Source organism: Medicago sativa, chromosome 7 (assembly GCF_051527215.1).
Source record: "Medicago sativa cultivar Bolivia chromosome 7, Bolivia_mono, whole genome shotgun sequence".
In the NCBI taxonomy this organism is placed as follows: Eukaryota; Viridiplantae; Streptophyta; class Magnoliopsida; order Fabales; family Fabaceae; genus Medicago; species Medicago sativa.
In genome coordinates, this window is record NC_140755.1 from 83124424 (window position 1) to 83268133 (window position 143710).

At 33.0% G+C, this 143710-nt stretch overlaps 12 protein-coding genes, 2 long non-coding RNA genes and 2 pseudogenes across 21 annotated transcripts in view; 9 read left to right on the top strand and 7 right to left on the bottom strand.

Annotated features, from left to right (window-relative positions):
* The window catches only part of LOC146909324 (uncharacterized), a 99437-nt gene extending 90853 nt beyond the window's left edge, over positions 1-8584 (top strand). The window contains exons 2-4 of the long non-coding RNA XR_015019793.1: positions 6467-6636; positions 7511-7758; positions 8145-8584. This is a non-coding gene — a long non-coding RNA (uncharacterized LOC146909324). The remainder of the gene's footprint in view (positions 1-6466; positions 6637-7510; positions 7759-8144) is intronic.
* Positions 8585-22811: 14227 nt separating this feature from the next.
* Positions 22812-44374, top strand: ING2 (PHD finger protein-like protein). 2 transcript variants are annotated; one of them, XM_085723366.1, is made up of 7 exons: positions 22812-23020; positions 23115-23186; positions 23349-23569; positions 24126-24189; positions 24584-24828; positions 24945-24983; positions 44119-44374. In XM_085723366.1, exons 1-7 carry the CDS (start codon positions 22975-22977, stop codon positions 44227-44229), a joined length of 798 nt encoding a protein of 265 aa, XP_085579492.1. In that variant the 5' UTR covers positions 22812-22974; the 3' UTR covers positions 44230-44374. The 2 variants fall into 2 exon arrangements, with proteins under 2 accessions (XP_085579492.1, XP_085579491.1); XM_085723365.1 differs by lacking the exon at positions 44119-44374 and adding an exon at positions 25090-25406.
* Positions 39833-43300, top strand: LOC146909335 (uncharacterized). The gene is made up of 2 exons (XR_015017711.1): positions 39833-40035; positions 41081-43300. It is a non-coding gene; the product is annotated as an uncharacterized LOC146909335 (long non-coding RNA).
* On the bottom strand, positions 40266-40467 carry LOC146909336 (small nucleolar RNA U3; annotated as a pseudogene).
* Positions 44375-52898: 8524 nt separating the features above from the next.
* On the bottom strand, positions 52899-55474 carry LOC146909337 (signal recognition particle subunit SRP54 2-like). 2 transcript variants are annotated; one of them, XM_085723419.1, is made up of 5 exons: positions 55009-55474; positions 54757-54829; positions 54009-54159; positions 53753-53916; positions 52899-53583 (listed from the first exon to the last, which is right to left on the bottom strand). In XM_085723419.1, exons 1-5 carry the CDS (start codon positions 55337-55339, stop codon positions 53343-53345), a joined length of 960 nt encoding a protein of 319 aa, XP_085579545.1. In that variant the 5' UTR covers positions 55340-55474; the 3' UTR covers positions 52899-53342. The 2 variants fall into 2 exon arrangements, with proteins under 2 accessions (XP_085579545.1, XP_085579544.1); XM_085723418.1 differs by having other exon boundaries at positions 54757-54910.
* A 3902-nt stretch (positions 55475-59376) lies between these two features.
* Positions 59377-61875, bottom strand: LOC146909338 (photosynthetic NDH subunit of subcomplex B 2, chloroplastic pseudogene; annotated as a pseudogene).
* LOC146909339 (uncharacterized) lies at positions 61807-62998 on the top strand. Its single transcript, XM_085727676.1, has 3 exons — positions 61807-62209; positions 62277-62417; positions 62498-62998. The coding sequence occupies exons 1-3, from the start codon at positions 62169-62171 to the stop codon at positions 62664-62666; spliced, it is 351 nt and encodes a 116-aa protein (XP_085583802.1). The 5' UTR covers positions 61807-62168; the 3' UTR covers positions 62667-62998.
* Positions 62999-63965: 967 nt separating this feature from the next.
* Positions 63966-66114, bottom strand: PNSB2 (NDH-dependent cyclic electron flow 1). Its single transcript, XM_085727677.1, has 3 exons — positions 65514-66114; positions 64636-65076; positions 63966-64370 (listed from the first exon to the last, which is right to left on the bottom strand). Exons 1-3 carry the CDS (start codon positions 65940-65942, stop codon positions 64173-64175), a joined length of 1068 nt encoding a protein of 355 aa, XP_085583803.1. The 5' UTR covers positions 65943-66114; the 3' UTR covers positions 63966-64172.
* Positions 66115-67982: 1868 nt separating this feature from the next.
* LOC146909341 (uncharacterized) lies at positions 67983-68405 on the top strand. Its single transcript, XM_085729346.1, has one exon. The coding sequence runs from the start codon at positions 67983-67985 to the stop codon at positions 68403-68405; it is 423 nt and encodes a 140-aa protein (XP_085585472.1).
* Positions 68406-69820: 1415 nt separating this feature from the next.
* On the bottom strand, positions 69821-74785 carry LOC146909342 (YTH domain-containing protein ECT4-like). Of its 2 annotated transcripts, none has more exons than XM_085727441.1 (9): positions 74658-74785; positions 74101-74183; positions 73125-73230; positions 72897-72964; positions 71883-72479; positions 71200-71760; positions 70891-71103; positions 70659-70805; positions 69821-70240 (listed from the first exon to the last, which is right to left on the bottom strand). In XM_085727441.1, the coding sequence occupies exons 1-9, from the start codon at positions 74683-74685 to the stop codon at positions 70064-70066; spliced, it is 1980 nt and encodes a 659-aa protein (XP_085583567.1). In that variant the 5' UTR covers positions 74686-74785; the 3' UTR covers positions 69821-70063. The 2 variants fall into 2 exon arrangements, with proteins under 2 accessions (XP_085583567.1, XP_085583566.1); XM_085727440.1 differs by having other exon boundaries at positions 74101-74192.
* Positions 74786-77950: 3165 nt separating this feature from the next.
* Positions 77951-79688, bottom strand: LOC146909343 (uncharacterized). The gene is made up of 3 exons (XM_085727443.1): positions 79540-79688; positions 78449-79209; positions 77951-78265 (listed from the first exon to the last, which is right to left on the bottom strand). The coding sequence occupies exons 1-3, from the start codon at positions 79601-79603 to the stop codon at positions 78044-78046; spliced, it is 1047 nt and encodes a 348-aa protein (XP_085583569.1). The 5' UTR covers positions 79604-79688; the 3' UTR covers positions 77951-78043.
* Positions 79689-93593: 13905 nt separating this feature from the next.
* Positions 93594-100024, top strand: LOC146909344 (Protein kinase family protein). Its single transcript, XM_085727444.1, has 17 exons — positions 93594-93979; positions 94655-95127; positions 95457-95582; positions 95710-95783; positions 95905-95974; positions 96053-96108; positions 96216-96287; positions 96395-96489; positions 96632-96698; positions 96780-96909; positions 97007-97225; positions 97325-97455; positions 97775-97949; positions 98051-98141; positions 98938-99095; positions 99196-99384; positions 99810-100024. Exons 2-17 carry the CDS (start codon positions 94714-94716, stop codon positions 99867-99869), a joined length of 2127 nt encoding a protein of 708 aa, XP_085583570.1. The 5' UTR covers positions 93594-93979; positions 94655-94713; the 3' UTR covers positions 99870-100024.
* A 7159-nt stretch (positions 100025-107183) lies between these two features.
* LOC146909345 (inosine-5'-monophosphate dehydrogenase-like) lies at positions 107184-111228 on the top strand. The gene is made up of 4 exons (XM_085727445.1): positions 107184-108252; positions 108939-109118; positions 109513-109770; positions 110931-111228. Exons 1-4 carry the CDS (start codon positions 107254-107256, stop codon positions 111000-111002), a joined length of 1509 nt encoding a protein of 502 aa, XP_085583571.1. The 5' UTR covers positions 107184-107253; the 3' UTR covers positions 111003-111228.
* A 13685-nt stretch (positions 111229-124913) lies between these two features.
* Positions 124914-129491, top strand: LOC146909346 (Chaperone DnaJ-domain superfamily protein). The gene is made up of 3 exons (XM_085727446.1): positions 124914-125282; positions 128257-128325; positions 128748-129491. Exons 1-3 carry the CDS (start codon positions 125040-125042, stop codon positions 129348-129350), a joined length of 915 nt encoding a protein of 304 aa, XP_085583572.1. The 5' UTR covers positions 124914-125039; the 3' UTR covers positions 129351-129491.
* A 4491-nt stretch (positions 129492-133982) lies between these two features.
* LOC146909347 (uncharacterized) lies at positions 133983-134543 on the bottom strand. Its single transcript, XM_085724640.1, has 2 exons — positions 134286-134543; positions 133983-134182 (listed from the first exon to the last, which is right to left on the bottom strand). The coding sequence occupies exons 1-2, from the start codon at positions 134445-134447 to the stop codon at positions 134078-134080; spliced, it is 267 nt and encodes an 88-aa protein (XP_085580766.1). The 5' UTR covers positions 134448-134543; the 3' UTR covers positions 133983-134077.
* A 4464-nt stretch (positions 134544-139007) lies between these two features.
* Positions 139008-143710, top strand: part of GDH1 (glutamate dehydrogenase 1) — a 6009-nt gene continuing 1306 nt past the window's right edge. Inside the window, exons 1-8 of one of the 5 annotated variants that reach the window (XM_085727450.1) lie at positions 139008-139208; positions 139358-139424; positions 142283-142414; positions 142530-142643; positions 142920-143141; positions 143320-143394; positions 143495-143611; positions 143697-143710. The exon at positions 143697-143710 is cut by the window's right edge and continues 237 nt beyond it. In XM_085727450.1, coding sequence (XP_085583576.1) covers positions 142307-142414; positions 142530-142643; positions 142920-143141; positions 143320-143394; positions 143495-143611; positions 143697-143710 — 650 coding nt within the window. In that variant the 5' untranslated portion in view covers positions 139008-139208; positions 139358-139424; positions 142283-142306. Of the gene's footprint in view, positions 139209-139357; positions 139425-141335; positions 141900-142180; positions 142415-142529; positions 142644-142919; positions 143142-143319; positions 143395-143494; positions 143612-143696 lie in introns of those variants that run through there. The other 4 variants (XM_085727448.1, XM_085727449.1, XM_085727451.1 and 1 more) reach the window with 4 other exon arrangements.

The following is a 143710-nucleotide window of genomic DNA, read 5'->3' on the forward strand; positions in this document are numbered from 1 at the left end:
ATTTTTCTTTCCACTTTCAATGCTATATACAAAACATTTTCCTTCTATTTGATAATGACAATGTCTGAAGCAAACATCTTTGAAAATTGAAAAATCTTTTCCTGTCTATTTTGAAAGCAAACCTGAGCAATAGGGTACATTTCAATGAAACATGCATGAATGAGTGAATATCAATGTCTATTTCAATACTTGTTACAAGCAGGTTACTCCCCAAGATGATCTATGGTCAATGGCAAGAATGAAAAAACAGAATGAAAATGAAAAAAATTGAAAGAAAAGCTCGCTAAGTTGAAAACCCGAAAGGGCGGCTTAGGCAAAAATGAGCACCCCGCTGATTGACAACCTATGAAGGCAATTCAGGCAAAAATGGGGCAATGAAAAGGATCTATTCCCCGGTGAATCGAAAACCCGAAAGGGCGGTTCAGGCAAGAGTGGGGTTTGAAAGAATGAAAATTGAAAAGCATTGACCACAGATGCGAACATCCAATGTTTACCCAGCACTGACACGCCTAGCAACGGCGACCTGTATCCAAGAACCTTCCAAGGGTCCCTCCTCTACAAGTTTATTGCCCTCAGCCATGGATTCAATACGTCTCTCAACGACGGTCTCTCCAAAGAGGTTTTCCCCTGTGAATATGTCGCAGCACGAGCCACTACGTGCCCAATCTTCCGATGTTTCGTCTGCCTTTGTGAAACTTCTCTGTCAAGTTGCAAATCAATCATGCATTCCAAGCATTCATACATGCATAATCATGCATTTTATGTGCTCATACATCCAATAATCTTGCTATACCATACATACATGTTGCATATCCAACTGTCAATCCCCAAATTCAAACCAATTTCAATTCCAAATTCCAATGACAACTTCAATTCCAAATCATGTCAACTGTCAAATTCGAAGCAATTTCCAATCTCAATTTCAACTTCAAATGTCAAATTCGAAGCAATTTCCAATCTCCAATGTCAATTCCAATCTCAATTTCAATGTCAAACTATCAGATTCAACTCAATGTCAATTGTCAAATTCGATGCAATCTCAACCTTCCAATCTCAATTCCAAACCATGTCAAATGTCGAATTCGAAGCAATCTCAACTCCAATAACAAGTTCAATGTTGACATCCAATGACAATGTCAATGTCAATCTCCAATTCCAATGTTGACATCCAATGGCAATGTCAATGTCAATCTCCAATTCCAATGTTGACATCCAGTGACAGTGTCAATGTCAATCTCCAATTCCAATTCCAATGCTAATCTCTAATTCCAATTCCAATGCCAATCTCCAATTCCAATGTCAATTTCAATGTCAAATTCCAATTTCAATCCAATTTCAATGTCAAATTCCAATTTCAATCCAATTTCAATGTCAAATTCCAATTTCAATCCAATTTCAATGTCAATGTCAAATGGCAATTTCAATGTCAATGTCAATATCCAATGTCAATGTCAATTTTCAATCCAATTTCAATCCAATTTCAATGACAATTGCAATTCTCCAATCCAATGTCAATGTCTATGTCTCAATCCAATTCCAATTTCCAATCTCAACTTTCAATCTCAACTTTCAATGTCAATTTCAACTTTCAATTCAATCCAAATCAATGTCAATTTACTCTTGGGCCAACAAAAATGGTCATGTCTATTTCCAAATCAAGTCAATAACAATTTACCCTCAATTGGTATCTTGTTAAGCTAGACTCTCAATTTGTATCTTGTTACTGGTCAAGTGCCAGGTTCAATCCAAAAAAGAACCACTTGTACCTGCTTGTATACCTATGCTTCCGGACAAACGGCAAGTTCGATTTGCAGAACAGTTTGTACCCAGCTTATACTCTGTTATCGGTCAAACGGCAAGTTCGATAGAACAGTTTGTACCCAGATCATGCTTCGTTATCAGTCAGACGGCAAGTTCAATCTGAAGAACAGTTGGTACCTAGCTTACGCTTTGTTATCAGTCAAACGACAAGTTCGATCTAAGAGAACAGTCTGCACTTTCCCACATGATGTGGTGATAATCCAACAAGCAAGTTCGATCCAAAGAAACAGCTTGTATCAACCCTTTTGTCTATGTCTCCAGCCAAACAGCCAGTTCAATCCAAAAGAACAGTTTGTGTCTGCCTATCTGTTTGTATCTTCAACCAAGTGTCAGGTTCGATCCAAAGAACAGCTCGTATCTGTCTATATGGCTATGTTTCCGGTCAAGTGCCAAGTTCAATTCCACGAACAGCTTGCACCTATCTTTTGTTTTGTATTCCTTGGTCAAGTGACTAGTTCGACCCAAAGAACAGCTTGTACCTTATTTTCTATCCCTGGTTTGTCTACCCTGTCAATGTCCACCTGAATCCTCAGTGACATCACAGGTTCCATAGACCCCAGTTGTTTGTCTTGCATTCATAACTAAAGTACTGCATGACATTCATAATTTTGAAACTCTGAAAACGTATTTTTATGTCCAAAAACAGTGCAAATGTCAATATTTAAGTATCTTCGTCCCGTCAACTCTAAGACTTCGTCTCTTGACTCTCCGGACAAAGAAACTTAAATAGGGGCAGCTGTTATACCCTAATTTTGGACCTAAAAATACTAGTCAATTTTTCTTTTCTTGCATTATAAGTCATTTGATATGTCTCTGATCAATTGCATCTTTCTCTGCATTTTATTTCAATATTATTTGCAAAATTTATGTAAAAGGGTATTTTAGTCATTTCCTGCATTTAACTCATTTTGATCTTTGAAAATTGTTTAAGTCTTTTAATTTGGTTTGTATAGGTCCTTGTTTCAATTTCGTGGCAAAATTCATTTCAAAAAATATCAGTTGGATCATTTTTTAGTCAATTTAGCCCCTAGGGGCATTTTAGTCATTTCCTATGTCAAGATTTCTTTCAGTCTCCTAAGATTTGTTTAAGTCCTTTCAAATAGGTTGAATAAGTCTTTGTTTCATTCTATGTCAAAATCCATTCCAAAATTTGCATTTAAAGTCATTTTTTTAGTCAGTTTTGCCCCTAGGGCCATTTTGGTCATTTCAAGTGTCAAGTCACTGTTTAAACCCTTAAAATTGTCTCTGAGTCTTTTAATTTTACTTGTATGAGTCTTTGATTCAGTTCCTTGTTAAAAATCCATTTTAATTTGCATCTGAGTCATTTTTAGTCGTTTTTAGCCCTAGGGGCATTTTGGTCATTTCACACAAAATTTCGGCAGAGAGGTACTTTAAAGTACCTCATGTAGGCCATTGGTTCGTTTTAGTCCGTTTTGTCAAATTTTAGACGTTCCACTTTACGTTATTTTCCAATTACCAATTTTAATTCAATTTTATTTTAATTTTAGTCCTAATTTTCTAATATTTGCGTTATAGTCCTTTTTTGTCCTTTTTTAAGTATTTTTGCAGATTGGTCCTTTGTTTGTCATATTTTGCAGAAAAATCCCAAAGTCAAAGCAGTTACAAGGCAGTCAAAGTTTGTTACAAGCTATGCCACGTGGCAGTCAGCCATTGGTCCAGAAGCTACACTTGGCAGCCTATAAAAGGCTCCAATCATTGCAGTGCCATTCAGAAGCTAACAACTCAGCAAAAAATCAGAAACAGAATCTGCATTCTCTCTCCACCACCAACACAGATCAAACGCAAGAAAAACTCAGAAAGCCTCAAGAACAAGGTTGAAGATTCATCTTCAACCTTCAAACCCTAACTGTTCCAACACATCAAATTGCATCGATCCAACGCCAATTCATCATCAAATTGTTACGTTCACATCATAAACAAATACATTCAGTCACGGAGATTGCGAAAAGTCTGCGAAAATCCTCAGAATTCAATTGAATTTTCATCATCGGATTGTAGCTCTCTGCAATTCCAGCACAGGATCCCTGTACGATCACAGAAAGAGAACGCAGAGAGGAGAAGAAGAGGTGTCGAAGAAAGATTGATCAGAGAATACGAAGAAGGAGAAGTTCGAGTACAACGAGAACCAGATTCAACAAAACCGAGTCAGTTATACCACAAACTGCTCCAAGATCAAAGCATCAGCACAGGTAACCTGCTTCTCTCTCTTTGTTTTCATCCTCTCTTTCAAAACTTCCGAGAATAAATCCATAGATCTAGGGTTATACATAAGGTTTCTGGAGAAATCATTTACGAAATAAGAACGAGAAGAAGATTTCGAGCCTTCTGATGTAAAAAGATTTTGAAAAACATGTTGTTGAAAGTTCCGACGCGGTGGCTCCGTCGCCGGAAGCCGTAACCGTCGTCGGAAACTTCAACAGTCCGCCGGAATCTTCATCATGTTCATATCATCCCAGAAAACTGATGTGCAGAGTGTCTAGAGAGAGAAGGAGAGGGAATTCGGCTTAGAGAGAGAAAGGTGAGAGAAGAATGAGGATTTGTGAAGAGTTTTGGCTTATATACCATGTCGTTAATCCTACGTGCGCGCGTGCATCCCCATACTGTGTTCCCCTGCGTGCTGTGACGTTAGATCTAGGGTTTTGGCTCCCTGGATCAATCCAACGCACCTGATGCATTTGGATGATCCAGGATCCATTTCCCTTGGGCCTGGACATCTTTTCTTCACAGATTCTTCGTTTTTGCCTATTTCTTGCTATGTGCACCACTGAATCTTGCTGTTTACACCACTGCCTTGCCTAAAATCCTTTAAAAAATTCCTAAACCATTTTTCATGTGTTCTTGATATTTTCTTTAACATTTTTGTGGTATTTTTTTGTGCTAAAGCCTGTGGAAAATATTTGAAGCATTTTTTCTTTTATTTTTGTTAGAATTAATAATTTTCTTGCACATTTTAGTCCAAAAAACCTTTGAAAAAATTCCTAAAAAATTCATGTAGATTTCTTGATATTTTTGTAGTATTTTGTGATAATTTTCACATGATAAAATTGGTAAAAAAATTAGGTGTCAATTTTCTTGCTATTTTTGTCATATTTTGTGCTAAAAATAAGTGGATCTTTGCTTGATTTTAATCCAAATGGCTTAATGAATGTTGGTGACCTATACTACTTGACTTCATAGGGTTGTAGCTACTGTTTGTGTTTAATTTTGTTGCATAATTGTGAGTTTTGGTAGGTTACTTAGCTTACAAGTCATTAAGTAGTTAAATAATGTAAATATGCTCCAAATTTGTGTTAAAATGTCAAGTAAATCATGTAGCCTCTATTCCCATCCCAATACTTGTTTCTAAACCTTTAAAATGTAATTGGAATGTGAGAATTATAGGCCACTTGGTTCTTGCATTCTATGAACAAATTTTAGCCATGTTTGCACTTATTTTCTACCTTTTACATTCTAATATTTCTCTTACTTCACTTCTTTGATATTTGCCTTATGCTACTAACCATTTTCCTTTCATATTTCACATTCACCATAAGCATCATCATTGCATCCCATTTTCATCTCTATTTTCTTTCTTGCAACTTAATTTGTACCAAAAGTTAGAATGTAAACACCTAGGAAATTTTGTAATATTCTTTCATGCTTTTAATTTCTTGGCAAAGAGGCCATAGAATGTATCTAGGGTATGATGTAAAGGACAATGGACTCTAATGATGTACACCGACACAAGCACCGACACATGCACACACACCACTAAGTAGCTAGAATATGCATGTTTAGATGTATGTTTAGGATTGTATGTTTAGATGAATGCCTAGGATTCATACTTAGAAAAAACCAATTTTCCAAACAAATGTGAACAACTTCACTCAAACCTTTTCCAAATAAACCTTGGGATCCAATATCCCATTGTACTTTCTTTTCCATTTTCTTAATCAAATTTCAATGAAAATAATCAAACTTTGACTTCTTTTGCAATTCACTAATCCAACCTCACTATTTCCTAATCTCATGCCCTTGAGGCCTCTTTCTATTCTTCCAAAATCCATTTTCAAACTTAAAATCAACCAACAAAAACAAAAACATTTTTGAGAGAGAACTACGGTGGATTTGATCCCTTAATCGGGTACGTAGGCAAGGAATAAAATTCCTTCAATTCAACTAAAATAAAAATTCAAACACATTCTTCTCCCTCCAATTCTTCACTTAGAACATCCTTAGGTTTAATAAGCATTTCAAAATAGCATTTAAAAATAAAGCGCGCGCGTAGAAATTAAAGACGGTTCCTATAGGTTACTATAGTCGTTATGGGTGCCTAACACCTTCCCATAGCGAAAACAACTCCCGGACCTCGATTCTCAAGGGTTTTGCTTACTTTTTCCCTTCCCAAGAAAAAATAAGATATCACCGGTTTAAAAGGTTCAAACGTAATCAATGTTTGACACCCAAAAACCAAGATAAAACAAAGAGAATTTGTGATTTGTCCACTATATCGATCTTTTAAAAGAAAAAAGTTTACTGAGATAATTGAAACATCTAAGCAGTTTAGGTTATTCATTTTATGATCAATTTCCATTAAAAGTTGAAGCTGATAGAGTGTTTTGATTTTATATGTTCAATTCTGCAGAACTGGTGTGTAAATATAGTAGAACATCTATTCCATGATCATATTGGTGAAGAGGAAACTGCAGTAGGTGTGGGAATTGAAGTAGGTGTGGGAACTGTAGGATCATCAGAGGCAATCATGTTAGCTGGTCTAGCTTTTAAAAGGAAATGGAAGACTTAGAAAAGCAGAAGGTAAACCTTATGATAAACCCAACATAGTCACTGAAGCTAATGTGCAGGTTGATCTTTAATTATGTTAATAATGCTATAAAGTTTGAAATAACTTCTAATATGTGTTAACTTCATGCTCACATCATAATAAATAGGTTTATGTAGTTATATTCTGTATTTTGTTACACATGAACTTTTTCCACTCCAAACATGACTTTAGATAAACATATTCAGAAAAAAATGCAGATTTTGTACATTTCGGCAGTACATTTCTGTACAAAATATGTCCATTAGAAGTAGACTTTGGTTTATTAGAAATGTTGTGGTAGAGAAAGTTCCTTCCTATTGTTGTTGTTATGAAATACAGTTGCAGGCCCAACCTAAATAAAAGGTCAGGCAAGCCCTTGCTTTAGGCATCAAGACCAGCCCACTCATCCACTACATACAGGACTCGATAATTTTATTCCCTTGTCTTTATTTTGATATTTAACTATTATTGCACATATGAAGCCATGACTCAATAATCTTTATTTTGTCACAACTCACCGTAGTCCCTTAATGTATTACAATTACAAAAACATATATAAATGTGTCTTTTGCTTGCCAGTTTTGGTCATCACATTTGTATTTCTGTTTGTCAATTTGAACCATGATAGTTCCTGAATGTTTCTTTCGTTAATCAATTTAACCCACAATAAAGTTATTAACAAAAGACACACTTCGGATGTTTTTGAAATATCGATACATTCATGAACTACAGCGACGCGGCCACATACATTTAGGGAACAAAGTGATTGTTTACTTTGTGTGTCTCACATTGCTGCCATATGGTAGAATAAAAATTCAAAATGATTTAAGTGATTGATGTGTCATATGTTACCTAAAAATTTGCCAGGTACTTTAAGGTCGAGCTAAAAAAGGAAACTCACAGGATTACTATATGATGGATCCACTGCAAGCTGTCGAAATGGTAGATGAGAACATCATTTGTGTTGCAGCAACCATTTAGGATTCAAGGCTGACCGGAGAGTTTGAGGATGTTAAGCTTCCCAACAAACTTCTTACGAATAAGGAGATAGAATGGGATACGCCGATTCATGTAGATGCTGCAAGTGGCAGGTCCGTTGCTACGTTTCTCCAAAGGTAATAATTTATATAAATTGATTGATTCCTTTGACCTTTATGCATTCAATCAATATCTTTGTTTAAGAATTTGAGCTCACTATCAAAGTATTAAGCCCATAATGTAATTATATGGTTTTGAATCCAAAAATTTGTTTTTAAGAAGCAACAACTCTTTTATGTGAGCTTAGAGTGTCATATATGTCTACTCTCATTGAATAATTCTCTCCTGCCAATTGTCATTCTGAGAATTTTATTATAAGTTTGCATAATATAATTTTGAATCTACTCAAATGTTGCTTGAAATTTTGGTGCAAAAATGAAAAGGATGATTGAAATTTAATAATGAATACCATGTTTCTCTTTTGTAATTAGCTTTTTTATTATTTCCCTTTGATATTTTGCAGAGAAAGGGAAAAAGAAAACATATGTGGAGTGGAAGGAAATAGGAAAAAGGATGAATCATATGTGAGCAGGACCGGTATCTACAAATGAAGTGGAAGGAAATGCGAAAAGGGATGGAATTCACCGAAGAGAACCAATATATATATTATGAAACCAAATAAGACAAAAGTCTTGCAAGTTGTTTGTCTATGTTTTTAGGTTTTACTGTGTATATATTTTTTTTGGTTTTACAGAGTGGCAGAATCCGGATTTTTAGGCTTGAGTAGAAAAATCTTCTTATTTTTACTTTTTTAGGCTAAAAATATATATATTTAATGACATGAACAGTGTAATAAATAGTTTTTTTTAGTGTGTCTATAGGTCCTCTCATAGGTTTTATTGTGGGACACCCCCTATAAAAAACTTTGAGTTGAATTTTATACTCAACTTTAATTCTTGGCCATTCCTTTGTATAATTTAATATTGCCTTTTAATTCTTGTCCATATAAATGCAATTGTTAAGATAAAAAATTTAATAATCAATGACGCGGAATTTTCCTATAAGCTTATTCTTTACTGGTATATAAGGGTTTTTGATATGCCTTTAAATTTTTGTAAAAAAATGCCATTTAATTACTTATGAATAGATAATTAAATTCTCTAAAATAAGTTACTATTATCTTATGGGGGTTGAGATCCTCTCCATTTCATATCTATCTCTTTGTTACTACCTCCGTTCCTTTTTAATTGTCACTTTTTACACAAACCAAGACAATCAATAAAAGTTACTACTTTTGATACAATTGTTTTTACTTTTACTATAATGACCTTATTAATTTAATATTTCATTGCATGTGTTTCTCTCTCCGCAATAAATATCTAAGGGTAATATTGGTAAAACAACATTTAATGTTGTATTGAACTTTAAAAGTGACAGTTAAATAGGAACAAAATTTTTCTCTAAAAGTGACAATTAAAAAGGAACGGAGGGAGTATAATCGAACGAATCATTGTATGAGGTTCAATTACTACTTTAGATTGATCATTTGATTATAATAATAATAGATTTTGAATTCAAATTATCTATTTTTTTGGAACAAGTATAAAGTGAATAGTAATAACTTCTAATACATAAACAATTTTTTTTTGACAAAGACTAATAAATAAACTACTGGTTAATAGTTAATACTTCATACATGTGAATAACAAATTATGAATCCATTTTTTATTGAATACAATTTCATAGATCAAAATGACCCTTCAAAGTTTAAAACACGAAACCAATATGATGTTGGGAATTGGGATAGTTAGTATATGACTCTACGTTTAGGTAAAAACTTCTATTTGATCTATGAAAGCAACGAGCAACCGGTAAAAACTTGAAAATAAATAAACACAAGCAAACGTGTTTTAAACTAACTATCTCATTCTAATGTTTGTTGCAAGTCTTTACCACAAAATCAGAACTACAAACACAAGCAAACATGTTTTAAACTAACTATCTCATTCTAACAAGTAAAAACTATGCTCGTTGCAAATTTTTACATGTTGCTCGTTGCTTTAATAGTTACCTATTTGCAGGTTTTTACCATTCTAATGTCCTCCACCTACTTCTACGTTAGGCCATCAAGGGACTTGAGGCTGAGTCTGTATTCCATAATGGTATTCCAAGGCAGCGAAGGAAGTCTAGAACCATCTGACAACTTCCTATAATCGGGACAAGAATTATTTTTCTTCCACTCAACTCTCAATATGGAGTCAACTTTTTTCTACTGTTATCCCTTGAGAATTTATATGAAGACTTGTGTCTGGAATATAATGACACAAGGTAACAACAACACGACACTTTCAACAGTTGTCTTCGGGGCTGATGAGGTTGTTGTGCAAGTTATGCATTTGAAATCGGGATTTGTCAATGACAATCAATTCATGATAAGAGTTACCACTAAAGATGAAATCTTTAAACTCTTTAACTATGATCTTTTGAAGGCTAGCGTGGGAGAGTGACTTAGGTCACTCATGGTGAGTGAGTGATCTGGTCCGTTAGATTATAATAGACCATCATGGACATTCTACATTGTATATTTTAATTATTTTATCATTTCCTATTTTCTTTTGATTCTGTCTCATCCTTCTGAGTTCTAACTCTCTCTCTACCGCTGGGACCCACACCACTTTTTTTTTTTCAACAAAACACCACTTGTTACATTCTCTTTCCATATTTTTTTTGAGTAAATAGTCAATTACCTCTGAAAATGTAAGTTTCGTCAATTATCCCTTGAAATTAACAAAATTTCAATTACCCCTCTGAAATTGTATAATGTTAATCAATTTATCGCCTCCGTCAAATTTTTCTGTTAGTCAACATGACGTTTTGCAAATATCCCCCTAAAGTTTTGCACTTATGTGCTAAATGCCCCTTAAACTTGAAAATTTATATATTTTTTTCTTATCCTTAAAAGTGACTGTATTATCACTGAATTGTGGAACATATTAGCTAAGTTTTGACGGTATACAAACATATATGTTCCTTTAAACGATCAAACATTAACCATGTATTAGAGTCTAACGATATGAAAGTCAGCATAGTAAAGTACAATCACACTTGTCACATGGAAAACTAATATATGTCATACATAATGAAGCACATAAATAATATAGGGTTAATTAAGTAAATGAGCCCTATAAATATTCAGAATTTTGTTTTTAATCCCTACAAAATAAAATCACACTTTTTAGTCCTATAAAAATTTTCACCAGCATTTTTAGTCCCTATAAAATTTTCCTCCAGCATTTTTAGTCCCTATAAAATTTTTCCATCAGCATTTTTAATTCTTAAAATGCTTAAGAAAAATGTCACAGGGACTAAAAAGTGTGATTTTATTTTGTAGGGACTAAAAAAACTGTGAATATTTATAGGAACTAAAAACTTAATTAACCCAATAATATATGATTGACATAACCAAGAATTACCAAGATGTCAAAATATATGACTTTGCTATTGCTAATTTTAACCACACCAAAAATTTACACTTCTTTATATTGTGAGCGGTGCACATCACCAACACACTTCTCTCACTTTCAAGAAAAAATACATAAACTTGTTACTTCTCTCACTTTATAAAGGATCTTGAAGGAATCATGGTCTTGACAAGATAGCCACCATCCTTTTGATCTCTAATGGGGTGAAGGACAACTTGAAAAAGAAAAACAAATGATGTTGGAACAAAGAAATACTTTTATGTTTGTTTTGTAAATATTCTTGAGTTTTGAACATTATTGTATGGTTTACCAAATACTACCAATTTGTTCTACCATACTGCCAATATATGGTTGTATATCGTCAAAACATAGCTAATATACTCCACAATTCAGTGATAATGCAATCACTTTTAAGGATAAAAAAATAAATATAAATTTTCAAGTTTAGGGGGCATTTTGCACATAAGTGCAAAACTTCAGGGTGGTATTTGCAAAACGTCATGTTGACTAACAGAAAAATTTGATGGAGGGGTAAATTGATTAACGTGGTGCAATTTCAAGGAGATAATTGAAGTTTTGTTAATTTCGGGAGTTTAATTGACGAAACTTACAATTTCGGAGGGTAATTGATTATTTACTCATCATTTTTTTTGTGTTAGTTCGGAATTTCATCCGCACCCAGAACTTTTCTTTTTGTGTCCCCTTTTTTTGGATGGATTGTGAACCTTACCATTCTGTTTGATTCTTCTTTCTGGGTTCATGTTTACATTTTATTTTTATATTTTTGAAATGAATGGGAACTACATTTTATGCTTCCTGGTTTTGTTGGATTCTTCATGTTCATGTTTTTTTTTATTTTTTTGACAAGTCTTCATGTTCCATCAAGACAAAAAATATTGAGAAAGAAGAAGAAGAGGGGGAATTACAACCTGAGTGTCTTTTATTTTTTGAAAGGACAGCCTGAGTGTCTTAAAAGATGAAATATTTACAAATCTTGAGAAACAGGAAAAAATTCAACTATTTTATTCCTGTAACACCACTCTTTTGAACAAAATTATGAAATAGTAATTAAAAATCAAACAAGACAACACTAAAATTATTCAAAAAAAACTCATATAGAAAAAAATTAAAAGAGCGTAAACGTGAAAATTGGAATTTTATGGAAATAGAAAGAGGAAAAGGAGGGGGCATAGTGAGAAAAGGGAAGAGATACCCATTTTAATATTTGTTAATGGAATCGATGGATTCTAAGGGAATGGTTGAAACAAAATTCAGCCTGGTGTCAAAGATGAATCCAATATTTTCTTTCTTTTGTTACAAAAAGAAAAGAAAAAAAAAAAGATGGTTCCAGTGGTGATTTGTTTGGTTTAACACAGTCTCAATAGAAACGATAAACAGCTCCGGCATGGAGAGAGGAGAAATGAACAGGGCACTGATGTAGGCGTAGAGAGAGAAGGAAATCCAGAATAGGATGTAGCATTCAGGTGTGTGTAGTGCATCATAATATCCGTGGACGGTCATAATCCAACTGTTAAACACACTCATGCACCATGCGCGACCTAATCTGCTCTCTCACGCTAGCCGGTGCCTTCATCTTGAGGTAAAACACAATTTATATACTTTTGTTTCCACATGTATGAATTTATTTTACTTATGCATTCCATGATGTATTGAGGAGGGGGCTAGCTAATGATATTTTTCTGACATTCATCTTTAACTTCATTTTATGAACGATAAAATAAGTGTTAAAATAATATGATAACAAATAACCAATAAAATGTAAAGTCGGAAAACATTATGAATCAATTTATTGATAGTTTTGTTCCTATGAGTATAGGAAAGTTTATATTAATATCCCTTGAAATATCTTGAAATCACACCTACATTCTATTTTAATTTAAAAAATAATAATCACATGCATCGTATTGATTGTGTTTGTCAATGTTGCAACACTTAAACTTTACCATCATGAAAAACGAGAAATTCCATACCAAATATTATTCATCTCATATTATATTAATTCAATAACACAAATATTACATAAGAATGACACTAAACGAGACCAGTATGATGCTTATAAAAAAAGGAATAGTATTGCTTAGTAAAATTCATATACTAATTTCGATCTTGGTTTTGAAAAATAAGATATAGTTTTAAAGGAACATTTGCACACTCAATTCACTACATTTAACAAAATGAAATTGTCAATTTTTCTTGAAGCAGGTTGCTCCCAACTAATTTAAATTCATGTAGAAATATTAGGTAATTCAAACACACGTAAAAATGGAAAATTAAAAATTGAAAAGGGAAATTAGAGCAAAGTGGAAGAGAAAAGGGGGAACCAATGTATACAGATTAAATTAATCTCTTAATTGTTTAGGCAAAATCTCTAATTAATTTTAAAGACAACAAACATCGATGATTAAGGAATTAATGGAATTTAATTAATTTATTGGTATTTAATTTGTGTTATTGAGTGTTTAACTAAGATAGGAACAAAGTTTAATCATACCAAGATACATGAAATCAAAGGATATAAAGACTTATAAACCCAGTCAGAGTTCATAAAGTTAAACTAAATTCAAAGGTTGGACAGAGTTCGGAAGGTTGTTCTTATGGCTATCAAGAACAAGCTTAGAAATTCATGAACATTGTCTAAAATATTCAAGGCTCACGTGACATAAATAAAAGCCCATAAATGTACATTTGACTTGGATCAATCAAGCAATAAAGACATTTAATTCGATTTATTTCAAAAGGCATCTTCATTGTTCATTTAAGACTAATGAACATTTGAAGTACAAAACATTAGAAATATTCCATCAAGAATATCATCCTAGATGTTACATATACTGCACTTCATCAATGTTTCACTATTAGGATTTGATTACATCAAATGGGAGTCTTACAAATCATCCTAAGTGAAACAATAGAACATTCTGAGTTCAGAAAGTTCAATCCAGCAACGTGTTTTACCTGACATGAATAATACAGTTGGTGAAAAGTAAAAAAGCAAAGCAAAAAGCAAGATCAAGTATGATTCAATAAGGACTCGACACATAAGGGAGCAGGTACGGTACAAAGCAAACCAAATCCCCTAAAACATGGGCTTGAAGGGACAGTTCCATTTTCTCTCTCTTGCACTAGTTCCAAAACAGATTTGAAAAGGATTTGATCCAGGAACATTCTGAAGTATGAACGAAGAACAAACTTCATGATACAACCTAGATATTCATCTGATATTCATAGGATGAAGCCAGAAACACACCTGACATTCATCCATATGAACTCGTGAACAATATCCTGATGAATACAACAACATTCTAGAGTATTTTGATGAACCCAAAAATATTATGAGTTCAAAATGTTGATCAAGACTTTCAAGTAAAAGTTGGTGGGTCCCAAGACACGTGCACAAGACCATTGGACACATCCCAATGGCTTTGACCTCTATAAAAGGGGATGAAGACTTACATTGAAGACACACAATTTACAAGCGAACCCTAATCTTTTAAAATGGTATTTGAACTTTTTTCCAATCTTTTGAAAAAAATAAAAGGTTCAATCGTGAAATAAAAAGTGAGTCAAAAGCTAATCAAGTAGCCTTGATCTCCGAAAAATGACGCGACGTTAGGTTTTGAGAGTTACTATTGTCTACCGCTACTACCACTTGTTTGAATCACACCTAAAATTTCATATCGATTATATCCGGATTTTGGTTTTCGGTAAGCACTAACAATCTGGTTCATAAAACAAAATCCGGACAATGGGTTTTTGGAATTTTTTCAAGGCAGTAAAAAATTGACAATTGACAGTCCAGCCCATTACTACCAGTCATGTCTCAATTCTTGCCTACAAAGTAAGTAAATAAGTAACCGTCTTACACTCACTTCACTTTTTCACCACTTGCAACTTGTCCCCCAAGCATCCCTCTTCATCTTCTCAAACACCTTCTCTTAATCTCTTGTCTCATTGCAAATCCTCAGGTAAGATATTTTGTTTCTATCCTTCTGTTTTTCTTCTCTTTCTTTGGTTTCATTTTTTAGTGTGATTGTGATTATTTTCTTGTTTCTTTCTTAGGTTTTGCATTTTTATGTTATTTTTTCTACTCCGATTTTTCTATCTTTATTTCTTCCCAAATTTTATATTTTTTTTTACTCACATTAGTTTGTTTTTTTTTGCATTTTTGTTTGTTTGTTGGTTACTACAATTATTACTATTATTATTAAACCTTATTATTACTATTATTATTTTTATTATTAATTATTGTATTTCCCTTTTTGTTTTACATCAACATGATATACTAATAAAAAATAATTGTTGAATGATTATCACTTCTCAAAACATAGGAGCCTCTAAACCACCATCATCAATAATAACTCAATTTACACGAATAAAACTAAAAGGGTGACTCTAATATGTAAAAACACTTTTTTTTTTTTGAAAGAAATGTAAAAACACTCCTAAAATAAAGAAATTTCAAATCAACAAATTATTGAAAACTTTATAAATGTTATTATAATTCTATTTATGTAGGTAAATTAAAATATTTAATGTTGGTATAGTGTTTAATGTTGGTATATCTTTAATGTTGGTGTATATTCTTTTGTTTTACATCAACATGATATACTGAATAAAGAATAATATTTGAATGATTATCACTTCTCAAAACATAGGAGCCTCTAAACCATCATCATCAATAACTCAATTTACATGAATAAAACTAAAAGGAGACTCTAATATGTAAAAACACTTCGTTTTTTTTTTTTTGAAAAACACTTCTAAAACAAAGAAATTTCAAATCAACAAATTATAAAGAATATCATGCTTGTTTTTGTTCTATTTCTACCTTGTCAGAATCTACAGATTCTATGAGAGTGAAGTCTTGATTGTATTGTTGATTAAATACTCTCATCTTAACAAGTTAGACACCGTCAGATGTCTCGCAAAAGCGACCTTGCTCAAACTCATCAGACATAAATCCTGAACAGACTCGCCATAAATTGGAGTCTGATTCAGCTCTACAATTATTGGTCTTTCAGGAGGTAATATAAAATCACTGGCCCCTTCAGCTCCCACCACACGAACACGGCCATTCCCAAAATTCTAATTAAACATGCAATTGAATGGCTTGTTATGAAACAATTATCACATTAGAGGACCAAAGAAAGATATCATACCACATTCAAGTTAGCCTCAATGAAGGTGGATGGTATCAAAGATGAACAACTTTCCATTCACTAGAAATTTGAAATTCTTTGGAGTTCAATTTTTTTTTTCCTCTTAGGGGGATGTATTGGATTGAGATTTTAAAAGACAATTTTGATAGAAAAAGTCTTTAAGATTTTAAATGACTTCGTATGATTGTATTGATTCTGTGAGATTTTAAAAGACTTTTTTTAAAAGACTTTTTACACTCAAGATTTTAATGGACTTATAACATAGATTTCAATGGATTTATAACAATGACTTTTACTCTAAAGATTTCTAAGATTTTTTTTTAAATTTGAATGAAGAAAAATAAAACCGATTCAAAATTATTTTACTAGCCAAGTGATTATGGCTTTTCCGTAAAAAAAAAACAAAGTTAGTATTGCGTAAAAATTGGCTCTACATTTTGTTTGATAAGCGACCCATTGACATCCACAAGGAAGTGTAACAACTCTGTAGTTTCATCCATGGTCCAAGCTACATAACTATATTTGTTTTTACCCTTTTCTCGGTTATTTTCTCTCGTTATGAATCCTTCATTTGATCACTAATATGTATAAGGAACAAACTAGTCATCTCACTAGAACAATTGTTGTTTCCTAATTGTCAAAAGTTTTGTGACTATATACCAAATAATATAATTCAATAAAAAAAGAAAAAAATACCTAATAATAAAAATAATACTCACTTATTATAAATAATGATAATAATAATAATAATAACAACAACAACAACAACAACAACAACCAAAATAACACCACAATATATATCAATGAAAAGAAAATAATTAATCAATATAAGCAAATAATATCAGTGAAACAATTGTCAAAAGAAAAAATAACAACAAATCATAAAATAAATTCTATCAAGAAGAAAATAAATCAAAAAATAAAATAAAAACATTGAATTGTTGTAATAATAAAACAAATCAAACAAAAGAAAAAGATGCTAAAAAAAAAAGAAATTGGAATGATAAAAACATGTTATAGAAAGAATCAGACAAAAAAAATAACAACAAAATCAAACAAAAAAACAACAAATCATAACAAAAATGGTAAAATAAACAAGAAATTGAAAAGAAAAAAACATGGCATACAAAATAAAAAGAAATAGTACCAAAAGAAAAAAAAAACAATCAGTTAAAAAAAACAAGAAATCATAACAAGTATATATAGATTTTTGAGGAATTTGACAGAGAAAATGAAGAAGAAAAAAAGTGAAAGAGGATGTCAACAGTGGTGAAGTGGGAGTAAAAAAAGACTCAAGAAATCTCACGTGTTTGTATGAGATTGTTAGTTTCAAAATTTTCAACTAAAAAGTCTCACAAAATCCATTATAGCAAGGAATCCATTGAAATCTATACATTCTTGATTGAATACCACCAGATTTTGTTGGACTCTTTAAAAAATCTTGAAAATCCTTATTGAATACCACCGGAATTATTTCTAATCTTTTAAAATCTTGATTGAATACCTTGAGATTTTTTTATAACGAAAAAGTCTTTTAAAATCCTTCAAAATCCCAATTGAATCCAGTTGATGAAAGTACTCCATGTCCTAAAAGGAAAATCGTTAAACATGTATATTGTGGTTGCAAATAGATAAAATTAGGTGAAATTAGAGATTAATGTCAGAAGATGTTTACATACGCTGTGCTGGACAATAGCACGTAAATCACTTGTTTGTCTTTGTTAATTAAATCGTTCGAAGAGTGAAGAACTTCAAAGAAAAGAAATAGTGGATGAACGTGTAAGTATAATTACTCATACCCAAGTCCTTCAACATATTTGATTTTAGCTCTTCAACAGGTCTATACAAAAAATAAGTAACGATTATGTTAGAAATCAATTTTCAAAAGCAGTAAAAAATATATTGAATAATGGACATTGTATTATTATTATTGAATGATCAATGGAAATGAAATGTTTATCGATTTGGGGAAATAGAACCTACACTATTTTGATGCGACGAATGAAGTAATTCCGGCTTGCAAATACTAATGCTACACTATCTACCTTCTACCATACTCCACACTATTAACATACATGTGCTTGCGCATGGGTACAGTAAATTTTTGACATTTGAAAACGGTATAAATATTATTATAATTCCATTTATATAGGTAAATTAAAAGATTCAATGTATATGTTTAATGTTGGTATAGAAATATTGTAATATAGTAGCATGATTTAGGAAATATTGTAATATAGTAGCATGATTTAGGTAACCATAAGCGTATTATTGAGATTGTGTTGTAATTGAAAGTTATTGTTTAGTTTGTTAACACTTGATGGTTGTTTTTAAAATTTGTCAGCTTAAAAGTTAAAAAAAACATTCACATGCATTGTATTGATTGTGTTTACCCATGTTGCAAAACTTAAACTTTACCATCATGAAAAACGAGAAATTCACACCAAATATTATTCATCTCATCATTAATATTTTCGTTACTAATAATAATAATAATAATAATAATAATAATAATAATAATAATTAATCCTCTAAGTTTTTGAAATTTATTTTACTTGCATTTCATTTGTTTCAAGTAACATATTTTTCATGAAATGAGATAAGACCGTGGTTATGAACTTTTTTGTTGATCTCGTAAACATTTTTACGATATCAAAACTAGGTTATGTTTTTCTTTATTGAAGTTGATAAATATTGACACGACATAGACACAAACTCGTCGACACCGATAAAAATTAGAAAATTGATATAATTAAGTATAATCACATGTGTCAGTGTCATCGAGAATATTCTAATTTAGGAGTATAATTTTTGTTTTTCTGTATAGGTATTCTATTGGTCTACTTAATTAAAATAAGACATAAATATATAGATTACAATAACAACATTCGTCTATTACTGTAACACTTTTTAAACTATGAATTCTCAGTCAATTTAAAAGGAATTTGTGTGCAATCTGAAAGAAATTAAGTCTAGTTTGCAACAAACCATAATCACTTAAAAATGATGTATAGGATAAAAGTTATAAGCGAAAATCTATATTTATATCTACATGAAATTGAAGGTGATAATAACATTTTTGGAGTTGAAAATGTGGATTGCAAACTCCAAAATCATAAGATTTATATATTGCATTGCATTGATATTAACATGTAACTATTGCACAATCAACACATTCAAGCATGTAAAATAACTACAAAATAAGCAATATTCAACTCAACCTCTAGAAAAAACTAAGTTCCCTTTTATTCCAACTTAAAACCCTAACTCTTAAATCATCCAATTCATACATTCAACATCATTGATTTCCTAAGTACCATACATGCATCATGATTCACCTCATATTTGTAATTAATCGTAAGTCTCATAACCTCGAATTAGCCAAACTTAATCAATGTATGAGGGAATAGAGAAGGGGAATCCATTTAATTGCTTAGACGATGATGATCTTTAAGCTTTTACTTTAACTCTTAGCCATTTTCCCTAAATTCTTCTACACTTAAAACCCTAGGTTATCATTGCATCTTATTCATAATTCTTCTTTCAAATTCTCACACTCTGTTTCTAGTTATGTTTCATATTGAAATTGGTAGAACGAGATTACGATTGAAATGCAATGTTTATGGTTGCATTTTAACTTGACCATGAAAGAGAGAAGAACAAGTTTAGTTGCTTTTTGTTGTTATCTCGTGACGGAGGATAGGGGAACAAGATAAAATTCTTATTTCCTTTTATGTCACATTCTTCCCATGAAACTCCAGATAAATTATTCTAAAAATCTAAATTATTCAATAGAGAAAAAGTTACACATGTCATTAGGTTCCAATTGAAATTATTAATGGATAGGAAATCGCATATCTAATTCAGTGTGGTTAAAAATATCTGATCTAATTTAATCTAATTAAATGTGGTTTGATTTGGATTTATTTTTTGATAGGTCAAAATGTAATTGTAAAAAATATGTTAAAATTAATATTACATATACACAATATAATAATAGGGTTGATGCAAAACATAACATAAAATATATTAAAACTAATATGACAGAATGAAAATTATTGATTATATATGAAACATATCAAGTCAATATATATATAGACTATATATTGCATCAATGTGTTGTTTCTTGGTTTTTATTTATTTATTTATTTAAAATATTATTTATTAGTTTATTCAATCTATATATTAATGCAATATATCATGCGAATAAAAAGTAAACAAGTATTAAAATTTATCGATGTGGTTCATTTTTAAAAAAGTGATATGAAATATGATCCGATCCAACAATCTTCATAAAACGAGATCCAAATGCATCCAATAATATTCAATTTTGCGAGGTTTTCATTTTTTTAATTGTTTTGCGGTTTTATTTTAGATTGGTTTGATTTTTAACACCCCTGCTATCTACCACCCTTACCACATAAAAGTGGATAATATTAAACTTCCAGTAAACAAAATATTAATTAATACTTCGCACATGTCTATGAAAAATCATTTTTTTAATAAATATAGTTTTTTGGATAAATTAATCCTTCAAAGTTCAAAGCAAGATATGAGCATGGTGTTGGAAGAGTTGGTAATATGATTCTCACTGAGAAAAATATTTGAGTTCCATTCTTGGAGTCATCCACTTGGAAGGGAAGTAAAAATCATATAAAACGAATAACAAATAGATATCCTCCTTCCGACTCAAGGATCACTCATAGAGCGAATTCAAATGTACTAAATTGTGAGGATACCTTTAACACATGTGAAGGGTCAAAGACCCTAATTACGGCGGATTAACAAAAATAAAACCAAAGTGTGTGTTAACTTTGTTCACACGACAATTCTCAAGAATATTCTTGATGAAGTTTTGCTGCTTCTTAGACTTTCAAATTGACAACTCTTGTTGCAACTTATCAATCATGATTCAAATAAGTGTGTGTTGATTTTATTGCTTCTTAGGACAAAAAGTCCATTTTACTTTATGTACTTTTGATCATGTTTGTCCTTTATTTTACTCTATATTTTATGTGGATTACAAATTTTATCATCTCTCATTTATTGTTGATCAAATTCCTTTTTCTAGCCATAATGTTAGTTATAGGCCTTGTATTAGAGGTTTCCCTCTAAAAAAAAGGACTTGTTGGGTTGGTTTGTCCATATCCTTGTCTTTTTAAAAAAAAAAAATTTTATACGTCAAAATATTGCTGTTAAAATTCTATCAGATGTAATTTATGCTTGTATTTTTTAAATGTGTGTTAGTGTAAAATATTACAAATATGACAAATTTTAGGTTAATAATTTTCTTTTTATTACGACTATAGAAAAAACAATATTTTTTTTTTTACAATATTTCATCTGTATTGTGAATTAGGGATGTCAATTTCATTTGTAATTGGAAATCCCTATGGGAAGGATTCTTTGACGAGAAATTTTTCTCCATGGGGTAGGGGATCATACCCCACATCCAATGAGGAATCGTCCGAGAGCAATTTACTATAGGGTTTAATTATGTTTCTGGTCCCTATAAAATAGCGACTTGTGAGTTTAGTCCTTACTTAATTTTAATAGCATTTTTAGTCCCTAATTTTGTTTTTCTGCACTGAGTATTAGTCCCTACTCAATTCAAATTTGTTTAATTTATGCTTAAACTCTTAGATTTTTGAACAATTTTTTGCAGATATGTTTAGAACATTACTAAAAGTTCATCCGCAAAAAATTATCGCAAAATTTGATTTCTACATCGAGATTTTATTACTTTTTATCTTTAATTTTTGTCGTTTTAAAAAATTCATATTTAATTCATTTCATGTCAGAAAATTCTAAATTTTAGTAAACGAATCTTTCATAGTGTTCTAATCTTGTCTTAAAAAAATCGTTCAAAAATTTAAGAGTTTAATGATAATTAATCAAACTTTGTTTTAGCAGGGACTAAAAATATAAGTAAATTTTTTTTTATAGGGACTAAAAATGTTATTAAAATTAAGTAAGGACTAAATTTACAAGGTCGCTATTTTATAGGGACTAGAAACATAATTAACCCTTTACTATATAGTGCATATTTAACTTTTTTACCAACCAACTGATTAAAAATAGTAGGATTTTTCTTAAAAAAAAAATAGTAGGATTTAATTAATTTTTTTCATGTTGATGGAGCTCCATTAAAATCTATGAATGCAAAGAATGCAAATGAAGAACCAGAAAATACAATTTGACCCCGTCCTACCCCATTGACATCTTGAGATCCACACGAACACAAAATCGAAAAGAGCAATGTTATTTGAACATCAATTTGATTGACAACCATATTTTTACAAAGAAAATTACGTATTGACACGAAAACCAAAGACCAAAGCAATAGAGAGAAAGTAAAAATATAATGTGAGTATGAGAGAGAAAGTTGTCACAAAAATTGTTAGAAAATAGTTGTACAAATATCATTTCTCAATCGAAAATCCCCTCTTTATTTAATCTTTATCATTAAAATTAAAAAAAATAAAATAAAAAGAGAACATAAATCCCCGCCATATCAACGGTAATTTTGTTTTCGTTAAAACAAAACAACGTAAATATTCCAGGCTCAAACGACAGCGTTTTGATCCACCTTAGCTTCCTCGTATCTGAACCAGCAAGAACACTTCCAGGGTTCGCAAATCCCAATCGCAAACCCTAATATTTCTTCTATTGCAATAATCATTCTATCAAAATGGCAATTGCACGCACTGGAGTCTACGTCGATGACTATTTGGAGTGTAAGCTCCTTTTATTTTCCATTCTCTACGTTTAACCCTAACCCTAATTTTTCCCCCAATTTTTCAATTTTATTCCAATTTTTCTATTCCATAGATGCCAATACATTGCCCGCTGAGCTTCAGAGACTTCTCAACACCGTTCGTGAACTCGATGAACGATCCCAATGTAAATTCCTACTCAAAAATTCCCTTTTTTTAACCCTAAAAAATTTACTTTTTTTTACCCCTTTGTTGATATGAAATTACTCATTTTTACACCATTGCATCTAAAAATAGATTTTTTTTAATCATCATTTTTTGTTGGTGTGGTTTTGTTATGTGATTGAAGCTATGATAAACCAGACAAGGCAGCAGACAAAGTACTGTATGGGGTTCTCATCTCACGGCTCTAAGAAGGGTAATCATAATTATAATAACAATTACAATTACATGAATGAGGATGATGATGCTTCCATTGAGAAAATGCGAAAAGAAATCGAGGCGAATCAGGATAGTGCATTGAGTTTATGCACTGAGAAGGTTTTGTTGGCACGACAAGCATATGAACTGGTTAGTTTTTGTTTTAGCTTTGATGGCTTGGACAAGAGGGTTTTATATATAGCATTTATAAGGCTCAAGGGCTTTACATTTCTGAACTTAATAATATCTATGCATGATATCCAAAGAGTAATGGATTGCCTTAATGGTAATGTGATTAAGTTGTCATTAAAATAAGCACTGAGCATATCATGTAGATTATAATACGTACTTCGAGATTGAGAAATTCTTTTATTTTAGATAAAGTGTTTTATATTTTGTTTTATTGAGATGCTATCGCATAAAATATCACTGTACAATTCATCTCGAGGAACACCATCATTCTTCTTGTTTAAGCTGTGTGTCAATTTACATTATATGACTGAAGACAGTTACATTATTTGTCTGATCATACACACATAACGTAGAAAAATCTGCTTTAAGTTGTTTGAGAGGTACACTTTACTAGATGATTGCAGATCCTATCTTGGGAGTCATGTGAATTTTTTCCATATTGCTTCTGGTTATGCATACAAGTAACGATGTACAGCTAAGTTTCAAGTTTTATTCTTGTATTTGCTTCATTCAGATAGACAGCCATGTAAAACGACTTGATGAGGATTTAACCTACTTCGCTGAAGATCTAAAGCAAGGTAAAATGACCATTTGATTTGCATTCTGATTTACTTTGTCATGTATGTACAAATTATATTTTCATGATCAACCTATACAATTAGTATGATCTGGCAATCTGCAATTCTTACTGCTTTATTCATTTTGTTCAAATATATAAAAGAGTATGTTCAATATTTTGGAAGTGCATAATTTGGTGTTTCTTGACCTGTCTAAAGAAACATGTAATGTAATAATGTATTAAAAAGAAACAGCAAAAGCAAACAGGATTGTTGTTTTGGAATTTAGGAGTATGTTTTTTTCGTACCCCTGAAATTCCCCTTTTCCTACTTTGTCAATGAAATTGTTTTTTTGGTACTTTATCAATTTATACCTTTCTTATTTTCTTTTTTGTTTCACATTTTATTTTATCAGAGGGGAAGATATCACAAGACGAGCCAGCAATTCTTCCCCCACTTCCTATTGTCCCTAAACCTGAAAAGCGCAGGCACGCATATGGTACACCTCAATCGAAGAGACTTGATTACAGGGAGAGAGACTGGGATAGAGACTTTGAGCTAATGCCTCCACCAGGAAGCCATAAGAAGGACTATATGATCCCTATGGATATTGATCAACCCATTGATCCAAATGAACCTACATACTGTGTTTGTCATCAGGTTATGATATACACATTGTTAATAATATGTCTTATAGTTTCAAGTCTCCTTGTGGACAATTGTGTCATATTATCTTTTGTTTTTGCTTAAACTGAGTCAGTTTACTGAAATTTCAGGTATCTTTTGGAGATATGATTGCTTGTGACAACGAAAATGTGAGTTCTCTGAACTTTGCTCTCTTGTGCTGGTTCTGTTTCATAACTTTTTTGTTCCCTCTCCTTTTGTTATTTTGACCGAGTTTTATTATGTTATTCTTGATAGTGCCGAGGAGGTGAATGGTTCCACTATTCATGTGTTGGTCTAACACAAGAGACAAGGTTCAAGGGAAAGTGGTATTGCCCAACTTGCAGATTACTACCACAATGTCAATGATAAATCTTTGCTCCAGTTGAACCAAGTTCATAAGTAGTCATTGTTGTTTGAATAGATTTTTCAATTTTTAGTGAATGCATAATTTTGGGGTTGGGTTATGATTAATTAATGGGGTAAACGTTTGATGCAAATCCTCTTATGTAACTCTTTCCCTTGACCAGAAAATACACGTGGGATTTGAATGATTTGTCTTCTATTTTGCTTGACTATTTGCGTGCCGATTCACACCATGCGGTGACAGTGATGACATCTAATTTTGTCACAAGCAATTTTCTGTATATGTTGATGTATATTTTTAAAGTAAAATATTAACAAAAAACACTGGGATTGGTCTGGTGTGAGGGATTTGAGTAGTATGCACGAGGTTTTATATTCAAAGCACATTGCCTCCATTGTACACAAACAAAAAAGAGTATAATAGTAACAAAAAATGATAATGTTTAGGCATGATGCTTTTGAATTTTATCTATAATTATTTTATTATTTATTATAAAAAAATGATAATAATGGCTTGTAATCCAAAAAATGATAATGATAATTAAAATGAAAATAAATAAATTCGATTTTGGACTAGTTAAGAATGATTTTTGACAAGACTTAAAAAAAAAAGAATGATTTTGGACAAGGTTTTTTTACAAATAAAAAAAAAAGGAATGAATCTGGACAAGGTTTTTTTAGAATTTTTTGGGTGCATTCTAGGGTGAGGGCTCAATTAAGCCCCTCACCGGTGAAGCACCAAAAAAACATCATTAGATTAAATCAATGGTCAAGATTATTTAAAAGTAAAATTGAGAACATCTATTCCTTTCCACACACAACCCTATCCTTATTTCTTTTCCATTTACATCTTTTTCAAGGTGGATTCTAGGGTGAGGGATCAATTAAGTCCCTCACCGGTGAAGCACCAAAATATCATCGTTAGATTGAATCAACGGTCAAGATTATTTGAAAGTAAAATTAAGAACATTCATTCCTTTCCACACAAAATTTTTACAATATCTCTATCCTCTCCAACTTTTTTTCCATCCATTCTCTGCAACTTGAGAAGATGCATCTAATGTGTTGCCCATTATTTTTCATCAAATCAATGAAATAGGTATACATTAAAAAACAATAACACACTATAATCGAATTGATGGTGGAACAAAATCAATCCAAGTAAAAATTCTCCAAATGTGTAATCGTCAACATTCATTCAATCAAATAAATTGCTTCTCTGGTCAGCGGTAATGGAAATGGGAATTTAATTCAAACGGTTGGTCAAATCTAAACCTTTATTCTACCTTTGTTATTAAACCCAATCCAAAAACAAAAACATCCATAATTTTCATTCAATTGCACCACCATGGTCTGTCCAATTTTCATCACCGGGTCCATTTTACTTTCAGCACCATCTTGTACATATTTGTGATGTATTGAAAAAGGGTGGATTCTAGGGTGAGGGTCCAATTAAGTCCCTCACCGATGGATCACGTAAAAATTACCGTTAGATTTAATCAATGGTTTAGATATGTTGAAAAACAAAGATGAGAACATCGATACATTTACACACTAATGTCTTCTCTTCCTCGTCATTTTTTTGTTTGAGTGTCCCAATTTTTTTTTTTTTTTAAGAAGTATATCTCTTCTCCCATCCCCTTCATCGTACTGAAATTTTGCAGAATGTACTTCTAGCAAATGAAAAACTTGTCACAAAATCAGGGTGAATATACTTCTAGGATATAACATCAATTAAGAGAACACCATCATACCGTTAGATTGTACCAAAATTTTGCAGAATATACCTCTCAATTGATGTTAATTAGGGTGAGTAATTAAATAATATTGACCAACCATGGTATTGTTAGATTGTTCTATTAATAATTAAATAATAATGAAGGAAATGGAACCCATCTTTGTTCTCTGCAATTGCTTTTTTGTTTTAGACCAGATGTTTAAATTGAATCAATTGCTTTCTATACCAGTCAAACACAAACAAAACCAAAAGGGCCAAATGAAATGGATTTCACGCCTCTTCTCAAATCAACTGTTTGCAAACATCTTCAGAAACATCTACATATTTTTGGTGGGGTGGAGATGATGGAAGAGATAGAGGTGGAATTGTGTGTGCAAATGTATTCATGTTCTCATTTTAATTATCAATAAATAAAAACCGTTGGTTAAATCCAATAGTAGTTTTTAGATGGTCCACCGGTGAGGGACTTAATTGAACCCTCATCCTAGAATTCACCTTTGTTGATTATTATATTATATTTTGTTTTATATGAATTAATCTTATCTTTCTTGTTTTTATGCTATGTTCTTGTGCAATTTTGTTTTCTTCGTATGAACAAATATACTCTTCGAACATCTGTTACTGTCAGAAAGGATTTTTTGTTTTTTAGTCCAAAAAATAAGAACAATAACAACAAATAGCAAAAGAGAAAAAACGTTTTATCACACCAGACCTATGCTCTGGCTTTAATGCGGCCAGGCTCCACAAGTCGACAATGGGATTGAACCCCTCAGATTAGGGGTATGTCCTTGGGCCAGATACCAAATTCGAAGTGATCTTTCTGATAATAATAATTTGATTTCGCATGTCACAAATCTCAGAGAAGTCTGATAGAAACTGATATCAAAAATCAAAATATAAATTAATGGCAATATTGCAACATTGGCAAGTCATTGGTAAGTCCATTTTATATCCCTTATCTTCTGTTATGTCCTATCACTTTTTGTCTTCTTCTCACAAACACTTCGTCTTTGCTATTTCACACTTTTCTGAACCTACCTCTTACACACAAGCTGCTAAATCCAAAAGTTGGATTACTGCTATGAACATTGAATTGAAGGCACTTGCAGAAAATGAAACTTGGATTTTAACTGATTTGCCTGCTGGTAAGGTACCTATTAGTTGCAGATGGGTTTACAAAATCAAATATCATGTTAATGGTTTAATAGAACAATACAAGGCTCAGTTGGTACAAAGGGTTACACTCAACAAGAAGGAGTGAATTATTTTGATACTTTAGTCCTGTTGCAAAACTCACTAATGTGCGTTTGTTACTTGCTTTAGCTACTACACAGAATTGGCATCTCCGACAATTGGATGTCAATGATGCTTTCCTTCATGGAGACCTTGATAAAGATGTGTACATGAAGCTTCATCCTGGCGTTCATTCTTCCAAACCAAATCAAGTCTGTAAACTACTTTAAATCTCTTTATGGTTTGATATAGGCAAGCTGTCAATGGTTCTCCAAATTATCCTCTTTTCTTCTATTGGATTCACTCAATCCCAATCTGATTATTCATTGTTCACTAAAAAACCTTTACTCTTTCACAACTCTATCGGTATATGTTGATGATATTATTCTCACATGAACATCCATTTCAGATATCCATTCTGTTAAACTTCTTCCTTACTTCTTCCGCTCTTCATCTCAAAGCCTTTAGTGACTCTTATTGGGCCACTTGTCCATCTTCCAGAAAGTGTGGTTCTGGCTTTTGCATTTTTTGGGGTGATTCACTCATTACTTGGCGTTCTAAGAAGCAGGCAGCTGTCTCTAAATCCTCCACAGAAACATAGTATCACGCGCTTGCTGTTAGTACTTGTGAAATTCAGTGGCTTACCTATCTGCTTAGAGATCTTCAAGTTTCATTTACTTCGCCAGCTTTACTCTATTGGGACAGTCAATCAGCAACACATATTGCATCTAATCCCACATTTCATGAATGCACCAAACACAGTGACATTGACTGTCATATCGTACATGAGAAATTGCAAGCACATCTCTTTCACCTTCTCCCCATCACTTTCATGAATCAACTAGCTGACTTCTTCACCAAGCAACTTGAATCAGCTCCATTTCAAAGGCTTCTTTCCAAACTTGGCATGCACAAAATTCATGCTCCAGTTTGCATGGAGTATTAGATACTTGTTCCGCAAGTTATCTCTGTTAGTGACTTATCCTTAGTTATAACTAATAACTAACCTTTAGTATAGTTAGTTAGTGTTGGCTTAGAGTAGCAATAGTTAGTTAGTTGGTTAGGTGATTTTCTCTCCATTTTTACTTCCTCACACAGTGTACCTATACATGTACCACACTCTTTGTAATCATTCAATTCAATGATGATACACAATTTTGTCAATATTATCAAGTTCTCTATAGATGCATCTAACTATTCTTTACATGTTTCTTACGTTGTGCATTGTTATTGTATTTTAGGGAATTATATTGTGTTTTTAATTTGAAGGGTCATTCTGATTCGTGGAAGATGGAAGGTAGTAAAGTGATGGAAGGAGAGTCAATGAAAGTATTCAGGGATGGGATTAATGTGGTTATCAACTTTTGGTGGGAGATTCGGAAATCAGCCAAACTTGATTCAAGGAGCCTTTGTGACAGCCTATTTTTGTGGTTCACTCAATCCAAAGGTCTAAAATCCGATAAATCACTTAATTCTATTTTCATTTTTTATTTTATTATAATTTTATTCATTGTTTCTAAAAATAGACATGCCTCCTCGTCCATCTGCAAAAATTGCAATCAAGCAACAAATTACTCATTTTATCGGGCAACTCAATTCTCTTGATAACAGCATTGAAGAGGTGTGCGTGTGTTTTATTTTTCCATAATTTATTTTTATCGCTTTTTATTCCTCAACTGCGCTAATATAATTCTTAAGTGTTTGCAATCTCCACTTGATAATGTAGGTTTGTGAACAACTATTGGTCATGTACGAAGAATGCTTACAAGGAGATTATAGCTCTGTCGAGGTAATGGGGGCAGCCAATATTAGCCATGTTCGCAATGCAATCAAGATGCAGGTGAATAAGTTTGAAAATGGAAACCTCTAACTATTTTAGAATGGAACTTATTTTTTTTGTGTTTTTTAATCTGAAGCCTCTTTCGTGTGAGATGGAAGGTCTTTCGATGTTTAGAGAAGGGGTTGGTTTGTTAATGGAGAGTTTGTGGGCGTTTCGTATCTTCAAAGATGAGTTATTTATCCCCGAATTAACGTGTCAACGAATTGCTGGTGACATCGTCTTTTGGTTCACTCAATCCATAAGTAAAAAATTTAAATAAACCCCTTATTTTATTTCCCTTATTTATTTATTTATTATGATTTTATTCTTTCCTTTTTGTTGAAAAAGAGCCAATTTCTTATGCCAACATAGAATGGATACTCAGGAACGAAATGTATTCTCTTCCTATAGATGTTGATGCTGCTACCAATGGCATCACTGAAGAGGTAAGCGTGATATTATTTTTTTTCTTTTGCAAATATCCATTTTTAATGATTTAGAATTGTTTCTTAGAAATCTACTGAGCCACTCAATTTTGAGAATCTTGCTAAATCATTTGACGACAAACGTGCTTATGTGATTGCAATGTTCACTTGTTCATGATTCCCAAGGTAGCTGAAAAACTCTTGGTCATTGCACCTGATTCAACATACACTGTTGTTCCCATTTCTCCCATCTATTGTCATTGCACCTGATTGGTCACTACCTTTTGAAATTATGTGTGATGCAAGTGACATAGCTGTTGGGGCAGTACTTGGTCAAAGAAAAGATAAGTTGTTGCATGTAATTTATTATGCGAGTCATGTTCTGAATCCGGCACAACTTAATTATGCCACCACTGAAAAAGAACTTCTGGCTGTTGTTTATGCTTTTGACAAATTTAGATCTTACTTGTTAGGGTCTAAAGTTATTGTTTACACTGACCATGTTGCACTAAGGTATTTGTTTTCTAAGCAGGAATCTAAGTCAAGGCTTCTTAGGTGGATACTGTTGTTGCAGCAATTTGATTTAGAGATCCGCGACAAGAAAAGATCAGAGAACACGGTGGCTGACCATCTTTCTCGCCTGGAGAAGATGGATGAAACGGAGGAGAAGAGGCCTATCAAGGATCTCTTTGCTGATGAGCACATCTTGGCTTTTACGATGGTGCCGTGGTTCGCGGACTTTGCGAACTACATGGTGGGTAAGATTATTCCTCTTGACTTTAACTCCCAACAACGTAAGAAATTCCTACATGACTGCAAGTCATATGTGTGGGATGAACCATTTTTGTACAAAAGGGGGGTCAATGGGCTGTTAAGAAGGTGCGTCCCCGAAGATGAACAGGAAAAGGTGTTGTGGCACTGCCATGACTCCAGCTATGGGGGACATTTTGGTGGGGATAGGACTACTGCTAAGGTCCTTCAATCTGGCCTGTTTTGGCCTACTCTTTTTAAAGATGCCTTCACCTATGTTAAGAAATGTGACCGCTGCCAACGCACAGGAAATATTTCAAAAAGAAACGAGATGCCACAAAATCCTGTGTTAGAAGTGGAAATCTTTGACGTGTGGGGAATCGATTTCATGGGACCATTCCCATCCTCATGCTCAAAGATGTACATTGTGGTGGCAGTGGATTACGTTTCTAAGTGGGTAGAAGCAATGGCCACGCAAACCAATGATGCTCAAGTAGTGGTTGCCTTTCTTAAGAAAAATATTTTTTTCACGCTTTGGGGTACCTAGAGCATTAATTAGTGATGAAGGCACCCACTTCCTCAATCGAAAATGGAGGCGTTGTTGAAAAAGTACAATGTGCATCATCGGATTGCCACACCTTACCACCCTCAAACAAGTGGCCAGGTAGAAGTGTCAAATAGGCAAATCAAGCAAATTCTTGAAAAAACAGTGAACTCGTCCCGAAAAGATTGGTCACTAAAGCTTGACGATGCCTTGTGGGCATACAGAACTGCATTCAAAACTCCTATAGGTATGTCTCCTTTTCAAATTGTTTATGGAAAATCATGTCACTTACCTTTGAAATTTGAACACAAAGCATTATGGGCCACCAAATTCCTGAATTTTGATCTTACCAAAGCAGGTGAATCCAGAATTCTTCAACTTCATGAGTTGGATGAATTCCGGAATTACGCTTATGAAAATGCCAAGATTTTTAAAGAAAAAACAAAGAAATGGCATGATAAAAAGATTCAAAATAGGGAATTTAGGGAAGGGCAATTGGTTTTACTTTTTAATTCCAGGTTGAGGTTGTTCCCTGGGAAGCTGAAATCAAGGTGGTCCGGTCCATTTAAAGTTGTGAAAGTTTATCCCTACGGTGCCATTGAGGTGACGGATCCAGATTCCGATAGAGCTTTTAAGGTGAATGGACAAAGACTCAAACCATACTATGGGGGAGAGTCTGAGCGTCCAACTGAGTCCATCCCGCTGCACTCCACTTGAAGGAAGAGAAGTGGACCGTCAAGCTTAGGACGTTAAACCAGCGCTGAGTGGGAGGCAACCCACTGTGTTTAAACAGGTAGAATCTTTAATTTTCTGCAAAAAAAAAAAGAAGAGGTGTTTGTTCGGCGCCCGACCTCTATCCATCGGGGCCCGAAATTTTGAATTCAAAAGGCTGGGAGCGTTTCGAAAAAAATCGGGGCCCGAGGTTTGCCTGCTCGGCGCCCAAAAAAAATTGTGAAGATCTGCCAGGCGGTTCAAAAATTATCGGGGCCCGAGGTATTGTCTTGGCGCCCGAAATTTTGAAATCTTAATGGTTGGTGGTTACGTATTAATTCGGGGCCCGAGCCTTTCTGCTCGGCGCCCGAAGCCCTGCTGAAAGAGCCGTTACGGCTCACTAAAACCGCACTCGGTGCCCGACCTCATCCATTCGGCGCCCAAACTCCCCCTTTTCTATATATACCTAGTCTGCAATTTCATCCTCATTTTTCCCAAATTGTAATGTTATGCTGCCCAAATCTTTCCCCAAACCGCAAATCAATCACACATCTTCATATTCTACCTTCTTCTAACTCTATAAACACACAATCTTCATCTCTATTCTCACCATAACCATAACCTACAAATACATAACCCAAAACCAACCCTTTTTACACCAATCTTCATCACTACCACACAAAACTCATTCAACATCCTAAGATTTTCATAACCTCAAATCCATACCCTTTTCAATACAACCTTCAACCCATCCCACAAAATCAACCATAAATGGCCCCAAAGTCAACTGACAAAAACCCAAAAAAGAGGAAGGGAAAAGGAGTAGTGGGCACTTCCACTCATGACCCATTTCAGTCACCACCACTACAACCATTCATCCAACCACCACCCTACCAGAGGTTTGTGTCAGCAGCGGCAGAGGAGAGGTACAATGTGATAAAGAAGTTTGAGTTCAACAAGGAGATGGGCTTCAATTTTGACAAACTTGGAAAGTACCCAATCTTTGAAGAAACAATTACGCAGAGAGGCTGAGAGGGTATTGCGAATATGGTGACAGAGGAGAGTAATTCAACAATAGCTTGTGAATTCTTGGCTAATGCTCTTGCTGAAAAGGAGTCTGATAGACATGCGTATGTACGAGGTAAGCAAGTTAATTATTCGAATCTGGACATTGATAGAGTACTTGGGTTAGGAGTTGTGGAAAACTGTGATGTAGAGTTTATGAGGAACAATTCTGATCAGTATAAGACTTGTGCTCAATGGGATGGTTTGATTGAGGGTCTGATGAGAGAGGGTAGAGGATGGATAGGTACTGCTGAGAGGCCTCAAAGGATTAACACTGTGGATCTGTTGCCTGAGTATAAAGCATGGGCCTCGTTTATTCTTACTGTTGTTGACCAGACCTCGTCCACTGCTGAGATGATTAGGGATATGGTTTTGATTTTGTTGGCTTTGATCTCTGATACGGATATTGATGTGGGAAGATTGATGTACATAAGTTTGAAGAAATTGGTGAGGACGGATCATACTACTTTAGGACACTGTTGCTTGATTAACAGATTGTGTCAGACTGCTGGGGTTCCTGTTGAACCCTCTGATTCTTATGTAAGGTCTTTGAGACCTATTTCTGAGAGTGTGATGCGAGGTTTTGAGAGGGAGCAGGAGAAGTATGATCGCGAGTATGCTCGGGCACAAGGTGCACAAGGACAGCCTCAGATGATGGCCAACTGGGTCTCCCACCACCACAGGTGCAGCAGCAGGGTCTCCCACCATATTTTGCTGAATATACTTATGCCATGGCCAACTGGGCCGAGGATATTTCATCTCGAGATCGGATGCCACCACCAGCATTTCCTCCGCCTTTCTACCAGACAGCTCAGCTTTACCATCAGAGTGTTGCTGCCTAGACTAATGCTTTTGACAGGTTTGCTAGCCCACTTGAGATGGAGAACTATTTCGTAGAGGAGAGGCAGAGAGGAGCTAGAGCAGAGGAGCGCATTCGGGCGGAGTATTATAGGATTCAGGCAGAGAGACAGCCAGATGCAGACACTCAGCCTATATACTATCCATTTCCACCTACAGGACCAGGAGGGTCGTCAGGAGCACAACATTGATTTGGGCACCTTGTCTAGCCCAAACAACAACTCTTTTTATTTCTTTTAGTATTTGCTTCTGTTTTTCTTTTGTTATTTATGTTTGAAGAAACTTTTTTATTGGAGTTAGTTGGAGTAGTGTCTGATGTTTGGATTGATGATCCCCTATTTTGTGATGCATCTGAATTTGTTTATTATCAATGAATTTGCTTTTCTTGAAATTTACCAGTTCAGTAACAAAGACGTCATCAATGTTTTGTCAAAAGTTCAAAGGAGGTAGTGCTTGCATGATTCTATAAGGGAAGTGTACGACAGGAACGATGCTTAGGTAGCCACAACTTCCAGAAACCTCAGCTTGTAAGGTTATAGCCAAATTTTGTTTTTCAATTTTTACAAATATGAGTGTTTCCATGTGGATGCTATTTCTGAGATTTGCGATTTTCCTTTGTAATTGATTGGTCATATATTGTACACACTAAGGCAAATTGCTTGTACCTTGAGCCTTTGTAGCCCACCTTTGTTTATATTGAATTATCCTTTGTTTAAACCAAGTTGAGCCACTAGGATTTAGACCCCTTTGTTTCGGTGACTAACCACATTACAAGCCTAGAGACCTTAGGAATGTACCCAAAAATTTTGTTGGAGTTAGGCATGTTTATGTGTGTTATATTTGAAAAGTTTAAGTTTGGGGTTTCTCTCGGAACTAGCAACATTCTAAGTTTGGGGTAGGGGTACTAGAGAAAGAAAAATATAGAGATCACTTGGTGCTAAAAAGAATATAAGCATGATAAAAATAAGCTCAATTGTCAAATTTGCAACTCAAAAAAAAAATTATGCTTCAAGATAAGTGATCGGTTGTTCAAAGTTTTTAAAGGTTCTCTCTAGTCCCCGGATTTTAATGTGAATTGGTGTTATGGTGTGTGGTATGTTTTAGATCCGTAGGTTGATGTCTAACTCCGTTGTTTTTCTTAAACCTACTTTCCAAATGAGCCACCCCTAACCTAAGCCCCGCTATAACCTGAAAAGTCCTTAAAAGTGTGTACATAATATTGACTTTGATTGATGCTTAGAAATTTTTCAATTTTCGGTAATATAGTAGTTCTACATGTCGACTGTGTGAACCCTGTTATTCAATTTTGTTGCGAGAAGTTGTGGAATGGATGTGTTACCAAGCAAGTTGGCTCATCAATTGCTAACAAGGAAGATGAACTTTTGACAGGATCATTGGTGGGGTAAGTGTTACTTCTCTGTTATTTTTCATTTTAAGTTGGTTCCTTGAGGACAAGTAACGATGCAAGTTTGGGGTTGTGATGACACTCTGTCATCTCTCTTTTATTAGTTGTTTTTATTTAACTGTAATGCCAAACTCATTGTGATTCTGGAGCAAAAAGGGTCAGAAAGTACAGAAATCATGAAATCTACAAAGAAGACTTCGGGCCCCGAATACTTACTATCGGGCGCCGAAGTTGAGCAGGACAGAACCATTTTGGTTCGACTTTAATCGGGCGCCGAACTGGTATGTTCGGGCGCCGATTTGTTAAGCTACAGATGGCACTTTTGTTCGACTTTAATCGGGCGCCGATTTGTGAAGCTGCAGATGGCATTTTTGTTCCGACATTTATCGGGCACCGAACAGGTGAGTTCGGGCGCCGATTTCGTGCAATCATGGGCTTATGGATCTGATATTCTGCAGTTCGGGCACCGAATTTTACACTTCGGGGCCCGATTTTTCGTCTGTCTATTTAAGCAAGCTGCGTTTTCTGATTAAGGGTTCGCGTTTTTGGAGATAGAAAGACATAGAAACACAAGGAAAGCGATTTTGGAGCACTACTGGAGGAGATTCATCAAGAAAAGTTCATGAATTGTTCTTGTAATCTCTCTTTTACTCTTTCTTTTTGTTTAGCTGCTATGTGTAACTAAATCCTCCATTGTTGGAGATGAGTAACCCTAGATGAACATGATTGTTATTTGACCTAATTTTATTTATTGATGAATTTCATTGAATTGCTTCTCTTATCTATGTTCTTAATGCTTTTATTGCTTGACCGTCTTTAAATTGATTTACGATTTATATTGTGATACGGAAGTGGAATATATAAACGCTTGAGATAAGAAATCCTTGCCTTTGTAATCTAGGAATAGATACAAACCCTTGGAACCAATTAAGAATCCTTGTTCGTTCATGCTTAATTCTAATCTTAAAATTCACTAAGGAATTATGTGTTTATTTTAGAGTTAACGTTTCTGTCACTAAGGAATTAGGGCACGAATTTTACAGAGGATTCAGTAGCAATTAGATGAGTCAATTCAATAGTGAGAATTAGGTTATTAACATGAAATAAGTCATCTAGTAAAACTCATCTCCAACACTTTTCTCTTTATAAATTTGAACCATCTTTACTTTGTTTAATTTTTCATCATTGCGATAAAACAAACTTCGTAACCTTTTGTTCAATTAAGTCTTAAATATGATTCAATAGTATAACACAATCCTCGAGTTCGACACTCGGTCTTACCGTTTTACTTTACTACTTGCACGATTTCGTACACTTGCGAATATCGCTATCATAGTTTAGTGAGAAACAAAATTTGGTATTTTGTGTTTTCTCTTGTACATTGTTTTGTTCCGTCGTGACCTGTGTTGACACAATTAATTTGTACTATCCACTCTTTCCCATCCATGTGAATGATGATAACCTTGTATGTCTCTTGTTGCTTTTTAATAGATGTTGATTAAATACTATATAAATTTTTTAGTTTTTTTTTTTTTACTACAAAATATCAAAAGGTATATCTTATTCATTTAGAATCATAAAACTACAAATATCATATATTCAATATTTTTTGTTATATATTATTCTCATTGTTTTCTTCTAATTTTTTTTCCTTTCTGCAGGCACCGAAGAATGTATAATATTTTCACGATTTGAATGTTTCTTTAGTGTGTTAAATGATAATATGTATAGTAATTTTTCTTTTTATCGCACTCGAGAATGAAGTCACCTATTTTGCACTTGATTTAGTGTTACAAGGAAGACGTATGTAGTTTTTCTTACTGTATATGTAGGTTATTTTAACCCAAATTCTAAGTTTAAATTTTGACAAGTTCACTGGAGGACTCTTCAAATTTATTTTTCTTCTGATGAGATTCATGGATATTCTGATTTTCTCCATTCTTAGAGAAAGTCTTTGCGCTCAGTCTTTCAAACTTACTAGACAATATCTTTTTTGAGAATTGTTCAAGTCTGAAGTGGAAAGTTACTTGGGTTAATGCTATCTTCTTCAGGTTACTCGAGAGGTTTTAAACTTTTACAATTGTTAAATACAAAATTTGAGACCCATACAGGATATGAGAGAAGAAGTTTGTAGAAGTCTCTCTACCTAATAACTACCCTCTCTCTGTCAAGTTGTAGTGCTTAATATCTAAAGCAAAATCCCTATCGAAGAAGATTTAGAAGTAACAATTGTATGGTCACAACCACAAATGTAAAATATTTAGACACACACAAGTTGAAAAAGGTAATAATCAAAAGAACTTAATAATATATATTTTGAAATAATTATATGATATATATTGTTATGAGTGTGTCTAAACGATTTTGATTTAGGGATGTACAAAGGACGGGTTAGGTTGGTTATATGTGACTCAAACCCGGTCATCATTTTAGATTTAGCCAATTTTTAAATCCGAACACGTCTATGAACCCAATCAAATCAACGAGGTCCGGATTCAACAAGAATGAGGCAATACAATGACAAGATTTTCAACAACATCAATTTTCCTTCATAATAGTAGTACATTGATTCAAACCATTACAAAGATTCATCATAATCAAACTAGATTACAAATTACCAAACAACAAAAATTCATTGCCTATTTCAAATAAAATTCACTCCAAATTGATTTGCTTTTGCGCATTAACCCTATCTCTAAAAAGCACCAAAGACATCTTCAACCAATTTCTTGTTATTGCCAACTCAATCTTCAACTTCATGTTTATTTTCCTGCTGCTTCTCAATCTTCAAGTCTCTTTCATCAATAACATCATCATCAACTAACTTAAAGAACTGATGGAGATGACCAAAATGGTTAAATACTACATGAACAAAACTAACGTTTTTTTTTGCCAAAAACTGATGGAGAGGATCAAAATGGTTAACACCAAAATTATTATGAAATCAAATTGAAAGTTTTAATAGTCACGGGGCCAATTTAAAATAGAAAAATATGTTAAAGGATTCAATGATCAATTCAGTCAAAGTTAAATTCATTGCAAGCAATATTTATTATTTAACATTTTCAAAATAGAAAGATGAAGAAAAAAATAAATAAATAAATAGTTTGATGATTAAGTAGACATTGTCAAAAATATTATTGTAGTTAGGCAATAAACAATCAACAATAAACATAAATATAACAAATATTTGTTACGACCACAAATTTACGGTAATACATTTTTGGATGTATTATTCACTTTGAATCTTATAAGTTTTCGCAACTTTATTATTTGTAGAACACATCTTATTAAATTAAAGAATTTGAATATTATTTATAAACTATCGTTAATTTTGATTCTCAAACAACGTGACACTATTTTAATCTACCTGAACAATAATATAATCAATAGACAACAGATTTAGAGCCCGTTTGTTATAGTTTTTTTTAGGAAAAAATCACTTTTTTTTAAGAAAATAATCATTTTTAAGAATATTGCATCCATTTGTTACAGATTTTTAAAAAAATCATAATCTAAAAAAAATCTAAAAATAGCTTCAAATGAGAAGCTGTTGAGAGCAGCTTCTCAAAAAATAGATTTTTTTTAGAGGAGAGAGAAAATATGGATCTAAAGATTGAACTAATTTTATAACAAAAAAAATCGCTTTTATATAGCTGTATCCAAACAAACTAAATTATTTTTTAAAAAAGTGATTTTTACTACAGTAAACAAACGCAAAATAGATTCTGATTTTTCATAAAATCTCTAAAAAATAATCTCTAAATTATTTTATATCAAAATCACTTTTATTTTAATCCGTAACAAACGGGCCCTTAAAACTTTAATCAACTATTTTTGCATTCATACTTCATCAAAATAGACTAAGTGATACAAAAAATACCAGAAGTTTAGAACTAACCTCAAACGTTCTAGTTCTAGATTGTCCTGCTAATATTAGTATATTACAGTATTGCCCTTGCGGCAGGTTCATTGGACAGTTTTTATTTTTATGGTACTGGTAAAAACACTTTATCCTTTAACGTGGCATCTTTTCTACCACAAGACTCTAGGAGCTATGTAGTAACTTCTTTTCACTCAACAAACTGGCATGATCTCCTTCACATTTTCTTTCCTTCTCCCTCTCCAGTTTGAAATGCATGTGATGGAAACATTGCATTTGCATCAAGAAATTTCCTATCAATTTTGAACACAAATGTCATATTTTAGAATACTGAAAATAAGGTGCTTGTGTTATCCTTGATTGTCACCACCAAGCACAAGATGGGCCATCGTTTTGTACAGTTGAAGGTAAATATAGAACACTTCTTCTTAAATGAAAATTTTACTTCTGTTTTGTTCTTTGCTTTATTTACTGTTATCGATACATTACATTTACTAAAAACTATTTTTTTACAATTTGATTTATTTTGTGCGTTAGAAGTAGTACAAAATAAACTCATATGGATCAGGCAAGATTCTTCAACCATTAAATCTATAAGAAAATAATTTATTTTTGAAAAGAAAAAAAAAAGGGTGGAAATCTGTCAAGACAACCGTGTGACCACCCCAACCAGACTGGGCTGGCTGAGAACGATCATCTACCGTTAATAGAACGGTTAATCACGCTCTGATCACAGGGTCACAAATCCTCATCCACAGATTTATGTTCCTGTCTCCTTAGAGAAATCAAGGACACAGTAGTACGATCCTATAGAACAGATCCTGTTCAAGTAAGGTCGTGACTGATGCTCTCCGTGTACTGTATATAAACATTTAGTATAATCCTAAACCAAACGATGCGGGACTATATTTGGTGTTTGTAGTATTAGTTTCAAGAATGAGGTTTTTGTCTTTTGTTGTAACATGTTGTTACTATCTATGCTCACCAATTTAGCATAACGTTTGATGAATTTTTCTAGACTCATTGTTGCTACACTATATCTATTTCTGAAATTATTCAAATTTTTTAAAACTGACTCCAAAGTTAGTAGTTAAATGATACAATTAGTATTGGCTTCTATAAACTAGAAAAACTAGAGTATATAAAAGATGAAGAATTTGACATATGTGAAAGTAACGAGCTGGTATAAGACCTGTTGACAGTTTGTATGTTAATCTTCAGTTTGTAGATTTATGTAAAACCATTAATTCTTTTTTGGCTAGTTCAAGTTCAACAATTATACCGGAACCGGATGGTCTAAACATTGTTCAACAATATGGATTTGTTTGGTTATGTGTGACCTCTGTCTCCTACAATGTCTGCCTCGATAATGAAGCAGTTGCTCTGATTTTCCCAATGAAAGGCTGTGCCAAGGGGATCCCCTCTCACCTTACCTCTATGTCATATGTGCAGAGGGCATCTCTGCTCTTATCAAGCATAGAGTTTCACAAGGAGCTATTCATGGGTCCAAAATCTGTTGAGGTACTCCCCCTATTAGCCACCTTTTTTTCGATGATGATTTTTTCTTATTTTTCAGGGCCAACATATAGGTGAAACTGAGGTATTAAAAAACATTCTGGATACATATGAGGCTGCCTTAGGCCAGGCAATAAACTTGAATAAATCCGAAATTGCTTTCATTTCCAATGTCAATAGTGATATTCGGGTTACTGTTGCAAATTCTCTTGGAGTGGGATCTTATTTAGACCTTTCTTCACTAATTGGAAGAGGAAAAATGAGTGTTTTTGGATTTATAAAAGATTGTATATGGCGCCGAGTTTAATCTTGGAGGTCTAAATGTCTCTGTAGAGTGGGTAAAGAGGTTCTCATTTAATCGGTAGTTCAGTCCATCCCTACCTATTGTATGAGTGTATTCTGCTTGCCCTCCCCTCTTACTTTAGAGTTTGAACATATCAATTCCTTTTGGGGGGCTTGAAGCAAAATGGGCAAAGAAGTATGAAATGATTGAGTTGGAAAAGATTGACTGCAAGAAAAGAGCATGGAGGTCTAGGCTTTTGAGATTTCCCAGGTTTTAACCTCGCAATGATGGAGTCTTTTGACCAACAAAGATACTATCAGACATATCATCCTCAAAGCTAAATATTATCCCAAAGAGGATTTCATGGAATCGGCATTGGACCACAATCCTAGTTTTACTTGGCGTAGTATCTCGTCTTCTCAAGAGTTTCTTTTGGTTTCTTAAGGTTCATTTCCGGTGGAAAATTGGAGATTGATCATCCATAAATGTTGGGCCGGGTGTTGGCTTGTATTCAGTACTATGCATTCCCACAATCTTCTTTCAATGCTCAATTTGGTCTATTAAAAACCAAAGATTTGTTGTTGCCAAAACAAAGAAAATTGAACTCTCAGCCACTGCAACAAATTTTAACTCCTTCATATTGCTCTCAAATTCTCAATATCCCTCTTCACCCTAGCCACCATAATGAATTAATGATATGAGAATTTGGATTTATACTAGAGATGGAAAGTACACAGTCAAGTCCTCTTTTAGACTTTACATCGATACTTTTATACTTCCTCATGAAACTAACGTGAATGGTAATTGGCACCTAGTGTGACAGAGTCCTCTCCCTCCAAAAAATAAAGTCTTCATCGAGATGTCCTCCCTACCTATATGGTCTCTACTGAAGAAGATTTTTATGTCCAATCACTTGTGTTAACTGTGATGCAGAAAATGAAAGCTCCTGCCCTTGCGGCCTAGCTGTATGAGTTCTGCAGAAGCTGGATATTTTGGAATCAGCTCACTCCCTTGCTGATTCAAAGTGCAATTCGCTTCTGTTCTCTTTGGTGCCTGCAATATTCTTTCCCAAGCAAACTTGCAGCGGTTCTGTGTTACTATATATTTCGTTTGGAGTGCTAGAAATGACAAACTTTGGAATGGTAAAGTGTGGGATGCGAACTGGATTTTAGCTCGAGCGAAACACTTCCTTGCAGATCGAACTTGGGCAAGTAGAAAAATAGATCCCAAGCATGAGCCTTAGACGGGTTATCTCAAAGGCAATGTGGGCTCATCTTTCTTCCAAGAGATGCATACAGTAGGAACAAGAATGTGTGTTACAGACCATCTTGGAGCTTTTGTTATTGCCAAATCCTCTTGGTCTGGTGCTTGGATGGAAGTCAATGAAAGAGTGGCTTTTAGCCTTTTGCAAGCCATGCACAGGATGCTTAATAAGGCAGAGGCAAAGGTGATTTTTGAGATTGACTGCAAGCCTTTTCTTTTTCTTTTTCAGCTGTGTCTTTATGCATAGCTTTTTTATAACTTGGACGAGAGGTTTCCTATATAGCATTTATATACTTATATTGATATATAAAGAGTAATGCCTTAGTGGAATGCCTCAGTGTAATGTGATTGACTGTTATTAAAATAATAACTCAGCATATCATATAGCATAGCTTAAGATATGTAATTAGAACCTTCTCACTAGAGATCTCTTGGTTGGAAGTTCATTCTTCCACTTGAGGTACAGTGTTAGACAACAATGAAAGGGCATGCTATGTAATTGTAGAGATTCAGAAATTCTTTTATTTTCGGTAATGTGTTTAAATGTGGTTTATATTTTGTTTTGATGAGATTCTATTTATCATATAATATCATTTTACAATTCTTCTCTAGGAACATCCTCATTCTTATTTATTTTTTCTGGCAATTTACATTTACGACTAAAGACAGTTACACTTACATTGTATGTCTGATCATAGACACGTAGACATGCATAATGTAGAAAACAATTGCTTTGAGTTGTTTAAGACGTAGACTTGACACAATGATTGCAGTCCTATTTTGAAGTCATGCTAATTTTTTGCATTTTGCTTCTGGTTATGCATACTAGGAAAATTGCACAGCTGAAGCTACAAGTTTCAATCTTGTATTTGCTTCAGATAGATAACCATGTAAAACAACTTGATGAGGATTTAAACTACTTCGCTGAAGAAAGCAAGGTAAATTAACCATTTTATCTGCATTCTGATTTATTGCATCATGTATGCACTAATTAAATTTTTCAAAATCAACTATAAAATTAGTATGATCTGCAATACAATTCTTACGGCTTTATTCATATTGTTTTCAAAAGAGTGTGTTCAATATGTTGGAAGTGCATAATTTAGTGTTTGTTGACCCGTATAAAGAAACAAGTAATGCATATGCATTTGGAAGAAAGAGCAAAAGCAAAAAGGAATATTGTTTTGGAATTCAAGGGTCTATTTTTGGAATTTTATCAACTTATATCTCTCTTATTGTTTTTTTCTTTCACAATTGATTTTATCAGAGAGGAAAATATCAATGGATGAACCTGCAGTTCTCCCCTCACTGCCTATTGTCACCCTAAACCTGAAAAGTGCATGCATGCATATGGTATACCCCAATCAAAGAGACTTGATTACAGGGAGAGAGACTGGGATAGAGACTTTTATTATGTTATTCTTGATAGTGCCGAGGAGGTGAATGGTTCCACTATTCATGTGTTGGCCTAACACAAGAGACAAGGTTCAAGGGAAAGTGGTATTGTCCAACTTGCAGATTACTACCACAATGTCAATGATAAATCTTTGCTCCAGTTGAACCAAGTTCATAAGTAGTCATTGTTGCTTAAATAGATTTTTCACTTATGTAACTCTTTTCTCCCAGCTTAACCAGAAAAAGACATGTGGGATTTGAATGATTTGTATTCTATTTTTGTCTCGCTATTTTTATCTGTGTTGGCCTAGGAGGCCATGTCTCTTTCATGACTCGTTTAAATTCCAAGATTACCGGAGAAACAATTAATATACTATCCATAGAATTTCATGTCAATTATATTTATATAATTTCTTTGAGAAAATTATATTTATATCTATTCATTAATTTATTTATCTATCTTTCTGTACATATAAGCGGAAACCTTGACATTTATTTCATGTCAATTATAGTTACTCTCGCGAAAATTTGACATTTCCTTTTATGAGCGGAAACTTTTGACATGTGTTAATGTCTCATTAATGTTTTTATCTATCTAAAGTCTAGAAGGCCAAATTTTCATTTTGGTATCATAATTAACTCAACTATGCTTCCATTAGGCAGGTGGTCCCTTTGGTTAATTTTTAACCTCATCTGACTTTTTTTTAAAATGCATTCCTAAAAACGAAAAAGCATCAAACATATTGATCTCTCTATCTCCTCTTCCATATCTGAAACATGTAAAATCATATATACGTATAATTAACGTAAAAATCCACAAAATTATCACATATATTAAAGCAATTTAGATTATATAATCTAAAATGGTTCAGTGTCCAAAAATAAATATCAAATTGCACTAAACAAAGCAATGTTACCATACCTTGTGTCTAGATTTTGGATGGTGAGCAAATTAAAAAAATAAATAAATAAGACGCGCTAGAATAAAATGAGAGATATTCTTGTATGAACTTTCACTCAACACATCATTCTTACACCCAACCAATAAAAAAATGACACATGTTATTAACTTTAAAAAAAAAGTGTGATTTTAATTAAGGAAATGGAAACATAAATAGTAGTGGGTGGTTATTGCCGGTTAAAGAAAGTGGAAAAAAGAGAGAGAAATATTAAAAATAATGAGAAAAAATTCTGATATTAATTCTTTTTATTATTCTAATGAAGTGTTAGATTTTAATTGGTTGGGTGTAAGAATGATGTGTTGGGTAAGAGTTATTAATGTGAGAAAAAGATTAGTTTAAGTGAAAATACTCATTGACTCTCAAAAGCTACAAAGCCCAATAACAACTTACGAAGGTTCACTATAAATTGTATTGTAATGAAATACAAAACCCTAAATGCGTGCCGCTCTTCTCTCTGTCAATGCGGAAACAATGAAGCTATAACCTCGCCTCCGTTCCATTCCGGCACCATTACACTTCCTCCTCTTTTTTCTCCGGTAACTGTTACACTTCGTCCCTCTTTTCTTCGGCACCGTTTCACCTCTTCTCTCTTGTTTGTCATTGTCATTGTCATTATGGAAACTATCCGTGTACCCCTCGACGGTGCTGAACGTGTCATGTACGATGTTGTTCTCGCCCGTATCATGAGACGACTTGGGTTATGGTTGTCATCAACAGAGTACCACAATCGTTTGGTGAATACTTTTCAACAGCTGTGTGAATTCTGTTTTCTTCCGTGGAACTATGTTGATACTAGCGGCGGTGGTGGCTGCACTGGCCTCTTGTCTCCGGTTGATGCTGGTCGTGTAGAAACCCTATTCGGACATAGGGCTTCAGGAAGGGACTGCGTCATCGTCATGTCATGTGCACCAACGACGTTGATATCATGTACGCTTGTGGACACCCGTTTTGTTTTGATTGCATGCGTATCAACTTGGGCTGACGTTAAGGGCGCTGATGCGATACGGAGAACTGGTACTGATGCTAACTGTGTTACGACTTAATTGTGCCATGTGCAGGGAAGTGATAACAAGGAAAAAAATTTCTGGCTTGTCCAAGAAACTACATAGTGTGCTCACTTATGTAATTGATTTGTTGAGTGGTGATGACAACTTCAAGATTGTGATTCATTCTCATTCAAAGCTTGCTCTGCAACTTCTATACCATGCAGTTAAGGGACTTGGGTATGAGTCCGTCTTTCATGGCTATGAAGACGACCAGGGAAACCTTGAGTCCTTTACCAACTTCCTTCAATCACCAACTAGACTCATTTTTCTTCCACTCAAGGCAGTTGATGAAGTCACTTACTTTCTACCACCAAATTCAAGGTTGATCTTACCCCATCCTCTTAGCATTAACATGAATACTCATCTCCGGAATCATCTAAAGATAGAAGGCAGCGACGACACACCCATTCCAACTGTTGTCTTTGTGGCTGATGAGACTTTTGAACAAAGTGTAGTCGAAATACCAGGATCTATTATTGACAACCATTTCAACGGAACAGTTTTTACCGATCGGATCGATATCCTCAGACTCATTGATGATGCTAGCGTAGATGCTTTGCAGGTATAAGACACACTTTGTTTTTTTATTTACTCCTTGAACATTGGTTGTTTATTTAGAATGAAATTTATTATACTTTCTAAATTTATTACCGTAATCATATTTATTTACTCCTTTGATTATGCTTTAGAATTTTTTGAGGTGAAAACACACTCTGTCCTGTTTATGTACTTTCTAATTTCATTTGTGTTGGGGTACTGGGGGGTAAGGTAACGATATTTTCGTGTCATTCCTCTTATTCCTCTTTAACTGAAGGGTTAGAGGTTATATAGTTTTCCGAGGATCAATGTCAGAAAATCCTTTCTTCTAAATTGAAAAGAAAACTATGACTTTGATGAAGAATGCGGTTTAGTGTAATGACATTGCTCTTTAACTTTCTTCTATGACCGATGCAATATCAAAACTAGGACAGGTTTTACTTTTTTACTGGACTTGATCATGATTTCAGTATAATGTATTAATATGTTTATCTCTAAATGAAATGTGCAGGATGATGACTGATTTCTAGACCCTCTTTCTCAACCCTTTTTGAATGAATGTGTAGCGTGGATACCAAAAGTTTGACTCAGTTTTTGGATGAATGTATAGCAAGGATTTAACTCAGTTTTTATGGTTTCATTGAACAATAGTTATGGTTTTCTGTTTGTGTTGGTAGTATTTTGAAATTGATAATCGAATATGTCATTGATATAATATAGATTGAATATCATATGCCAAATGCAGTGTTCGTGGTCATTCATATTCAAATGTGTCCAAGCATAAGTATGATGGGGGGTTTTATAAGTCTACTGTAGTCTCTTTTGATCAGTTAGGAATATAGAATCAACTAGTGGCTTATGATAGCCCAATCAAAATACAATGGTAGTTGTAGGCACACAAGAAAGCATTGCCTAGCTCACCACCTAGTTTCCACTTCTTAATCAAACCTTTTGGCACAAAACATATTTCAGTTTAACAATTGGTTTATAGTTTTAAATTGTAGTTTGTTTTTGTGCCAAAAGATTTTGATTAAGAAGTGGAAACTAGGTGTAACAATTGCTTTATAGTTTTATTGAAAAAGAAACAATTGGTTCATAGTTATGAGTATATAGTGTTGTTGGTTTTATTTTGATTTCTAGCAAAGATTTAGTTTTATTCGATACATCTGCGGTAATTTTGAAAAGGCATTTAATTTTTTTTCATTCTATAACATGATATATACTTAATTGCAATGAGTTTTAGTTCTCTACTAGTGTGTTAACCCGTGCAATGCACGGGTGATAGACTATTAATTTTTAATCTTAAATTGTTTTATTTTTTTATTTATCACTGAAAATTATTTTTCCCGTGAATTTTTAATTATATCAGTATTTTTTCTCGCAATGATGACAAATATGTGTCACATGTTTTTTATGTTTATTAGTGATAAATATATATCCAGTGTTTTTATGTATAAATGAACAATATATTTATAGGTTTCATATTGTCGTCAATGAAGCGCCGCCATGGCTATCCTTTCATAGTCTTGGTGTGTATTGATTCTATTGTGGTCACTGGTTTCGTTCAACATTGTCGTTGTCTTGTAGAGCTTTGGTGCCGACGCGGTTATGAGTTAGTTTCAATTTTGTTTTTGCTATGTTTTTTTCGTTTCTGTTTATTGGCGTTTGTTTTTGTTTTGTTTCATGGAGATGAAGATGGGTGGTGGCTTTGTTTCAGCCCTGTGATTTGGTTTGAAAATCATAAATATGGTTTTTTGGATTGAAGATATGAGTTCTTTAGTTATGATGTTGTTCTATTTGCATATCTCGATTCAACATGACTGGTTTTATCTTGTTGTTGCTTGAAATGGCTAGGTGCGTAGATGCTTTATATTGACGGTAGTATTTGTTCATCGTACCCAAAGGATTTTATCTGATGTGGTTGCTTCTTGCGTCGTTGGTGGACAGTGACAGATTTATGTCGTTTGTTCATGCCTCGACCTGAAATGTGACTAATATTTCAAGACCACTGCGACTTTGTCGTTGGTTGCTTTGGCTCGAAAGGATGTTGATAATCTGCTGATATTTTGAAGGGGGCTGTTGAAACTTGGGTCGTTTCTGGGTTGGCTGACGATCCATACACCTATTTAAAATTCGTTTTCGCGCCCCTACGTGCGCTCGCCGCGAGATTGTCTATGGCAATGGTTGTTTAGTGTTATTCTATCTTTATTATCACTTTTGTATTGAATTGTTTGGTTTGCTTTTGTGGTTTACTGGGACAGGTCCATATTTCTATTATTTTTTATATTCATCAACGAATTTTTTGTCCTTTTCTATGTATTAATAAGAAATTTGTCCTTTTTTTCTTCTTCTAGATTTACTGATAACAAATATTTCCCTCATATTTTTTTATGTATTAATGAGTTGTATTTTAATAGTCTTTTTTTTTTTTTTATCAATGAACAATATTTGACTCGTAATTTGTCCTATGTTTTTTTTATATTTATAATAACAAATATATGTTATGTGTTTATTATTGACCAATATATGACCAATTTTTTTTTTATTTTTTTATATTTATCAGAGATAAAAACTTTAAAAAAACTTGTGATAAATATTTGTCCCGTACTTTTTTTATGTATGAGTTATAAATATTTCTCTGTGTATTTTAATATTTGTCTAGTGCTTTCATAATGTTTATCAATTAATTCATTAAGAAAAATAGTCATGCGCATATATGTTAGCTAACCCTTTATTTTTTTGTTAGTTCCCTTCTCTTCATAATAGAATTAACCTATATTACATAAGAAATAAGTTAGGCTTGCATAACTTTAGATTTATGCCTTTTTGAAAATGTGTTGACCTAGTTTCCCTTTTCTTTCTTCGTATTTCTATTTTTCTTTTCTTAATGAATTTGGGTAATGCATCTAGCATCACTTTTCTTAAAATAATAAAAATATTTACCAGTAACAAATATTTTTCCCGTGTTTTTATAGGACTCAGTGATTAATAGTTGTGCCATATTTCTTTTTAATATCTATCACTAAGAAATATTTGTCCCATATTTTTTTATGTATTAATGAAAAATAATAGGCCTCGTTTTTTTTTCTTTCAAAGATATATATTGTTTCACATTTTTGTGTTTTAGGGGCAAATATTACACGTTTGTTATTTTTTATTTATCGATGACAAACATATGTCTCGTGTTTTTTTATACATAAGAGGATAATGTTTATTTTGTTTTCTTTATACTTATCAGTGACGAATGTTAGACCCATGTTTTGTTATTCATCAATGATACTTTTTATGCATCAAAGATAAATATGTGTCCCGTGCTTTTGATATTTATTGGTGGAAAATATATTCATCCTAAACCTCAACTTTACATAGCATTCCGATTATAGCTTGAAAATTTATACAAACTTATGTAGTTAAATATTGACGTTTAAAATATTTTACATCATATTATTATGTATAATAAAATTTAATAAACTGAATTGAAACTCACCGGACATAACTTCAAATTGGTAATTATTTGAAAGAAAAACTGAAAGGATGTGTTAAAAATAATAATTATAAGAGACAATTCCATGATCAACTGGTTAGATCGTAGCCTTATCTGTAAATTTGAGACAATTTTATGTGATGTTGTCATGACTTCTTGTATTTCATTGACACTTTTAAAAATCATAGTACATGATATAGACAACCTCTTCTTTCAAAGAAAGTTCAAACTTGTTAAAAATTTTGCTTCCAACCATTGCATGAATTTTGTGACCCTGCATGTGAAAATAATTAAAAATTATTTGTGTAACATTCCGACCTTTTAAAATCAAACAGATGTTTAATGGTTTCTCATAGTTTTTCGAATTAGTTGATTTTCATAATTTGACGATTCTAGCAAAAAAAAAAAATCACCATTTTATTTTATTGTCGTTAATTTCTATTTTATCATTAACCAAAAAAATATTAGTGTCAATGATTTGCGAATACAAAAAATAAACCGAGCAATTAATGTGGATTTACTAACCTTATATCAACGATACTTAATTTGAATGGTAAAGATTAGGGTCAATGGTTTTCCAATTTAACCAACAAAAAAAAATCGAACAATGAATGTTGATTTATATCCACCATAAGTCAACGCAATTTAATTTGAAGGGTTTAATAGCAACAAAAAAATTTCAAGTGAGTTGTTTGACAATAGTATGACACGTGGCATTTGATTTGTTAGGAGATTTTAGATTGCCAAGTGGATTGTTCATTTTTACCATGTTAAAATGTATGTATAGGAGATTTAGGAACTTGAGCTGTAGATTTATTGAGACATAAGGGCTTATAGAAGAGTGGTGAAATTGGTCTTGCCAAATTGGATTTCTTAAATGTCAAAGCTCATGGTACTCTATTCTTTGATCCTTGAAATTTTGATTAAACTATCTATAAATGCTGTGATTACTTATAAAGAATGTAATTGTAGACTTTAAGTTGCATTAGTGTAATCATTGTGTGTTTTCCACCTTCTAAAGAATTAATGATATCGTAATGCGATAACACTAGCTGGTAGTTAAAATCTCTTTTATTAATCATTAAAATCCTCAAATGTGTTTTACACTAGTCAATTCAATTGATAAAATCACAGGCAAAATAGACACTTAAAATGTTTTTGTAATATGTCACACATATTCAAGACCAAAATGAAGTTTTACTCTATGGCTTCAAGTTTTTTTTGGGGATGTGCGCATTTTATCCTGATTCCTTGATTTAATTTGGGCCAAATACCATTTTTGGCCATTTTAGTTTGATAGAATTTCCAAGTTAGTCCTTTAAGTTTCGAAAGGACCTGTTAGTTGGAAATTCTGTCAAACTAAAAGGACCTTTAAGGACCAAGTAATTTGGGCCAAATACCATTTTTGGTCATTTAAGTTTGACAGAATTCCCAAATTAGTCCTTTAAGTTTCGAAAGTTTCAATTAAGTCCTTTTGATTTGAATTTTTCAGTCTTAACAATTGTTGAGTTGGACATGTCACACAAAGCACTTAAATGTTTCATAGCACTCTTTGAAAAAGTTAGATGAAAAATGATATTGATCAAGATGGGTTGACTGTTCAAAACAACTTTTTACACACAACCAATCAAAACATATAGAATATTCATATCAATTAATATTTTTAATTTATATGATAATTTTGAATTGTTTGATTGGTTATGTGTGTAAAGTTGTTTTGAATAGTATAATCATCACCAGTAAACTCTAGAAATAATGTGATTTCATATTTAGACGAAAGTGCTTAAAAAATTATGTGTGCAAAACAAAATTGTATTCAATCGTGCAAATCTATATATAACCGATATATGAGATTGAAATTATGTTTTTGGTTTATTAGATTCAAATTATTGCTTTAAATTTTTTTATTTTTTATTTTTTGCAAAAATTATTACTTTAAATTGATCTACGGTAGTGGAAATTGATTTTTTTTTTAAAATAAAAATGTGCACTTTTCCTAACTTAGACTTTCATGTTTTTGTTTGGCAAAGTTAACAAACTATATATATATATATATATATATATATATATATAGATATATATGGCTAATCAAATAAGAGCACTAATTATTATGAGAGATGAAAGAAGTAAATAACATGGAAATCAATTGACTTGAACTTTTAAAACTCTAAGACTTGAACTTTTTTTTTTTGAAGGAATTGACTTGAACTTTTAAAACTGCATCATAATTTCTCTCCTCCACGCACCTGTTTCACCGGTAATTTTTTTCTTCACACTAATGAAAATTGAAAACAATTGTGACGAATGCAAAAAACCCTGAATTAAAAATTGGGATTTAACGATCGTGAATAGGGTTGCTTATTCTAACATGGACAATCAACAAGGAACTTACAAATCTTTAATTCAATGGTTTGTGTTTTTATCGGTCAAGTCTTTGAATCATAAGAGCCTTCTCCATTCAAATGAATTTCACAGGAACTGAAGGATTTGGTATCAATTTGATTGAAAGGTTGTCGACTTTCTAGTTAAATGAACAATGTTTTATAGGATTGTGAATCAATTTGTATTAGGTGCAGCGAATCAATTTCTGGGATTTTTTTTATAAAAAAGTCAATTCAATCAATTTTTTTTCTTCATAAAAAATCAATTCTTTTACTCAAGCTTTCAGCCTTTCATTATATTTCAATTCCTTCAAAAAACTTTTACTCAAGCTTTCAGCCTTTCATTATATTTCAATTCCTTCAAAAAAAAAATCTGCATATTAGCATTGAGAGTGAAGAAGATGTAGATGCAGACAATGTGTATGCAGCGTGAGAGAAGAACCACGCGCACGTGTGTTGACAAAAATTAATTTACATCATATTTGTGTAGATATGGAGAGGGCACGAATATCATATTTATCCAACAACGGACCTACTATCCGTGCTCATCTTTATCCATTTACATCCCTAACTCACACACTTCTGATATTAATAATTATAAGGATAAACATGTAAAACCAACACATTTCAGACAAACTGTTGTTAAAAGTTCCTATAGATATAGGATGAGAGGTTGCTAGCAGGATCAACAAAAGCAGCCATTATTCAGAAGAAGCAAACGTTGCAGCAAGAGCTACATGTGTCTAGAGAAGAACTTAAGCACTTGCAGAAATTCACTATGAGTTTGATATTAATTCAAAGACAGATATGAAGTTGCTAATAAAGGAAGTGAAATCCCTGAGAAGGTCTCAGTCAGAGTCAAACAAATGGTGCAACGATGGAGGGAAATATGCAAGTGGAGGTATCCAGACTTTTCTTTCTGGCAGGTTTTGAGGCAATTCAGGCACTTCATAAACTTTGTCTATAAACTCATACCAGTCATCCATGCCTAATAGACAACTAACAAACGGCTTAACTTCAAAAACTTCAAACTCGTCCATATGTTCACCAGTTCCTATGAATATGACCGGACTCTTTGCTGCTGCAACACTGCACATATAACATTAATAAGACCAACATGTACCCAAAACAAATATAAACAGAAATAACTAATAAATACATTTTAGCACATCACTTGTTATTTGTGTAATATCAACAATTGAATTTTTTAGCGGTTAAGATCTCTTGCTTTAAACTCTAAAGTGAATTGGTGACTTACGCGCTAAGAGAACCACCACCCATAGCATGGCCATCCATTTTAGTAAGAATTACAGCTCCAATGTCAACACTTTGTGCAAATGCCATGGCCTGCTTATGGCTATCATTATCAAAACCATCCTGGCCAATGTTGCCATCGGTAACCAGTATAACAAGATCTGGTTTCTGCAAACAAAATATATCAGAATTTATTGCCATCGATAACCAATATAACAAGATCTGGTATCAAAGGCATATATAGCATAAATAATAAATACCGTTGCTTTTGAAATTTGGTGCATTTCTTCAAAAAGAGCATCTTCTTGTTTGTGCCCTCCACTCGCATCAACAATTATAAGATCACAGTTTTCTTCCTTGCATCTCTCCACGCCTTTCACAGCAATTTTGACATGATCCAACTCTGTATAGCTATAGAGGAATGCGGCTCAGCTATGTAATAATAATACTTAGTAATTGAAATCATAGACAACAAAATGCAATTGATATAAAAGTTTCCATAATCAAGCAAATGGTAGTAAGCATTGCATTATCAAAACTCATCTGCAAGGATTTATAACAAGAATGAAAAGTGGTTGGGCAATGGGCATGGATGTCCCCAACTAGAAATTAACGAAAAAGTGAAACCATTAAAAAGACTAAACAGATAAGCCCTGAGAAAATAAGGCAAAGTTCTCTTTATAGTTGCGATGAGGTGAGAGTGGGAAGTTAAAGTTGGCTGAGTAATAAAATAACTTATATTCTGATAGGAACATAAAATTACCACTCTCTTAATACAGGGGATGAAAAAACTAAAACACAAGCAAAATATATACCAGAACCAAACAAAGGAAAGTTACATTCCAAAACCCACTTCCGAGAGAATATTTTTGCACATGGTCTAATCATTCTCTAATAAATTATAACATGAATGATGGTAAACAATATAAAGGGGTAGTAATGTTTCAGGGAACTGCATTCATGTTATCAATCAGTAAGTCAACAATATAACAACAAACACGTATGTACCTTCCATAACAAGGGATGTTAGCTTTAGTGGCATTTTGCTTCAATTGATCAAATGCACCATTTCTAAATGTATCTGCACACACCAAACCTGTCTTTAATCCTTTCTTCTGATAATAATTTGCATATTGTATACAAGTTGTTGTTTTTCCACAACCTGAATTTATTAACATTACATATAATAATTAAATTCAAAACCATAAACATAAAGAATGATCATAACGTAATTAACAGGTCAGGTAATTAACAACAAACCTTGAGCACCAACAAACATGACAACACTTGTTTTCCCTGATTTGGGAACGAAAGAAGGGTTAGGTTCCAACAATTTGCAGAGTCCATCAAACACAACTTGTTGAATCATCTTACGAGCAGCGTCGAGATCATCAAGATTAAGATGATTGATGAGAATGTTCTTGATTTTAGCACGCATGTCTCGGGTGAACATGGGTTCAATATAGGAACGAAGGAAAGCTAGCCTAATCTCGCCGAAACAACGCTTACGGACTTCCTTATCGATCACCGTTTCCTTGCTCATCTTGTCGAAAGCACGCAAAATACTCTCTCCAAAATCCGCTAGACCCATTTTGCTTGCTTGATTGATGAAGATGAAGATTAGGGTAACAGATTACTCCATTCCGTCGGATTAGGGTTTTAATAAGAGGATTCGATCGATGGTCTCTCTCTTTCTTTTTCTTTTCTTTCCTATCCGGTGTCGGATGGGTCTAAGTTTTTCAATTAGGTCCTTTATCATATGACAAAAACATAAAGACAAATATCTAAAAATGAAAATATGAAGTGATAAATCAATAAACAAATAAATAATTCGATAATAAGTAGACATTGTCAAAACATATTGGTTGGATAATAGACATAATTATTATGGCCTCAAATATTATGGCTTCAAATATTTAAGAATTATCCGTTTTAAATTTTGAGTAAGCTTTCACGGATTTATCTTTTATAAAATATCTTTAGTTTTTTTTTAAGAAGCTAAATTAGTGCACTCAAACTAGCACCGGAATCGAACCTGAGACCTTGAAGAGGAGCGCACTCTCAAATCTCAAGTCATTAGCATTGGACTAACCCAATCGGATTATAAAATGCCTCTCATTAGATATTGTCTATAAACTACAATTAATCACAATTTTCAAACAACTTGACTATTTTAACTTACCAGAACAATAATATAATCAATAGATAACAAGTTCAAACCTTATATCAAACGGTCTTGCTGTCACACTTCATCAAAATAGACTAAATGAAACAAAAGTAGTAGTATTAAATTATTAGTAGTAGTACTACTTGACTATATTGATGTTTTAACCCACACAAAATGGTTTGGTAGAAAAGCCCATTAAATGGTGGTGATGATAGTATTAACCGAGCATTTGTTAGCGTAACCCTAATTAATTTTTTTGTTGAGGGAAACCCTAATTAATATATTACATTATTGCCCTTGCCCCTGGATTATTGAACAATTTTTATTTTTAAGCTAATGGTAACAACACTTTATCCTTTAACATGCATCTTTTCTACCTCAAGACTCAAGTAGTAGCGATGCAGTAACTTCTTTTCGCTCAACAAGCTGGCATGATCTGCTCCACCTTTACTTTCCTTCTCCTTCTCCAATTTGATATGCATGTGATGGCAACATTGCATTTGCATCAAGAATTTCATACTAATTTTATCACCAACGTCATTTCACCTTGAAGCACAGAATGAGATATCATTTTGTATAGTTGAAGACAGTGAAGGTAGCCTAAATCAAACTTTTATTTCTGTTTTGTCCTTTGCTTTATTTTCACCTTTGAGTCTCTAACAATAGGTTTTATCTCATGTCAAAGCTTATTTGTTAAAGATGGTATGCAAGTTGAGAAGTAGTTTTCATCATTTAGGAACCAAATTGTGCATTCTAAGGTATACAATGAAATAAAAAAAAGCTGCAATTTGCATTCTAAATATATGGACTTAAATATATGTTGTGTTTACATATATTTTCTTTTGGCATGTTCAATATGCTTGCAACTATAACAATTGGTGCAAAGGTTTTATCTCAGGTCCTGATTTATGGTAGAAATTAGAAAATTAGAGTATAAAGTAGAAATTTCAATCTTGATATATATGTGAAAGTAAGTGCTGGTATAAGACTTGTTGGCAGTTTGTGTGTTAATTATTCTTTAGAGATTGAACATATCAATTCCTTTTGGGGGGTTTGAAGCAAGATGGGCGAAGAAGTATGAATTGTTTGAGTTGGAAAAGATTGACGGCAAGAAAAAAGCATGGAGGTCTAGACCTTCGAGATTTCCCAGGTTTTACCCTTGCAATGGTGGAGTCTTCTGACGAACAAGAAAACTATCAGATATTACATCGCCAAAGCCAAATATTTTCCCAAAGAGGATTTCATGGAAGTGGCATTGATCTACAGTCCTAGTTTTACTTGGTGCAGTATCTCGTCTTCTCAAATCTCAAGAGTTTCTTAAGGTTGATTTCCGGCGGATAATTGGAGATCGATCATCCATAAATATTTGGACCAGGTCTTGGCATGTATTTCGTACCATGCATCCTCTCAATCTTCTTTCAATGCTCAATTTGGTCAATAAAAAGTCAAAGATTTGTTGTTGCCAAATTAAAGAAAATGGAACTCTCAGCTACTGCAACAAATTTTGACTCCTGCAGATTGCTTTAAAATTCTCAATATCCCTCTTCACCCTTGCAACCATAACGAATTTAATGATATGAGAATTTGGATGTATACTGGAGATGGAAAGTACACGGTCAAGTCCTCTTTTAGACTTTACATGAATACTTTTACACTTTCTCATAAAACAAATGTGGATGGTGATTGGCATCTAGTGTGGCAGAGCCAAACATGAACCTTTGACTCCTCTACCTGCTAGAAAGTGGCACAAACCGCAGAAGGGTTATCTCCAATGCAATGTGGGCTCATCTTTCTTCCAAGAGATGCATACAGTAGGAACAAGAATGTGCGTTAGAGACCATATTGGAGCTTTTGTCATTGCCGAATCATCTTGATCTGGTGCTTGGAGGGAAGTCAATGAAGGAGAAGCTTTTAGAGCCTTCATGCACAGGATGCTTAATAGGGCAGAGGCAAAAGTGATTTTTGAGATTCACTGCAAGCAAGTAGGAACATGTTTCTTAACCGTACAATAGACAATATAGAGTTTGGGAATAATTTCTGAATGTATCAAGTGGCTTTTGAGAAGAGACGAAGAATATGGTTGCTAACACCCATGCGGGTCACTCAAACTCTTGTTACGGCGTCCATTTCCTATGCTAGTCCCTCTATATTTACTTCTTGCTCTGTAATGCTCAAAACATTTCTCAAGAATGATATGAATTGAGTTTGTATGAAGTTCAACTTTTATACACTATTTATTTATTTATTTTGATAAGCGCAGATAGCCCCTATATCTCTGTTGTGAAATTTTCAATCTTGTTCTTGCTCTAACAACAGGTTTTATTTCATGTCATAGCTTATTTGTTAAATATGTATGGAGTGGGGATCCATTGACTCCAAGAGTAAGTCTAAAGACTTACTCCAAATCTTAACCCTTCATCTTAATAATAATTAATGGCTATAATTGATTACCAATAATTCCTATGTGTGGTTAACTCAGGAGCATTGCATTGTATTGGTGCACTTCATTCATCCCTTTCAGGTTCCATGACAATGGCGCACACACAGCCCTTCGTCTACCAACGCATTTGGCTTAAATATTTCATATTTTAGAATTTTAATTTTCAATATCATTTTATTCTTCTCTAGGAAATCGATTCATTCTTTTTAGGTTTTTTTTTTTTGGTAGAAGGTTTTATTTTAATCCATTCATTTATTAATGAAATTGTACCTTCATCACTATATCATGTAAGTGGTGTGGAAAATAATCGGTGCATTGATACAAATTCAATATCTGAACCAAACATTATAAAAAATCCTACACCAAATTATGAAGAAAAAAAACTGTGTTTGAAACTTGTTGATTGCAAATTAAAAGGTACCCGATTTGATGAGTGACCTATGATTATGCATAATGGAATTTCGATGAAACCAATTCCTGGTAGATTTGTAGCATTAATCAAATAGTGGAACGATACTGTGCTGATTCTTTTGGATTGGAGACACGCATGTTTGTGTCAAAATCAATCTTTCCATGTCTTTTGCCGTTGGAATCACGAAGAAGGCCTATACCATAGAGATTATTAAGAATCAATTATAGCCATTAATTATTATTAAGATGAAGGGTTAAGATTTGGAGTAAGTCTTTAGACTTACTCTTGGAGTCAATGGATCCCCACTCAATATGTATGAGAGTTGAGAAGTAGCTTTCATCATTTAGGAACCAAAGTGCATTCTAAGGGATCCAATGAAATAAAAAATCTGCACACATTATGTAATCTATTTTATTGATAGCATTGTACCATACGGCATAAATCAACTAAACAAATATACATAGGATGATTCTTCAAAAAAAAAAAAAATATACATAGGATGAACAATGCAAATCTTGCTTCAGAAACCAAAAACTTATGGAGAAGCATGAAAGGTTTCAAATAATCAAGTGAACTGATATTTATTAATTTTTTTTTGAAGAAGATATTTATTAATTAATGTGATTATGAGAGATCATCATGCTCAATAACTTGTGCTCCTCTGAAATTTTCACCAGGATTCACAGTCACAGGCTCCAATATTGAAGCAGGACCAGTGCATACAAAATAGTCCTTTCGATATTTCTCTGACATGGAACCAGGGCTCGACGCATGTAGAAAATCTCATGTCCCTGAAAGGGAAACAAAAAAAATTCTATTCTATGAAAAGTCTTCACTCAATAATATGGTACATGGAAAATTCCAAATGTTTGGTCACATGTCAACAATGTAAATCATTCTAGAATTTAATTGGCATGCTTGTCTGTGTGAAGATCTTTTACACTATCAATCAACTAATCACAAATCATCTTATATGTGACCTTGAGTAAATAGAATTAAAGTCGGTATTTTCAATAATGTGAAACTTATGATCGATTGACTGTGTAAAAAATACTGATCAAAACGAAACTCATGTTCTATTCTATTTCTAACCTGATCAATGATTTCATATTTTGAAAGTGGTGTGTTATAAAAGGCCTTTGATCTTTTTTTAGGAGGTGCATCAAAAAACTCTACTCATCTTATTCTCAAGGAGAGTAATAGGAAGACCTTGTTGACTCCGTGAACCTGGCTTCATTTCAGGCTCAGCACCAAATGAAATTCATCATGAGTTTGAGATTAATTCTAAGACAGATATGAAGTTGCTATTAAAGGAAGTGAAATCCCTTAGAAGGTCTCAGTCAAACAAGTGGTGCAGCGATGGAGGGAAAAACGCACGTGGAGGCATCCAGATTTTTCTTTCTGGCAGGTTTAGAGGCAATTCAGGCACTTCATAAACTCTGTCAATAAACTCATACCAGTCATCCATGCCTAATAGACGACTAACAAACGGCTTAACTTCAAAAACTTCAAACTCATCCATATGTTCACCAGTTCCTATGAATATGACCGGACTCTTTGTTGCTGCAACACTGCACATATAACATTAATAAGACCAATATGTACCCAAAACACATAAAAAAAATATATCTAAGTGAATTCATTTTAAGCAATTCAATTGTTATTCGTGTAATATCAACAATTGAATTTTTTAGCGGTTAAGATCTCTTACTTTAAAGTGAATTGGTAACTTATGTGCTAAGAGAACCACCACCCATGGCATAGCCATCCATTTTAGAAACAATTACAGCTCCAATGTCAACACTATGTGTAAATGCTGTTGCCTGCTTACGACTACAATGATCAAAGGCATGCTGACCAATATTGCCATCGATAACCAATATAACAAGATCTAGAACTTAATCGGTACGCATAGTCTGTGTCCACAATGTTTGGTCACTTGTCCACAATGTAAATCGTTCTAGAACTTAATCGGTACGCATAGTCTGTGTAAAGATCATTTACACTATCAATCAACCAATCACAAATCATCTTATATGTGACTTTGAGTAATTAGACTCAAAGTATGATTGTTTGACTGTGTAAAAAGTGTTGTATCAAAATGAAACTCGTCATTCTAACCTGATCAATGATTTCATATTTTGAAGGCGGTGTGTTATAAAAAGCCTTTGTTCTTTCTTTGGGAGGTGCAGCAAAAACTCTACTCATCTTATTCTCAAGGAGAGTAATAGGAACACCTTGTTGAGTCCATGAACCTGGCTTCAATTCAGGCTCAGCACCAAATGAAATCAACCTTTGAGACTCGGTTTTCATTGCTTCTGATGGAGTCAAGATTTGAAAAGGGGAAGCAAGAGGAGGGTGTGAGCAGTATGAGCAGGTTTGAAGACCTTTAATTGCCGCACCACCTCTTCTCTTAAATCTAAAATGGCTTAATATAGCATTGGTTAGAGTAACAGGTTTTGGAGATTTGTTCTTAACTATAACTGCTGTTGCCATGCTCACAGGATAGAGGGACACGATATAAGTCATGTCAAAAAATCTATTAGTGCTGATCAATTTAACCTGCAGAAAAGTAAATGGAAGCATCAAATACAACAGCCAACTTTCAGTATTTCACTTTCACAGTGCTATAGCAAAAAGAAAAGAAAAAAAAACTAATGCATTGATTGTGCTAAATGGTATGATGAAACTGGTGATTCGGAAATATGATTTGTTTGGTTGAGCTGTGACGAAATATGTCGGTTGAAATTGACTTATATTTGACGGATGAAGAATATTGTTGCTAAAAATATAAAATATTTTCCTTCAAAAAAAAATATAAAATATTTGTTTCAAATATATTTTGTGATGAAAATATATTTATGGACAATAAATATATTTTTGTACGGTATGAAGAAAGATTTGATACAAATATATTTTGAAAGGGAATATTTGATGCAAATATTCTTTCACTGAAGGAGAAAAAAAGAAGACGTGATATCTATTTCAAATTATATAAACCTTGTATCGTATGAAAGTTGTGAGGTAAAAATATGGAAGTGGTGTTAATACAACAAAAGTGTGAGAAAGTTTTGAAGGTGAAGGTGCAACACAATAAGCCGTCGTCATCTTCATCGCACTTTTCATCCTAATACTCGAACTTTTCATCCAAGCCGTCGTCATCTTCTTCATCGCAACACAATAAGCATCTCAATCCTCAGCCGATTGAAACTCATTGGTTTATGATAATGATAATGAACACATTGTAGGCTGAAAATGATGGATTTTGTCCTCTTGAGGTGTCTGGTCTGAAGGGTATCAGGCTTTTATTCAAAGTTGAGAAGTCTATTGAATTAATTTAAATGCTTTGTTTGATGGTTCCTTTAGAGTGAAGAGGGTGTGCAAGGAAAAAGATATTATTGATGCTTTTTGTCTTCAATCTGTTGACTGTGCCTCGTATATGGTATGGTTATCTATAAATTATTGAATGCTTGGTTTGCTTAATGTGCTTAGTTTCTTCCATTGCATAGGAATCTTCCAAGATGTTCGTTGAAAAGGCTGATGTTGCAGAAGTTAAGGTTGGTGTGGATGTTGGAGAAGGCTTGGATGTTGAGTCCTCTGTTTCCAATGTCGTTGTTGATCCACCGGCTGCTGACTGTGCTTCCACCGAGGTAATTTTATATTGTATAGTGATCTACATATGATTGATTGCTTGGTTTGCTTAATGTGGTTAATTTCTTCCATTGCATAGGAATTGCCCAAGGTGTTTGTTGAAAAGGCTGATGGTACAGAGGTTAAAAGGTGTGGATGTTGGAGAAGGCTTGGATGTTGGCAACTCTAACAGTGATCTTAATGAGGATAGTGATTCTGAAGATGATGATAGTGATTATGGGGATGGTGACACTGATTCTGGAGAATGAAGTTGATGTTGTTTCTGAAACACAAGCTCGTGATAAGGATTATGATACTGGTCTTATTAATTTGGGTGATGACAACGACATTGTTGGTGAATCCTCATCTTCAATTGATGGTCGATCCAATCTGAAATATGATGACAGTTCTGTTAAGAGGAAGCTTATTCATGCCTTTGAGGATTCTGTTGTGCATGATACCAAGAAGCTCAGGAGGTTTATCAAGATTGATGAGGAATGAAGATAAAACTCAAGAGTGTTTGTGTGTTTGTTATATGTATGTATTGTTGTTTGCTTTTTTACGTAAGGCCTTTATGTGCATGACCATGTTTGGGGTTTTATTTATGGGGGCTGTTAACTTGCACCCACCTAAAAACACTAAGGTGCAAGTTAACAAGCTGCACCTACTTGTACTTTACTAAAACACTCTTTTGTCTCTATTAAACTTTATTTTAATTAAAAGGACATTTTTGTAAATAGCATAAATAATATTTGTTTATAATAGAAAAACATGGGTGTTTTGGTAAATAACTAGTAGGTGCACCTTGTTAACTTGCACCTTAGTGTTTTTAGGTGGGTGCAAGTTAACAGCCCCCTTTATTTATATTGCTCGCTTTGCTTAGTATTATATATATCACATATATAGTTAGTCGCCCATTCTATCCCTGGATTGATGAATTGGTTGACATAGGGTGTTTAATTACATGGATGATGGAAAATGTGTGAAATAAAAAGGTACTATATGTATTGTGTTTGTGTATTGTTGAATGTATGGGTTTGAAACATTTAGGATAAACCTAAACCAAACGATGTGAGACTTTATTTCATGTTTGTATTAGTTTCAAGAATAAGGTTTCTGTCTTCTTTTGTCGCTTGATGTTACTGTCTATGGTCATCAATTCAGCTTAGCGTTTGATGAATTTTTCTATACTCATTGTTGCTATACTGTATCTATTTCTTAAGTTACTCAAAAGTTTTGGTAAAAATGCAATTGAAAAACTGAAGTGTAAAACAACATGAAGAATTTGATATGTATGTGAGAGTAACAAGCTGAGATAAGATTTGTTAGCAGTTTGTATGTTATTCTTCAATTTGTAGATCTATGTAAAACCATTATTGATCATTTGATAGCTGATAGTACCTTTCTCTGTTGTGAAAATTTCAATATTGTTCTTCTTGCTCTGAGTGTCTACAATAGGTTTTTTCTCATGTCAAAGCTTATTTGTTAAAGATAGTATGCTAGTTGAGAAGTAGTTTTCATCATCGGGGAACCAAAGTGCTCAGGGATTCAATGAAATAAAAAAAATCTACAAACATTATTGTAATCTATTTTATTGATATTCTTGTACTATAGGACATAAATCAAGTAAACAAATATACATAGGAAGAACAATGCAAATCCTGCTTCAGAAACACAAAAACTTATGGAGTAGAAGCATGAAATAAAAAAGAGAGCAAGAAAGGGCGAAAGGAAAGGTTTCTGATAATCGTGTCAATTAATATTTATGAATGTGATTATGAGAGATTATCATGCTCAATAACTTGTGCTCCTCTGAATTCTTCACCAGGATTCACAGTCACAGGCTCCAATATTGAAGCAGGACCAGTGCATACAAAATAGTCCCTCCCATATTTGTCTGACATGGAACCAGGGCTTGACACGTAAATATCCTCAAATCCCATTCTTATCACCCTGTAGAAAATCTCACGTCCCTGAAAGAAAGAAAAAAAAAACTATTCTATAAAAAGGCTTCACTCAATAATTGGTACATGAAAAATTCCAAATGTTTGGTCACGTGTCCACAATGTAAATCGTTCTAGAACTTAATCGGTACGCATAGTCTGTGTAAAGATCATTTACACTATCAATCAACCAATCACAAATCATCTTATATGTGACTTTGAGTAATTAGACTCAAAGTATGATTGTTTGACTGTGTAAAAAGTGTTGTATCAAAATGAAACTCGTCATTCTAACCTGATCAATGATTTCATATTTTGAAGGCGGTGTGTTATAAAAAGCCTTTGTTCTTTCTTTGGGAGGTGCAGCAAAAACTCTACTCATCTTATTCTCAAGGAGAGTAATAGGAACACCTTGTTGAGTCCATGAACCTGGCTTCAATTCAGGCTCAGCACCAAATGAAATCAACCTTTGAGACTCGGTTTTCATTGCTTCTGATGGAGTCAAGATTTGAAAAGGGGAAGCAAGAGGAGGGTGTGAGCAGTATGAGCAGGTTTGAAGACCTTTAATTGCCGCACCACCTCTTCTCTTAAATCTAAAATGGCTTAATATAGCATTGGTTAGAGTAACAGGTTTTGGAGATTTGTTCTTAACTATAACTGCTGTTGCCATGCTCACAGGATAGAGGGACACAATATAAGTCATGTCAAAAAATCTATTAGTGCTGATCAATTCAACCTGCAGAAAAGTGAATGGAAGCATCAAATACAACAGCCAACTTTCAGTATTTCACTTTCACAGTGCTATAGCAAAAAGAAAAGAAAAAAAAACTAATGCATTGATTGTGCTAAATGGTATGATGAAACTGGTGATTCGGAAATATGATTTGTTTGGTTGAGCTGTGACGAAATATGTCCAAAGCACTCTCACGTCCAGCTTGAAGTGACAATTTCTAGCTTTTGCATTTTCACGTTGGAGAGTGTTTTGGACATGTTTGTGAACACTCAATAAATTTGAGAACGGAAGCTAATTATACGTTAAGGCAGAAGCCAAGAAACTTGGCTAGAAGTGATTCTAGGGATAGAATCAATTTTGAGCTTAAAAGCCAACATAATAAATTCATGTTCTAATCAAATTTGAAGCAAAAGGGTATCTAATTATCAATCAAATTGTACCTGTAAAGCATCAATGGCATCATAGTCAACATCCTTTACAGTCCATTCTAAAGTGGAAGGAAGCAACTCTTTTGCACCAGGTTGTAATACTTCATTCAAGACCAAACCAATTCCACCTTTAGCTTTGTAAAGACCTGTTTCATTGGCAGAAATTGTGTAAAGAAGCTCCTCAAGTCCATCATCTTTCCAAAACACTTTTGGTTTGTAAGATGTTACATGAGCATCAGGTAATCTTAAGCTCAATGAGCTTCCATTTCTAACTGTTAGCTCAACAATGGGAATGCTATTAGACTCCAAGAATTTGATGCCTTTTCTTCCAAATTTCTCATTGAGTGCCTCAGGAGTTGAAAGAGGTGTTGTAGTTGTAGCAGCTGAAGAGGCTTTTATTAAGTTTAGTTTGGGAAGAGATAAGGAAAGAAAAGAAGCCATAGAGAAAACGTAACAAGGTACTTTTTTAAGAGGTTCCACACAAACAAATTATGAGCATGCTAATGCTAATTGTAATAGAATACTTTTTGGTTTGATTTTGGTTCCTCAAAGAAGGAAATTCATGTTGTCAAGCGATTGATTCTGTGTGGAAGGACATGTTTGCATTGAACTCATGGCTTACTCTTGGATGGATCAATCTAATAGTGTCAAAAAAGGACAAAGAGTGCAACTCAGCATTGCCACATATATCCTTTGTTATCCATTTTGGCCTTTTTTCCTTGGAGGGTTTCTATTTTTCATTCTGCTAGAGCATGAGCTCATGGTTCTTTCAAGTAATTAAATTAAAATTACTTTGTTGAATTGTTAACTAAATTCAATATATATGAACAAAAAAAATAGTATATGAATTGTGATGGATGGTGAAAAATGTGGTTTCTAAGATATACATTTTGCATGCTGACAAAAAGTCAACCTGAAAACAGTATATGGTATATGAAATTAGACTGTCTTATAACAAGTAAAATAATTTTGTAACATGCATAAGTGTGGTTTCACTATTAGATGAGTAGGTCCCGTATATCTTATTTAACTCAATGATGGAATTTTTTATCCATTAGTAAAAATTAATTTGTGTTTGATGCAAGACTTATCTTACTTATGCATCATAGAATTGGCCATAAAAATAACAATTTTTTAAATATCGTGTTTACACTAATCCCAAGTTTTTTATATGGAATTAAACCATCTCAATAAATAAAACTTCAGTTATAGGTCATCCATTGAAAAAAAAAACAACCAGTAAAAGTAATCAAATAGGGTAACAAAATCAAAATATTGAAGAGGAGATTAAAACTATCAACACTCATTTTCCCTAAAATTTAGGGAATTGAGAAAGCAAAAAATAATAACTAAAGGTTTTGTAGAATTTGCAGCCCATATTAACTTGCCAGCAAGTGTCTTTTGTACAAAGAGTATTACTTTTCCCACCCTATGCCTTTCCTCGCGCGCCCTATTTTTTTCCAATTTTACCCCTTGTCCGGATTATGTTTTCCGGATTTATTTGCAGATATATCCGGATTGTATATTCCGGAACAGTGTTTTATTAGAACTTTTGCAATTGTAAGGTCTACAATTCGTAAAAGAAAATGCAAATAAACTAAAAAACATAAATAAAAAGACAAAAACATAAAAAAAAATCATTTTATTAATATATGAACAATACATTACAATAATTTTCAAGCTTTCAAGCTTTTTAAGCTTATTACATAATATCCTAAATCTATTTTTAATCCTATCCTATTACATAAGCTATACCAGTGGCTCCAGCTCTAACTCCAGCCACTGATGAAGAGGAAAGAGGGTGGGAGGAAAGAAGATGGCGGTGAAGAAGAAAATCTGTTGGTGGGGAGACAGAGGGGGCACAGGGGCCTCTAGGGAACAAGAGACCATGATGGTCAACATGACACCCAGGCAAACCAACCTCAGATTCAAACTGACCCCCACCCTATTGACCGATCATATGACCCCTGATGCTTTTCCAAAGAGGCCTCTTTCTATGAAAGGCCAACGATGGAAACACATCGTTGTAGAAGAGGAGAAGAGAAGAAAGAAGAAGGTTTTTGAGAAAATGAACCATATTTATAGGGGAGGGGGTTAAAAAACGTGTGGGAGGCCATCAATGCTGGTCAAAAAACGTGTTTTTACACTTGACCACCGCCCAAAACGTTTGAAAAATGTTTTCTTTGTGGTGCAGACCACCGGCCTAAAGCTTCTGGTGCAGTCCGGAAGATATAATCCGGATAACACATGCATTCCGGATAACGTATTCCGGAAAAAGACGATAATGGGGTGTCCCAAAGTGAAACTTGGGACGTTGTGTATGGTGAGGGTTGGTTCGGATTGTATAATCCGGATTGCTTCAGCATTGGATTCTTCTGTGTGGCCTGCATTGTACCTACAATTTTTGTGGTCCACAACGGCCAAATACCTCTATAAATAGGGGTCCCTGTTTTCATTACAAGTAAACTACACCAGAAAAAAATGGAATTCCCTGGCTTTGATCCGAACACCAAGCTAGCGGCAGTCTACTACAACGGTGGAACACCACCCCATCTGTTTAGGATTCGCGACGATGTCACCCTATCCGGGCTGAAGGATGAGCTGGATCAAATCAACTGTCAACTCAACCATAGAGACACGAGGAGGGTGGTCGGTGTTGAATATCGATGTCCATTGTCCGACTCAGCCGGATCTCTACGCTTCAGCCGGATGAAGCTCACAAACGATGACGACGTGAGAACCATGTTCTCTGTCTTTGGTCAGCACAGCGCTAGAGGACCGATTGAGTTGGACGCTTCGTTGGTTAGATCTGCTGAACAAATCCTGAAAGTTTGCACCGGCCCTGGAATTACAAAGAGATCAGGGCTCTGCTGGAGGGACCAGAGGAGGAAGAAGTTAGTTTAGATGATCCGTGATAATGTGTTATGTTTTAATTTCATTTAATCGATAAAATAACCCAATATATTCTTTTCGGATTACACAATCCGGAAATACATAGGGCGTCAGTGCATTTCGGATAACGTAATCCGGAACTCTTCAGCATAGGATTCTTTTGTATGGACCACATTGCACTAAGATTTTATGTGGTCCAAAACATCCAAGGACCTCTATAAATACACCCTCTCCGGTTTTGATCTTCAATACCAGCAAAACACACAAACACACCAAAGCAAACCATGCAAATTTTTGTCATCAAGCTCAGGATATTTCTAATGTTGTCGCGAATGGATGAGTTAGCTCTCTATTTGACAGCATTATGAAGATCCTGAGCATGCTGTCAAAAATATATAGATAGTCCTTCTAGATTTACAAAAAAAAGTTTGGTATTTATTGTTATGAAAATTATGATTTGATTGCATTGTTCATAAGAAGAGGTTCTTATGAACTCGATCATGTCGGCCTGCCGATCGTAACATGTCAGTTGGCAGGCCGGCAAGATCGAGTTCAAAAGCTCCTCTTCGAACCACCTTCCCAAAAGATTCATTATTTATGTTATTCTGGTGTCATTCGGACTATATAATCCGGAAATACTGCATACATTTCGGATTATATAATCCGGAAGCACTCATTAACAACTTGGCCAGTGACGTTTCACCAAAAGGTTTGACCGGTTAGTTGAGTTTTAAAGCGTTTTTTGGACGGTTTTGAATGAAAAACACGTTTTCTTTTACTTACAAATCACCTAGTACTTGTTTTAGGCTATAAAAAGGCTTGGATCTTCAACATTTTCCTTCATTCTTCTTCACATCCTTTCTTACATTTCTTCAAAAAATTTAAGTTTTTTAGGTAGCTTTTAGGAGTGTTTGTGGTGTCATGGTCATTGTTGACCGTTCCTATGAACCCTGCAATTGCATTGCAGCTTGTGTGGGGTTCATATAACGGTCAACAGAGACCCTTGACATCAAAGAAAGACACAAAATATGAATACCGTATTTGTCCGAAATTTATGTTCCGGAAAAACTAACAATCTTGCTAGGAAAATGTAATCCGGACCAGGGGTATCAATGCATTAAATACGCGAATTTTCATAAAAAAAGGTAGTAGTCGTGTTAAAAGCCTGTTACTCATACCCTTGCTTGGTTACCATATTTTTTTTTATTCACCTTTCTTTTTAGAGCCTATTATTGACCTATTTGCTTTGCTCCCTTTTGGAATAATAAAATAAGTTGAATTTGTTTTGGCCAAAAAAAATTAAGTAATTAACTTTTAGACATAATTTTATAATATAGTACATCCCTTGCATCAGATACTTGTTAATTTTTGCACAATAATCGTCGTACAAGATTTTGTAGTAAAACTATCTAAAACAGACTATCAGATTGAGGGACTGAAACAGCCACATTATATATTATTAAATTAAAGGAGACGAGAATAAAATAAAATGAGTTAACTCCACTCCATACCAAGGTTGATTAAGCAAAAATTAAGACTCAAAAACAACACAACTCTTTCCATGACTAAAGCACTGAGAAGAAAACAAAAAGAGCCAGAAAACAAAGAACAAAGCACAAATAAAACAAAACCAAGACAAATATCAGCAAATAACTATCACTACTACTAGTTTAACTGCTCTTAGAAGAATCTTCAAATGCTGGGGTTGATCCATTCCTTTCTAACAGGACCTCTGAATTCACCTTCCCCTGTGCTGCATCTGCAGTAGCTGATTCTTTCATCAAGGTTGTAGCAAGAGACTTGGGTAATGTAACCGAGCCAAATGTTATATCACTGGCCTTGTTGACCTGTTTTGAGCAAGGAAATTTAAAAGTTAAATTTTTGTTGACATTTGTGTGTTTAGATTACCCTTAGTTTGAAGAAGCAATAATTTTAAGCAACTTGCAAAAAGGGCTTTTTGCAAAGAAAAAATATATATAAAAGCCTATTTGATTTTAGAAAACAAGTTTTAATTTCTTAATTTCGCTTTTAATTAAAAACTATCACCTTGTTTTACCTTGATTTGTACACAACAACAGTTTCCAGCAAATATCTTTGACAAAAGAAACAGTGGTGAAAACAAAGTGACAGATTCACAATTAAAATTGAAAACAGAATAATATAGTAAATGTTTTCCAATACCACACAAGCTCTTACATTTCAACTCCAAAACAAAGCGAACTAAGCAGGTTATAGACAGTGAAACAGATTTAAGACAACTGTTACCTGTTTTGGTAACTGCGGCTCCTTAAATTTTCTCTCCTGAGTGGTCTTTTCGCGGGACTCATAAAACCCAAAATCATCCAATATACTTGTTTTGCTTGCATGCTCCTTGAAAATTTTGACAATTTGAACACCCTTCTCAAACTTAACCTGCAGAATGACATATACATAAGCATCTAGTTGAAAGGGAGTCGCTCATAGCATAAAATGAAACAAGCAACAACTAAGTAAATACCTCCTGAGTATCCCTGCTATTAGTTACAGGTTTGTTTTCATTGTTTTCTAGTGTTATGTGCCTTAACACACCATTTGGAATATCCTTAATGATATGCCACTTCACATTAAAGCAACCAGTCCACCTATCCTGCTGCCAATACTCTACAGTTTTATCAAAATCAACCGGACCAGTCATCTCAGCTAAACCAACAAATTGACCGCTAGTGTTGACCTGTACGGAAAAAATTGAATTAGGAAAAAAGAAACAGTTAAATAAAACCAATAAAATCTATGAGTTTACCAAATGAAAACTGTATATGGCACCCACCGAAAATAACAAAAATATAGGACAGCCACCAGCTTCCTGATATGCAGCATCCAGCTTTTTGTTGCCGTTGGGAGTGCTTGCCCAAACACTATATTTTATGCTTTTATGAACATCGTCCTCGCTATAGGATTTGATGATGAAAAATTTTGCGTCGGAATTCTCAGACAAATCTTCTCCATTGTATTGTTCTTTATTCAGAACCAGAGGGACTACTTCGTCATCACTCTTCACTGGAAGGTTCTGCCCTTTGAGTAATAAAGTGACCGGTCCAGGACTTTTGACGCTTTTATTATCAGAACTCTTGGCAGCTCTAGGTCCCTTATTTAGCTCACTGAAACCATCCCCATTTCTTCTGGAATCGTTAGCAACATAGCCATTACCTGTGGCTCTGTACTTGTTATCAAAAGAACCTGTTCTAGATCCGTATGCAGAAGACCCATAACGAGAATTAGCTCTGAATGTGCTTCCATATTGGCTGAACAAATTGTTGCCTGGATACATCCCGTTCATGAAACCAGGAAGTAGTTCCATTCCAGATGGATGTCTGGAACCATTCAAGTTCTGCAACAAAAAGTTATATTTGAGTTTAGGGAACACAAAAAAAAAAAAAAAAACACTTTTATCAAATACGCTTAGTTCGCATGCACAGTTGCACTTCGAAAAAGGATGACTGAATAACATACCATGAATTGTGGAAGTGGCTGAGAGTGTCTTTGATTCCTTTGAGATGAGAAATCTTTGATATTTGCCACTTGGGAAGATAATCCAACCTTTCCTCCATGTTTGGACTGTCTATCCGAAACCAATGACACGTCTGTAGGGATTGCTGACTGTGCACCATGAGTACTCAACCTTGGACCCTGATATCCTGACAATGGAGCACAAGCTGGCAAGCTAGACCCTTGATAAGAATCCCTTGTATTCAAAGATGTGTGCTGGGAACTTGTCATAAATGCCTTCAACCCATTTTGATTTGTACAATCACCATTGACCATGCTAACAGAGTTTCCTTTATTCATAACATTTGAAGGAATACGATCCGCATTAACAGCAGTTGACATTTCTCGTTGTGGACCACTGGTTTTGTTCGGAGCAAATGATCCATCAGCAGAAGTTGGAGAGTTGTAATAAGAACAGGGATACTGATACTGTTGCAGCCCATACATCTGACCATCATGTTGAACTATTGGAGAGGAGGAATTTGGTGAAGCATACGCTCCATATGGTGTGTAGCCATAGCCTTGGTGATACATATAAGAGCAGTTATCCCCATAAACACCCTGTAAATAGATTCGGCAGGAAAAGCATTTATCAAGTGGTTAGAGGCTTCTCGTTTAAAATATACGTATATATTTCAACATACACAGATGATAAGAAACAATCATAACCTAGTAGAACAGAAACACCAAAAAGAACAAAAATGAGTTGAAACTTCAAGAGCATTTGCAAAATGCTTTATAATCATTTAAATTCAAAACAGCTACACTGGTCTACCAACTTAAATGGATTATATAACTCTCAACATATACAACACGGTTTAGCGTGCAGCAACAGTCTAAAGTCCTTTAATTTTGTAGCTAACAAATAAAAGAAAGTAGTCACCATCAAATGGTTCTTCGGCAGAATCTGATGCATAAGTATAAAAAAAATGGCATACATTCATCACAGATACGGAAACCAGAGATTAAGGTACTTACTTGAGTCATCCCTCCATCGAGGTTCACATAATTGGAATAACCACTCCAATCTCCTTGCCCGTCATAACCTGAAATTAATCACATCACCAAGTCATTTTTCCAGAACGGATAATAATAAAAGCCGCCCAAATATTAATTCAACAATCTTAGCATTTTTCTTTTAGGTAATCGGCATGTATTTATTTATATATATCCTTAAAAAATAAAAACTTAAACAGCTTACCTTACCTCCATAATAATATGTAGAAGGGTATCCATTTGGAACATAGCTTGGATTTGGATTGAATGGCTTGCCTGTCCCCTTAGCTGCACCATTGGCAAAAACAGGTCCATTCTGCATACAAATAGATGACACATATTAGTTAACACAACGTAACAACAACAATCCTTTTTTTTATTTTTAAAAATCAGGTATCCGGTCCAATGACCGACCAATCTGGGGGATCAATCCCACCGTCCAGTAGTGGGGGGGTCCGATTAAAGGCAGAGTAAGGCTCTCAATGGACTAGCCCACAAAAAGTGGCATTGGGAGGATTCAAACCTGGGACCTTGAGAGGAGCACACTCGAAGGTCTCTGGTCTACACCACCAAACGAACATAACAACAAAAAATCTTAAGGGCCTCTTTGGATAAAAAGCTTATTTGCAACTTATAGCACAAGCATTTATCATGATGAATGCTTTTGTATGAGCTTAATTAAGTTATTTTTATAGAATAAGATAAAATAAAGTTAAATTATTTTTGTTTACATGAGCTATATTGGAGAGCTTATGAAAATTGTCATAAGTTGTTTACATAACTTCTCCCAAACAGGCTCACAAAACTTATGTCGGTAGATAAGCTCAAATAAGTCAATCCAAACAGGCCATATTTTAGTATTAACATGAGCATATGCTAACTTAATTTTATATTATCTTGATTACACAACAGTAATCGTGGTTAAATTTGAGCCTAAAACATCTTATCTTGAAAGGAAGTTTTGTAGTTCAACTATAAATCTCAACCCAATGCAAAAATTGTATTTTTTTACTCATGGGTCTACATGGCTTTGGCTTTTAGGAGCAAACACAATTTTGTTTCAAAACATCATTTTTTTCACAAAAAGTCAAGTTTGGTGAGCCTTAAAAGAGGCATGCCTAAACACGTTTCAAGACCATGCCAGCCAACTTAAAAACATGAGCAGCATCAATAAGGTTAAAATTACCTTCTTCACTGGCTCAGCATCTCCAACGATAGTCTTGGGCTGCTGCGAATCCAGAGACAAATTCTGCAGTAAACTTGCAGCTTCTATAGTAGCTAGGTCAAGGAAAAAAATATAGTTTTTACACAACTATTTCATAAACACTCAAAAAACATATATAAACAGAAAAAAAAAAAAATAAACAAACAAATACATGAGAAAAAAAAATTATTCACTAAGAAAACCTATGCTTACACAGCACAACAATTAGGTGAATTAATCAAACACATATGTTAATATTGCAAAAAAATGAAGAAAAAAATTGGTTTTTGGGAATTTAGCTAATAACTATTAGGTTTCAGTTATGAACTTAAAATACTAAAAGCAAAAACATAAAGCTTGATTACAAAGTGAAGGCAAAGAAATTAAGTAACCCTAAGAAAGATATTACACATGCACAGAAGAGAAATTCGATGAAAGCAAAAACCTAAAAAATTTACTTAATTTCCCGAAAAAAAATCGAGAAAAATAAGAAAAAGAGAAAGCATATGGAGAAAGTGGAAGAGGGGAAGCAAGGATACGTTCAGAGGAAGGAGCAACAGAAGGCATGATGGATCGAGTGAAGTGAAGTGTCGCCGCCAAGAACGTGAAGTTTGGGTTTTAGAGATGCAGTGAGTGAAAGAAGAATATAGAGAGGAATTTTAGGTGTGAGTGTGTTTCTTTATATACCGACATTAAATAAGGGAAAATGAATCGTATCCGGTTAAAGTTAAAATTTGAACGTAAAAAATACAAGAGTAGTGGGATCCGGGTATTTTTGGTATGTATGAACAAAAAAAATAGATTTAAATTTAAACCCATAAAAAATAGAATCATAGTTGAAGACATTAGGCTAAACATCGGTTAAATCCTCGCTCCATCAACAAATTTGATACATTCGGTGGGACACATGAACTTTAGAAAGAGTCTAAACAACATGGATCAACCATCATCGTTAATAACGAGAATGTTAAGTCATATAGACAAAGCAAACTTTCATAAACACTGAAATGACGATATCATTGGCTCCCCTGAGCTTTTATGAGAGTGGGTCGATTAAGACACATGAGACTCTATTAATAATGTCATTAGACAACATGTTGACATTGGGATGTATGAACCATGTGTCATGTATTAGGTCTCTAAACTCGTGGTTCACCCCACACTTGAGTGACAAAGTTCACCCCTCTTTGTTGATTGCTTTGTTATATGTTGAGTTTCATTGCAGGAGTGTGCGTCAAAGTGTCTATGTTAAGCATCAGACTTAATTGTTTGACTTGTAAGTGGAATATGTGTGTCGATGTAGGGTGTATGTAGGTCGGTTTGGGTTGAGTTTGACCAAACCCAAAACCTGAATCATATATGGTACTCCGGTTTGGAGAAGTAAAATAACCATTTGTTACATTATTTGTTTGGTTTTGGCAAATCAACTAATTTCCGGTTTGGGTTGGAAAGTGGGTTACTTCTTTTTTTTAATATCAAATGACTAAATGATGAGTTCTCATATTTTATTCATAAAAAATAATCAATTTTTTTAACAAAAATGTGTAACCTATTTTCACTATATTTTAGCATCATAAAATAATAAATGATAGTATCAAATAATAAATTTCATCATAAAATACTTGCAACAATCTAAAGTTGCATAACACACAATTACATTAACATTAAAATGACAAAAAAGTGCTCGTAATTTGAAACTCTAACATGTTATGATTTTCAATATAGAGGATGCCTTGTTCTAATTTTTGAAATTAGACTTGATTTATGAATAAACTCGTTTGTATGCTTATTCTTCCTTATGAAAATAAAAATACAAATGTTGGCATTGCTGGGTAAGTTAGTTTATTGGGTCTCGGTCTGGTTTTTATTTTTTAAGAGTTTTTCATTTTTGAAATCATACTCACCCAATTACCCAGCTCAACCACTTTTTTTTTAATCTTTTTTAGTAGGTTTAACCGGGTTGACCTAACCCATGTAGACCCCTATGTCGATGTATGATATTAGACTTAAGTGGCCCGTAAATAAATTGAGGAGTTAATTGTTTGGTTAACCCTGTAATATACGTGAAGTGTGAAAAATGACTTTGTAAAAAAAAAAATACATGTTTTAGCCATGTAATTTAAGATTCTTCCTATTTTTGACCTCCTATCCTTTCCTGTAGACACAAAGACTAAAAAAATGACCTAGAGGTTGATTTTTTTTTATGATTTTTACATGCATGTTTATGACGTTAAAATATCACTTTCCACGTAAAATTATAATTTTCAGACAATGGACAGATTAATTATGAATTTTTAAAGCGTAATAAACTCAAAAAAACAAAACAACGAAAATCTTGTCCTACAAATTGAATTTTGAATTGGTTTTTAACATACACCTCTATAAAAATACATAAAGAGAATCTTCAAAGTTATGTAGAATTTCGGCTATGACTCGGTTTATTTTGATTTTTCAACAAAACATGCAAATGAAATAATATATTTACTGTAACTAACCTAACAAAATGGAGTAAACTCGTCATGACCTTCATTTACATAAAACCAATGGTTAAATATGTTCCATGTCCCTACAAATATGCACGATTTCAACATTTGTCTGTACTTTAATTTTATTTTATTGTTTGCTCCACAACGTTTTTTTCGTTCGCAAATTTGGTCCCTATTGTCAAATTGTTGTTGATTGGGATAATGGAGATGGACATGTAGATGCCACATTTTTTTTTAAATAAGCCTTAGTGTAAGATTGTGTCAATATAGTGGACGTTAACCTTATTTGAACGTTGTAATTACCCGGACCACACCCATAAACATAAACAAGACTGATTTATTCTCCCTTTTCGTTGTGACCAAAACCTTAATTTCTCCACCTCATTTTTCTTATTGTACTTCGTATCTCAGCTTGAAACAGGAGATCCATGGAACGCCAAGGAAGCAACGATCTAATAAACAACCATTCACACTCAAACAATGTTGTGTGATCTTCGATAAGTTGAACCATACTTATGATAACTAGGAAAGGGAATCATGTAAGGAGACAATTCTGGAGATGTCCACATTGGATGGTATATATGATATAACCCTGATTTATTCTTCTCATTTCTATGCTTTTTGCATTTTTTTTAATTGTGACACTTGATAGTTGTGTTTGAAGATGAAGGGCATGTGCAACATGTTTATATGGACCAATGAAGCGTAAGAGATTGACAACATTGATGAGATTGATGAAGTTGGAACTCAAGAGGTTGGTATCATTGCTTTAGGCATTGTCGAGGAAGCAAGGAAGAAGAATCAAAGTTTTACAAGAAATTTAACCATGAAATAGTGAAAGGAGAAGTTATCTCAACATTGTTAATCGTGTCTTTGATTTTCAATTTCTGATTTGTTATGAAGTTAATGTTCTAGGGTTTTATGCATGATGTGTCAGTTGATGTATTAGCAGTTTGTTGTTAATAAGTGATGATTTATCAGTGGTTTATTGGTAAGAAGCTATGATATGGTATCAAAATCTTATTGTAATACTAGATGTTATCGTTATTTAATGGATTGTGCTTTTTCAAAATGATCATAATTTGGTCCAAATCGACAATAAATAATGCAAATTTGCTACTAAAATTGATATATAATAACCTGCCCAAATGATTTTCTATTACAAATTGATATGACAATTACTAAAAGCCAAAATGGTTAGTAATAAAATATGCACCGGAACATCTATAAAGGTGCACTAAAACATCCAAAAGGTGTGTGCACCGATACATATATAAACCACCATAATGTCATCTAAATGCCAAAAAAAAAAAAAAACATTTAAAAGGTGCAAACCAGAAGGTGCATAGCAAAAATGGTGAGATCGATATTGTCAACTAAACATTACATTAAAAGGTGCATAGGAAAAAAAAAACAGATGTGGTTCATTATGCCATGTTTTATTCTTTTGGTCTATTGTCCTCATCATTATCTATTTTTCCTTTCTTGACCTTGCCAACTTTCTTATTCCATTTGACTAGACGTGAGACCATCTCTCTTAAAATCTTGTCCAAATCCTCTAGTGGCGGCGTTTTCAGTCCATTCAGCATGGCTTCAGCTTTGTTCCACATCGGGTTCCCAACAGTTTTGACTTTTTTTCCTCGAGTCTTTGAAATATTCCCCTGCCAATTCACAAGTCCAAAAATTAAACTAGTCGTTGTGTCATCAAGATGGTTTGGTGGTAGTGTCTTCGAGCCATTTATTACCATGCCAACATAATTTTCACCATGTTATAAATAACATAGTCATTAATGTTTTGATTATCAATCATTCTTGTAATATAATAAATGTTAAGTTATCATTACCTTTTTGTTTACATGATCAATGTTATCACTGGGCTGAGCAGAAGACATTGGTTGAGTGTTGTCTAAGCCTTTTGTCATATAAGCATTTTCGATAGCGTTTTCATGTTCATCAACTGTTGAGAAAGCAATAATTGCATTGACCTCATCCTGACAATCCTCATCAACTGCTTTACGTTCATTATGCTCCACCCTGGCAAAACCTTCTATCAACTCATCCCCTTCAAACCCATCATCTTCATCAAACATTTGATCCTTTTCACTATCATTAAAGTGAACAACATTAACTACAGACTCACTGTCGGAACTCTCATATTTTGGGGATTCTTCAACTTCGTGAGCAATACCTTTCCCTTTGTCGTTAAGTTTGCTTGCACCAGCACCATAAAGTTCAACACCCTCGAGACACTTCGGAGACTCGTCATTTCCTGAATCAGTTGTGGTATTGTAGTCCACACATATGTCAACTTCTTCAAGATTTTCAACAGCAAATTTAGCCAACTCTAATGCATGAACATCAAGACTTAGCTTTTTCAAACACTTATCCAATGGAATGTTGCTTGGTTTCCACCATAGTTTGACACCTTCATCACCATTACTTTCCACTCGTTTGTCTAATTCCTTTGCATGACCCAATGCCTTGAATAATGACCATCTCTTTGGATCCAACCCCTTAAACACCCCAACCTCACCGCCAAAATATTGTAGCTGAGGGTTTCTTACAAAAAAACCCTTGGTAAAAAAGACTGCAGTAAATCCTCCACCTACCACATGGCATACGAGGACAATTAGTAATCGGGGGAAAGGGAAAGTAGTAACGTGTATCCAAACAATAACCATCATTAAAAAATGTCAATAAATTCATGATTTAAGACACACCAACATGATTTCCTTCAACTTATTGCATAAAAGATATTCAAATCATATACCCCACAAAACCCTCGCATGGTTAAATCAAAACAAAGACAGAACCTGATACCCTAATATTAAACAAAACCCCATATGCTTATATCAATCTAATATTGTATTATTTCACAGGTTTTTATCAACAAAAGACAACAAAATGCATATTAAAATACAAAAAAGCAACATACCATGAGAATCTTCTTCTTCAATCGCGGGATAACCACGCAGAGTGTCTCCATAAAAATTCACCATCACACACGATTTTGGACCAGTGGCGAATATTCCCTAACAATAGAAGACACAGATGGGGACAATTTTGAAAAGGGGGAGATGGAGATCGAGCATATGGTTTGTTGAGAGAAATTTGAGAATCTGGAAAAATTAGGGTTGTGTGGGTTTTATACTAGTTTTTTTTAAGGACCGGTCAAATAAAAATAAAAATTAATATATATTATTTAGTGAATAAAAATTATTAAATTTATTTTTAAATTAAACCCCACACGTGTGTTAATAGTGGCGTTCACATGTCCACGTACGTTATCCCAATCAGTAACAATTTGAAAGCAAGGACAAAATTCGCTAATGGCCAAAGCATTGGGGAACGTACATTTATTTATTGAAATTAAAGTAGGGACTAATGTTGGAAGTGTGCATATTTGTAGAAACCGGGAACATATCTATCTACTAACAATATAAAAATCGAAGTCCAACAAAATTTCATAATCGTCCTTATTAAATCTGATGATCTCCTTAATTTTTATGTGCATAATGGTCATTTTACAAACTTTAATTTATTTGTTTTATGGATATTGATCACCACAATGCAATCAATTTTCATAGATAACTATGAAACTAATTTATTTATTTTTTAAAAAATTAATTATTGATAACGATCATATGTACTAACAAAATATAAAAATCGAAGTCTAGCAAAATTTCATAATCATCCTTATTAAATATGAAACTAATTTATTTGTTTTTTAAAAAGATTAATTACTGATAATGGTCATATCTTTTCTTTTTGTGGTGGTCGGGGTTTGAATCCGGACTTTGCATATATTATGCATTGTCCCTACTAAATGAGTTAAGCTCACGAGGACAGATAATTGTCATATCTATCAACAATAAGCATCCTCTGAAAATCCTCGAATCAACCCATCGACTTCGACCTCATTGATCATCTGTTAGCCATGTAAGCATGTTTTTTAATGGGAGATGACACTAGAGACCAAGTTTGATAGTTCTAAACATAGAGAAGAGGGATAGAAAAAAAATAACAGAACAAAAAATAAAATTCCTATATTTGCATCCACAAAAAATATATTTAAAGAAAAAAAAGAATTTTATTATTTTAAAATAAAGCATGCGTAAACTAAAAAATCAAGAACTGTTACTAGTACTAGTGATCTAACCCGTGCGTCGCACGGTTAAAATTTTTGGTTCATTTGTATTGAATCAGATCTCGTTCGGTTTCCTTCAACCATTCACATTCATACCGTGATAAATATTGATTTGCACAAACAGATGTAAAAATAGAATATTGACTCGCACAAACAAATGTAAAAAAAGAAAATAGTTCATTTACAAAACGAAAGATAAATCATATGTTAGACACAAAAACAAAAAACAAATGAAATAACGGAAATTTTGGAATAGAAATACAAATTACAAACATCATACCAAAAAAAAATGACATCCAAAACCTACGTTCAACATAGAATAAGCATTCAACTAAAACATTACATGCTTTAACATAATTAAAAATAAAACAAAAAAAAATCATTTTTTACATGCTTTAACATAATTAAAAATAAAACAAAAAAAAAATCATTTTTTTAGTGTAAAAAATAATGTCGTTTAGGTTCAAAGATGAGCCACAACTACTAAATTAATTGGGTTCAAGTGATTAATGAGTTCATCCAAATGATGAATTGTTATGGGAACCTGAGTTTGATTCTTGGATGAAACAATTCTTGGCCAGACTATACTTACCTCACGATCAAACTCCAAATTACCAGTATGCATGGCAATGAGGCGAGGTGGGGACAAATTTTACCTTTCTTGTCCCCGTCCCCAATTCCTATATATTTACATGTTACCTTACCCATACCCAACCGGGATGAGAAATCGAATCTCATCCCCGTCTTCGACGGGTTCGGGTATCTCATCCCCGTACCCAAATCGAATCATTTCTTTTAATACAAAAAGAAGTTTTCTCCAACCCTTAGGGCAATGTTGTATTGTAGAAAAGAGAGACTGAGAGTGTGAGATATGGAAAATGAAGAGAGAGAACTCAAGTGAGTCCATACACACTGACATTCTTACTGATTGAGTGAAATGGCTTAGGATTTGAGTTTTTATTTATATAAAAAAAGTAATATGGTAATTTTTAACATCCGAATGACGGGTTTGGTTATGGGTTCCGGGTGGGTATATATATTCATGTAACATGTCCCGTACCTATGTTTTGAAATCAAGGAAATACCAAACTCAATCCAAACCCAATCAAAGTGGGAAAACCCATCCAATCGGGGTGCATTTAGGCGGCTACCCACGGGTATGGGTTTTGGTGCCATGCCTAATTACCAGGATCTATTCTCCTAAAAATCAGATGGTTAACACACAAAAAAGGCCAAGTCAAATAATAGCTGGGAGGTTAAGTATCAAGTCACATCTCAATTCAACATAACTTTTGGCGTATTAGAGCATATAATAAAAATACGATAATACAAATAGCTTTAATTAAAGAGTCAAGATCCACGCAGGGTGTAAGGAAAAAGACTTATACAAAAGTTCAACCATTAAATCAAATAGATCCAACGGTTCATAAATATTCCGTAAGAAAGGCACGTGAGTCACGTTTCTGTTTCTTTTCTTCTTTCTTGTTTTTCATAGAGAGCAATATGATCATCAGTTCTATAAAAAGTTCAAGGAAATTGAACACCAGTTGTGCAGGGACTAAAATCAATTTGGCAAAAAAAAAAAAACACGATGTCATTGAAAATATAAAACACAATAACCAACTTGAATAAAATTAATTCTAAATTTTAGTACAATTGTTTAATTCATATGGATTCTTTTATTTATGCTAACCCACAATGTGACCAATTAGTCCCCTTTTTTCCCCATTTGTTTTGAACGCATGTGGACAGTGAAAAAAATCCCAACATAGGATTCAAGATGAAATTTAATTACAGTGTTGTTCTCTCTTGATGTATTGATCAAACTATTGTTCAAAAACTGATTGTTTTTGTGAAGGAAAAAAAACTTGAGTGCCTCAGTCGTAAATTAGGTTCAACAAATTAAATAACGTTTGGATGACAATTAGTTTGTGATTGATTAGTGGAACTTAATGTCTTGACTATTGTTCAAATATATTTGATTTTGTCTTCGTTGATGACACACTCTGGGTTTACTTGATGGAAAAGGGATGTCAAGGGAAGAAAATATGTCACGGAAAATTTCTCACGACACAATTTTTTAAATTTTTCGGTTGAATATTTTGAACCACATGATCTCTTGAATTTAACGGTCCATATTTGGTGTAAGTCAGACGACTTAAACCTAGCGTGTGACTCATAATTAAATAAGACTACATTGAAATATGTCTAATATAGGAATACAAATGTCATAAAAAATAGTGACAACAACTTGTACACTTCACCTAAAATCAACATCACATACACTTAAAATTAAAAATATGATCGATGAAGTCTAAAATAGGAATAGAAATTTCATACCGAAAAAAGCAAACGAAGAAATTTAGGTACAACTAAACTTAAAAATACATTACACCTTTGAATGCGAAAATGAAAGCAATTGATAATTTTAAAAACATTACATCTCAAATGAGGATTTTTTATTGTGAAATTAAAACGAATATTGTCCCGGGCTTTTAAATCATTTGAAGCACAAAAATCTTCCCACGAAAGACCTATTTCAAATGTCATACTTTTCTTATATAGACTTAAAAAAAAATCTGCTCATTATCAATGCAAAGTATTGGATGTTGAACGAAGTATTGCTGCAGATAGTCAACAAAATGATCTGGTAATGCCAAAAAAGATTTTTTTTTACAATATATTCAACATTGTTAGATTAATCTACTAATATATGTGATATCATGTACATAATTTTCATGTTTAATAGAAATTCAAGACACTTGCCAATAGTTTATTAATAACAAATGTTTGTCCCATATTTTTTATGTTTATTACTATTCACATAAACTTATCCCTTTTTTTTGTGGTGTAAACTTATCCCATGTTTATTTATATTTATCAATGACAAACATTTGTACCCTTTTTTATTATATTTATCAATGAAAAATACTTTTTTTTAACAATCAATGAGAAACACTTAACTTGAGTTTTTTTATTAATTTATCTGTAACAAATATTTGTCTAATGTTTTATAAACCAGCTCGATCGTTGACTCGGTGGTGCGAAGAGAGCCTTCCTTCTCTGCACCATCCTTTTCTAGTCCTTCGGTGTTGTGATATGAGTTTCTTCGGTTCATATGGTTTTGCGCCGTGTGTTTTGGAGTTTGTCTCCTTCTTCAGACCGGCATCCACCGTGCCTTAGTTTGATATTATCCGTCGTTCATCACAAGGTTAGTTTCGGTTGAGATTGGTCTACGTGCCGGAAGGTTTATGGTTGCTGGTGGATAGATTCGTTGTTAAGGCGAGGTTGGTGGCAGTATTGTCACCAGTGTTGGTTTGGCGGTCATTGGTGTTTTGTTTGGTTCTAGATGGGTCGTTGGTGGTGTTCATGTGTGGTTGGTTTTGTTGCTAGTGTGTTGTTTGTTTTCGTCGGTCTACGACTATCTGGTATGTGTTTTTATGCTTCTATTATTGATCTGAGATTGAGTGGTTGAAGATTTATGGCTTCTTTTTGATGTGGTTTAGTTTCAAAAACCCAAAAATGTCTGGTTCTAATAACTCGAAAGGGTCTGAATACTAACATATTGGACTCTTCGCCCGATCTAAGTTTTTACGCGTCGATTGAAACCTGTTGTGTTTGGTGGTCTAACCTCTTCGATTATCTTATGTTCTAGATTTGTTGAGATCTGCAGGTTTTAAGGCATCATGTCTGCCTCCACTTTGGTACTGAATGGTTATCTGTGAAGTCCATGTGACTATTAATTGATTGTTAATGTTTGAAAGAGCTTTTATGCTTGCTGCTTTATTCAAGAAGTTGTTGGCACTTGGATTTTGCTTTTATGTTGGCGGTCGATCCATTCGCCATTTTTAAACTCTGACTGTTCTTTGCAGATGTTCACTATTAAGATTTTTTAACAATTTGATTTCGCGACCGTACGCAGGTTTGTTGGGTTGCACCCGTGATGAGTGAATTTTTGTTATGATAGATTAAGGTTGATCCACTTGGTCTATTTTACCGTGATGCATTCCCGTTTGAGTTATACCTGCATCAAGTATAATTCCCGAGTCATTGTATCTTTTACTTTTTATTTGATATAATTTTCCTCTTGCTTAAAAAAAGTAATAAATTAAGTGATGAACATGTAACATGATTAACCAATATTTAGAAAACCCGACCAATCATTGAACCGGTAAACACACCATTATAAGGTTCAAGAGTTCAACTGTGGTTGAACCACATTTGAACCGATTACTACAATTAAAAAATTATTTTAGGTTTTTTTTATAATTCTTACATACTAACATAAATAAAATTAAAAATTGATATATGCATTAAATAAAATATGCAATCTAATAAGTAATTGAACCTTATAGTAATCGATATATAAAACACAATTTATGTTGTAGTGTGCATTAAACATAAAGTTGAAAATCCAAAAATCAAACTACATATATTAAACATTTAAAATAATTCTTTACTCATTCCAAAATACTTGAAATCATATAAAATAGAATCAAAACTAATACTTACACTAACTTCTCTTTCAAAATAAATCGTCATGCTATATTTAGAATTAATGTCTCAAAATCAACGTATTATACACTTCTCAAATAAATGAAATATCAATCATTTGATGAGATCCAAAAGTATATTTGTTCTAAAAGTAAATTAAAGTAAACAAATCACAAAGCATATATATATGTAGGTGAAGAGAATTTGGTGGACCAATTTGAAGTTTGTATTAAAATTTAATGATATATTTATAATTACACATATAAAAAAATTATTAAAAAAATTGGGGGGTGGGCCGTGGCCCACCTCAACCCAAGTGGTGCTCCGCCACCGATCACAAATGCATTTGAATTGAAACTCTACACATCAGAAAGTCAATCTCTTAATAAAACTCCATCCAATAACTTCCAAAAATGACATTTGATATTGGCTACTCCTTAATCAATACTATGTAATGATCTCAGCACATCATCACAAATTTTTGTTTGGTATATAAAATCGATATTATAAGGTCGGTTTAATATTAAAGATACAATTTTTTCTTGGATTTAAACTAATTTTTAGTACTTAGTTGCATAAGTTTTGACAAAGCTCGTTGCCTAATCTAATCAAACTTTATTAATTTGCCTATATTAAAATACTCAACTTCTTAGTTTTTTTTTTTGGCAAACAATACTCAATTTTTTATTTCAATTAGAACCAATCAAACTTTGATCATAAACTTAGTTCATATTAGATCACGATTGAGTTATGACACATAATTTATAAAAGAATAAAAAAAAGTTAAATTAAATAACTTTTTTTGTCAAGAAATTAAATAAATTTTTAATTGATAAAAAAAATCCAACACTTGATTATTATCTGAATCATTCCCTAAAAGAAATTATATATGTCCTTATGATTTTATATTTTTTTTCTTCAAATAGTCTAGTGGTTAGAAGTTCAATTTTATAAGATGAATAAATGGGGTGTCTGGGGTTCGAGCCACAACCTCTACATATACTATGTAATATCTCTGTCAATTTAGTAAAGTCACGGGGACTATGATTTTATATCTATTGATCATTCTTTTTGAATAATTTTTACCTATCTATCACACAAAAGAAAATAAATTACTATTGTTGCCGAAGTCAATCAACTATGAGTAAGACTTTGCACAAAACAATGACAAATTCTGACATGTAAAAAAAAAAAAAAACTCAAACAACTTTTCTTGTTCATGTTTCCCGTGTGTCCAGAGTATATGCAATATCCTCCAATGTTCCATGTGGCTTGGATTTTTTATTGATTTTCTTTTTTCAAAAAATAAATCATAAAATTCGTTTACCACTTTATAGTACATTTTAAAATAAAAAAAAATAAAAAAGTATGACTTTGCACAAAACAATGACAAATTCTGACATGTAAAAAAAAAAAAAACTCATAAACAACTTTTCTTGTTCATGTTTCCCGTGTGTCCAGAGTATATGCAATATCCTCCAATGTTCCATGTGGCTTGGATTTTTTATTGATTTTCTTTTTTCAAAAAATAAATCATAAAATTCGTTTATCACTTTATAGTACATTTTAAAATAAAAAAAATAAAAATATGAATGTTTCAAAAAAGTATGCAAAATTTATATTTTAACAATTGACTCAGTTTAATTCATATAGTTAATCATTTACTATTTTGTTTTTTTTGGTCTGGTGGACAAAATTTTACCTTTTAAGATGATCAAACCACTCTCCATATTATAATATTTCTACCAACTGACTTAAGTTTATGGAGATCCGTTTACTATTAATTTAAATTCATTAATAAATTATTAAATAACCAACAATAGATTAGTTGAAGTAGTAAATAAATTGAACCCCTTAAGTATGTGGTTAGGAGTTTAATTTCTATCTTATGCATATGAAAAAAAATCTAAATAAGAGATGAGAACCTAATTGTGTGCTCACAGTTTATTTGATGAAGATTAATCATTGTTAATCAATGATGAAAACTTTGCATAAAAAAATATTTCAAAATTTCCTAAAAAAAATATTTCAAAATAAATATAGAAATAAATATAACAAAAAATCCTAAAAATGATAAACATAACATTTAAGGAAAGAAAATAAAAGGGATATTTCTAAATAAAAAATAAAAAGAAAAGAAAAGGGATTTATTTGTTGCTTCATGGACACGTGATTTCTGCAACCTATCTCACGTGTGAACACAACAAACTCCCAAACCTGGCTGTCTCTTCCCCCCCTCTGCGTTCCCTTCTTCTTCTTGCTATATTTTTTTCCTTTTACTTCTCTCACTGGGAATACCATGAAACCACTATTATCTCTACCTTCTCTCTTCTTTTTCCATCAATTCCAGCAGCCCCATGCTAAAATAAAACCACCATCTTAATCTTCCTTATGTCATCTATAAAATTGTCATCTTTATTTCTCAGATCTACGAAGTTTCATTTCTGAGACTGTCAATTTCTTCATTTTCCGACCACCACTTCACGCCGGAGGTCAGCCCAGCCGCGTCGGAAAATTAACCAGCATTTTTTTTTTTGTTGATTTTCTATTGTTAGATTTAAACTCTTACATTTTCTTTTATGCGCATTTCCTCCCTTTTCTTCTACTATATTGATTTTTGAACAATTCTCTTATGTTTTTGAATGACAATTTTATCACTTGGTGTCAATGTAAAAGATGGCTTTTTCTATTCATTCTGCCGAATTCTTTTCTAATCTCTCTCCACCTTTCTTCTCTTGACAATAGATGCTAAACTATAGCCTACTTATTTAAATGGTTAAAAACTCAGCATTGAATACACCATAGATAGACTCTATTAGGAGGATTAACTGGGCCACTCCCTATTAAAAACTTTTCTAATTATTATAATCAACTTTAATCCACGGTTCTTGATTATGGCTCCACAGTGTGAAATTCTTAAGTGGAAACATAGGTGTTTTGATTAAGTTAGAGCGTATACCACAATAAAAAATAAAAAAAAATTTTGGTCAAAGTATGTCTATTTTTTGCTTATATATTATGTATTTATGTTAGAGATGAGCACAAATCAACCTTTCACTTATACAAACAATTCCATGAGTGGCTTTTGGTATTAAAATACAAGTTTAACAGCGATGGGTTGCACACACAACCAATCAAAATATTTAGAATTGTCACATAAATTAAAAACGTTAATTGATATGACAATTCTATATTTTTTTTTTTTGGAAAAATGACAATTCTATATATTTTAATTGGTTGTGTTTGCAAAGTTGTTTTGAACTATCAACTGAGAATCATCAAACTCTTAAAATATTCATAATATTTGTTTATTTAAAAACATAATTTAAATGAAACGCAGTTCATTATATTTTTCCTTACAAAAAATTATATACGATATTTATAATTTTTTCACCTAAAAAAAAATTTATAATTTTTTTTATCAATTGTCAAAATTAAAATTTTTTCCTTATCAATAAACTAAATTAAAACGGAATAAAAAACTGCATGTAACTATATTTTTAACAATAACATTTAGATTAAAGTATATGTAAATCATCGTATTGATCATGTTGGGTGATTGAAATGGAGAAGAGTTTCAGGTGTTTTGTGCGATAAAAAAGTACCACTTAAGTTGAAAGGAAAGTTCTATCGGGCAACAATCATACCACTGATGTTGTATGGTACAGAGTGTTGGGCGGTTAAGAGCCAACACGAGAATCAAACAAGTGTAGCGGAGATAAGGATTTTGTACTGGATGAGATTATGAATGTAACCGTTAGAGAGAGAGAGTTGTGGTGGTGGTGGTGGTGGGGAGCATCTATAGTAGAAAGTTGGTAAACAAAATAGGCTTAGATGGTCTCACATGTATAGAGAAGACTCGCATATGTTGTCGCAAGAAGATTATATCAGATGGAGAAGAGTCAAGTCAAAAGAGAGATAGTAAGATATATGAAAACTATATGACAAACCATTAAAAATGGTTTAAATGTCAACGAGTTGGAGTTAAATATGGTTTATGCTATAACATTATGATGTAATTTGATCCATGTAACCAACCCCATGTAGTGGGATAAGACTTGTTGTTGTTGTTGTTGATTTTTATATATTTGCTAATTTCCAAAAAAACATTTTTTTCTAATCTCAAATTAATTAATTTTTGTTGAAGAAATTAGTTTTTAATATTTATATTATAATTTTATCACATAACTTAACGTGACTTTTTAATAGATGTTTTGTATACTTTTTATTTTGTTAGATTTTTCTACAAACAAGTTTTTTTCATCAATATGCATAGGTAAAGCTATTTAAAAAATATTTTTCAAACAATCGCTTTACAAATATTTTTAAAAAATCATATGAATTGTGTTGCCTAAGGGTCCGTTTGGTTCAACGGTGGTGAGAGGAGGGGAGAAATTTTAATGAAGGGGAGGGTAAGGGAGGGAAGATATATTAATTAAGCATGTGTTTGGTTCAAAGGAGAAAATGGGAGGGGACGAGATGGATATTAATTAAATACTCCATTCGGTCATATTCATAAGAACGTTTGCCTTTCTTGATTCATAGTATAAATGATGTATTTGGTTTATATTCTAGACAAGATACATTAATTACACAATGAATCTAAAAAGTCAACTTTATCTTATAAATAGGACCGGAGAGAGTATATGTTTGGTTTACAAGGGGAGGGGAGAGATTTTATCACAAAATCACTTTTTTATCCTTCTAATCTTAAAACAATACCATGATTTTAAATTTATTCACTTCATAAAAAATTAAACATGAAAACTCAATAACCAAAAACTCCATAAATAATCAAGCAGAAAAGTTGTAACAAAATATTGAACAGTCATAAATATTGCTTGTGAAAAAATAAATTCATAAGTATTAGAGCACAATATAAAATTATTTAATTTTTTTTATTGATAGTCATTTTTTTTATCTTGATAATCCATCTAATATTTACTAAATTAAGTTCTATATAAATATGTAAAATCCAAATATATTGAAATAAAAAATTAAGACTAGAATACGTACCATTCAATAAAAAATAAGAAAAAAATCCTAATAAAATATGAAGAAAAGAATACGTAACAAATAAATTGAAAAAAAAGAAGTTTAGCAAGTTAGCAACAAAAAGTCCAGGCAATAAGAATATGTTGAAACATGAATAAACAAGCCTTAAATTTTTAATAAGGACACAAGCCTTAAATTTTTAATAAGGACAACTTTGATATATTTTTTTATGGTGTCCGAGGTTCGAACCCTGGACCTTGCATATATTATGCATTGTCCTTACCAACTTAGTTAAGCTCACGGGACACAACTTTGATATTTTAAAATAAATATTAGAATAATTATGTCAATATAATTAAAATTGTTTAACTCATCTCTCATTCCCTTCCCTCCTCCCTCCCTTTTCCTTCCATCCCCTTCTAAAAATTGAACCAAACAAAAAAAAATTAAAATTATCCCTCCCTTTCCTCTCCGAAAATCCCAAACCAAACAGACCCTAAAGGTGTGTTTGGATTGAGGGTTTAGAAGGGGAATGAAGGGGAGGACTAACTTTTATTTTTTAAATCACGAACAGTGTAAAATATTTTATCAAAATAAACCAAGTGTTCTTGAAGTATTATATAATCATTTATCATGTTGTTAATTCAATTTTCTAAAAATCTTTTTAATTTAATTTTTTAAAAATCATTTTATAATGTCGTAATTTAAAAAAGAAAACTAAGCCCTCCCCTCCATTCACCTCTTAAACCCTCCATCTAAACACACCCTAAAAGTTTTCGAAGCGTTCAAAAGTTTTTTTTTTAAAGGTAATGTTGAAAGATAATGGAGGAATCCAATAGATCAAAGAGGTAGATAATTTTATGTTTATTTTTTGACAAAAAAAGAGGTAGGTATTTGCAAAGTTGGTTTGACACAAATTTACGGTGAACTTTCAGTGGCTTTTCTTTTCATTTTGAACCCACGATCTTTAAGATGAAGGTGATACATCTGAGAAATTTCTACATCAGATTAACTAAGTTGCGTTTCCTCATCACAACTGTTGCATATTATTTAATCTCAAATCATAATAAATTAATTTCATTATTTGAATGTGATACATTGATTTTCATTTTATTTGTAAAAAAGTTTTACAACACGAAAATGAATCTCATTCTTTCAAAGATACTTTTTTTTTTTTTTTTTTTTATGAATTAGATATCATTTGCATGCAATGCAAAGATTAAAGATATAAGTGCAACCGTAATAGAAGATAAAATATTCTATCAAGAGATTAAACATTGTTACATTTTTAAAACCAGATTCAAACATTTGGTTAAACTACACAAAATATTTTACCATTTCATTCAAACACTCTTGAATTTAAAATCGATACGTTCCTTTGGATTCATTAATTAATTGCATTGATCTTGTCGGATAGAACCACGTTTAATTTTTTCCGCTAATAAGCGTTGATCTGTCGCATACATATGCACCTCTTTACATACCCTTGATTGGGGCCATCTCATCTATGGTGGCCGTTTGTGACAATCACTTTACTCCAATGGTAACTCAAATGTTATGTGAACGTGTACGCACCATTTATTCAATTGTGTTCTACTTTTTCCTAGAGTTTCTGATTAAAATGTGCATGTATGATTACCAAAAAATAATGTGCATGTATGAAAAGAAGAGGCGTATTGGTTCTCCTCTTTGGCGGTTTAGACTTTTTGTCTTTGGAGATTAGAATTACAAATACAAACAAAGTCAAGGTCGTTTTGATTACATTGTCGTAATCCTAGTCCATAGCCAAAGTGGAAAGAACAATTAACATCATGCCAAGTTTGATAATTTTGGGGTACATTGATGGAAATTGACTGAACCATTGTTTTTTTTTTTTGGACACAATTTTTTAGATAAATATAAATAATACAATATTGTTTTAGACCTTGAGGTTGTTCACACATTTGTAAAAGTTTTACTCCCACTAGCATAAAATATAATAACATAACAATGTGGCGTGGGTATAGAAGGTTTTTTTTTTGTCGTTGAGAATTTTTTTTAAGGGTTGTTGTTGAGAATTTTCTAGTTTACATTTGATTCTTATCACTAGAATCTTTAACCTACTAGAAGGCACTTCAAATCAAAATATTCCTACAACTTAAACTCTGATTGTTCCTTAAAAAAAAAAAAAAACTCTGATTGTGAATGTTAGATTTTGAGCTAATAAATTACAAGTCTCTATATAAAAAAATCTCGGTTGGTAACATTTTTTTTTCCTTCTCACAAGCATTTTTAGTTCCTCTCTCTGTTTTGCCTGAAAAATGAAATATTAATTCAACAACTTTTTCTAATGATATTTCATATTTATACATTAATCCAACCACTAATTTTATGAAATATACAAATTCGATCAATTAACGTCCTGTATAAACATGTTTATAAGCTATTTTTTGACTAACATATCCTCTGATCAACTAAATTCGTTGCATGAGTTATCATCGAATACAAATAGATGACTCCATGAATCAAACACAACTTCTTTTTCAAACTGCCAACTCTCTAAGCATTACATTTGATATTTTTAAATGCGTAAAAAACATACATTTTATAATATTTTAAATTATTGTTTTTGCAGTGGATGTTTTTCTAATTCATATATAAAATGATGAAAACTCGTTAAAAAGTCTAAAAAGAAAATGTTATCGTAAGACTAACATATCCTCTGATCAACTAAATTCGTTGCATGAGTTATCATCGAATACAAATAGATGACTCCATGAATCAAACACAACTTCTTTTTCAAACTGCCAACTCTCTAAGCATTACATTTGATATTTTTAAATGCGTAAAAAACATACATTTTATAATATTTTAAATTATTGTTTTTGCAGTGGATGTTTTTCTAATTCATATATAAAATGATGAAAACTCGTTAAAAAGTCTAAAAAGAAAATGTTATCGTAAAAATGGTACATTCAATTCTTTCCAACTTTAGATAATAACTTTTTCTCCATGAAATTTATAATTTATTTCACTTGTTGGCATGACTCAGAAATAAAAGACATCAACTGTTTTATTCTCAAAAATTTTAAGAAGACAAAAATAAAAGTTTTAAATCTAAGAAAGAAAAAAAAAGATAGTTGTAATCTTTATAAATTATTTGTAAAATAATTATCTTTATAAGGCAATTTTTTTTGAATAATTAGCAGTTAAAAAACTACTAAAACTACAAACAAAAATAATAAAATACTCCATATAATATGATGATATTTTTCTGAAAATGAAATATTAATGTGTTTGGATATTAGAAAGGCACATACCATACTACATTTGCATGGTGCATATGGTATTCTCTCACACACACAACAACACTCACACACGTACATATACACAACCAACAACACCACCACCAATAATCTCACCATTACCGCATCCTCTCTTTTCTTCATCAATCAAAAATATTTAAAATTAAAAAAATAAAATAAAACTTGATATTACAAAAACCGAACACAAGGTTAACCCATATCTAATATCTTCTTCTTCATCTTCCATTTCACGAACCCTAATTTCATTCACCAATCACCATGCTTTCTTCTCCATAGTGAAAACAACTCTTCACTTTTTTTTCTTTCAACATTACGCATTTCTTTGTTTTTTCTTACTGATTCTTCCACGATCGTTACTTTCATCGCTTTATCTTTTGTTTCCTGATTCAATCGCTACCCGATCCTTCCATTTTTGGAGCTCCACGTCTCGATCTGTGAGTTTTTTTCGTTTTTATTTATTTTTTGTTTTATATATATGTGGCATGTTTGCGTTTGGATTATCGATTTTTTCTTTATTTTTTGTTGTTTTTTTTTCCGATCGGTTGGATTTTTGTCACCGATGACGGTTTTTCAGTTTTTTGTTTATTTCTGATAAATTTTGGATGATCGGAATTAAGATTTGAATTATTCGTTGAGTGTTAATTTGAAAAGTCGTTTTTGTTTATGAACTTTGGACGGTGTTGTTGATTCAGTTGAAGCAATTGGTGAGATTTGCAGGTTGGAATTCATGTAACTTTGTTTTGAAATGAAATGAAATGATTAGAATAAGAACTTGTTTTTAGTTTCTGATTTTGTTTTTTTGTTAAATTGTTTTAACTATTTACCATGATGATATAGAAAGTATGTGTTGAATATAGAATGCAGAAAATGGTAGATTTCTTTGTATGCTCTTAGGTACATTGTTTTTGTTGTGGAGAGTGTAGTTTGCTGAAATTTGGTATCTAATGCCTTTTCAGTATGTTTTTATCTGATGTCGAAATGACGATTGCTACATCCATATTTTTCAAACTTTTGCGTGTGACGTGTGGTTGCTGTTTTTGCCGGAAAAAGGTGTCTCGTTGAATGCTCTTATTTCGTTTGTGTAATTGATTTGATTTTTTTTATTGCAGAGGATTTTTTTGCTGTTTTCGGGGGCTATAACGCGGGCTATGATTTGAATGGGGAGAGGATGCCAGAGTTGAGAAGTGGAGCAAGAAGGTCAAAGCGGCTTGGAGATCTTCAGCCTGGTCCACAACCTGTTGATCAAGGAGAGAATTGGGCAGAGCCTGCGCAGAACAGAACTAGGAGGAGAGTTGGAGGTGGAAGAGGAAGAGGCGGTAATGCCACAGGTTTAGGTAAAGGGTCTTCACCAGCTGTACCCACGAGACGAACTGCAGCTGGTAGAGGCCGCGGAGCAAGATTGATTGATTTGGATCCTCAACCTTGTGACCTCCTTCCAGAACCTGTTGCATTAAGGGCGCAGGAACCTGTTTACAATAACGTAGAGGTAGTGGCCAATAATAACATTGCGATGGAGGGTGGAAGTGGTGATAAAGGGGTGGCAGCTGAAGAAGACGCAAGCACAACCCCTGTCCCTGAGAGGGTATCTTCTTTATTTTGCGTTGCTTCTATTGCATTGCCTTAGTGCATTTTCAAAGATATTGCTGCAAATTTGTTTTAATGACGTGATTATTCGTTGTATCATTTATTAATTTTTTTTCCATGCTTTGCTGTTTTTCATTAATGTGTTGAACATATATTAATTGAGCTGTTCTGGAACTGAGATGGTAATCGAGATTTTGGTTTTGCATTTTATTTAAAGAATGTTTGTTATGTTCTGGTTCACCAGTTCATCCATGAAAGAGTTATCAACATCCTGTCAGCATAGATTTGTTGGTATCTTAATTTATATTAACACACGTATTTATGCAGGTGCAAGTTGGCAACTCTCCTGTATATAAGACAGAAAGGAAGTTGGGTAAGGGCGGTTTCGGTCAAGTTTATGTTGGCAGAAGGGTTAGTGGTGGCTCTGATCGAGTAGGTCCTGATGCTATTGAGGTATTACTCTGACATTCGATCTTTCTCTATCTCCCTCTCTCTCTGTCTGTCTTTCGGATCCAATGAAATATTAATAACACTGTGTTGGACGATACATTACCTTTTTCTTATTTAACTCTGTTTGAAGGTTGCACTCAAGTTTGAGCATAGAAACAGTAAAGGTTGTAATTATGGGCCTCCCTATGAGTGGCAAGTTTACAGGTATAAACAATCTTTCTTTCATGCATGAAAAGGCTTACCAAGAATACATTTTTTAAGCATTCTCAAGTGCTTTAATTTTATTATATCCAATTCTAACTTTTGTATTTTTGGCATTGATAAGCAATCTGAATGGCTGTTATGGCATTCCCGGGGTTCATTACAAGGGTCGACAAGGAGATTTCTACATTTTGGTGAGATATGGTTTCAACTTCCCTTTATCAACGTATATTGGCTGGTTCTTTTTTCTAAAGGAAAACAAATTATTTCAGGTTATGGACATACTTGGGCCCAGCCTTTGGGATGTATGGAATTCTCTTGGTCAATCGTAAGATTTGGACTATTTGTTTCATTATTTAGGTTCATTTAGTATAACTGTAAATTCTTTAAGTTCATTCCATTTTTGGCTCCACTGAACTTTTATCATCTCGACAGGATGTCACCAAGTATGGCTGCTTGCATTGCAGTGGAGGCAATATCAATTCTTGAGAAGCTCCATTTGAAAGGGTAAATCCTTTTGATATTTTTTCAGAGTCAATAGTAATATTTCCATTTATTATGAATAGGTTTAGGCTGATTGCTTTTTGTAAATGAAACTTGTGTCATTGAATCAGGTTTGTGCACGGAGATGTAAAACCAGAAAACTTTTTGCTTGGTCAACCTGGAACGGCTGATGATAAGAAGTTATATCTTATTGATCTTGGTTTAGGTATGCCGTCTTTTCAACCCAGTTAGTTTTGTGTTTCCACTGCGTTTTAATTTTCTATCTATCCAACCTTAGATTTTAGTTATTTGGAGTTATACCATATTTTGCTTGTGCATTAATGTTCCATACCATGTGTTGTCTTCAGCTTCTAAATGGAAGGATGCATCATCTGGTCAACACGTTGAATATGATCAGAGACCTGATATATTCAGGTTTGTAAATGTTGCGAGTATAACATGGCTATCTTTTGTGATTTCATATTGACATTATAGATAATATCCCTTTTTGTGCAGGGGAACGATAAGATATGCTAGTGTACATGCACATTTAGGTAGGACTGGCAGTCGAAGGGATGATCTTGAGTCACTGGCATACACATTGATATTTCTCATAAAAGGGAGATTGCCGTGGCAGGGTTATCAGGTGCGTTTTGTATTATCTCATCGTGTATAGATTATTGCTTGCTTCTTAGAAGTTTTATCTTATATGATATGATTTTTCTCTTTCCCCCAATCTACAGGGTGACAATAAAAGTTTTCTTGTTTGTAAGAAAAAAATGTCCACTTCTGCGGAGTTGATGTGTTGCTTTTGTCCTGCCCCATTTAAGCTGTTCCTAGAAGCAGTTACTAACATGAGATTTGATGAGGAGCCAAATTATTCCAAGCTTATATCACTTTTTGACAGCTTGATCGAACCATGCACTCCATTGAGACCTATTAGAATTGATGGAGCTTTAAAGGTTATTTTAACTGTCTTTTGTATTTATTTGAAGGTTTTAAGTGCTGTTTCTTTTCAAATATTGTTATTTATCTGAACACTATACTTTTTTTATATATAGGTTGGTCAAAAACGAGGAAGGATGCTTATTAATCTGGAAGAAGATGAGCAGCCCAAGAAAAAAGTGCGATTGGGTAGTCCTGCTACTCAGTGGATATCTGTGTATAATGCACGCCGTCCAATGAAGCAGAGGTAATTGATATATCTTCTATATGGCATCTCCTTAATGATACTGTTATATAGCGTGTTGCAATGTGATATTTTATTTCTCAATGTCTGTCTCTCTTCCTAGTTTTGCTTTGCTGTTTCTTCTCTATTCATTCAACCTTCAACTTTACTTCCATTTTCTGGTTCCAAAGGCTGGGGGATATCACTGTCATACCAAGCCAATGCCCTGAGTTCTCCATCTGCTTTGTTACACGATGCATCATATTCCCCGCAAAGGGTTGTTTATTAGAAGCCATCTCTTTATTTTGCTTCATTTAATAAGTAACACTTTCTTTGGTTGCAGATATCACTATAACGTAGCAGACAATAGGCTCCGGCAGCATGTAGACAAGGGCATTGAGGATGGGTTGTATATAAGCTGTGTGGCCTCTTCAGCGAATTTGTGGGCCCTGATCATGGATGCAGGAACAGGTTTTTCTTCCCAAGTTTATGAGTTGTCACCGGCCTTCCTGCACAAGGTTGGCTTTCTTTCCTTGATCTTTATATTTTGTCTTCTATTAAGCAAATCTTAAGGAATGCAATAATTGATGCATGGCTGCTGCTATTTTGACGACCTCAGGATTGGATTATGGAGCAATGGGAGAAAAATTACTATATCAGTTCAATAGCTGGTGCAGTTAATGGCAGTTCCTTGGTTGTCATGTCCAAAGGTTTGATCATTACACCCTTTTGCAACATTTATAGTTTTATGACCTACCTCCTTCTTTTCTCTTCGTATTGTCCATGTAATTTTCATGTACTATTTATTATTTAGGAATTGTTGTAGCTTGCCTATCATTGTCACCATTACCTTCACCTTAGCAACACATGCCGAGTCGTAGATATTTTTTGATATTTTTTATTTATTTCTTCTGGGTTTGTCTATATTGTTTTTTTTTTGTTCTTTTATGGTTGCTATGCCATTTAAGTTGTCTGTAGAAGCACTTCAAAATTGTAGACTTACACCACAAGTGTTTGTCATTTTTGTTCCAATTTAAATGTTACCTTTTGTATCAACATGGATCTGACGAGCTTCATATGTGCAATCCTGGACTCATTTGGCTCCCTTCTAGAAGCCTGGTCTTAGTTTTTTCCTATCCCGAAACCTGCGTTTGGATCCTATTTGCCTCCTTAGCCCACTTCGGCAGTGTATACATTTCTTTGGAATTACTAAATGATTTAAAATACATTGATTCTCTCCATGTTCAATCTGCTTTCCTAATCATGCTCCTTAGATTGGTAAATTTCATGTTGGAGACATGTGGCAGTCTTTTTGACATATTAAACCTATGAGACAACACTTCCTTGAAAACAACATAATTAGATATATAATCTGGGACAAAAAAACTCTCAAATTGTTTTATCAGGGGGTTCTTTTCTTTTCCTCCGGGGATGAGAAAAACAGAATATTCTTCGTAATATATGACCTGATGTATGTTATCTAATGGTAGAATCCATGTTGTGTAGGAACTCCTTATACACAACAGTCCTACAAAGTGAGCGAATCATTTCCTTTCAAATGGATAAACAAGAAGTGGAAAGAAGGGTTCCATGTTACCTCCATGACTACTGCTGGCAGTCGTTGGGGCGTAGTTATGTCCAGGAATGCTGGGTATTCTGATCAGGTATGTAACATTTTAACATTGTTATTCTGGTCATGTTTGATTTTTTTTTTTTCTTTCTTTTTTAACACTAACATACTTATATTTCATTTGGTGATTCAAGGTTGTGGAGCTGGACTTTTTGTATCCAAGTGAGGGAATCCATCGAAGATGGGAAAATAATTACAGGATTACTTCTATGGCTGCTACTAATGATCAGGCAGCCTTCATACTTAGCATACCAAAACGCAAATTACTTGATGAGACTCAAGAGACTTTGCGGACATCTGCTTTCCCTAGCACCCATGTAAAGGTATATCTGCATTTATTGTCCCCTATTATATGTTGAGATTTATGTATTTTAAGCATGCCGGATGGTGTCTGGAAACCCAGTTTTTACAGCCAAGAGGATAAGAGTCCTCAGTCCTCACAGTCTACTGTGGTGTTCCACTTCTATTCTTCCCTTTTTCTGTTTTTCCTTCTTAGCATCTAACTTTATTGTTTTTTCTCTCTTCCATTATTATTTGTTAACTTCAGTGGAGAATTGTAGTTGAGGATCTGATTGCTCATTGTTGACAATGAATAACGATCAGTTTCATCTCTTTCTGCAATTTGAAATCCTGATTGTTTTCAAGCCTAAAAGTCTGATTTTTTTTGTTTGCTACTTCTAGTTGTTTGCCACTTCTAGTTGTTGGATTTTTCTTCATAGTATTAATATCCTACTTGATGGTTTTGCAGGAGAAATGGTCCAAGAATCTCTATATTGCCTCGATATGTTATGGGCGAACTGTTTGCTAGCTTCTGCAGTGAACATTTGGTATATCCTTCTGGAAAGATGGGAGGACTTGACGATTAAAGTTGGAATGGGTAGGGTTATTTTTACCCCCAAGCCCAGTCACTAGCGAAAAAGTCTTCCCATATTAAAATTGCGTCATAATTGTATAAAAAAGAAAGATAAAGGAGAAACAGAAGAGAGCTATGCTGTGTGAGGGCTCGTGTTCAATGGGAGAAATTATTTGTTGAGTAGTGTAACATGTTAAAGGGGCTGGCTATTTTGGCCATGTTTCTTGGCCGTGCTTTAAAAAATTTACGATTTTGTATGTATTGATATAAATTTTTAACAACATGAGCATTAAATAATGAATTCTAAGCTATAATAATTTCTAGATTTGAAGACTAATTCTCCACAGTCCTTGACTAGTCAGTGCACGACATCAAAGCAACTGGGGTCACTTATAATAATTAAAAGCATTTTCTTTGAATAATCAGTGCATGCTCGTGAAAAATGACCCACTCAACGGTTGAAGATTCTTGATAGTGTCAGGTTACTAGCAAATTGTTCATGAAAGAGTTGTATAGTATTAGACTTGTGTTAAATATGATAACGTAGTCCAGGCTCAATTAAATTACAGTAGAGCATCACCAATGGTGGTTTTTAGCTTGTCATAAACACGGAGAGTGCTGAAATAACGTCATTTTTCAATTGTTGTGTCTTGAAATGCTTAACCTGCCGAAATGTAATTAAATCTCATGTCTTGAACAACTTGCGAGACACTCTCTCACGGGGTTATTACAAAATTTAAGAACTAAGCTAAATTCAAAGTAACATGTTAAACTAAATTACTTAAAAAACCCCAGGAAAAGCTTTCCCGCGTGATTAGTTTGATGGCTTCTTAAATAACTTACTTTCCATCGAACCACCGCACAACACACTTCTTTATTCTATTCAAAAAAAGAAAAAGAAAAAAACACACGTCTTCATTGTATTTAGGCTGATCAACTATACGATGACCGTTGTTGATATTATTTATAATAAAAAATGAAATATACTCGGATAAAATACCCGGTTCATTCTTTTTGTTACCATATTATTGGTGTGAAGTTTTCACCGCTTCGGTGTTTAATTTTCATCGAAAAACCTATGAAATATATACAACATGGATTCTACCTTCTAAACCATTTTTTTATTTTTTTTTATACAAAAGATTCAGAAATCGAATCCCTTGTCATTTGCTTAACGAACCATTTATCATCTCAATCAATCAATATTGATAAATACCAAATTCATTTTAGTTGTTATTTGTTACTTAAATTCAAAGAGATAAACTTTGAACAAGGTAGTGGGTCCCACATACCCACTTTTGATTCCAAGCTAAAATCAATTAGAGGTCCAAACACGTGGCTTTTCAATGTCACAATTTCGGGTTAGGATATTCTCCTATTCTTTTTGGAGAGATAAACACACCATAAAACTTGAAAATAATTAATAACGGGTAGACCCATATAATAATTAATAATAGGTCCAACCATATATATTTTATGCCTATCTTTTATTATTTTTAATGACAATTTTCATTTATTTTTATAAATAGAGCACATCTATGTTCCACAATTTCACAATGATTACTACTATATATAGGTTCGTTATTCTGTCAAATAAATGCTAGAATTCTGTTATTTACCCAACAGTTAACTAACACTAGTGTAGATGAAAATGTGAGGTAACTTACGCTGCGTGACTTAAATCACGTCGAAAAAAATACACTGAAACCCAGCGTAACCCACGCTGGTTTTCTTTCCCCTAAAATTCACACTGAACCTTATAGTTTGTTATTATACATGTGCTACACCTATACCAAAGGAAAACGGTGCCAACTATTCAAATAGATGCGCTGGCAACAATAGCTTGCTGAATTATGAAATTAAATTACATGTGTATGCATCACAATAATCCCAAAACATTTATGTTGGCAAGGACTCATGCTACATATGCACTTCAGGAGGAAAATTTGATGCTGAAGGAGCAAATCGAAGTGCCGATTGTGGAGAAAAATTCTTTTAAAAACGCATTTAGGATCCGGCATGAACGTCTTGCTGATTATGATAATAATATAAGAATCAAGAATTGCAGCATTTGAAGCAGTTGGCGTTTCAATACTAGGAACAGATCAAAACTAATTTGAGAGTTTGACAATTTTAATTGAATTTTACATAGGAATGATAGAGCGTGAGTTAATTCACGCAGGAGTAATATAATCATTTTACTTGGGAATTTGGTGCTCATATGCATGCCAATTCGATCCCTCCTTAAATATAAGACTATTTATAAATTTTTGGATTACTCTTTTTTCAAATACATTAATCATTAATACTATCTCCGATCCTATTTGTAAGAAGGGAAATGTTAACAAGTGCCTCCGGGGCACTTGTTAAGGAATTATAAAAGGAAACATTACTTCGGAAATTGTGTAATATACTTTTTGAAAGTTGAAAAAGCGCTCTTTTCAATACAAAACTTTTTTCTTTCTACTTTTAGTTTCTTAACCAGTGTCCTGCAGGCACCGGTTAACAAGAAAGTGAAAGGAAAGATAGTAAGAGGAAAGATTGTTGAAGGAATGAAAGTGAGTAGAAAGTGAATGGAAAGTGGGATGATTATTTAGTTGTTTGGTATCAAAGAAAGTGGAAAGAAAGTTGAAGGAAAGATAGATATGTTTTTATTAAATGACATAAATATCCCTACATTGATATATCACACATACATAATAAATATTAAATTTACGGTATACTATATATATAGGGTTAATTATGTTTCTAGTCCCTATAAAATAGCGACCTTGTAAGTTTAGTTCTTACTTAATTTTAATAGCATATTTAATCCCTAATTTTGTTTTTTTGCCCTGAGTATTAGTCCCTACTCAATTCAAATTTGTTTAATTTATGCTTAAACTCTTAAATTTTTGAACAATTTTTTGCAGACATGTTTAGAACATTACTAAAAGTTTCTCTACAAAAAATTATCGCAAAATTTGATTTCTACATCCAGATTTTATTACTTTTTATCTTTAACTTTTGTCGTTTTAAAAAATTCATATTTAATTCATTTCATGTCTGAAAATTCTAAATTTTAGTAAACGAACCTTTCATAGTGTTCTAATCTTGTCTCAAAAAAATCGTTCAAAAATTTAAGAGTTTAAGGATAATTAATCAAACTTTGTTTTAGCAGGGACTAAAATTATAAGTAAATTTTTTTTTATAGGGTCTAAAAATGCTATTAAAATTAAGTAAGGACTAAACTTACAAGGTCGCTATTTTATAGGGACTAGAAACATAATTAACCCATATATATATATATATATATATATATATATATATATATAGAAAGTTAAATAAAATTATGTTTTAATACAAAATATTTTATTTTTTAGTTTTTGATATTTTTACTTATTTGTTCTTTTCATATTTTTTAATTCGTATAGCTTGATAAATGATATTAGCTGCAATATTTTAATCCTATATTAGCATTATTTTATTTTATTAATTGAGTGGTTTTTATGACTTTTTAACCAACAGTATCAATCCAAGCACTTTCCTCACCAATTTGAAGAGAAACATTTTCTGGCATGGGACCCACATAAATCTTTCTTTCCTTAGCTGTTTACAAAGGAACCAAACTGTGGAAGCACAAAGATCAATAAACTTTCTTTCCTCATGTGCTTCTTTCCTTAGACTATCAGTGGTTCCAAACAAACCCTTAAGAAATAAGAGTATTTGACTTTTTTCATTCATTGCATAAATAATGTATTTTGTCTATATTCTAGACAAGATACATCAATTACCGAATGAATCTAAAATATCAAATTTTTCTTATAAATAGGACCGAAGAGAGTAGTTCTTAATTTTGTAATAACCAACTTTTTAGGAATTCTCCGTGAAATATGAAAATTTAACATTAATTACTTCTATAAACAAAATGTAATTTTATACTCCTTCCGTTTCAAAATATATGTCCATTTTGGAGAAATTACAGTAACCAAGGAGAAGCTAGTTTGACACAAAAGTTCCTATTATACCCTTGTCTTTGATTTCCTCCATTTTACATTTATTTACACCATCTCATAATTACTCCCAATACCAAAATAATTAAAGTCAATCAAATGGCAATACCAGTACATGCTGGCAATACCATTTTGGAGTACTAGTAAATGACGTGATTATTGCTGCGGTGTGGTGTGGAAAATGGCATGCCAATACTAATTTTTTTCAACTTCTCTTATCTAAATGGCATATGCTTCGGTTATCAAATTTTTTTTTTAAACTCAATTGAAAAACTTCCCTCCATTATTTATACTCTAATCTTAAAATGTTTACCACCAAAGTTAAATTAAAATTTGTATTTCCCATCATTTTTTTTAAAAACACTTATAATTTCAGTATATATAAGAGTTAGGTACTCATTTATCAAATTTATATCATTAACGAAGAACAAAATTTTGCTATGGATCTCAATGCTTTTCCATTTGATTTAAATGATGAACCATTGTTTGATTTAAATGAAGAGCCACTATTTGATTTAAATCAAGAACTACATGATTTAATGTACTCTCATTTGCTTAAACTCTTTTTTGTTAGTATACGTGACTGGTACATCGCTTTCTCCGCAGTGATGTCGTTTTCTGTCGTTTTTTTAGTTTTAATTATAAATTGGCCATTTTTATAAGCAAATTAGAGAGTCCAGTAGTCATGGAAAAATAATTTCTTGGTTCACACGATGGATTACTTTCTTGGGAGAGTGCATGATTAAATCCACTTAAAATTGGGTCAATATTTATTAGTGGAACATAATTATTGTGGAGAAAATCTAGAATTCAATTAATTGGTAAACAAGGGTAAAATAGACAAAATGTATCCTTAAACTATCAAATGGACATGTATTTTGAAACAAAAAATTTCTCCAAAATGGACATGTATTTTGAAACGGAGGGAGTAATAGTAACATGCATTTATGACAAATTTATCATTTTAAACATTTTTCTTAAAACCTACGATTTCTGTAAACTATTCTTATAAAAATGGATTGAGGGAGCATCTTTTTCATATGCATGAAGCCATGAACCGTGCATTTTTATTCTTTTCGAGAAGCATGTTTTTGTTCTATTGGATTGTTTTATATCATTTTCTTTCAGTGCGCATCTGTATTTATTTTGTCATGCGTACTGTATTATTTCCCTTAGTCTTTAAACTATAACAAATATAATAAATTCTATCGGAAAAAAAATATAATAAATGATCCTTAAATTATATAAAATTCGTAAATATAATCTGTTATTCTGGCTGGCTAGCAACAGAATGTTCTACAAGATGTTCCAACACTCGGCACAGATTATGAATGTTGAATGAGATGTTTAGAACACCGTGCTAGCAGTGGACATAAATAAACAACAAAATAAAAGACAAGAAAGTAAATGGCACAGTGAGTTGTTAACCCAGTTCGGTGCAACATCACCTACATCTGGGGGCTACCAAGCCAGGAGGAAATCCACTAGTGTAGTCCTTATTCTCTAGCTCTCAGCAAACTCCTCGTTTACACTAAAGACCTAGGACCTACCCGTATTGACTTCAACCTAGGAACTCCTAGATCTGAGATCCCATCTCACTCCCTTACAACAGATCACAGCCCCTGTGATTATCAGTTTACAGACTCAATCAAATCAGATGAAGTTACCTTCTAACAGACTACCTATCTCCTTGCTTAAAAGCTTTGGAGTAGTGCACAAATTACAACTCAATGTAACACAGTCCTTAACATGTATCAGAATGATACAAGAAAGGCTCACAACATAATCAGACCTAAACTTGCATCGACAGATACAAGAGTAGATACACAAAAGTCTCAAAACCCTAAATAAACTATATTTTGTAAAATGATGGCTTGAATGAATATCTTCAGGTCTTGCAGCCTTTTATATACTGAAGCAAGGCGTGTCATTCCTTCAATCATGCTTCTGATCGGATCAGTGACTTCTTCATTAAGCAATATGGACGGATATAGAAACTCCTATAAAATAGGCTTATTAAAAGTCACATTAAAAATATTTTCCTAAGTCATTTCATCAATTCCTTAAGAAATCACATATGTTCTGATCTCTTCATAATTGCACACGGTTCATACCAACACATGCTGGTGTGGATTCCTTCAATCAAGCATGCGCGTGCGTAAACATAGGTCAGGCCCAGAACGTACAGAACAACTCTTGATGTTGGAACATTGTGTTCCACATCTGAAGTGAATATTTGTTTTAGGCAAAAGTGAAGCCAACATACAAATATCCAACATAATCTATATACACCTAGTATATACAAATCCGTCAATTTACTCTACAATATCTTAATATCAAAATTAAAGTGATGATGATAACTAATGTGGTAAATTCTTTTTGGCTTTGTTTGCGAGTTTGGAAGGGAAAGGAAGATTTGGAAAAAAGGAATGAACATGTAGAAGAGATAGAGGAAAATGGGAAGGAAGACTTTGGGGGTTAACTTTTCTTCATAATACAAAACCCTCCTCATTTGGAGGAACTAAAAAAGTTGTATTGGATAAGGGTTTTGGGGGTTTTGGAGGGTTAATAAGAATTCTTCAAATTTAATCTATATAGTTATAATATTTTTAAAATTAAAAATAAAGTAATCATATGCATTAATTTATCATTATCTAAAAAACCACTCTTTTAAAAAATTTGAAAAATTTCTCTATTTTTCCTCATATTTTACACCCCTCAAAGCCTTTCCTTTCATTCCCCTCCAAACTCCCAAACAAAGACTTTGACAAATAATTTATGGGGTAAAATGAAAAGTTGAGTTCTGAACTATTTGAGTTAAGGGCTAAAAAATTAGATATCCATGGTTGAAATTCAGATAAGGAGAAAACAAACTTAATAATCAAAATACCAACATTTTCCATTGAAAAAAAAGTTCATCTGGATAAAATGAATAGTTTGTTTGTCAACAAAATGAAAAGAGGAGAGGGAGAATGGTCAGTGAGAAGAGAAAGTGTGACAAGTTGGTTGTACTTGTACTAGATGAATTCAAAATTTTATCCATACAATTCCATAGCAGTAAAAATAATCAACTCCAAATCCAGTAGATTAGAGAAGGAGCCGTGATACACAACAGAACAAGAGACAGTGACATGAACTGAACATGATGATGACTTGGATTCCATTTCCATGCATTGAGTCACCAAAATGATTAAAATAAGTTATCGAAAATTACAATATTCTAAAAATCCAACGGCTCAAAATCCACTACAAACACATTTCAACACTGCATTACATTACGCTAACTGTTATAGCCGCCACCGTAGTTGAAAAACCTACTTCACTCTCTCTTCTCTCCGACAACCACTATGGATTTCACTCCTCCGCCAATCGAAGACGGTTACGCGGCGGAGAAGCTTTTCAACACCGGTTTCTCTTACACCTACGATGACCTCATCTTCCTCCCTCACTACATCGACTTCGCCGCTGATGAAGTCGACCTCTCCTCCCGTCTCAGTCGTAACATCCCCCTTTCAACTCCCTTCGTCGCTTCTCCTATGGACACTGTCTCCGAATCCTCTATGGCTTCTGCCATGGCCGCACTTGGTGGAATCGCTGTTATTCATCCTAACAACACTCCTTCACGTCAGGCTGCTATCGTCCGGACCGCTAAGTCCCGCCGTGTGCCCATCCTCTCTGAACCGGTTTTCTTCTCTCCTTCTGCAGTAATTGATTCTGAAGACGATTTCGCTGATTCACCTTTTATTTTAGTAACAGAATCTGGTAATTCTACTGGAAAATTTCTCGGTTTTGTTTCGAAGACCAATTGGTCCAATCGAAATGACAAGGGCGTGAGAGTTTCCGATTATATGGAGGCTCCACCGGGTTCTCTACCGTGGAACTCTGACCTTGCGAAGATTGAAGAGGAAATGAAGAAGAGAAATGGAAATGTTGTTGCTTTGGTGAAGGATGAAGAGGTGGTGGATTTGGTGACAAAAGAGGAGGTTGAGAGGGTGAGAGGCTATCCGAAGTTGGTGACCGGAGGATCGGTTGGAGCGGATGGAGAGTGGATGGTGGGGGCGGCGATTGGGACGAGGGAACAAGATAAGGAGAGGTTAGAGCATTTGGTGAAAGCTGGTGTGAATGCTGTGGTTTTGGATAGTTCACAAGGGAATTCTATTTATCAATTGGAGATGATTAAACATGTGAAGAAGGTTTATCCTGAGTTAGATGTTATTGGTGGGAATGTCGTGACTATGTATCAAGCTGAGAATTTGATTCAAGCTGGTGTTGATGGGTTGAGAGTTGGTATGGGGTCTGGTTCTATTTGTACTACTCAGGAAGTTTGCGCCGTTGGGCGTGGTCAGGTATATAGTCTTGTCTTTGTTGTCTTTTAAGATCAAAGTTTGAACAGTTTGTTGCATCTGGCTTTGGATTGTTGTTGTAGGTGTGTGTTTTCAATTGATAAAGCCTTGATTGTGACCATATTTGGTTAAACAACTTACATGAGAACTTATCATATAAGTTCTTATGTATCACACAAAGTTAACATAACCCAGTTATGCATGCATATGTTTGGTTCAAATTGACATGCAACTTAGATGTCATATGTTGTTTTCATAAGTTGTCCCAAATAAGCTCCCAAAAGTTGATGCCAGTAGATAAGATAAAATAAGCCAGTCCAAACAAACCGTACGTGTTGTTTTGAGCTTTCACTAAACTATTACTGTGGCTACAATGTGCTTGTGACTGCATATAGAAATATTTTATATAATGTTCAATTCTTACCAATGATCCTTTGTTGCTACAATAAGCCGTGGGGCTTGTGTGGCATACCCTGACCTGGAGTGGAGCAATCTCTTCTTTCTATAACCATTCTCAAGAAAGTATTAAAAATAAAAGGGTCAGAGATGAACCTTTAGATAGTGATGATTTTCTCACTTGTATAACACAAACTTTTGAAGTTATTACTTTTAACATTTCATGTTCTTGCTAACGAATTCCAGATATTGCTCAAGGCCCTGATTCTTAATATCGAGTCTGTGGTTGACAGGGAACTGCTGTTTACAAGGTCTCATCCATTGCTTATAAAAGTGGAGTTCCTGTCATTGCTGATGGTGGCATCTCAAACTCTGGTCATATCGTAAAAGCTTTATCGTTGGGAGCATCGACTGTTATGATGGGAAGCTTCTTAGCTGGTAGTCTCGAGGCTCCCGGGGCTTATGTATATCAGGTACCAACCCCTGATGAAAACTTGTGAATTGTGGTATCCTTTTCGTAAGATTTGAAGCTTGTGCTGTGTGTGGATGAAAGTGTTGTACTGAAAACCTTTTTAAAAATAGTGAACTGTAGAAAAAGATTGTGTATCTTGATGCGTGTGGTTGGCGTGTTAGTCTTTTGAATGTGAAAAGTATTTCGGTTAGAAATTGATGCTAATGAAAAGATGATTAAATTCTTACTGACGTGTTGTTTTTATTTGGTGTGTATATGGAAACAACTATACTATAATAACATTTTTACATTTCTTACTCTTTCTTTGGTGTTTTCCTTGTTTCCTGTCATTTAGTTTCGTATATACACTTGTAACATGCATAGCTGCTTTTTTGCTTTTTTTTTTTTTGCTCCAGAATGGCCAACGTGTCAAAAAGTATAGAGGAATGGGTTCCCTTGAAGCTATGACTCAAGGCAGTGATCAAAGGTACCTCGGTGATACAGCAAAGCTTAAAATTGCCCAAGGGGTTGTTGGAGCCGTTAAAGACAAGGGTTCTGTGTTGAAGTTCATTCCATATACCATGCAAGCAGTAAGGCAAGGTTTTCAAGATATTGGTGCCAACTCTCTGCAGTCTGCACATGACCTTCTTAGATCCAGGGTGTTAAGGCTAGAGGTATGGTTGACTGAGTATTCTTATTTCTTGCTCTGGTTATTTGCATAATCCGTTATTGTAGCTGTTTCATTTACGCAATCAAAATGGTTGATGTTTTTTGTTGACTAACTGCCTAATCTTCTATTTAACTCATGCACATAGCATTTTTCACTGGCTTTTGTATCCATAAGTATTGCCCGTGGAAAAGTTAGGATAACAGTAATAGGATAAAGTAACTCTAAAATTAATTATAAAAGCTCTGTGTTGTGTGCCATTTCATCCATTTCATTCTTTAAACAAGAAAACATGAAAAAGGTAAAATATAAGAGAAATTGCACTCACCTCCCATGAGAATAGTGAGACATACACCTCTTATATTTTGTAAAAGACACTGACCTGTCATCAATTACACTCACCTCCTATCTATTTTGTAAAAAAGACAAATATTGTGGGGTGTGTGTCATTTGAACATGCTTTAGGGAGGTTAGTGCAATTTCTCCAATAAATAAAAGTGGTGAGTGTGTTTGTTTATTTAAAAATAAAAGTGATGTTCGTTGTCATTTAAGCATAACCGAGGGTAGTGCTATTTTTCATAAAATATATTAAAGTTATATGTGAATTGATTTGTAACAAGATTTCTAATTCTTTCCACCGGAAAGGATTAAATCAATAGAAGTAAAGACTAAAAAAAAAAAAAATTCTAATTAGTTGGGTTCTGTAAACATCTTGAATTGAAAATCAAAAGAGGAGAACGTACTGTAATGTAATTGTCGATGGTCCAAGGGGATTTTCGTCTTCATCTGACCGTGTAATTTGCTAGAAGCCATAAGTGTTTTGTGTGAATACAACTGTGCTTGAGATTTCATATAAACTCCCCAGATTGGTATGCAAAAGATCATTAACATCAAATTGGTCCTCAAATGATTATCTTTTGTTTTTTTTCGAACAATAGCAGTTTGGTTCCACTATCAATAATTTTTTGTAGTAAAAAATGTCATTTAAGAACCAATTTGGTCTCTCATAATCTTTTGAAGATAATGGATTCTGTAAATATCTTTCATCCACCATAATGTAATGTGTTACTCAATTACGTTATCTGCTTTTGAAGACAATGGATTCTCTAAACATCTTTCCTCCACCATAATGTATTGTTACTCAATTACGTTATCTGCTTTGTCCAGGTTCGTACTGGAGCAGCACAGGTTGAAGGAGGAATTCATGGACTGGTTTCATATGAAAAGAAATACTTTTGAAGGATGAAACCAATAAATAATGAGCTGTGTAGAAGTTGTTGCAATTATTATAAAAGAGAGCACTTCTATTGGAGCTCTTCTAAGTTTTGGGGAACTGTAGTTTATAATAGAACATGGTGGAAATAGATTCCCCAAAGTTCTGAATTAAGACCCATTGTAATTCCGTTAGAATATAAACTTGGGTGTTTTTTGTTCTCTCTAAATTCTATCCATTAGATTTTGGTTCTTTTAGATTTATCCAAGACCTTACTATTTTTTTTACTTAATTTGCAAGGACTGAAATTATTTCAGATAAATTTTAAGAAATTATACTAATGGTTTTATTGCAACCAAAATTGATCTGTTTTTTTTTTTTTTTTTACAAGAAAGTTGAGTATGGTAAACACAACAAAAATATATTTTTCCCCCATAGTATAACCAGGTTAATGCAAGTTATCATGTTATGTTTAAAGCCAACACAACAATTGAGCGTTTTCTCACTATGTCTAAAGCCAACACAACAATCGAGTGTTTTCTCACCATGTTGAAAGCCAACACAACCATGACCTTTTATAGAGATATGTTATTTGAACATCAAAATACAAACACTTCTGTATATTGTCTATATGTTTATAGCTCTTGCTTTCTCTTGCTTTTTATGTTCTACAACTAACTTGCGTGCATTTCATAAATGCAGACAAAAATCCAAAGACACCGTATTTGACATCAAAGTATACACTCCATTTTTAAAAGGGTTTGTTAATTTACAGCTAGAAGGTCTCATTCAGATTTAAACAAGAATTGCAACAATGGATGAAAACACTCTTTCGAAAGTCGGATTTTTTTTCTTCGTTCTGGTAGGTTTCGAGGCAGCTATTCAGGCACTTCATAAATTTTGTCCATAAACTCAGACCAGTTACCCATGCTTAATAGACGACTAGCAAACAGTTTGACTTCAAAAGCTTCAAACCCTAAACTAACGAGACCAATGTACACAACACAGTTTGTTCATCAGTTCCTATGAATATGACTGGATTCTTTGTTGTTGCAACACTGCACATACAACACTAACGAGACCAATGTACCCAACACAGATGTAAACAAAAGTATCTACAAAATACATTTTAACACATCAATAGGTATGCATGTAATACCAACAAATGAATTCTTCAACGGTTAAGATCTCTTATTTTAATCTCTAAAGTGAATTGGTGGATGACTTACGCACTAAGAGAACCACCACCCATGGCATGGGCGCATGGCCAACCATTTTAGTAAGAATTACAGCACCAATGTCACCACTATCTGTCAATGCCGATTACGAGTCTTATTATCAAAAGCATTCTGGCCAATATTGCCATTGATAACCAATATAACAAGATCTGGTTTCTGCAAAGAAAATATACTAGAATTAATTGGGCGTGGCATATGCTTGCTGGTGCTGTGTTTGTTTTGCAGGTATTGTTGTGCTGCCAGGGCCTTTAGGTCTGTCTGTTTTGGTGTGGTAGCTGGTGTGTTTGCTGGTTTTTTCTTCCCTTTGCGGGCTTGCTGTAGGTGTCTGGTGTGGTCTGCTTTGTTTTGTGCCAGGCGGGGGGTTTCAGTCGTGGGGTCTGGCAGGTGGTGCAGTTGGCTTGGAGGAGGTTTCCTAGGCGGTTTCGCAGCTGTTGGGAGTGTTTTTTAGAACCTGGTGCAGTGCTGTTTTTGCTGTTGGTTTTTCTGCGGTTGTGTTGTTGCTGTGCTGCTAGCAGTCCAGTTGTTGGGGTGGTTTCTGTGGTGCTGTAGTAGCAGTTGGCAGCAGCCGTGATTATAGGGTGTTTTGTTAGGAGATCTGTTTTGTGGTTAGGTGTTGTTTTAGCTGTAATTCCATTTTGTTTTAGTTCCTGTTCTGTCATAGAATTTGGACTCTACGGTTTTTTTTATCGAGTTGTTATCTTGGTGGAGAGTTGCCTTGGTTTTATGGCTCTCGTTGTATGTACTCTTTTTCCTCCTATTGCAGGTTATATGCTCCTTGCGCTGACTTTGCCTAATAAAATTTGCCGTTTCAAAAATAAAAATAAAAATTGGCTTTCGGAAATAGGCCGTAACAAATGCACATATAGCATAAACATAAAGAATGATCATAATTTATAACGTAATTAACAGGTAACAATAACAAACCTTGAGCACCAAGAAACATGACAACCCTTGTTTTCCCTTTTTAAGGAACAAAACAAGGATATTGAGGATATAACATTTTGCACAGTTCGTTAAACACAATTTGTTGGACGATCTTATGAACGGTGGCAACATCAAGATGAAGATGATTGCAAAGAACGTTCCTCATTTAGTCATGTATGTCTTTCATTAAATTGGGTTCAATGATGGAATGATATAAAGACATGCTAATCTCGCCGAAGCAACGATTCTTGCGGGCTACCTCGTCGATCACCGTGTCATTGCTCATCTTCTTGAGAGCACGCAGAATTTTCTCTCCTAAATCCGATAGTTTACCCATCTTGCTTGCTTGATTGTACGGATTAATTGACTTCCAACTTTAAAAAATGGCTTTCATGATTGTTTAGGAAAATGTCTTAAATTCATAAAATTAACACTCAAAATTTAAGAAAAAAATACAGAGAAAATTGCTAACACAAAAAAGAGAACTTAAGGATAATAACTTAATTTATTTTTTAGAGAAAAAAGTTTAGGTAAGTTGAGCTTTGGAGACTAACCAATCATACGAGTGAGTATGCTCTTTATCAATTGGGAAACCTTCATTAACAGAATAACTTTTGCTAAAATACAACTGATGCATTTTTAAATCGAACTTTTGACTGTGTTTGATACATTTTTAAATCGAACTTTTGAGTGTGTCTAATATAGACCTCTTAAAAATGGTTCAAAAGTGGACTCTTGTCATTTTTAATAATAAAAATGAAGAACATATATAATATTTTACTAAAATTGAACAAGACATGAGTAATCAAATTTGGAACAATGTTAATACTACAAATGTATCATTCATGCTACATTCACAATGAATTTCTAGTTAATGACAATTATGTCTCATATTCAATAAAAAACATATGTCACAGAATATAAATTATGTTTTTTTTTTGTAAGCAAGAAGAAACTTTATTAGAAATTGAATTGTCGATGATGGATTCAGCTACAAAGATGAGATATGGAGTAATATCCAATATAAGTTTTACAATTCTTGGCTAAGAATTGTCAATCCCTTTCCCGATCCTTCAATGAGAATGATATTTACTATTTAGAGCTACCCCTTCTTGATCAGGTATTATATCCACTGCCTGTTCTCTTGGCTTGTTGCAACTTGATTTGCTTTTATTGTTTCTTAGAAACATAAGGAGTGAAGATCGACTCATCCCCCTTTGACATATTAGCATTACACACTAGGTGAAGTATTGGCATTCATATCTATATCCCCTTCTACCATACCTCAACTGTTTTAGCAGAGTTGCAGCACACATGCTTGACAAACCACATTGTTCTCCATGTGCTTCATTCCAAGGTTTTTAAGTTGAAATGGTCATGCATCTCTGGTTCTTCTTGTATGCTTTGTGTCTTGCTCACTATGAACTAAAACACATATGTTGGATTGTGTGGAATTTGATAAGTTATGTTTAAAGTGATGTATAAATGCTTAACGCTTTTAGCCCTTTATGTTTATGTTAAATTTATATTTCAAGGATTGAGAAACTTAGTTTAAATATTGGAAATGTTAATGAATTTCAAGTGGCTAATATGGAAGATTAGTTAATGGACACATTAAACTAACCTAAATGCCTAAACATAAGATTTAGAACCATAGTGAATGAATACTTGTTAACTTAGATTAGAGATTCTTAATACCATTCTATTTTTTAACTAAGAATCTAAGATGAAAAATACACCATGTTTCTATTCTGCACTTAGATTCTACAAAATCTTGAATCACCACCGAGTAACTTAGGCATTTCAAAGGAAACATAACTATCTTAACCAATTATATCTCAACTTATCATTAAGTTACTTGTTTTGATCTTATCTTCTGTGGAAATTTTCACATGAATGTTATTGTTACCTTTCCCACTCACTAATCAACTTAATTGAATATTTCTGGTATGAGATTTATCTTAAAAATCGCGGTTGGGCATAACACAACCAAAAAACCGGGTTGTGAGGCGAGGATTGCCCCACTTATAAATACGTTGTCAGGCTATCACCTATACGATGTGGAACTCTTAACAATTTACACAATATAAAATCAGAGATAGAACGATAGGCCTTTGAAATTGAGAAAATTTCATGTTTCTTGAACACATTCACACAAGAAGACGACTCTTGTTCTTCATCATGATTTTGGATCCAACATTAGTTCCACGGGTGTGAGTTATGTTATTTCCAATTTCTGATTTGAAAATATACGGAAGCCAACAATGCAGCTTGCCATTTTCAAATCATCCACCAGGTGTAATAACCTTTAGATTAAAAGTGCTCACAAATTTTGTCATATTGGATATCTCTTCTTCTTTCTCTATCCTCGTTTTGAGTTTCACCCCTCTTCCATCCTAACAACTGCAACACCTCTATCCCACCACCACCCCTAACACTAGTAATTCCAAACACCTCTCTAATGGCTACCTTTTCTAATTTCCCAATCTTCAACGAACAACAACAATCAATATGTTTGTTTGGGTATATTTATAAAAAATTTGATTAAGGTATCATTATCTTGATGAAATGTTTAGGGTTTTATGATGTAATGAAATGTCTTTTTCAAAATATAGCCTCTAAATTGTTTAAGATGGCTTGAGTTAGTGATGGTATGGGTGGCGGTGGTGGTCGGGAAGAGGGGTAAAACAAAAAACAAGAAGAGAAGGTGAGAAGTAAAGAGATCTAATGTAGTGTTGTGCATGATAAAATATGTGAACATATTTAATCTAAATATTATTACACATGATTCATGGTGAGGGACTTAGTAGCTCCCTCACCCTAGAAGCCACTCTTTTCTCTCTAACGCTTAACTTCCTACAATATGAAACAAAATCCCCATGTTCATCTTTCTCTCTCTGCAACCGTACCTTTCTCCACTAGCTTGTAACCAAAACTCAGCTTTTTTCATAATCTATATATCGTGAGGGTCATTCATAATCTCACCTCTGATTAATCCATAATCTTTGTTTGGAAGCTGTTAGTTTGCAAGCACCACCACATAGACGCCTTCCACAACAGCTCAACACAGTTGTTGCTAAACATAAGTTCTTGGGGTTCACCAAGAAAAGGAAAAACCATGCACAGAAAGGATACAAAGCTAAGAAGGATCACTCCCTACATGAAAAACATTTGTGACTTTCCTCGCTAACTCATCAATATATCTTCTAAAAAAACATATTAGTCGAATCTTTTGATGTTGTATTAAGGGGTATAAATAGATCAGGTTGACTTACATGAACCTACCATCTAACTGAAGTCATGTTTATTTTATATAAACAAGTTCAAGACTTTTTAAAAGTCCTATCAAATCGGTTTGAGTTTGATAGGCTTAAACAATGGCGACCATGAACGAACAATGGCGACCATTGTAAATAACTCGTAGGTAACTCCTGCATACTACATCTCATGTGCGTTCCTCTTATTGGGCTTGAGTTTGAAAAAATTCTTTTTGTTGCGAATAACAAAATTTAGACATACATCCAAAATTTTGCTGGTTTATATATAACCAGCAAAATTTGGAGTAACAATTGTAGATTGAGATTATATCAGAATCCTTTTTGTTTCAAACTTAACAATAACAAACATATTTCATTAAAAAGTCAACATCAAACTTCATAGAATAAAGGACATGTGCATCCTTGAACAACACATGTTTGACAAGTTTAAACATGACACAAATTAACAAAACAAAAGGAACAAATTAAGAACAAACAAGAACCAAATTTCATAAGCAAAGGTTAAACCTCTCTCAATTAGACCTAAGGATTGACTCCAATCTTACTTATTCGAACTTTTATAGAGAGACGTCGATCTTTAAAGTAACCATATGGAACACAAATTGAACTTGATGAAGGATATGTGCGGTCGTCGACGTTCACTGCTTCAGATTTCAGCTGTAGAACACCATTACTATCTTTTTCATGAGGTAGAACCAACATTTCAAAAACATACTCTGGCTTGCGTCTACTGGGCCCAATATGATAAATACTCAGCATTTTATAAATATATTCACTCTTACATGTGATGACAAATAGTTCTCCATCGCTTATCCCTTGAAGAATAGTGACATCGTCATGTACGTGCACATATGTAAAGAAAACTTGATCATATTTAAATGGCGGTACACGAAGTGGATGATTTATCATAAAGTGTTCTCCTAATGCTGTTGAATTGGCTTGGAAGCTGCAATTTATTTGTGGACATAGACATGGAGAAAAATGACATGAATTAACATGTGCATGTATTTGGGTGTAGCTTACCACCTCCTTGCAACCGTATGGTTCATAGTCACATGCTACTTTCACATGACTATGTTGAGTGTGAGGTTCACAAATAACACACGAATTGGTTTTGCTACTGCATGAGGCGCAGAGAATATGCCCATTGATACACTGAAGTGAAGAAATGATGTCAAAAAAAATATAGTATTAGGGTTTGCTCATAATTTTGTTTGAAGGGTTCAAATGTTGAGCAAAGAACTTGATAAAATAAAAAAAATAAATAAGGAATCACTCAATTGTGGATATAAAATGGTGCGGATAAAGAAAACCATGACAAATAACAAGTGTAAAATAGAGCATCAAAGGTAAGTGTAGTATATTGTAAATGTGACATGAATTGTTTGAATCTTAGCCACTTCAATGTGACATGTATGACTTCATTTGATAGATTCTAATCATGTTTAATTTTTTTTATGCAAATCAATGTAATATTTTTTCTAGATCACTGTACAATAAATGTGTCATGAACTATTTGTGGATGCACAAACAATGCTTCCAATTAATTAGAATTTCATATTCAAAACAAACTTATGAAAGAATCTAAACAAATATTGACATATATCGATAACCCCACAATGGCGGTAGTGAAGCTCCGGCATTAGTGGTGGTGCTCCGGAGGTTGGTCACCTCCCACCACCATCACTATTATAAATAATAAATTAAATAAAAAAAATAATGAATAATTTTTTTGACTTCTATGGAAAAAATTGGTATATGTTTATGAGGTGTCTAGGAAACACCCCCTTTGAATATTACATATTTATGACCGTGGTTTTGTATATATTTTACCTCTTTTAAAGATCTAAATTAGAGAATTCGCCTCAATTTGATTTGACAATGATATGTAATAAACCAACAATTTATAAATGGCTAGAATGTTGCTCAAAATAAAACAAAAACCAGAAGATATAAGGAAGAAAAATACCACAAAGACAACAAATCTTAAAGATTTATAGCAAAAGTTACATTCCAACATATCTTTGCTGGAAAATGTATCATCATCATCAGTCTCAGGGAGTTGCTCAGATGTATAGCTGTTAGTGTCACTTCCCTCTCCTTCACTTGACTCATCCTCTTCTACTCCTAGCCTTTGAAATATTTGATGATTCCTGCTTCTGCCAGTAGATTCTTCACTCGTTTCTTCCGTATCATTTGAGTATCTCGCCATAGTTATGAGAAAAATTATGACAAACACCTCCCTCTACATGTACTAATATATAATAAAAATAAAGATGATAATTTAAATAAATAAATTTCTTGTCAAAATTAAGTATTTAAATAAATTTCTATCATTTTGTTTTACTATTGCACTAAATAAATAATTTAATTAATATAAAAGTTATATGCCTATTCTAAAATTAATCAATTTTAAATTCATAACATAATTGTCTTTTGCTTTTTCTAGATAATAATTTTTTTTTTGAATTTTTGGTCAAAAATATATAATGTTACAATTGGGATTTCTTTTGTATAGCTGTTTACAAATCAAAACAAACACTTACCATTCTATAATACAGAAAATAAATGTATTTGACCTTCTTTTAGAGGAAGTGTATTTGACCCCTTTTATTTTTTTTAAAGAAGGGAAATGTATTTGACTGTCAATATGTTCACTGAACAACGACATATTAATAAAATAAAATAAAATAAAAACTCATTCAAAATATAAAATAAAAATCATACCGGGAGTCATTCAAAAACTCATTTAACGATATTTTTTTTTAAATAAGTTATTTAAAAACATAAATAATGTTTGTACAAACTTCACTTTTCATCTAAGTATATTATCAAAAGTCTTACTTAGCCATTTACATCTTATATTCATCAAAATAATATATAAATAACATGATAGTGAGCATTACATTATAATGTTTCAATAATCAAAATTATATGACCTGGTTTAATCTTTATCTAAAATTTTGATCTTGTTATTGTGAATGATACATGATAGTCTAATTTTGATCTTGTTAATTTTCATTTGTATTTTATAATTTGATGTGATAATAATACATGTTAGACTAAATATGAAAGTAGAATCAACTGTGTAAATATTTAATTTTTGAAGAAAATATTTAATGACTTATTCATCACAAAAAAAACATAAGAACATGTTTAAAACTTTTTGGTCAAAAAGTAAATGAATTGTAATTTTGGTCAAACAATAAATTTATTAGTTGTAGCTTTTGATGGCTAAACGTTCTTGAAATTTTTTTTGACTAATAAACGTTCTTGAATTTGTTAGTTAATAAAACCACGTCAATCAAATATGAATATGATATTTATTCTAGTTACTTTTTTTTTAAAGAGTCAACCCTCATAATTAAAAAAAATAGTAGGAGTTTTCATTTGGTCTTTATACATTTTTTTTGGGTAGTGATTTGGTCTTTATACATTTATCTTAAATGATAATATTTTAAAACAAGAAAATAAATAAAAATTTATTCAAATGAAAAACGATTTTGGTAGATGACACTTTTTAAAAGATTTTTCAATTGGTAAGCAAATTAGTAGCTGATATTTTTTAAAAGATTTTTCAATTGGGCAAATTGGTAGATGATATTTTTTTTTAAAGAGTTTTCAACATGGTAAACACACACGAATTAATTACTTTTTAAAAAAAAAAATTAATTGACCTAAAACTGTATATAATGACCATTATCAATTATCATATCAAATTCTAAAATACAAATGAAAAATATATGATTATCAAAAAAATATTATATCTTAATATTTTTTAGGAATATTTTAGTATATTGTTTTTTTAGGGGATGACAATATATGTATGTTTACCCCTTCAAAAAAATATTCTTTGTTTAACAGTTGGAAATATTTTTAAATTATTTGATTTATAATTTTAATTATGAATATGTTGAAAAAGTTTTTTTATTTAGAAAATGTTGAAAAAGTTTTGAAAATTGGATTTTAAAATTACTTTTATTATTTCTTTTTCTGGTCTTAAATACACTTTTGATCCCCTATTTTACCCGAAATAAGATTTTAGAACCCACCTAAAATCTGGATTTTTTTTATCCTCTAATTTCAAACATTGTGGCAATTTTGAGTACAACACAAATTTTTAACCCTAAAAGTAATGAACTTTGCATCCAAAGTGGTAAAATCCGACCCCAATTTTCACTTTTAAAACTAAAAATTATCACTTTTCACTTTTTGGATAAAAGAATCACCAATTTTCAGGCAAAGAATTTGGGTTTAGATCAAAATTGAAAAATTGTGGATTTGAGGACCAAAAATCAGGATTTTGAAATAGGGAGACCAAAATCGTATTTTTGGTAAAATATATGGACTAACATTGCATTAAGTTTGTTTAATATTGTTCACCAAAAAAAAAAAAGTTTGTTTAATATTAAACTTGTCGTAAACTTATGATTTTTTTTATAAATATTTAACAATTTTTTAGATCTTTCAATTTTTTACTTACTTTTTCCCCAAAAGTAATCATTCATGTAAAAACTATAAAAATGATTTAGTCAACAATTATAACACAAATAATACGAGTCAAACAAAAATTAATAAATAAATAATAAATATAATCCAAAAGTATTAAATATGTAAGAAGAAATATCACTATTGACTTTTTTTATGGGAAATATAACTATTGAATAAATTATTAAAAATTATTAAATATATTAGACAAAGTTATTTTTGTCGTCTCTTAACTTAATTAATAATTTGGTCTTTTATCCCTTTTTCATGCCATTTGGTATTTTTCACATGTTTGCATATGGATTTTCAAATATATGCTTTTGGTGCATAACATAAATTTAAGACTAAGAACTCACATGAAAATGACGGATATACTTGAAGCTTGAAATTCATATTCAAACATAGTTGCAGGACCAATACAACGTGAAAAAAAATTAAATCGTTACCAAAAATTAAGTTAAGGGGCTGCAAGAGTAATTTCGTCTATTATATATATATATATATATATATATATATATATATATATATATATATATATAAAAGTAAATTAAATATACTTAAAAACAAAAAATAAAAAGTGATCATTTGGTGTGATAAGTATATGGACATACATTTTGATTTCTTTCACGATTATTCAATAAAGAGTTAAATATGTTTTTTTAAAGGGTTAAATATGTTTTTGGTGTTTGTAAATATTAAGAATTTTGTTTTTAGTCTCTATAAAATAAAATCTTATTTTTTAATCTATGTAAAATTTTACATCCGCATTTTTAGTCCCTCTAAAATTTGGCAGCAACATTTTTGGTTCCCGTAAAAAAATTTGTCAGCATTTTTGGTCCAGAAAGTGTGATTTTTCAACAATATTTTTGGTCCCTATAAATTTTTCTTTGGCATTACAGGACTAAAAAGTATGATTTATTTTGTAGAGATTAAAAGCGAAATATTTAACCCTTTAATAAAAAATGCTAACAAATTTCCCGGAGGTAACGTTGTTTAAGGAATTAAAAAGATATAACTTTTGCACAAAAAATGATGTATTCTCGGATATGCTCGAAGCGTATTTTATCCATCACGGCTATTCTTAGGAACTTAATTTCTATTTCTTCTATTTTATGTATTTGAGAGAGAAAACAATGTATTCAAATACAACATATTTTTTTTTTAAGATGCAAAGCTAACAATTAATATATAAAATAAAAACATCTTACAGCACAAGATATGCTATAAGAATGTCAAAATACAAGAAAATATCAAAGATTGCAAAGACAAAACCCCCCTGAACACTACAAACAACAACAAGGATGCAAAAAACTCCAAAAGAGATAAAACTCAAGCACCAAGATAGCAACTAAAGGCACCGAAGATCGGAAAGATAGAGACACCTTAGGATCTCGCTCCAAGCCACTAACGAGCTATCGGAAGACCGCAGACAATGCAATGAACATCATCCACTACTCCGGAGCGAAAAGAGCTAGGATTTTGAGATACGACCAAGGATTCTCTAACAACGTGATCCGATAACACACACCTAAAGAGCACTTGATTCCTCTAAAACATGAAAGGACCATTTGTGAGTCTAAGCACAGCTTGAACTCAAAACAAAGCATCTTGCTGCCAACAATTCCAATCTTGAAGCTAAAGCTTTTCCCCATAGATTGCCAAGAATGCAACAGTACCACAAAGCCTCTTCTTGCTGTCAACTTGAACTGATTTAATATTAACATTATTTTGCTCCTTAAAACACACAGCACAACAAGACTCACAAGACTCCCTCTGCTTCCAAACAAAAGCTCAAGGACAAGACACTAAGAGAACGTCCCCTCTTCAGAAGGCTGGCCGAAACACCACCGCCAGCAACAACAAGACAACACCTCAGACAGACCCCCTCCTCAGACTACAAATCAAAAAATTGCCAAACTGCCGCAACTTCGGGTATTTCAGATACAGCTGAATTAGACTGTGATGTTACCGAGACACACTCTAGGATTTAAACACCAGGAAGTAATGTTATAGTCAAGGATCTTTGATTTTATATGCAACCAATTCCACGAGGCCACTTTCGCTTCTTCGATCATTTTGTCAACACAAACTTCCTTATTTTGAAAAAGCTTTCCATTTATTGCTTTCCAAATACTCCATATGCACGCGAACCAAATCACACTGACTCGCTTTGCGACTGTTCTTCTACCAGAGAGCAACCCTTCAAAATGTTCCAAATGCGACAGACTTTCCTTTTGAAACGCCGTAGAAATCCCGATCCATTAGCAAATAGCATACCATACACCTGAAAAATCAGGGCACTCGAAAAAAAAAATGAGATACCGATTCTTCACACCCACACCCTCCGACACAGTGCAAATCAGCACGCCCCAAAACACCTCTCCTATGTAGTTCAAATACAACAATTAGTGATGCTTCTTCAACTTACTTTTTCACATAAGATCAAATAATGTAACATATTATTATTGTGAGAAAGCAATGGCTCATGTTAGTGCACCATTTTCCAATGTTTTTCTTTACCTTCTTCTAGTTTGTTACTACTATATGAGTACTATCAAGAACCAACTATCCGCATTATGAGTTTGGTCTTTTAAAATAAAAAAACACTTGGTTTGGTGTGTAGATATAAATGGTGGGTGAGTCTAACATAATTCCGTAAAACTGACTTATAAGGTGAGGATTACCCCCACTTATAAATACATATTTTTGTTGTCTTTTATCTGATGTGAAACTCTTTTAACATTTTGTTTTTTTGAAACAATGAAACTCTTTAACATATTGGTTGCAATTATAGATTGAAACGAAGTTGAATTAATTGTATTTTACCATAGATACACATCTTGTGCTTGTGGGTATTATGCCTGCTTTTGAAAGAAGAAAATAAAGCAAACTAATTGATAATGTTATGTCTGTCTAAGAAAAGGAGTATAAGAAAATTAGTGTGATCCCATAATATATTTTTTTTTAAATAGTTAAGTTCATGCTGTCTTTTATTTGATGTAAAACTCTTTAACATGTTGGTTGAAATTACAGAGGAAAACGAAATTGGATTAATTTGTATATTTACATATACACACATCTTGCATGTGGAACTCTCACACTCATCATAGTTGAATCCTCGCAGTGTTAATTTTTATAGACTAAGGCTGTGTTTGGTAACACAAAAAAGCTAGCTTATAGCTTGTTGGACTAGCTTATAAGCTTGTTTTTGTAGAATGAGACCAGTTTGGTAAAAAGCTTTTCTCATCAGCTTATAGCTTTTTTTGAGAAGCTAATTCAAGTAGCTTTTGAGCTTATAGCTTATAACTTTTTATATTTTCTTCCAATTTTAACCTTTTATTAATTTAGTTTAATTTAATTTTAATTAAAAAAACTACCCACGTTTAGCATCATATTAGCATCATGATATGGCTTTTCAATTTTTCTTGTTCACGTTCCATTTTACTTGCTCTTAATTCAATGGTAAATAATTTTATATAAAATTTACAATAAATAGTGATGCAAGTTTAGTTGAGTAAAATTCATGAAAAGAAAGTTTTGTTAAATAAAAATTGACAATTGAATTAATAAATATATTTATCATCTAGGAGATGAAAATATTTTAAAATAAATTTAAACATTTAAAAAGAAATACATTAAGTAATAAAAATTGTATATATGATATATATAAAAATAAAAAAAACACAAACATGCCCTTTTACGTCATTTTATATTTATCAGCTATTTCAACAGCTAATTTTACCAAACACTTTTTATTTTAATAAGCTAACTTTTCAGCTATAAGCTATCAGCTATCAACCATAAGTTAATTTTTTAGCTATCAGCTAGCTTATCAGCTATCAGCTGGCTTATAGCTTCTTTTTACCAAACACACCCTAATCCATACAACACTATTTTTTTTTTGTTGGCTTTAAATGTGGCCTTCACATGTGAATTGTGGAATTGGACGGTAAAATCAGTCGATCAGATATTGAATTAAAAAAGAGAGAGAAAATTTTATATTTCTTTTACAAAAAAATGTTTTTTAATAGTGACATGAGTCATGAATCTCCCTCACAAAATATCAAACATCAAACTAATCTCAGCCTCACCCTCACTGTAACTCCGTTATCATTTTGAAGCAAAAGCTAGCTTAATGACAATGCAATCGCATCTTCTAGTGGGACCCATCTCCATCACCGCTCATTCTACCGCTGCTGATTCTTCCTATCTCTCCGCCGCGCCTCGCCGCCGTAGACATCTACTCATCTCAGCATCTTCCTCTTCTTCTTCAGCTTCTGCTATCAACGGCAAAGGCGACCACTATACCGTACTCGGCGTCGCGCGTTCTGCGGATGCTGTTGAGATCAAACGCGCTTATCGTCTCCTCGCTCGTAAGGTATTCTAATTCGCTTCCTGATTTTTCGCTCTTGATGCGTAGTTGTAATTTTAGTTTTGTAGCTTTGAACGAAGGTGTTATATTTTGCTTTGGAACTGTTTTTAACATTTTCTTCGTTTTGTTTAGAATCTAATTTGTAATATGGAGTAAACTTCAATGTGTTATTCTGCTATGATTAGCATCGACACTTCTTCTGATTGAAGGCGTGTTATTGTTCGACACTGACATGTCATTGCATTCAATCATGTCATTTTTTCAAATTACAGCAGCCTATATGTGTCTGTGTCTGTGTTGGTGTTTCATAGTGCATTACCACCTTTAATTTTTTACATTTTCCTCTATTATCGAGAACTTCTCAACTCTGAATTTGAAATGAAATCATTGTCATTATGTTTTTTGTTACCGACATGGTAGGACACGGTTGGTAGATAACTGGATCACATAAGCATGTAGTCAGAGATTCAATCAGATTGGTGCGTATAGAAGAGCATCTGTTAAGAGATGTTAGACTCTTAAATGAATTTTAGTAGCTCTAGGAATTAGTCTCTAGTGGCTGAGGATATTTGAGTTCTCCCGACAAAGTTGTTGTTGTTGTTGTTGTTGGAGAATGATTTTTGTTTATGTTGGAGAGAAGTAATTAGCATTTCATTGTAAGATTAGCATTTTTGTTCCTCCTTTCCCCTAAATAACTGGATGGGACCTAGGTTTTTTGGGTTTCTTCTGACTTCTGATTTTAAGTTTAAACTTGTTACATTTATGGCTTTGCATGGTTCAATTCAAAATAAAAAGCCATCTTGTTATAAAACTAGGTTTTGTAATCTGTTTTCAAGCTGCACAACATGAAATGGTTTAATTGCTTGAATTGTTATAGCTATTGTTTGTTTAACTTAACTTGTTTTCATTAAAACCTATAATTTATCATTCCGCTGCTACTTAGCTCATCATCCATTTTCTTCTTATGACACCACCGAATGCAACATAGTAGTAGTAGTAGTAGTAGTAGTAGTAGTATCCATACAAATGGCAGGATCTGTTAGGTGTCTTTCAATGCAAATCACGAACAAAATGGTTGTCTCCACCAATGCAAACCACTCCTTCCACATAAGCATACAAACCCACATCATAAATTTGCTAACCGTGTGTCCTTTGCAATTTAAGTATGCAAACCTACATAATTTTTGACATGTTTAAAATATTACTATAAAATATAATTTAAATAAAAATAACTTGTAAAGTCAAATTCTTTAAAAGGTCGTGTTAGTAATGGTGTAACAAATCAGTTTGGTTCGATTTTTGGAATATTTTATTTCATGAAATCTGAATTAAATAAAATCAATAAAGAACGCGTTTGTTTGATTTGGTTAATCAAATTGAAATTTTTAATATTTAGGAAACTTATTTTATACATTAGTACTATTAAGAATTCGTAAACGAAATCTGAATTAAACAAAATCAATGAACTCATTAGTACTATTACGGCTGGTGTTAGTTGTTACTAAGATGGTGGGACACGGTTGGTAGATAACTAGATCACTTAAGCATGTGGTCGGAGATTCGATCTGAGATCAGTGCGCATAGAAGATCATTTGTTGAGAGATTTTAACCCCGTACATGAATCTCAGTACCTCTAGGAATCAGTGTCTAGGTGCTGGCTAGAATACTTGAGTTTACCTAAAACAGTTATTGATGTTGTTGTTGGAGAATGATTTTTGCTAATGTTGGAAAGAAGTAGCATTTCATCCTATGAGGAACGTTGTTGTTCCTCTTTTTGCCTAAATAACTGGATGCGACCTAGATTTTCTTGTGCTTCTGACTTCTGATTTTAGGTTTAAACTCTTTATTACATTGAAGGCTATGCGTGGTTTGATTCAAAATAAAAACCGGACTTTGTAATCGATTTTCGAATTGCACAACTTAAAATGGTTTAGCTACTTGAATCGTTATGGCAAAACTGATGTTGGGGTTTGGTTAACCGATTTTCATTTAAACCTATACTATATCATTTGGCTGCTGAACTCATCATCAATTTTCAATGCAAACAATGAACAAAATGGTTGCGTCATTATTCATTAATGGTTTTCACAGTGTTGCCCACTGGCCAACCAAACAATGTCTGATTTGCTGATGGAGCTTTGAAGATAGATAATGAAATTGATGAACCTAAGCTACATTCTATGTGACTCTGCCTGATGGTGAAGTTTCTTGCTTGAATATTAGAGAATTTGAAGCATGAACAAATTTTTCATTGATGCTATGCTATTGATGGGATTCTTGTTGATGGATTATTCTTCTTTCCAAATGCCAAGAAGCTACTCGTTGTTGTTAATGTCTGCTTCTATCCTTTGCCATTGAGAGAACTAGCCACTCATTGCTAAATGAATAAGCTTAGGCAGAAATACGGAAGAACCATTGATTTTAAGATTTAGATGGATGTTTGTTCTTCCTCTTCATTTGCAGACCAGTTTGGTTGAAGCCCTAGACTGATCCACTTTAGAATTTAATTTATGTAATTTGGCTTCTTTTTGGTTTAGTTCAGTTGTTTATAATTGAATTTTTTTTTGCTCACCATTATTGTGTTATTATCATTTGTGTTGCATCATACCCAACATTATTCTTGCAACATACACATTTTTAATTTGAGTTTAATGAATATGCATCGTAAGTGTAAAATAGTTTTCACTTACATCCAATCATATGATGATATTGACACGTACGCTTTGTAACCACAATTTAAAGATAAGCGCCAAATGATGGATCTTATTGGATGCCAGTGTAAAACTAGTTATATTGATGATGCATGTCCCTTTTTCTCTTTGAATTTTCATGTTTAGTTTTTGAATCGTATTTTTCCCCCTATAATATATATTTCAAGACTAGGGTATCTATGAATTTGGTCGTTTGCTTTAAAAATTAGTAAGTCTCTAATTTATCCCTAAACAAAAAGCTCACGACTATTATTTTACTGTGAGTGCAGTATCATCCTGATGTTAGCAAGGATTTAGATGCTGCTGAATCGTTCAAGAGTATCCGCCATGCTTATGAAGTGAGCAACCGTTATTCAACTTTTCTTGCTTTATGGAAATACATTCAAATAATTGTCTCGTAACATGGATTTAATTTCATCTTTCTAGGGTATGAAAAAAGTTTTAGATTCTTTTGTGGTAACCTTACTGTTATTTTGCAGTTTTGCTGGTTCGTTGATAATTTACCTATCGTTGACATTTGAATAATAAGTGCTTTTGTTTTGCCATCTGGCATCGGATTTCAAATTTAAAATAAAACTGTCATGAAATACAAACTTCCTTTTTCTACCAAGAATTTATTGTTATCAAGAACTACTACTGAATCATCTCATGAAATTCCAAAATTTCTACTGCATTAAAAGTTTGTCTTTTACATTGTCCTTTAGAGCATATGTATTTTTGTAAGTACATTCATGATATGTATTTTTATATCCTCAAACAGGTACTATCCAATGAAACAACAAGAGTTCAGTATGATCGGGAACTTCAATTCAGTCACAAGCCATACCAAGAAAAATGGAGTTACAACACCGAATTTGAAGATGAGGTAAGAAGATATAGGTGGGCTTACATGAGGAAGAAAATGCGTCGTGAAAGATACTGGGAACATTACAATGCCAACGAGGATTACTACAACAGTGAAACAGATGAGAAGGAGGATGAAGGAAATTTAGTTGAAAAAATGGGTTCATTTATTGAAGTTCTTAGATCAACATTCTTGTCACTATTATTATTCCAAACGTTAGGATCCCGGCTCTCCCTTACATTTAGCGGTCTGACAGCATTGTTTGATAGGAAATTAGATGCTGGCTATAAAGTTGGTTATGTAATAGCATGGATTTTGGGTGGGAGGGGTGGCATAATGCTAGCATTGATCTTGTCATTTGCAAGTTGGGTTTGTGGGAAAACCAGTAGTAGTGTGGTTGCACTATTTATGGTAGCCATGTGGGTTGGCTCATCCCTTTCAAGCTATGCACCAATTCCCCAAGGTGCTCTGTTAACTCTTATCTACATGTCCATTAAGCTGCAATCTGACCAAATATAAAGGCCATGCCTCTGCCAGCATTTCTTACTTCTGAATTTGTATGATGTCAATATTCTTTTCTATTGTGGATGTGTTTGTACATTATAATACATTCCAGTAAATAAATGTAAATAAATAAATTCTATCCATTTGTTGGTGATAGATAAAGTGCGAAATGGTTAATGGGGTGTGGAATATAAAAATTTCAGTTATGTATGCATCCTGTAGATATGTTGTGTGCAGTAGCTGCATAGGAGATGGATCATGAAAATGAGACATAAAAAACTGAAATTGTTATGCAAAATTATTACTAGAATCCTTGAAGATGTTCTGTTTTTATTAACCTACCAAGAAATACATGGGAAAAAAAAGAAGGAAAACAAACTCTGATATTTAGGATATTTCTGTCACATCCATTGGTGTTGGAAATACACGAATTACAAGTTTCTGCAAACAATGAACTCTTAGAGTTCCGTAGCTGGACATGATCATTTGTGGACCTCAAATTTTTCCAAAGATACCTCCCACTGGTAATGTGATCTGTTTTATATATTGTGTTGCTGTATTTCGTTTCCCTTTTGAGCGTGATATGTGAAAACTTTTTCATCAGCTGATCAAAGCTTGGTTTTTTCTTCATATTTTTTGTCAAACATTTGCTTATGTTGTTGGAGTCATTGGTTGGTTGAGGAACAAACATGAAACTTTGAAGTGAATTAGAAAGGATTCAATTCAGCGTACATCGCAATATTGGAACTACCATATGTTGTTTTGCCACTATACACATGTAACAAGACAAAAGAAGGTAGTTGCAATACTGCAATGACAACTGAATGTATACCTTCTTATCACTTCCAAGTTTCATGTCAATTCCTCGACCAACAACTCCAAACACATAAGAAAACATTTGACAACCAATATGAAGATAGGTTTTTTCTTCATATTTTTTGTCAAACATTTGCTTATGTTGTTCGAGTCATTGGTTGGTTGAGGGATGAACATGAAACTTGGAAGTAGGGATGGGAATAGGCCAGGCCAGGCCAGGCTTTGATAGGCCTGAGCCTGGCCTACGAAAAAATTTACAGGCCTAAGCCTGGCCTATGGCCTATCATAGGCCGTTTTTCTTGGCCTGGCCTGGCCTATTTAAAAGCCTGGACTGGCCTGAAAGCCTACTTACAGGCCTACTTTATATTAAGGCCATCAAATAGTTCATTTAGCCTACTAAATAAGCTAAACAAGCCTTAAAGCCTACTTAAAAGCCTATTTAACTACAAGTAAATTTTAACTAGATTAAAGCCTACTTAAAAGTCTATAACAACAAAGCCTATTATGGGACTACTAGATAGAGAAAAAGATATTTATATTTTTAATATATGCAATTATTTTAATATAAAAAAACATTTTTTAATAAATAGTATTAATAGGCCAGCCTATTAGGCTTAACAGGCTTTTCTGGAAGCCTAAGCCTGGCCTATTTAACTAAACAGGCTTTTTAAAAAGCCTAAGCCTAGGCCTATCTACTAAACAGGCCAGGCCAGGCCAGGCCAAAACAGGCCAGGCCGTAGGCCCCTGTAGGCCGGCCTGGCCTATTCCCAACCCTACTTGGAAGTGAACTAGGAAGGATTCAATTCAGTGTACATCGCAATATTGGAACTACCATATGTTGTTTTGCCACTACACATGTAACAAGACAAAAGAAGGTAGTTGCAATACTGCAATGACAACTGAATGTATACCTTCTTATCACTTCCAAGTTTCATGTCAGTTCCTCGACCAACAACTCCAAACACATAAGAAAACATTTGACAACCAATATGAAGATGGGTTTTTTCTTCATATTTTTTGTCAAACATTTGCTTATGTTGTTTGAGTCATTGGTTGGTTGAGGGACAAACATGAAACTTGGAAGTGTATTAGGAAGGATTTAATTCAGTGTACATCGCAATATTGGAACTACCATATGTTGTTTTGCCACTATACACATGTAACAAGACAAAATAAGGTAGTTGCAATACTGCAATGACAACTGAATGCATACCTTCTTATCACTTCCAAGTTTCATGTCAGTTCCTCGACCAACAACTTCAAACACATAAGAAAACATTTGACAACCAATATGAAGATGGTTTTTTTTTTTTCATATTTTTTGTCAAACATTTGCTTATGTTGTTGGAGTCATTGATTGGTTGAGGGACAAACATGAAACTTGGAAGTGAATTAGGAAGGATTCAATTCAGTGAACATCGCAATATTGGAACTACCATATGTTGTTTTGCCACTATACACATGTAACAAGACAAAAGAAGGTAGTTGCAATACTGCAATGACAACTGAATGTATACCTTCTTATCACTTCCAAGTTTCATGTCAGTTCCTCGACAAAATTTTGATTTAGCTAGACTCCTCTCAAGTTAAAACAAATAGTAACAAGGTTAATTCTTTTAGACAAAGTTACATTTTTAGTCCCTTAACTTAATTTTAAGAGTTTGGTCTTTATCTTTTTTTCGTTTCAATTTTGTCCCTTTATATGAATTTTCAAGCTTAAAATCTAACATTTCTTATGCAAACATAGATGAAAACCATATAATTGAATATGAAAGACTATAAGAAAATAAAACCATAAATGTGAAATTTGAAAATTCATATGTAAATGGACCAAAATTACAAAATTGAAATTAAAAAAAAAAAAGATAAAGGACCAAATTATTAGGGACTAAAAGTGCAATTTTATCAAGCTTTTACGTAGATTTTCTCCTTCCCATTTCACCCAAAATCTATTTATTTTCTCATATGTTAATCTTATCGTACAAAGAGCAATTTAGTGGCGTCAACATTCCCGGTGTATCGAAAGTGTGTGTGTGTATATATATTTTCAATCATTCTTTATCAAATATTTTTTATATATATTTGATTTTTTTCTTTAAACGTTATTCTGATCTCTGAAATTATTCAAAAAGATATACTGTACATGTTTTTATAATTTCAAAATTCTTTGTGAAGTTCCTCTAAAAATATTCTTGTGAAGTTTCTTAAAAAAATAAAAAATCAAAGGTACCTTAAAGCAAAAAATTGTTTCCACCAAAAGAACAATGTTAGAGAAAACAAGTTGATGACAGTTACGTTAGAAAAACAACGTTGATTTTAATATTTTTTTTAGGGAACGTTGATTTTAATATAAAAAAAAGGTTTTCACACAAAAAAAAAATTATATAAAGTAAATTACAATAATACCTATTTATCAAAACGGTGTTTATTAAAGACACAATCTTGTTTTTTTAGTAAAAAGGAGGAGTAGATTTATTTGAGATATTCTTGCATGAACTCTTACCTAAAAGATTATTCTTACACCAAACCAATAAAAATATGACACATGTTATTAACTTTAAAAAAAACGTGATTTTAATTAAGGAAATGGAAACAATAAATGGTGGTGGAGATTATTCTTACACCAAACCAATAAAAATATGACACATGTTATTAACTTTAAAAAAAACGTGATTTTAATTAAGGAAATGGAAACAATAAATGGTGGTGGGTGGTTTTTGTTGGTTAAAGAAAGTGGAAAAATGAGAGAGAAATATTAAAAATAATGAGAAAAAATTATGATATTAATTATTTTTATTATTTTAATGAGATGTTTGATTTTAATTGGTTGTGTGTAAGAATGATGTAAGAGTTCATGTAAAAATTTCTAAATTTATTTACTAGTAATTTTGTCAAATACATCTAAACAGTGCCATCATATTCCCAAGGGTTATTTTTGTCAAGCACTATAACAAGTACCGTAACTTTTTATAAAAAGTAGTATAATTATTATTTAATAAAAGTTAAAACGTATATATTTCCAAAACAAATTTTTTATTTATAGTTTTTTTTAATCATTGTTTTGAGAGCACTAGTTAGCAAGACCAAGATGGTGAACAAACGAATGAACAAACCTTTTTGCAACGTGGTGGCGGATAAAGTAAGCTTTTCCAGCGTGAAAGAGAATAGAAATAAGTATCAACCAAGAACACCAATATTATTTCCCAATAAGAACAACATACACCAATGGTTGTATTGAGATTTTTTGTCATTTATGATTCAAACTTGTTTATCACCTAGCTTCTCTAGCTTCAATCTAAACATCAACATTCTCTCTCTCTCTTAATCTTCTTGAAACAATTAGAGAAAAGATGAAGAACTAATAACACTACAAAACAAAATTTATAGTACAGAATTGGATACTATTTAGTTATTAGATGTAACAAACTGTCGAAAATGTAGGCAAAAAAGAAGAAAACAAATTGAGTGGACCAAGGACACTAGGCTGAAATGGTCTTGTTGGTTGCTCTTAATTCATGGTGATTAAGTTGGCCAAGTATTTTGTTTTATTTTATTTAGTCTTTTATTTTTTTGGTTGAATTTGCATATTTGTAGTTAATTTGTTATACGACTTATGACGTTGTGCAAGTGTTTATTCCTTTAACAAATTTTTCCTCTAATGCGTATCTTTTTCTTTTTTAAAATTAAATAAAATTAACAAAAATATCCTTTAATAATAAGTGATTGAAAACGAGACAAAAAAAGATGAAATTGTTTTGCAAAATAATTACTAGAACTCTTCTACAAGATGTTATGTTCTTATTGACCTTTAATACCAATAAGAAAAAGAAGGAAAACGAAACTCTGAATATTTACGAAATTTTTGTCACATACATTGGTGATGAAAATAGACAAAAGAATTACAAATTTCTGCAAACTATGAACTCTTAAGAGTTCAGTAGTTGGACATGATTATTTGTGGACCTCAAATTTTTCCAAAGATACCTCCCACTGGCCATGTCAACTAATACCCAAAATCCATTCTTAATCATCTGAAACCAAAGTAACATTTCAAGTCAATACAAGCACGAAAAAGATAGGAAAATACAAAATATGATGTTGAATTGCGTAAAGAAAATGTGGAACCGGGAATACCTTGATAAAACCAAAATGATCCTTGTTGGATGAGGATTTATCGTTGTGGTCGTGAGCTGCGAAGTCAAACTCCTGTGTGGTGGAGGAGCTCACGGTGGTCCACGCAAAATAAGCGGCCAACACAGCTGAGAAAAAGATCAAGAGGAACCTAAGAGGACACATTTCTTCCAATTCCAAGGCAACAAATTGATGAAAAGTAAAGAAGCAATTTGTATAATGTATGTATGTGTTATGAGATAGTACTATAGAATGTTAAGGTTTGAGTTGGTTTTATATGATCTATTAATGGAATAAGTAAAAACAAGGAAAAACGCGTTGCTTATGTCTTTGTCCTACTTTTTGATTTTTCTTTGAGTTTAAAAAGTTGACCTTAAGATACATGATGGTTGCAAGTTGCAACTACATTGTACATTGTCAAAGATGATGACTCTTTCTCTTTACAAAATGTTGGATTGTGTCAATTGATATTGATGAAAAAGTAAAATAAGTCGAAAAATATTAAAATTGCAGATATAAGATCCATTGCATTATATAGATTATATGCAAATGTAAATGAGATATTAAATCAAAATTATAAAAGTATAATAAATATTTTTCAGTAAAGCTTTATAATTTTGTTAGTATTTTATAAGACCCATTCCTGCCGTGAGCTAGTCTTCTTGATCTAAACGATGGTATTAGTTCTTTTGAAGGAAAAAAAAAAACAGGTGAGTTGGGTAGTGATAGTTGAGAAGGCCTCCGAGATCTAGAGAGCGCTTCTTTGGTTCAACGGATGGAAGGAGAGGGGATAGATTTTAATCAAATAGGGAAGGGAAATAAGAGACTTTAATAAAGGGGAAGAGAGGGGGATGATTAATTACAAATGTGTTTGGTTCAGAAGGAGAGGGAAATGATTTTAAAATTAATTTACATTTTTATCCTTACAATATTAAAACACTATCTTATCCTTTATTATAATTTTATTTATAACATTTTTATTTATCCACCAACAAAATTTTCACGCTAGTAGTAGAAGTTGAAGCCCTTACATAATCCATTACTCCCTCAGTCTCAAATTAGGTGTTATTTTTCTTAATTTTCATTATCTCAAATTATTTGTCTACTTTATAATACGAATACAACATTTATTATTTTTTTCCATTAACATTCACTTGTTTATTGAATTTCAATTATCTAAAATTATTCCAATAGCTATAATTAATAAGAGTGTTTTAGTAAATGATATATATTTTAAAATTAAAATCAACATTATCAATCATTTCTTAAAGTAAATTATCCTCTAAGAAATGTTTAAATCACACTATTCTCTTTTAATAATTAGACGTGTCATACCCTTTGATTTACTTTTAACATGAAACTCTCTCAAAAGAAAATCATAAATAATAATTAGACGGACCATATGTTTTTTGAAGAGGCTAAAATGAATTGAATAAACACCAAAGAGGGCCTTCTCAGCACAAGATGTGCTAAAGAAGAAATACCCCAAGTTCAAACAGTTACACGGTAATATTTACATTACAACACCAAACCGCTTCAGCGGAAAAAGCAAAAAGAAACACCAATTAACCAATGCCTAAAGTGATGAACGGACAAAGCCACCACCCATGGTAGTTAAGAGGAAGATTGATGAATTTTCCTTTCAACCACATGAAAGATGTCGACTTTATTTTGTCCACAACCAGAAAATTTGTGCATTTTCTATCATTAAATACCATATTGTTTCTTTCTTTCCATATTTCCCATACCGTAGCAAACCAAATAGCCTGTAAAATATGTTGCCTCGACTTGGCCACACCACCGAGGTGTGGCCAAGTTAAGGATTAACTTGTGTTAATTAGAGCACTTGTTAAGGATTAAAAAAATTATAAATTTAATGTATAAAAAATTATTTTTTAAAATTTCAATGTACAAATTCCAAAATTAAATTTCTTCTTTAAGTTTATTAACGAGCGCTCTTAAAACACTTTTTACCATTTCTTAACATTTAAAGGACATAAATGAATTAATTTTGCCCCTATTCTACATGACAATAAGCAACACAACAATCACTCACTCTATTCATTTTGGACCCCCGTTATTTCATGTTGGTAAGTGTGCTACACGTAGGAATGCACTTCAACAAGTATAGCCCATGTATATAGGTCGGGGTTACACTTAGGTGACGTAGTGTTTGGTGATTTTGGCGATTTTGTCTCTATCTCTCTTCTAATTAATAATTATCTCCAATTAAAATAATTTATTTTAATCATTCATTCATCAGTCTCTTTCATCTAAAATACACTAAAGTCATCAAATTTTAAAATCATCCAAATATTTTTCATATAGGTCGTGGTAAATGTACTACATAGAGTATGATTGATTTTCGTATTTTTTTTTTCTTTATTTTTTGAGGGGCTTTTTATTCTCTAAATTATTAATGAATAATCAAAATTGCAGATGGAATCTATGTGTTTTTTTTATGAGTTATTTTCAAACATCGGCCACATTATAAAAGATTATTTAAGATATTAACTTTTAGAATCCTTAACTTGTTAGCAAGACCCTAATTAAAAATATAAATTTATCATTCTGTATAAAATTATTCTCTCAAATAAGATGGAAGTTCTTTCTCTTTTCTCTCTTTCCCAGCCCGCAAAGTCCTCTCCAACTCCCAAGCGGAGTAGGCACTCTTGTTGATTATTAATATTAGGGATGGCAAAGCAGACTGGTCTATCTCGTCTAACTTGTTTAAAACGGGATGAGATGAGCCGTGTCAAATTTGACGACCGAGTCTAAAATCTCACTCCGTCCTATTTAGTGGCGAACAAACGAGTTGACGGATCAGCCCGCGAAACAAAAAACATTGTTTTTCAGAGAAAAAAACGTTTTTATGCATTTTTTTTACAACTTAATTGATAAAAAAAAGGCTTAATTGCAATTTTAACTCCCTAAGAAAAAAAACTACAAAACCGCCCCCTAAGTTTTGCAACTGTAGCAGTTTTGGCCCCCCAAGGCAAAAAAAAATAATACAAATGACACGCGGCACCTCACTTAGGGTGCCACGTCAGCGTAGACCGAGTCAAAATTGGCCTTGGGGGGCCAAAACTGCCACAGTTGCAAAACATAGGGGGCGGTTTTGTAGTTTTTTTTCTTAGGGGGCCAAAATTGCAACTTTGGGAAAGTTAGGGGCTAAAACTGCAATTAAGCAAAAAAAAACTATGTTGTTTTTATCATAAAAAAAAATATAAAAGAATAGGCATCGAAAAAATTTGTGGTAAAAACAAGATAGTTAACAAATTGTCGAACTCAACATCATACTTAATAGGAAAATAAGAAAAATCTACCAACATAAAACAAATCCTAAAATAAATCCAACAACCAAACTAAATCCAAAAGGACAAAATAAGTCTAAAAATAAATAAAAAAACAAGTTAAACAAACCGTCCACCACTTCCCGTACCGGTCTCATTTTTTCAACGAGTTAAGCAGGACAAACCAATTGTAAAAAACGAGTTCAAAACTTTGACTCATCCAAAAAAAAAACGGACAATGCGGATCGACCCGTTTTAGCACCCCTAATCAATTATGTGTTTTGAAGTGCATGTCGTCAATAAGCAAGCATATGCATCCCAGGACATTTATGTACTCTTTTCAATATGCCACGTTGAATTGATTCAGTTAGACATCTAGCTTTATTTGCAAAAGTTACGTCTTTTAACTATTTAAACAATGTCATAAATTATACATGTACTCTTGTAAATACCCTTAACTACTTTTTCTTGTTCCATCTTTGTTTTCGGATGACCAAATGTACCAACAAAACAATTGTTACTTCCTCCAGCTTCATATATAAGCAACAACTAAAAAAAATTATACCTTGAAGAAAAGAAGTTGAACTCGTTTAATAAGTAACTATATTTTTCAAATTGCCCCTGATGGGGACTTGTTCCATGAAATGAAAAGAGTTATTTGAAAATATGACAAACCTTAATTCAAGGGTAATTTAAGAATAATAACAACGGGTATGGTAAAAATAGTTAACATTTGTTTATATTTTAGACCAATAAAAATCACATTTTTGTTATTTATAGAAGCATCTTTTCGGATTTGGATCCTCTCCATTGAAAATTTTCTCAAGTTTTCTCCATTTTTAATCTTCACCATTAAAATCCACTAACCACTTTTCTTTATAATTTAACACTCATTTTCTCTCTCATATTTGATGGTTGAGATTTCAATGGAGAAAAATTTCAATGGAAAGAATCCAAATCCCATCTTTTCTCCGAAAAAGGGTGGGGAAAGGGATGGGTGATGAGTTGAAGAGAAGAAATAGTTATTTGCCAAAAGTTCAACAAACGCTATACTTTGGAACATATGGTCCAACAACATTAAACTAAAGTTGACTCATGAGTATGAAATTGATTAATGGATTTGGAGCATTTCCTTGAGAAGATGACGCAAGTTGGAAAAGAACATCTTGGGAAACCAAAACCTACTACCTGTTTGTCTTGGGACAGAGTAGTGTGGGAATGGATCTAATCTAGTACTAGCAGTAGCTGTGTCATATCATATGCATGCAATTACACTTTTGGATAACGTACCAAAAAAACATGTCACGACAATGTTTAATGTTGTAATGTGATTAGTTAGTGGTACTATATGGGAATCGCGTTGGATTCACGTTATTGAACAAAACCAATTTATTTTTGTATATATATAGTCACTAGTAGGTGGTATTGGAGCAACCCACCTTTTCCTATGCTAATTTTATGCTCTACTCTTTGAGACTGGTAATACTAATGGTTGAGGGTGAGTTTTCAGAATTCATATATGCTTTCTAGTGTCTAGTGGGTGTTATGAAAGCACTCTCTAACCATATTTAAGCATCATATTCTCTTGCAGTCCTCACCTATGATTCTTTCTGACCAAAGCATGTTGATCTGAGTACTATTACTACTTGTGTTGTTTCTGTCATATTTGCAAATAACAAGGATTTGCTTTTTATTTATTGAATTAGATTCCTTTGTTTGGGAATCCAATTCTTATTCTCCCTTAGTTTTTCGGGGTTCTTAAAGCTTGTGACTCGTTTGCAGGACTTCCATTCACTTGTTTCACATTGCTTTGTTAAGCTTGGTTTAGCATTTCCCTCTACATTTCTTGGTATGTTTTCTCAATCTCTTGCATTTTAAATGTTAAAAAAAAATTGTTGCTTTAGTTTCTATCTTTTTTCAAGTGTTATGTGGTTGGAAACAAGTAATTCAACTAGAGAATTTAATCTTTATATGTGTTGCTCTTTGCATCAGGATCTTAGTATATAACTTCTCATTTGTGACAAATACAAGTAGTATTCAATTAACTTGATAATGATAAGAACTTGTTAAAGGTTCCTCATCTTTGCATTGCATATTTTGCTTTGAAACTCTTGATGGAAGATAATTGAAAAGACTCTGTTGATTTCAGTAGTCTCTAGATCGGGACATGAATTGATGAATTATCTACCCTTTATCTTCTTGTGGTTTGCACCTCCATATCTCACACCATTAATCACTTAATAAATTTAATGGTGAAATGTACTGTAGTACCAAATTATCCAACTTTTGACTCTTTCAAAGTCGGTTAGTTAATAGATTGGCCTAATGAAAATGTGGTCAAACTATTTTTATGAGAATGATCCGTGTCGTATTATTATTCGATTCGTGAAAATGATACCACACTGACGTGTACTTGAACTGATTGGATATGTGTAAGGAATGGATAACATAACATGAGAATCACAAATAAACTTGTGAAAATAAAATAAGCACGTTTATGACTTTATTTATTTCATCTTGTACCATCAATTTGAGTAATTGAAGTAGTGAATCATATGCTGGCTTAGCATACTCTTTTCACACAACCAAATACTAGTATGTCACTTAAAAGTTACTAAAACTATTTCTTAAAATAATACTGTATCACAGCTTGTCAGCAAAATATAATATAAAAGAAGAACATCTTAACTGGGGAAGGTTCATATATATATATATATATATATATATATATATATATATATATATATATATATATATATATATATATATATATATATATATATATATATAGGTACTGTAACAGAATCAGATATGCAAATTAATACTGCCCAATGAGGGATTGTGGAAGGCAGAGTACTTGGAAAATAATAATTTTATAAAGTTTAACATTGGCAGATGAACCTGTAATTAAGTGGTATAGTTTTAATTAACTTTTAAGTCCCTGTCACATGCACCTCTTTAAGTTTTAGGTTAGGAAATGTAAGAAAGCTTATGGTTGTAGTTCCGAAACTTAAACAACAAATGTTTTTTTTTGAAATGTTAAGAATGTCCTTGGACACTCTATAAGCACCCACACCAGTAAAGTTTTATGAAAGTTTGTGTATTTATTGTATTAGAAATTGATGTTTTTAAATTTTTTTAAAGAATAATTTTTTCATTAAGAATGCTTAAAGAGTATCACGTGGACACTCGTTAACAAGATCATTTTTGTTTTTGTTGTGTATTTGGTTTTAGTGAGAAATGGTATTTTGACATCAAAATTTTGATGTCAAATACGTTGTTATTTGGGTTTTGTATATTTTTGAAATGTAATTTGTAGATGATAAAAATTAAGAGGAGGATAGAGATAAACATATACGGCATCACAATCTATTTATATTTGTTTATTTTTTAACCTAAAACCTTGAAAGAGTCAATTTCAAACTCTCAAACCAACATCACTAGACCAACGAGGATTAATACATGTTTATATTATGATGTTCAAATAACAAAACTCTAGTTTATTTAGTCCTTATTTGAGTGACTAAAATTAATATAATCTCCTTTCAAAAAAAAAAATTAATATAATCAACATAGGATAGGATCTAATTCTAGCATGCATAAATATATAAATAAACTAAACGAAGTAACAAAGATAGCTCACAAGCTTCCTAAAAAAAAGATAACTCACAAGCAACTTTTAAATATTATAGGATTTTTTTTTTGACAATCTTAAATATTATAGGATTTAATAATTGTGAAATGGGTATATTATTACAAGAATTGAAGAGTTACTCAATCCTAACGTGGCATGAAATCATGATCCGTATAATAAGCCGTGGGATATGTATATTTGTAAAAATAATAACTAATGTTCATACACATATGTGGCCTCTTATCTAATGGATACAAAGTTATGGATACAATGGATTTACCTCATGCGTAAGAATAGGACTATTTAACATTTTAACTACACTACACTATAGCCATAGTTCCTACCTCACCTGAATCATACCTCTTCACATAATTTTATAGCCATTTAGAACCAAATGATTCCCACAATTTCCATTTAGATACAGATTCCAAACCATTTGAAACTTCTTGATGCTGTACAAAGGTGATTTTCATAAGATTCTTTTTTTGTTGTATTAGCAAATATTTGGCCCAATAGTATCACATAACGTGTCAAATTTTCAATAAAAAGGACAAGGTGTTTGGCTACACATTTCATTCAAAAGCTGGTTAAGGTAATGTTTTAATTAAGGTTTTCTCAAATTGTTACATGCTTGATTTCTGTGACAATTTTTGTTCGTAGTGTTTTGAAAGAAGCTGGAACATAAAACAGGTGACATTGCAATTGTATCTTCTACTATAAGTGCAAATAAAATATATTTAGCCTTTTCTAGAGGATTTTTATGTTTTTAATTTTGTTATCATCCTAATCTTTTTATGATTAATTGGTGACAATGATACACATGGCATGGCACATTGATGGCTCTAGTCTAGCTTATCCTTTTTGTATTTTATGACATATACCATACTTTTACTAGTTTATATTTGTTGACATTGACTATGGCTGCTGTTGTGTATTGATATAAATATTGTTAAAGAAGGATCTGTTTTCACCAACAAGAAATTTCTATTCTATAGTCTCAATATTAATTTACAGTGACACTGCAAGATCTATTTTCCGCGTCTCTTTTGATAAAAGGTTGAATATTGTGTTAGGTTCTTCTGGTTGGTTAGTGAAAAATGAATGCACTAGCAGCTACAAACAGGAATTTTAAGTTGGCTTCTAGGCTTTTGGGATTGGATTCCAAGCTTGAGAAAAGTTTACTCATTCCATTTAGGGAAATCAAGGTAAATAAACAAAACTGTTTTTCTTTGTTGTGGCAAATTTGTTTACTAGGCTTGTTTTGTATGTTCTGTTTCATGTTATTGTGGTTTTCTGAATGATGGTGTACTGAAAATTCAGGTTGAATGTACCATTCCTAAAGATGACGGCACGTTGCAATCTTATATTGGATTCAGAGTTCAACATGATAATGCTAGAGGCCCTATGAAAGGAGGGATCAGATACCATCCTGAGGTTATTTATATTCTTCTAATACTAAAAAATCTTAATTACTAAGTGGCGTGGCATAGTGACAGTGATGTCACGATATTTAGTTTTTGTCACTTCTATTCCTCCTATACAAAAAAAAATACTCAATTACTAAGTACTCAATGATTCGTATATGGTTGTTTGTGGCAAAGATAAACTTGATGATTCGTATTGCAAATTCAAATGAACTGGTCTTTGAAACTGTTATGTGTGTTTTTAGGTTCAAAGTTCTGAATATGAATCGTTTATTGGAATGATTAGGTTGATCCAGATGAAGTGAATGCTTTAGCGCAACTAATGACATGGAAAACAGCTGTAGCAAATATACCATATGGTGGTGCCAAAGGAGGGATAGGGTGTAACCCTTCAGAATTAAGTATATCTGAGTTAGAAAGACTTACCAGAGTTTTTACTCAGAAAATTCATGATCTAATTGGAACTCACATGGATGTTCCTGCACCTGATATGGGAACAGGGCCACAGGTTAGTTAGTTAGTAAACAAACTTAAAAACTTCTAAAAGATTGATGCTGCGGTCGCAATTGCAGTTGGGAATCGTAATTATACTTTGGATTGTGTAACATTATTATATAATTGACGTATATATCAACTAATATGATTTTTGGAATTCAACATTATCTTACTGTGTGATATGAATGCAGACCATGGCATGGATACTAGATGAATATTCCAAATTTCACGGCTACTCGCCTGCAGTAGTGACTGGAAAACCTATAGTAAGTAATTGATTCCATTTCTAATTTCATCGAACAGAGAACAAACCATATGCTTAATAAACCATTCAATTTTCTAAATTTGTTTCCTTTGTCAAACTAGGATCTTGGTGGATCTCTAGGTAGAGACGCAGCTACAGGAAGAGGAGTCATGTTTGCAGCAGAGGCTTTGCTTAATGAGTATGGGAAGAGTTTATCTGGACAACGGTTCGTCATTCAGGTAATTTTTAAGCCTTTCATTTAAGAACTTCGTCAATGAAGTTTTTGGATTTAGTATTTTGATACCATACTGTGTATTTGTTCAGGGTTTTGGAAATGT

What these genes read in the sequence shown, in the direction of transcription:
- ING2 (XM_085723366.1), top strand. Translation starts at nt 22,975, where the DNA reads ATGGCAATTGCACGCACTGGAGTCTACGTCGATGACTATTTGGAGT. An exon ending in CATACTGTGTTTGTCATCAG is followed by an intron (nt 24,829 to 24,944) that starts GTTATGATATAC and finishes CTGAAATTTCAG; the next exon opens with GTATCTTTTGGAGATATGAT. An exon ending in TTGCTTGTGACAACGAAAAT is followed by an intron (nt 24,984 to 44,118) that starts GTGAGTTCTCTG and finishes TATTCTTGATAG; the next exon opens with TGCCGAGGAGGTGAATGGTT.
- LOC146909337 (XM_085723418.1), bottom strand. Translation starts at nt 55,339, where the DNA reads ATGGGTCTAGCGGATTTTGGAGAGAGTATTTTGCGTGCTTTCGACAAG. An exon ending in ACCAAATTTCAAAAGCAACG is followed by an intron (nt 53,917 to 54,008) that starts GTATTTATTATT and finishes TTTTGTTTGCAG; the next exon opens with AAACCAGATCTTGTTATACT. An exon ending in GGTGGTGGTTCTCTTAGCGC is followed by an intron (nt 53,584 to 53,752) that starts GTAAGTCACCAA and finishes TTATATGTGCAG; the next exon opens with TGTTGCAGCAGCAAAGAGTC.
- LOC146909339 (XM_085727676.1), top strand. Translation starts at nt 62,169, where the DNA reads ATGCTTTTTGTCTTCAATCTGTTGACTGTGCCTCGTATATG. An exon ending in TTGACTGTGCCTCGTATATG is followed by an intron (nt 62,210 to 62,276) that starts GTATGGTTATCT and finishes TCCATTGCATAG; the next exon opens with GAATCTTCCAAGATGTTCGT. An exon ending in CTGACTGTGCTTCCACCGAG is followed by an intron (nt 62,418 to 62,497) that starts GTAATTTTATAT and finishes TCCATTGCATAG; the next exon opens with GAATTGCCCAAGGTGTTTGT.
- PNSB2 (XM_085727677.1), bottom strand. Translation starts at nt 65,942, where the DNA reads ATGGCTTCTTTTCTTTCCTTATCTCTTCCCAAACTAAACTTAATAAAA. An exon ending in ATGCCATTGATGCTTTACAG is followed by an intron (nt 65,077 to 65,513) that starts GTACAATTTGAT and finishes ACTTTTCTGCAG; the next exon opens with GTTGAATTGATCAGCACTAA. An exon ending in AATATGAAATCATTGATCAG is followed by an intron (nt 64,371 to 64,635) that starts GTTAGAATGACG and finishes TCTTTCTTTCAG; the next exon opens with GGACGTGAGATTTTCTACAG.
- LOC146909341 (XM_085729346.1), top strand. Translation starts at nt 67,983, where the DNA reads ATGGAATTCCCTGGCTTTGATCCGAACACCAAGCTAGCGGCAGTCTAC.
- LOC146909342 (XM_085727440.1), bottom strand. Translation starts at nt 74,685, where the DNA reads ATGCCTTCTGTTGCTCCTTCCTCTGAAC. An exon ending in TGTTGCTCCTTCCTCTGAAC is followed by an intron (nt 74,193 to 74,657) that starts GTATCCTTGCTT and finishes TCCTTGACCTAG; the next exon opens with CTACTATAGAAGCTGCAAGT. An exon ending in TTCTACATATTATTATGGAG is followed by an intron (nt 72,965 to 73,124) that starts GTAAGGTAAGCT and finishes GATTAATTTCAG; the next exon opens with GTTATGACGGGCAAGGAGAT.
- LOC146909343 (XM_085727443.1), bottom strand. Translation starts at nt 79,603, where the DNA reads ATGGTGAATTTTTATGGAGACACTCTGCGTGGTTATCCCGCGATTGAA. An exon ending in TGAAGAAGAAGATTCTCATG is followed by an intron (nt 79,210 to 79,539) that starts GTATGTTGCTTT and finishes GCCATGTGGTAG; the next exon opens with GTGGAGGATTTACTGCAGTC. An exon ending in TTGATCATGTAAACAAAAAG is followed by an intron (nt 78,266 to 78,448) that starts GTAATGATAACT and finishes GTGAATTGGCAG; the next exon opens with GGGAATATTTCAAAGACTCG.
- LOC146909344 (XM_085727444.1), top strand. Translation starts at nt 94,714, where the DNA reads ATGCCAGAGTTGAGAAGTGGAGCAAGAAGGTCAAAGCGGCTTGGAGAT. An exon ending in CAGAGACCTGATATATTCAG is followed by an intron (nt 96,699 to 96,779) that starts GTTTGTAAATGT and finishes CTTTTTGTGCAG; the next exon opens with GGGAACGATAAGATATGCTA. An exon ending in TGCCGTGGCAGGGTTATCAG is followed by an intron (nt 96,910 to 97,006) that starts GTGCGTTTTGTA and finishes CCCAATCTACAG; the next exon opens with GGTGACAATAAAAGTTTTCT.
- LOC146909345 (XM_085727445.1), top strand. Translation starts at nt 107,254, where the DNA reads ATGGATTTCACTCCTCCGCCAATCGAAGACGGTTACGCGGCGGAGAAG. An exon ending in GCGCCGTTGGGCGTGGTCAG is followed by an intron (nt 108,253 to 108,938) that starts GTATATAGTCTT and finishes TGTGGTTGACAG; the next exon opens with GGAACTGCTGTTTACAAGGT. An exon ending in CCAGGGTGTTAAGGCTAGAG is followed by an intron (nt 109,771 to 110,930) that starts GTATGGTTGACT and finishes TGCTTTGTCCAG; the next exon opens with GTTCGTACTGGAGCAGCACA.
- LOC146909346 (XM_085727446.1), top strand. Translation starts at nt 125,040, where the DNA reads ATGACAATGCAATCGCATCTTCTAGTGGGACCCATCTCCATCACCGCT. An exon ending in ATCGTCTCCTCGCTCGTAAG is followed by an intron (nt 125,283 to 128,256) that starts GTATTCTAATTC and finishes CTGTGAGTGCAG; the next exon opens with TATCATCCTGATGTTAGCAA. An exon ending in GTATCCGCCATGCTTATGAA is followed by an intron (nt 128,326 to 128,747) that starts GTGAGCAACCGT and finishes ATCCTCAAACAG; the next exon opens with GTACTATCCAATGAAACAAC.
- LOC146909347 (XM_085724640.1), bottom strand. Translation starts at nt 134,447, where the DNA reads ATGTGTCCTCTTAGGTTCCTCTTGATCTTTTTCTCAGCTGTGTTGGCC. An exon ending in ATCATTTTGGTTTTATCAAG is followed by an intron (nt 134,183 to 134,285) that starts GTATTCCCGGTT and finishes CTTTGGTTTCAG; the next exon opens with ATGATTAAGAATGGATTTTG.